This window comes from Dermacentor variabilis, chromosome 3 (assembly GCF_050947875.1).
Source record: "Dermacentor variabilis isolate Ectoservices chromosome 3, ASM5094787v1, whole genome shotgun sequence".
In the NCBI taxonomy this organism is placed as follows: domain Eukaryota; kingdom Metazoa; phylum Arthropoda; class Arachnida; order Ixodida; family Ixodidae; genus Dermacentor; species Dermacentor variabilis.
The window spans coordinates 126,649,490-126,793,668 of NC_134570.1; the positions used below are offsets into that span (position 1 = coordinate 126,649,490).

Genomic DNA, 144,179 nt, shown 5'->3' on the forward strand with positions numbered 1-144,179 from the left:
TACTGGCGTCATCCGCATATAAAATATATTTTGATTTTGTACAGATATTTGTAAGGTCGTTGATGTAAATATTAAAGAGCAGTGGACCCAGAATGCTCCCTTGGGGAACACCTCTAATAATAGATTTCAAGTCAGATTGATATGATTCAATTTTTACAAACTGTTGCCGGTGATTAAGGTATGACTGAATTAGTTGCAGGAAATGTCCACGGATTCCATATATTTCAAGTTTTTTAAGTAGTGTACAGTGATGAATACAGTCGAAGGCTTTAGAGAAGTCCACATAAATACCCAGTACTAACATTTGTTTTTCAAAATGTGATAAAATAAATTCTTTCTGTTCAAGTAACGCCATTTCCGTAGATTTGTTTTTGCTGAATCCAAACTGTGCAGGTGAGATTAAATTGTGTTTATCAAGGAAGCTGGACATTCGAATATGAATAACCTTCTCCAATCCCTTAGAGAATATGGGTAGTACTGAAATTGGTCGATAATTACCCATGTCATTCGCATCACCCTTTTTGAACAGTACAGTCACTTTTGCAATTTGCATTCTTTTGGAAATAACGCACTCGATAAGCAGATGTTAAAAATGTAAGTTATATAGGGACACAGAATGTCAAGAACATATTTAATTGGGCGAATTTGCATAAATTCTGCGTCGCAGCTTGGACTATTTTTAAGAGAGGAAAAAACTGACATCACCTCGGATCCGGTTACTGGACTGAGAAAAGCGCAACGTTGGTTGTGAGCAGGCATGAAATCGATGAACTCATTGAGTACTCCACAATCAGAATAATCAAGGAAGTGATCATTAAAAGAATTGGCAAGTGCATTGCCGCTTTCTTCTCTGCCATCCAATGACAATTTCCAGATACCTGGTGTCGATTTTCTAGGCCTTACAAAGGTATTAAGTTTTTTCCACAGTTGATCACTTTTGTATAGACAACTCTCGAATTCAGAGTAAAGGTAACGAGATCTGCTCGTTCTAATCTCCTTGTTTAGCTTATTTCGATATGTTTTATATTTCTTGAGAAGAGTCGGATCTTTTTTTTTAACGAAGCTATGGTAAAGCGAGTTTTTGTAGTTAATTTTGCTGCGCAGTGCGGGTGTAATCCAGGGCTTACGAATATTTCTACCCAGGGGAAACGTTTTTAGCGGGAAATGTTTGTTATAAATCTCCGTTATTTTATTAATAAACCTGTTGTATGCGTCATCAGCATTTTCTATTTCTAGAAGCCATTCAAAGTCAGACTGCAGTAATTCGTTTCTAAAACTGTCTAGACCAGCCTTCGTAATGGGTTGACAAACAAACGCGCTGTCGGATTTTACGGGCTTCCATATTGTGTTTCTGTACCATGAGAATTATCGGGAGGTGATCACTAAGATCGGATGATACAACTGCCGTCGTGATGTTCGTTTTGTCAATGTTTGTTATGAAAAGGTCAAGTAATGTTTCACAGTCTTTTGTTACTCTTGTGGGTAATGTAATTGTATTCTCACACCCATTTGAGATAATGAGCGTTTCCATTGCTTTTTGCAGATTAGTATTTGCCAGCATATCAATATTAAAATCTCCGCCAGAAATCACATAGTAACCATTGTTAGAAATGAAATCCAGGAATTGCTCATAAAAGTTAAAGAAATTCGGAGCATTTCCATCAGGAGGCCGATAGCAAACAGAAAATACGTGTTTGTTCACACGTGTTAGGGCGTCCTAACACGTGTGTTAGGGCGGATTATGATGGATTAGGGTTGAGGAAGGAGGATTAAAACCGTATAGTGTAGGCTAAGGTGCATTAGGGGCGATCTAGGTTGAGCAGGTTGTATTAAAGGGAAGCTGAAAGATTTTCCAGAAAAAATGAGTGAACATGTGTACATAATGGTTTTCAACCCTCCGAATTCGAATATCGTATCGAAATTGAGCTAAAGAAAGCGGAAATATATTTTATTTCAACGAAAAGTACAGCAGCGTACACGCCCAGCTCGCGCGTCTCGTTTCTGCCTGTGATTGGTCGGGTGCCTCGTGACGTCAACTCTAGTGACCGACCGCTGCCGCTACACATGAAGCGCGGTGCCAGGTAGGTTGGTGCTGTAATAGAAAATTAAGAGGTAATGGAAAATTTAGAGAGACTGCGTTTTTCTGAGGAGTTCAGCGTTACTCCCTACATGTACGAGCCGATTGCGAAGAGCCGGCCTCTCGAAGAAGCAAAGGATGCTGGTGCGAGCAGTGCTTTCGACGCGAATGAAAGCGAAGTCTTGGGATCTCCTCGTGTTGGAAATGCTCTTTGGTGAGTATGTTTTTTTTGCAAAGCGATCTAGTGATCTCGCCGATCTTTCGCAGGTCTAGTGAGCTCGTTTCCGGTCAAACAACTGTAGTGTTGTGTTCCTGCATGCATCCTCGTGGAACGTAAGCGAGGATGCGATCGTCGGCATTTGCGCGCTGTCCAAAGCTGTCGGCAATCTACAAAGACGGTTTAAACGCGTGAAAAGCTTCCCGGTTCATGCAGTACGTAAAGTGACCTTCATCTGTGCGCCATCCGCACACTACTCGTAACCGAAGTCGTAAAGGCGGCGAATTCCGTCGGCTACGTGAGACCACTCTACATACACGCAGACGCACAAACAAAGGAATGCAGGGTCAATCGAAGCAGATTACGATGGCACGCACGCAGAAACAAGCACGGTCAGGCACGGTCGCGCAGGCTGCGAAGGAACAAAACACTAGAGTTGACATCACAACACCGCAGTTTCCGGTCTCCGCTCGGATCGTCAGCGTCAGCAGCAGCGCGCGGCATTCGACGGGGGGCGGAGCTACAGCACAATTTTAACCGACGATTACGTCGCTCCTAATTGAAAAAAACCCCAAAATTTTACCTACATCGTTCATAAGGTTCCCGCATCCGTATATGAGCGTCTTATTGAATTCTACAGACTCTTCAGCTTCCCTTTAAGGTGGATTAAGGTGGATGAAGGAGCAATAAGGTGGATTAGGGTGGACTAAGGTGAATTATGGTTCATTGAGTATTAAGACCGATTAGTCTACCATAATCCTCCTAATGTACATTAATCCACCGAATCCACATTGATCGACCTTAATTCTCCTTCATTCACGTTAATCCACCGTAACCCAAGAAAGTTCTCTTTAATGCCCCTAATCCACCTTCATCGACCTTAATCTACTCTAACCCTCCTTAATGCACTTTAATCTTCCTTAATCAACCCCAATGCTTCCTCATTCACTTTAATCCCCCTAATCCACTATAATCGCCCTTAATTCACCTTAATCCATCCGAATTCACATTCATCAACCGTAGTCCGCCCTAATCTACCTTAATCCACCATAATCCTCCTTCATTCACTTTAATTCACCCTAGCCCACCATAATCCTCTTTAATACAACTTAATTCTTCTTAATCCACACATCCTTCATGCACTTTAATCCACCCTAATCCACTATAATCGTCCTTAATGCACCTCAACACACCTTCATCCACCTTCATTCACCCTAATGCACCTTCACCGACTTTAATCCACCTTAATCCTCCTTAATACACCCGAATTCATCTTAATCCAATCACTAATCAATCATTACTTTCCCAATCATTAATCATCTTATACGCGGCTGCACACGCTTTGGTTCGCTTCCCGCTTTCCTTCGGTCACGTGATATTTTCGGTAGCTCACAACGGGATCTCGAAACAGAGGTCTAAAGCTTTCGCTTAATGAGCCACACACAAAGGGATGCGTCACAAGCAATAGTAGATCAGACGCAGGAAGTAAAGCGTCTGATGATGTGGCAGAAAAATTGTCTGGAGTATGGAACTCGCGTCAAAGCTCCCTTTACATCGGTATACCCCGTTCATGCGGCTTTAAGAAAAAACCAACTTCATTATAAACGTTGCCTCCAGCATTATCAAGGCTGTTAGTAGCATTTATCAAAATTTTCAACACCACTGGCGTGCATAACTAGCTCAAAATAACAGGCCTCCATAGAATCCGCCGGCCCGTCCGCGGGAGCGCAGGAGGAAAAGCGGGCCGTGCGCATCCGGCGGGCGAGGAGAATCGAGGATGAAAGCGCCGTGAGGAGGAGAGTGTCACTACTTTCAAATTATCAAGGGGCTTTAAAATCCCCCGAACCCTTACCCCACTAACGAGCTTTGGGAGAGAGCCTTGGCCAGCTCCGACCTCGAGGATCAGCAACGGCTGATTGCGATGACCCAGTACGCGGTCAAGGCATTCTAGAATGAGGACGCTTCTCCAAAGCTGCATTCACCCAATAAAAATGTTTATTCTCTCTCTCTCTCTCCATAGCTCGTTGCGTCTTCCTCAATTTCAGCGGAACCCTTTTCGTAAGCCTCCAGGTTTCTGCCCCATACGTGAGTACTGGTAATACAAAGCTGTTATACGCTTTTCTCTTGAGGGTAGTTGCCACCTGCTGTTCATGATTTGAGAATGCCTGCCAAACGCACCCCCGCCCATTCTTATACTTCTGGTTATTTCAGTCTCATGATCCGTACCCGTGGTCACTACCTGCCCGAAGTAGTTGTATTCCCTTATCATTTCCAGTGCCTCGCTACCTATCGTAAACTGCTGTTCTCTTCCGAGACTGTTAAACATTAGTTTTCTGCAGAATAATTTTTAGACCCAACCTTCTGCTTTGCCTCTCCAGGTCAGTGAGCATGCATTGCAATTGGTCCCCTGAGTTACTAAACAAGGCAATATCATCAGCGAATCGCAAGTTACTAAGGTATTCTCCATTAACTTTTACCCCCAATTCTTCCCAATCCAGGTCTCTTAATACCTCCTCTAAACACGCTGTGAATAGCATTGGAGAGATCGTATCTCTGTGTCTGACGCCTTTCTTTATTGAGATATTGTTGATTTCTTTATGGAGGACTACGGTGGCTGAGGAGCCGCTTTAGATATCTTTCAGTATTTTTACATATGGCTCATCTACACCCTGATTCCATAATGCCTACATGACTGCTGAGGTTTCGACTGAATCAAACGCTTTTTCGTAATCAATGACAGCTGTATACAAGGGTTGGTTATATTCCGCACATTTCTCTATCACCTGATTGATATTGTGAATATGGTCTATTGTTAAGCAGCCTTTATGGAATCCTGCCTTGTCCTTTGGTTGACAAAAGTCCAAGGTGTTCCTGATTCTATTTGGAATTACTTTAGTAAATACTTTGTAGACAACGCACAGTAAGCTGATCGGTCTATAATTTTTCAAGTTCTTGGCGTCCGCTTTCTGATGGATCAGGATTAGTTAGCGTTCTTCCAAGATCCGGTATGGTCAAGGTCATGAGGCATTGTGTATATAGGGTGGCCAGTCTTTCTAGAACAATGTTCTCACCATCCTTCCACAAATCTGTTGTTACCTGATTCTCCCCAGCTGCCTTCCCCCTTTGCAGATCTCCCTAGGCATTCTTTACTTCTTCCGGCGTTACTTGTGGTATTTAAAATTCCTCTAGACTATTCTCTCTAACATTATCGTCGTGGGTGCTACTGGTACTGTATAAATCTCTGTAGAATTCCTCAGCCACTGGAACTATCTCATCCATATTAGAAACGATATTGCAGGCGTTATCTCTTAACGCATACATCTGATTCTTGCCTATTCCTAGTTTCTTCTGCACTGCTTTTAGGCTTCGTCCATTCCTGAGAGCATGTTCAATTCTATCCATATTATAGTTCCTTATGCCAGCTGTCTTACGCTTGCTGATTAACTTAGTCCTGCCAGTTCTATTGTAGCTGTGGGGTCGGAGGCTTTCATACGTTGGCGTTCCTAGATCAGATCTTTTGTCTCCTGCGATAGCTTACTGGTATCCTGTCTAACGGAGTTATAACCGACTTCTATTGCACACTCCTTAATGATGCGCACAAGATTGTCGTTCATTGCTTCAACACTAAGGTCCTCTTCTTGAGTTAAAGCCGAATACCTGTTCTGTAGCTTGATCTGGAATTCCTCTATTTTTCCTCTTACCGCTAACTCATTGATCAGCTTCCTATGTAGCAGTTTCTTCCGTTCCCTAGGCTAATACGAGTTCTAGGCTAATACGAGTTCTTACCATACTATGGTCACTGCAGCGCCCCTTGCCGGGCACGTCCGCCTCTAGTATGATGCCAGGCTTAGCGCCGAGTATGAAGTCTATTTCAATTCTAGTCTCGCCATTTGGGCTCCTCTAGGTCCAGTTTCGTCTAACCCGCTTGCGGAAGAAGGTATTCATTATCCGCATATTATTCTGGCCTGCAAATTCTACTAGTAACTCTCCCCTGCTATTCGTCGAGCATTTGCCATTTTCCCATACTGACTTGTCTCCAGCCTGCTTCTTGCCTACCTTGGCATTGAAGTCGCCCATCAGTATAGTGTATTTTGCTTTGACGTTACCCATCGCCGATTGCACTTCATAAAATCTTTCCACTTCCTAGTCATCATGACTGGATGTAGGAGCGTGGACCTGTACTACCTTCAATTTGTACCTCTTAATAAGTTAAACAACAAGACCTGCCACCCTCTCGTTAATGCTATAGAATTCTTGTATGTTATCAGCTATATCCTTATTAATCAGGAATCCGGCTCCTAGTTCTCGTCTCTCCGCTAAGCCCAGGTAGCGCAGTGCGGGCCCGCTTTTTAGCACTGTATATGCTTATTTTGTCCTCCTAAGCTCACTGAGCCCTATTACATCCCATTTACTACCCTCTAATTCCTCCAATAACACTGCTAGACTCGCCTTTCTAGATAACGTTCTAACGTTCAACGTTGCCAGGTTCAGATTCCAATGGCCGTCAGTCCGGAGCCAGGGATTCTTAGCACCCTCTGCTGCGTCACAGATCTGACCGCCGCCGTGGTCAGTTGCTTCGCGGCTGCTGGGGACTGAGGGCCGGGGTTTGAATGTTGTATTCATATAGGAGGTTGCGGCCAAGTACTGCACCAGGGTGGCCAATCCTGCTCTGATGAGAGAGTGCGTTACCGGTTGTGGTCACCGGGATCAGGCCGCACTTCAGGCCTGTTTATGCAATTTTCTCAACTCATGGTTCTTTTTCCGGTGGAAAATTAAGCAGCATCGATATTCGCACCATGGTCTTCTTGCACGCGAGGCGGATACGCTACCGCCACCACAGGATTTATACGCCTCATTTAACGTACAGTGGTGCCTTCTTTGATCAGTCAAGCTGGACCAATCTGCGCTCGGTTAAACCGCACAGATGGCACTTAACTACATACATAATAGAGGATATTTTCAAGAGGGTCCCCGTACAGTGATAAACTAAAAAAAAAAGAAGCATGAAAAAGGGGGGAAGAAAAAAAAGAAGAAAAAAAGGAAGAGAACAGCGGATTTGAACTCATGCCCTTGGATGTTTCCCGGAAAAATAGCTCAGTCGGTTGGTCCGTCAAGCCCCGGGTTACATTGAAGTGCCGTAACTCCTGTTGAGAGACTCGTACTTACGTGGAAAGAGGCTGATGTCCGCAGTGGTGCTTGGAAGGCATACGTTCTTGGAAAAAAATGGCCGCCCGTCGATGAACAGGAACTCGAAAGGTATTTGAGCGGTAATTGATTGGAACTGATAATTTTCTCATATATATATATATCTATATATATATATACATATATATATATATATATATATATATATATATATATATATATATATATATATATATATATATATATATATATATATATATATATATATATATATATATATATATATATATATATTATGTCATCTATGGGATCGAATGCGAGCGCTGCTGCTTTGTTTCGGCGTGTAGTAGTTAAGGGAACGAGTTTAAGGGAGGAGAAATAAAAAGAAGGAAAAGAAAATTACTGAAGCATATAACGTGCGTGGCCATGGTACGCACGCGAAAAACTGCCTTAATAAATTTAGAGACTTGAGAAAAAGTTTCGTTAACAACCGATAACATGGCAATAAGGACTCGAATACGACGAGAGAAATTCTTGAGACATGGAAAATTCCCTTGAACTAAGCATTGTCTGCGAGAGAAATGATTGTAAGTATTGAGCATTTTAAAATATCAGGGAATATAAGGTAGTCTCCGCGCTTACCGAGAGGATGGCGTCCGCACGAGTCTACACCAGGCACCTTACTGAGACATGGAGCTGTATGGCTGGAACAAAGCTCCCTTCTCTGCCGGCCAAGCGCAGATAACGTGCGTTCCGATCGCCCGAGGTTGCGCGGATATAGGTTAGTTTGAATCGAGCGAGCTCGAGCGGCTCTAGAGTCTAGGAAAAGGTTAAGCAGGTGCGAGCGCGGCTCACTTAGCGTGGGAAGCTAGCCCGAGTAACTATCTCAAGGACTGCTGCTGGCGAGAGCGATATACCTAGGTGTAATTATAATAACCCTAATAAGACTACTTTGGAAAAGTGAACGGCCCAGAGGGCTGTACTACGAGTGCCATGACTGATAATTTTCTTTATATATATATATATATCATCTATGGAATCGAATTCGTGAGCCGTTGCTTTCTTTCTGCGTGTAGTAGTGCTCTAGTGCAGGATAACTTTAAGGGCAAGCACCCATTATTTTTGAAAAACTGAAGGATATAGGAGCAAAAGAAAGAAAATAATAAACTAGAGAAACATGAGTTCCCCTCATAAGTTTGGTAATAATGTGACTTCCTTTCACTGGAAACATACCAGTGGTACTCACATACAAGGTTTGAGACATGAAAGCTATGTTGCCCTTGGCATTTCTCAGTGCTTATTTTCCACACTGACGAATGTCAAAGGCAGCGCAGGTTTCATGCATACATTGGTTGTTTTACACCTTTTGAGTACTGCATTTCTCAAACACACAGGCTTACAGCAGTGCTTTAAATAGCAGATGTATTTCCTAATGTTTAGAATTTGTTGGTGCAAGAGTAACGGTATAGATCATGTAAAAATAATTTTACAGACCATAATGTCCACGGATGCATGCTTCTTCTGATGACGTAGCAGCGCCATGTGGTCGGGGGATGAATGTCTTTATTTAAGATTTAAATATTGGCTTCCAGGCCCAGGTTAGTCTCCTACACTGAGTATTCTAGGTCAGAGCCCATTTACTAGAGGAAAGAGAATTAAACTAGGAATTATAAACATCAAAATATCTTGTTTGGGACACTAATGTGACAATCAGCAACGTTCTTTGTGCATTCATTTCCGAATTTGTGAGGATATATTTTGACTGATTTCATTAATGCAAGAACAAATATTTGTTTATTCTCGCACGACAGTTGTCTGTCCCCATTTGCATACAACGTCATTACAGGCTAAAAATTCAATGTGTTATTAGGCTGTTTTTGCTTTTGCACACTCAGTGTTAAGGATGCAAACAATGACATACAATAGAATGCAAAAAATGACTAAGGAATGCAAGCAGGGCGTGAGGTTATTTAGGCAGATGCGTGCGCGTGCTATTTGTAAAACTCCCTATGGTATGCCTCAAGGCATTTTCTAACCCTTTGGTAGAAACACTGACACCCACTTATTAAGGAAAAATGCTGCTCGAAACAACTTTTTTTAATTATTTGTTCTAGAGATATGATTATACCGCCATTCATAGGGAGTTTTATGAAGATTTAAATTGTCATTGGTTTTTGTGTAGCTGGTGTTTTTTAGTTATGTCCTTCATAGTGGCAAAATAATTTTATGGGCACCTTCTTGCGTATAAAATTTTCACAAATAGTTTGATGCTGTATTTTATTTAGGTAGTTGTATACACTAAGTGGCGATACCTATCCAAACAGCTTGCACAATTACTGGAACTATGCACAAAATATTAGGCCACTTTAAATATTTTTACAGATCGCAATTTCAATTAGATATCAGCTTTCTCATATCTTGAAGAGTATGTATGTGAAATTTCATTTGTATAAGACAATTATAAGTGCACAAGGTGATTCTCATGCTATTGTGAGAAAAAATTTAAGTATTCTCAATAATTTTTTTCACAATCCATGAGAAGTATGCAAGATTATTAGGCAGGCCGGCCTGCCTGGCCTACTAATCTTGCATACTTCTATTAACTTTACATGCCATTTCAATAGATGTTGGCACTTTGCAGTCTACAAAGAGTTGAGTTAGCTACAGCACGCTGCTTTTAGGAAAAATTTAATACATAAAAAAGTGCCTGCAAATATCACTATGTATTTTGCCGTTGCGTAGGACATAACTCAAGAAGCACCTAAACAAAAACTAATGGAATATATGAAATCTTCATGAAGAACTCTACAATTAGCTCTCTTTTGAAACCTATAATACAAGTAATAAATATATTTCGAGTAATATTAAATTAGCAAAACGTTCCCTTGCTACAGTGACCTACAACATAGAGATGCAAAGTTTAAGGCAAGTCCTCTTGTCGAAGAAACTCTGGGCTGTCTTCCCAAGGGCTATTATTAAACACTGTGAATTTTCCTACATTTGCCAGAAGTGCAATACTAAAATGTTTGTGAATGTGCAATTGGTATTGGCACACTATCAGAAAAAAAGACAGTTCTGTGAAATGTAGAATTGACTATAACTTTGTTCGACATTTACATCTTGAATCCATATATTTATTTTGTGTTTTGTACTGAGTGTTTCAGCGGTGACTGCCGCTAATAATTGAACATAACTGCTTCATGACAGTGCAACAATTTTCACTAACAGAAATTTATAGCAGTGGCAGGCAATTAGAATTACAGTACTCAGTAACATGTACTTTGTAAGAACTCAGACTAGCACCAGTTCTGAGATGCACATACAAAAAAGACAAGATCAAATAGATTTCTCTTCCATACAGAAATATCCCACAAGGCTCACAGAAGGTTTTTTGGCAAAGTAATATCTGAAGGAGCGAATCATGTTCCACCAACGTGAAACTGTCACGCGCACACTGGCAGTGCAAAGACGAATGGTTTTTCTATCTTTTGGAGATCAGGTACATATGTATCTTTCATTTACTTTACACCAAATTTACAGTTCCATGTTAGCGAGATTGTTCTCACATTAACAGAATCACTCATTAGTGTTTGATGGTTTCAGCTGCTTGCGATCACGCTGCATGACGAGATTGCGGAAGGGAGAGAAAGTTATTTATTTTTCTCTTCTCTGCGTGACATTGCATATGCGCTGCTGCATGCACTGCAATAATTAATAGCCGATATGTTCTAAGGTGCCCTTTGTACAGATAATCAGGCCTTCTTTTACGATGCAGTAAATGCATATTTGGACCCTTCAAGAAGTCATCAATTAGTCGCGCGTTTAGGTATTTAAATTGCAATGCTTGGGCTGGTCGTACATGACCCACCAATCACGAAAACCGAGAAATCGGAACCAGTGCTGTCGTTTCGGTGACCCCTCAAACGTAAGCATGGCGTCACTGGCGCTTTCATCAAGAGAGTTGTATATACGAAACCTGCGTAGTGGAGGAGTCATAGCAGAACAAAAGAACACTTTTGTTATGTTTTATGTTTATTAAGTAGCTGTCTGCGTAAACATTAGCTTGCTTCAAATTGAACTGCAGCTAGACCTAAGTTTCTGGGACCACCCAGTTCTGTTAGGGTGGACCTGAGGAAGTCATAGGCATACACATGTTCACATATGAAAGAGGACAAATATGGCTTCCAAGATACCATACAGGCGAAGCATGCATGAGAAATGTGCTACAAAAAAGGTACTACTTACCAGTTACCGTGCAATAACAGAATACACATATCCTTGAAAACTAATTCGGTAGTTTTGGTCAGAGTGGTGACGAGCGCAAATTCTTTGGCTCGAGCACGCTCTAAACAGCTATCGCCCACACTGAGATCTGAACTCGCCAACACTTTACCGCTTTCTGCCCGCACACATGTATGTGAGACTGGTATCAACACTTTGATTAGCACAGTGTTCATGTAAGCATCTTATGCTCTTGGTGAAGTCAACTCACTCACAGTGAGCCAGACGCAAGGCCATCAGAGCAACGAAAGAGCAAAGATGCACGCAACAATTAATTTACTCCTAGCGCAGACAATGGAGCCAAAACGATGCCTTATCAGAACGAGAACGCATACATGTAAATGACAGCCATGCGCATGCAATTTATAGGTGAACTTTTCAGGTGCGCCTCTGTTTCCTTAAGGAGCTGCATTGTATGGCGATTGATGGCGGCGTACGCGCCCCCTTTTATAGCCGGGACTGAATAAGAGGTATAGATTGGTAATGATACCACAAATGAGCGTTGTGTTTTTTCTTTCCTTGCCATGCGTATATAACATTGATTGAGAATTTTATGTATGCTGAACAAAGCCAAGCTGTGTCTCGTTCTAACTAAGAAGTGCTTTTTTTTTCTCTCTTCACAGTTGTTCCCTCCTCACATCGCCGTACTTCAGTCGCTGATCTAATAAAGCCCTTGCTAATGACGGTGAAAATTAGTTCTGTACCGTTTTTCGCCCAATTCCTCGCAATCCATTTGGATCGACCTTGGCAGAGTTCCCTTCACCAGTCACATAACGAAAGAGACGTGTCAGTGACATGCCTCTTTGCCATTTTCTTGATATGATACGCTTCCAGGGCCTTTCGTTCCGCTGCATCTTCACTTTTGCCGAGAATCCTAACATTCGTAAATCGTGTCTAGCGCCAACAATTATTTACATGAGTGTCCAAGTGCATACCATCCCCGCTTCTCACATTATGCGCATGGTCCCTCATGTGGTCATTGTAGCAGCGCGATCGATTTCACCGAAGCACACCTTGCTGCAAGACAGCGTCAGCTCGCACACTACTTCCGTGGAACGTTTTACAAAGAGTTCGTCGTGCTCGTTGCCACATTCTTTTTTGACTCTGCTTACGCTGCAGGTACAGCGAAACAAGTATGAAGGCTTCACTGGGGCACAAAATACAACAGGAACACCGTGCCCGCCCGTCCCCTACATTTAATTGTGGCTTTCCATGTGCAAATAGGGCACCACTTCAGGGCCGCTCTAATGTAAATCTATTTCCAACTTTTCGTTTTCGTTTCTGCAATGAGCCCAACACAATTGATCAACATTCTTTCGAACCGTCCCCAGTTTCTTTGTTTGTTCCGCGATGACAGGAAAACTGGAAAGCCCCCCGTAAGACGTGTATACACTAATTGTGGATTATTAGACCGAATAAAAAATAATAATCTCGGACTCTACGCATCTTCACCATCAGCCCTCCGTGACCGATCAAAAGCTTTCGGTCAGCGCCCACTTCGCCTGTCTCTCACGCAACGTCACAAAACTGCAAGAACTGCGTCAAAGTAACGAGTACGCGTTAATTATGCATTTATGCGCCGAACAAAACTGAACTTCTTTTGGAATTGCCGCGGACCACCCCGATCTAAAATGAATATAATATGGCTGCCCACCTATGACTCTGGCCATAGATACTCGTAGCTGCCGGGGAAAATGCATTGATTTGTGTCTATAAAAAATTCGCTTGCAAGTTTAACACTGTTGAGCCCTTTCAGCACGTACACGCCATCACTCTGCCAAATTTTCTTCGCTGACGATCTTTTATAGCTTCATCTTTACCTTTAGGTGGCAAGCCCCCGCTATTTGCTACCAGATACACAAAGCTAAGCAAGAAGAAGCGAGTCGGTCTAAGACACTGGCATCACCCTCCTTATCAGGTCATCTACTTTCAGCGCACTAGCCAGGTCCCACCGAAATACTCTCCACTTTTGTTTGCTCCTCGCCTCTGGTCCAATTAGATCAGAAAAACATGTCATGTAAGGCAGTGCTTTTTCTTTGAAAGTAAAGAAAAATGACCTATAAACAAGAAAAGCGTTTGATTGGTCTGTTAAAACAACGCTGTCAGTCACCGCCCGATGCATGCGTGGTGGCTGCGTAAACTTGACGTAAGAAGGTTGGATTAAAAACAGATTGGAATGGCTTTAAGTCATGGGGCCCCTGTTCTCAATTTCGTAGACTGAGGTTTGCTCTCCATCGCTACACGTTGACATTTGTAGGAGTGTTTCTCCAAGTGCGAAGAGGACCGCATTAGGGAAGCCAGCTGAAAAAAGCCTACTAAACTCAATGTTAAAAGAGGAAACCGCCTAATGCGGCTGCGGTTTGTAAAACGCAGACTCAAGGCAATGTGAAGCTGTCCCATTCTTACAGTTGTTGAATGCGCTAAATTTTAAAGCAGCAGATCTTTTTTTTTCTTGCGCACGCGCTATACCTACAACGCACATGTCGCTTCAAGAACTCGAAGTTTACAACTAAAAACTGAATGCGCCTCTCGGTCGGAAGTTCATGTCTGAAGAGTAGTCACTTGATGTGGTCACGAAGAGCAGCTAAAACTACGTCAGCCGTAGCCTTTTTCTTCAAATTGCACACTTTAAATAACATCTAAAAATCGTCCATATGTCTAAAAGCCATTAAAATACAGTCGTGGGTTAATTTCGTTTCAATAACTTGATTAAGTTAAGCCCGAGAAATATTGTTTAAAATGGGCACCGCCTAGAACCCAGCCTTCGTGCTGCAGGTGAAAGTTCTGCCCACTGCAAGGAGGAAAGAAAAGGGACTGCATAGTTACTAATAAGCGATTCACGCTTACTACAGACTGGCACTTATCCTTGCCCACGGAGACTGAACATGTTTAATCCAGAGGCGTATACAGAGTCTTACTGCCAAGATTGTGGTGCTTGAGCCACGCTCGAACACATGCTCTGGTCTTGCGAAAGACTTGAAGACTCGGTGATCAAGGATGCGTCCAAGTGGGAGGCTGCACTTCGCAGCCCGGACCTGGATGAACAATTCTGGGCTGTCCAGCAGGCTCACGACGTGGCCGTGAGGCTTGGCCTTCCGGTCTCGACGTGGTAGCGGCCCGCTTAGTGATTAATTATCACTACTTGCGGGACCAAATAAAGTTTTCCTTCCTTCCTTCCTTCGTCAGTCATCAGCAATATCATCATCATCATCATCATTTTTATTTTCACCCCTGTATACAAGGTGAAAAATGGAGAGCCGGAAAAAAAAACTGAAATTTCTTCGGCTTGACAAAGCTCCGGTCTCGCTGTTGTAGCAATACAATCACGCATAAAGTGTGGATATAACAGTATTTTAAACACAAGTACATGTAGATGCTTTCATGTTATACAAACTAGTTAAGCACAGTTGTGTAAAATAACTCCCAGTATAAAATTCTAATCAGTTATCTTCCATATTATTAACACAGACTCAATCTCATATATCACAAGAATGCAAAAGCAATATATATACATACATACATACATACATACATACATCCGGACAGGCCGCCATTGGAATCTGAACCTGGCAACGTTTAACGTTAGAACGCTATCTAGTGAGGCGAGTCTAGCAGTGTTAATGGAGGAATTAGAGGGTAGTAAATGGGATATAATAGGGCTCAGTGAGGTTAGGAGGACAAAAGAAGCATATACAGTGCTAAAAAGCGGGCATGTACTGTGTTACCGGGGCTTAGCGGAGAGACGAGAACTAGGAGTCTGATTCCTGATTAATAAGGAAATAGCTGGTAACATACAGGAATTCTATAGCATTAACGAGAGGGTGGCAGGTCTTGTTGTGAAACTTAATAAGAGGTACAAATTGAAGGTGGTACAAGTCTATGCCCCTACATGCAGTCATGATGACCAGGAAGTCGAAAGCTTTTATGAAGACGTGGAATCTGCGATGGGTAAAGTCAAAACAAAATACACTATACTGATGGGCGACTTCAATGCCAGGGTAGGCAAGAAGCAGGCTGGAGACAAGTCAGTGGGGGAATATGATATAGTTTCTAGGAATAGCAGAGGAGAATTATTAGTAGAGTTTGCAGAACAGAATAATATGCGGATAATGAACACCCTTTTCCGCAAGCGGGTTAGTCGAAAGTGGACGTGGAGGAGCCCGAATGGTAAGACTAGAAATGAAATCGACTTCATACTCTGCGCGAACCCTGGCATCATACAAGATGTAGACGTGCTCGGCAAGGTACGCTGCAGTGACCATAGAATGGTAAGAACTCGAATTAGCCTAGACTTGAGGAGGGAACGGAAGAAACTGGTACACAAGAAGCCAATCAATGAGTTAGCGGTAAGAGGGAAACTAGAGGAATTCCGGATCAAGCTACAGAACAGGTATTCGGCTTTAACTCAGGAAGAGGACCTTAGTGTTGAAGCAATGAACGACTATCTCATGGGAACCATTAAGGAGTGCGCAATAGAAGTCGGTGGTAACTCCGTTAGACAGGAAACCAGTAAGCTATCGCAGGAGACGAAAGATCTGATCAAGAAACGCCAATGTATGAAAGCCTCTAACCCTACAGCTAGAATAGAACTAGCAGAACTTTCTAAGTTAATCAACAAGCGTAAGACAGCGGACATCAGGAACTATAATATGGATAGAATTGAACAGGCTCTCAGGAACGGAGGAAGCCTAAAAACAGTGAAGAAGAAACTAGGAATAGGCAAGAATCAGATGTGTGCGTTAAGAGACAAAGCCGGCAATATCGTTACTAATATGGATGAGATAGTTCAAGTGGCTGAGGAGTTCTATAGAGATTTATACAGTACCAGTGGCACCCACGACGATAGTGGAAGAGAGAATAGCCTAGAGGAATTCGAAATCCCACAGGTAACGCCAGAAGAAGTAAAGAAAGCCTTAGGAGCTATGCAAAGGGGGAAGGCAGCCGGGGAGGATCAGGTAACAGCAGATTTGTTGAAGGATGGTGGTCATATTGTTCTAGAGAAACTGGCCACCCTGTATACGCAATGCCTCATAACCTCGAGCGTACCGGAATCTTGGAAGAACGCTAACATAATCCTAATCCATAAGAAAGGGGACGCCAAAGACTTGAAAAATTATAGACCGATCAGCTTACTGTCCGTTGCCTACAAAGTATTTACTAAGGTAATCGCAAATAGAATCAGGAACACCTTAGACTTCTGTCAACCAAAGGACCAGGCAGGAATCCGTAAAGGCTACTCAACAATAGACCATATTCACACTATCAATCAAGTGATAGAGAAATGTGCAGAATATAACCAACCGTTATATATAGCTTTCATTGATTACGAGAAAGCGTTTGATTCAGTCGAAACCTCAGCAGTCATGGAGGCATTACGGAATCAGGGTATAGTTGAGCCATATGTAAAGATACTGGAAGATATCTATAGCGGCTCCACAGCCACCGTAGTCCTCCACAAAGAAAGCAACAAAATGCCTATAAAGAAAGGCGTCAGACAGGGAGATACGATATCTCCAATGCTATTCACAGCATGTTTACAGGAGGTATTCAGAGGCCTGGAGTGGGAAGAATTGGGGATAAAAGTTGATGGAGAATACCTTAGCAACTTGCGATTCGCTGATGATATTGCCTTGCTTAGTAACTCAGGAGACCAATTGCAATGCATGCTCACTGACCTGGAGAGGCAAAGCAGAAGGGTGGGTCTGAAAATTAATCTGCAGAAAACTAAAGTCATGCTTAACAGGCTCGGAAGAGAACAGCAGTTTACGATAGGTAGCGAAGCACTGGAAGGGGTAAGGGACTACATCTACTTAGGGCAGGTAGTGACCACGGATCCGGATCATGAGACTGAAATAACCAGAAGAATAAGAATGGGCTGGGGTGCGTTTGGCAGGCATTCTCAAATCATGAACAGCAGGTTGCCACTATCCCTCAAAAGGAAAGTGTATAACAGCTGTGTGTTACCAGTACTCACATATGGGGAAGAAACCTGGAGACTTACGAAAAGGGTTCTGCTGAAATTGAGGACGACGCAACGAGCTATGGAAAGAAGAATGATGGGTGTGACGTTAAGGGATAAGAAAAGAGCAGATTGGGTGAGGCAACAAACGCGGGTAAACGACATCTTAGTTGAACTCAAGAAAAAGAAATGGGCATGGGCCGGACATGTAATGAGGAGGGAAGATAACCGATGGTCACTAAGGGTTACGGACTGGATTCCAAGGGAAGGAATGCGTAGCAGGGGGCGGCAGAAAGTTAGGTGGGCGGATGACATTAAGACGTTTGCAGGGACAACATGGCCGCAATTAGTACATGACCGGGGTAGTTGGAGAAGTATGGGAGAGGCCTTTGCCCTGCAGTGGGCGTAACTAGGCTGATGATGATGATGATGATACATACATACATACATAGACATGCATATGCATACACACATGCGCGCACGCACGCACGCACACACACACACACACACACACACACACACACACACATATATATATATATATATATATATATATATATATATATATATATATATATATAAATGTACAGGTAAATATAAGAAATTTTATAGAAGTGTACAAGAAACACAAGTTATCACCAGGAAACGTTTTCTTTAGAAATCATTTTACATACTTGCAAATACATATGTGCATCTATGTTAAAAAAAGAGAAAAACAAAATCTCCATATAGGCCGCTGCTTTCGCGACAGACACGCCGGCAACGTAGCCCAGGGCGTCATCAGATCCTCGAATTTTAAAAACGCGAAGACGCCCTTTGCAATATTCAGGTTACAACGCAAGCACTGTCACGTGGTCCAGGCACAATCACTGCAGCGGAAACCTGGATTCTAGGAATAATTGTTACAAGTGTGAACGTATAGACAAAACGAGAGTATATGATAAGTTCTGCAGAACTGTTAGAGCAGTTAACAATACACGTCTGTAAGATAAATCCAATATTTTAGTCTTGTTTAGAGATAACACATCAACATTCTGTTGGTTGAAAGAGTTAAGTAGGTAAGGTAGTGTATGTTTAAGGGGTTGAGAGCCATAATTAGTACGTGAGAATTCCGTACTTGAAGAAAAAAGAACTTTTTTATGTTTTGTGATAAATACTCCATGTTTTCTTTTATTTTATTAGCATGTGGCCAGAACTGCAAACATAGTTAACACAAGAAAATCGTAAGAAATTTTGAACCGTCACTACGAAACCACGACACGCATACAGCACTACGTGGTTTACTGTTAAATGGAGAGGTACGCTCTGTGAAGAGCAAAAACGATGGTGCAATAAAGTAAATAATCTAGGTAAGGTAAACACAGGCAGGATATTTTTTTTTTCACTGAATTATGCGGTCACGAAGGCAGTGCTCTCAAAAGATGGAATCTCCGCAATAAACTGAAGTAAATATGTTGCAAGTTTCTTTAGCTATAGAGCCTGCCATATGCCAAAGTTTCGCAAACGCCCAGCTCGACGATGTCTCTGTTCTTTAATCTCCAGAGAAGTGGTCTACCGTCTTTGCTACGTACACGGACAACATCTACTGGGGCAACGATACTGTTGTCTACCAGGAATACGTCTTGCCCGTTTTCGTCAAGCTCATCAAGTTGAAAGCTGTGGGGTTACAGGGCTTCGCCACCTGATCGCCTGGAGCGTGTTCCGGCAGATGTTGCAATACACGGAACCGAGGTACTTCGAGCGCACAAAGGACATGACCGCCACCTGCTACGATCACGTCCCCAAGGTCATGAAGCTGGCGGCCGTGAACACTTACCTCAGGGCAAGTGCGCCTGCCTACTTGCGTTCTACGCCAACACATTCATTTCGCGGTGAATTTTAACTGAGCTATTTACAGGGGAAATTCTCCAGAAATTTACAAACCTACCTTGACCTGACATTGTTAAAACAAAATGTGACGTGACGAGGTTTACGCGTGTGCGAGTAATACGTGGAGCCAAGCGAGGGAAAGAAAAAAAAACAAATGGGTTAAATATCAAGCACCTCGACAGAATGGCCTTGCGTGAGACAGGCGTCGTGTATGACATTTCATTTTCATGTGGGGGATGCTGCGTTGGACGGATTGCTTATTTGGATGCCGCATAATATTCTAGATAAAGTTATTTTGTTCATTTGATCTTATTTTATTTAGCCATTCGGAATGTGCAACTTTCCGGTCAATCCTTCAAAATGGGTATATGCCACTGTGACGCAAATATTGAAGTATTACATTTATTTGTACGTCTGTAGTGCTGCCGTGTACATATTTCTGTCATCCCCAATCTACCCTTACCAAGCGACAAACATTTCTTACCTACTCACGCCCTTGCTCTCTAGACATGTCGCACTGTGCATCAGCATGATTTTTTTCCTTGAATTTAGGCGCGCCTCCTACGTGGCCTAGGGCGTAAATATAACAGGGGTGCGACTCCTGCGCCAATTGCGTCATTTTAATACAAACACCAATTCTTGCGCGAAATTGCGCCGAACACAGACAATTGACGGAAATTGTGTCACATTGCACTACAAAGGCTTCGACATGTGTCCTCCGGTAGTGGCCGTGAACAGCGAGCCCATTCGTTTTCTGAAAAAGAGAGCAGCCGTTCGCAATCCACACATTGCGCAACGGCGCCTCCGGCATACCTTGTCGTTATTTTCGCGCTTATAACGAAGGACTTTTCGGCGTTTCCAGCAAGTGGCTGGCGTGGCGCGGTAACTCCCAGCTGTCGTCGCTGCGGTCGGAACAGCCAGGGCAGCTGTGATTAGACAATTTAGAGTGCACGAAAATGCAGCTTAGAGGGTAGAGCGGCGCTGTGCTTCCCAGCTGAAGCGCGAAATAACGAAAAATAGACTGAGGGCGCTGCAAGCTAACTAGATATAGGGACGCGCGCACTGCAGCTGGTTCAGCGGAAGGGCGCCTCTGTCCCTAGTCCGGTATAGCGTAAAGCTATTCCAATCTGTTGGTATGTCAATATGGGCAAGGCCTGTGCCATTTTGACCCATCACGAAGGGTAACGGCGGATTTGGAATAAAACAGATTGGAATAGTTTTACGTGATACCAGGAAGTTAAGACACTTTGGCATCGCCCTGGTCTATTAGGCAAAAAGGGCTTTAAAAAAAAGTCGCACTTTCGAGTGAAACACAAAGCATCGATTGCGACAGCAGACTAGTAGACAGCTATACGAAGTAAGGATAGTAGGTTTACCGGCCTTATAAACTTGTAAACATTTCCTTACAAAATTAACGAACATGGTGACACACGCACACAAACACATGTGAACGCATCTCACTCGATCACAGGGCGCACTCACTCTCAAAACGCTGGAGGGAGGAAGTGCGGCAGCAGCGACGAGCGAAATGACCTACGTGCTGCCTCACGTTTGAACGCGAACTGAGCGACGAAAACACAGCGCCCACGAAGCTATCATCATCATCGCAGATCGCTTTCCAAAAGAAAGGTCTGCGCGGTCGTGCCAGACGAAGCAGCCGCCGGAGTAGGACGCACAATCCCCCCCCCCCATTCGCCTCCCCCTTGGTGCTTTGCACGCGACGGAACATAGCGCGCATTCTCCCCGCGTTTATTTCTCTCGCGCGCGAGATTGGGTCGCCATCTTCGACTCACCCTCGCACGACACAGCACACGGAGCGGGGCAATGATGTTATCATCCTGGGCTATACAGAGAACACCACGGCGATGTCGACGACCATGACATACCTGGGCCTGGTGTGCCCATATAATTGATGAAACACAGTAGTTGATCATTCTCGCTTCCCCGTACAGTCTCCTGGTGAAGCGCATTTCCAGGCAATTCACCTACACTGCCGAGACATAAAACAAAACGGTATTTATAAAAAAAACGTCTTGGGCTACTTTTCGAAATTTCGGACACACTAAGGCTGAATTCTTGTTTTTGTGATCGCTACTACAAATTAAAAATCTGCAGGCACTACTGCCATAATTTGCATGCACTAGACGGTCGAAGTATCGGCGTAATCTGCTTCAAAAATTAAGAAGTTGCATAATGCGGCTGTAGAAAAGTGCTTATGCTGGTTTATTCTGTGTCGTTGTAGCGCTGCCACATTGCCGATTCGAATATTTTACCGAACTTCAGATTGACCTGTTACAAATTACTCAAAACTGCAATGTTTACTATTCCAAGCTGCTCCCAATATGCTATTTTGTCCGCTCCAAACTGCTGCTGAACGCAATTTTACTTGCTCCAAAATTGCTCTAAAATGGCTTTGGGCAGTCCCACCCCTGTAATGTAGAAGTTAACGTGAGAGCAACACAACTGAAAAAGAGGCCGCAAGCTGTATAGCACATGAATAACCGCTTCTCTAGAGATTTGTTGCAAATATAAATCAACATATGAGTTAACATCTGCAGTTATTTTTTTGCAAAATATCTCGCACGATACGCAGCCGCAAGTGTCCTTTGATAAACACTGCTGTTTGCATTAAAAACTTACTTATCGCAGATTGCACTACCTCATTTCCCTGTGACATTGACTGTAGAATTTACGGCCTCCAAATTGGATAATATCCTGCCGGGGCTTTTAAAACAGCTCATCTGGACTGAAAACTAGATGATAGCGTTCAAAATGCCATAAAATGCAATATAGTATCATATTTAGCAGTGTATTGTTACGTGATGTATCATACAGAATAAAAGAATTTATTGCGGCACAATATTTCTTTAGAAATGCATTTTGCGGCTCACAAGGAATTGACGGAGTGATCTCCCTAACAAGGTTTCTTTTTTTTTCTTTTATTATCGAGAAAATTTGAATTGGTTTTTGAAGCAATATTTCAGGTATGTAATTCGTAGAGCACCTAATTTAATTTTCTTTAATATTGTGCAAGAAACCTCTTCCCCACACCCGCCCCAAGCCGCACATAGTTAAGAATGAGGAGACCCTAAGTGCTTGATTTATTTTTAGTTTCCAAGAGGCAACAAGAACCAAAGAAAGTACGAAAGAATATGGCTGGCCAGCGCTGAGTCACAGTGTACACGCATTTACTCCTCACGACCAGCGGTGACAGGTGACGTAGCGTAAGCGATCACCGCCCTTTACTGCCGTCAGTGAGTGAAACATGGCCCATCAGACGGCGGCACCAAGCCAAGACAGAACGGCAGATTCCCCGCTGCAAATGCCTTTTGATCAAGTGGCGTAGACCGTTCGGGCAACCCGCGACGTCACATGAACGTTGACTTCTCTGCTACTTGCAGTTTGTGCGAGTTTCGCGAGCCAGGAAAACCAGAGCAGCAGTGCGCTATCGGGAAAGTACTGTAACGCGAAAGCGTGGGTGGCGCACAGTCGAGCGAAAACGAAACGTTTCGACCGCCCACGTCGTTGTCAACGGTAATTTCAATGAGTTGTTTCTAAACATGAAATGGAACTGGGCAATCGCATTTTATTTTATCTTACAACACAATACGAGGATGTTCTTTTTTGCAACGAGTGGTTTAGTACTAGTATGGTATGAATAACTTTATTTAGATAGTGACATAATTTACCTGAGGAGTTCTTTCGTTATCGAGCTTGAATATCCCGGGAGAGTATGTAATCATTTACCTCGATTTCTCAATTATTTAGACTCTGTTCGCGATAATATTGACGCCTTGGAGATTCTCGAGGACTAATCTATCACTTTAGCGTAATTTCATATTTCCCATTAGTGTCCCTTAATCTTGAAAGTTATTTTAAACATTTATAGTCGAGTTTCAATGGTCAGTCCAAACAATGCTGAAACCGAGCGCCGCAGGAGCGCATAGAATCCGACACCGCTATTATATCAGACCGAAACGTTGCAAAAGTAGCAAACCGAACGTATTACCCTGTCGCGGCAGCTACTGTTGCGGCATGCTTCGCTTCACAAGCGTGTACGGCTGCGTGTCGGGTCACGATTTGGTGTGGCATCTTCTCTTTGAAAGTTCGCCTCGGATTTCCTTATGCGGTGTTGCCGTCTGACGCACAGAGGGATGCGCCAAGTCTCGATATTTATGCAATTGCTGGCGATCACGTCCTAACACGGCTGTTATTCATGTGATGCATCTCATTGGATGGAAACAACTTTATTCTGAATCCGGCAAATTTGATGACCCGGGCTCAGGTCTCCCATGAGGGGACTTCGAGGCCTTGCCTCGTCGCCGCCTCTCGGGCTTGCTGGACAGCCCACTCTTGTGTCTTGAGGTTGGAGCTGCGCAGAGCGGCGGCCCACTTCGACGCAAGAGCCTCCGGAGCTACTGCCATTGTAGCTGATGTAACCCGACACTCCCACAACATGTGTGACAGCGTCGCTCTAGTGTCCTGACATAATTTGCAAAGAGCATTCGGGTATTGCGCGGGGAAAATGTGCTGCAATCGCACTGGACTGGGGAATGTTTGTGTTTGCAATTGTCGCCAGATGACTGCCTGGCGACGTTTCAGCATGGGGTGAGGTGGGGGCAGCAACCGCCTGCCTAGCTGGTAGTGCTTGGTGATGTCATTATACCTGACCAGGCGTTCTCGCGTGCTTTGAGCCAGCAGTTCCGAACTCGAAGAGGCGGTCCCCGATTCTGCGCGGCGGGTCAGTTCTCGCGCAGAGCGGCGTGCTACCTCGTTCAAGTTAATGAGGCCCTCATCGGTGGGGGTGGCGACGTGCGCTGGAAACCATATGATGGCGGTGTTATCGAAGTGCTGTCGACCAGCTTTCCTTAGAATCTGGAGAGCTTCGGAGGAAATGCGCCCCCGCGCGTAGTTGCGAACTGCGGATTGTGAGTCGCTAAACACTACCTCGCAGAGGGGGTCGGTAAGCGCAAGCGCAATCGCTACCTCTTCTGCTGTTTCGGGGTATTCCGTTGCGACACTACACGCGTGCGTAAGCCTGGAGCTAACGTCTACGACTACCGCCGTGAACCGGCGTTCTCGCGTGTATTCTGCGGCGTCTACAAAGCGCGTAGTCCTCTTTCCACCCAAGGAGCGCAGCAGTGCCTTGGCACGGGCCTGGCGTCGGCCCCGATTAAATTCGGGGTGCATATTTCGAGGTATAGGGGCGACAATCAGTGTGTCGCTGAGGTCAGGTGGAATGACCTGTTTCTGACCGTGTTGGACGTGGTAGTTGAAGCCGAGTTTCCGCAGGATGTACCGGCCCGTGGCTGTCAGAGACATGCGTTCGAGGTGAGAGGTTCTTTGCGCATCCACGATTTCCTCAAGCGTGTTGTATACCCCCAGCTGTAGCAGACGAGCAGTGCTTGTGGACTCCGGTAGGCCAAGGGCGATCTTGTAAGACTTGCGTATAAGGGTGTTGATTTTCTCCCTTTCAGTGACATTCCAGTTGTGGAAGGCAGCCACATAAGTGATGTGACTGATTGCGAAAGAGTGTATGAGGCGCATGACACTGTCCTCCTTCATGCCCGTGTGCTTGTTTGTAATGCGTTTGATCAGGCGGGTAGCCGCTGTAACCTTGCCTTCGATTTTGCGAATAGCTTCTATGTTTGACCCGTTGGCTGTTATATGCATGCCTAGGATGCGTATCTTCGGGACTCGGGGAATGCAGGAGCCGTCTTTCGTATAGAGGATTATGTCGTCACATTGGCGCCATTCGGCTGTAGGCTTGGGCCGGCGGCGCGAGCGGTAGACGAGCAGCTCCGATTTCAGTGGAGATAGTCGGAGACCTGTGTCTTGTAGGTAGGTTTCGACTGCAGAGACCGCTGCTTGTAAGGTGCATTCTATCTGACCGTCACTGCCCTTGTTGACCCACAGGGTGATGTCATCTGCGTACAAGGCGTGATGGAGGCCATCGATCTCGTCGAGGTAGGACTGTTGCAGCAGTGGTTGCTTCTTAGTGAAGCCCCGACAGTTCCACTGCCACACCACGAGCTCGTTAGTGGGGCTGGCCATCGTGGTGCTGTACTTGTGCGTTACCTGAAATAGGACTAGGGTGAATGACTGTAGGGCCCATGGTGGGCATCATTTCCATGCCTGGGCGAAGGCCTATGTGAGTCTCGATTTTGTCTATATGGATTTCAACCCTGTCTGTTCGAGCAGTGAGGTTATCTCATATTATTCATGTCATGGATATCCTTACATATATATTTTTTAGAAATTGAAACTGACATGACATGAATGACATGCGACCAAATTAGATGACTAAATAGATTGGGTGACGTGGCGTGCATTTCATTAACTTGATGCGTTTAAGGTATGCCTGTCATGGCGAATGTGTGAAAATGACATGTCACGCCATGTATGCAACAAAATTATTTTAATAAATGCCATAATCTATATATGTGTCAAGCCATGACATGATTCTCCCGAAAGTCGCGTCACGCATGAAAAGAATGCGTGTGGGCACGGCATGACTTTATCATGGCATGAGCTTATGCCACCCCAGTCTGTAGTAACTTAGACCATTGGCCATATGCTCGCAATTGTGATGCCCTGATGGTCGTTGGAACGCCATTCCAGCTTTGTAATCCGACACTGGACTCGTATAATTGGCGGCATGTGTGATTCGAGTCAGGTCGCACGCGTAAGAAGATCCCAGCATCTCGGCAGCAGAGCGTCGATTGGTGGTTGCATCCCTTCAAACAGCGGTTGAAGAGCAATGTTCGCGCGGGCGTTGATTTCCAAACGCCGGACAGAAACGTGCCACCCCCTGGCCCCTCTCAAAGCTTGTACCGGACTATCAAGGGCGTTCGTGTCGTTAGCAGGCTCCTTAATTGAACATCGGGGCACGCTATTTCCTGATGCACAGTGTCCGAGTACAAAAACACTGCATCGAATTCCACTATGACAGCGCGACCACGGCTCGTCAAAGGCGAGAAGCTTCACCACGTCATTTGTCCGGATGGCTGTAAAAGGACTCGGGCTTCTCCTGGTGCTGCAGTATCACCGTCAAGACACGAGTTCGTGTCTTCTGATACCGCGTGCGGCCGTCAGTGAGAATTTAGTTTCTACGTTTCTTACCCGTCACGCACCTGCATACCGTACGTTGGAGTCAATTCGATAGCTCGTAGAAATTGTGTAGTCGTCGTCGTCGTCGTCTTGCTACTGCAGTCAGGCCCATGCGCTCGCATTCAATATAGTTCAGCGCACCCGCATCACACACACAAATACTATGCTTACGCAAACATATTCGTCAACCTGGTAACGCTTTGCGGAACCCCAAACAATGCCGCATAGCCGGCTGCCTACAAAATGCATTGCATTTGCAGATATCGTTTAGCAGTGGCAAATAGAAATGAACGTGAAAGTTTCGCCACCCCACTTTACACATAACATTTCCAAATTTTAACGAAATTTGAATTTGGTATCTTTTATAGCTGTTTTAGGACGGTGCGAATCATGGAGGGCAAATACAGTATGACTGTCTGGAACGCTTGCAAATGGAATTTTTTACTGATGGTGGAGCTATATATAAGCAATCAGCATATATCACTTGTCACTCACGATTTGCTACCTGTTTCAACGGAATCTAAACAACGAGCAAGCATAGTTCTCCCCAGCGACCATAAAAACCAGCTACGTGACTCGTGCAACGATTCAATATTGGGAGAAGAGTATTCCGTAAATATTTTGAAAGCGCGCATTTACCCTACATAGCTCACGCTTTCCGTACACGTGACCCATGGATTGGCTTTTTTTGCTCTAAACAGTAACTTTTTTGTGTTTCTTGTACCTCTCACAGAAGCGTTTAATTAGGTGAGCGTTTCACATAGCGCATATAAACGTGAGAAAAAAACAATGTTTACGCAAGTTTTCTTTGGCTGTTATTTAACGCGTGCACTTGAAAATTTATCTGCATACTACCCCTAGCCTTCCCATAATGCATCAAGATCTAAACTTTGAGTTTTTCTTGTTAGAAAACCTCGCAAATAAGGGTCTTTCGACGCTTGTGTGGAAGAATGATACATTTTTGTGGACTAATTGGTTCGCACTTGAATTATTAACCTGCTGCCCAAGATGCTCCTTTCGTGTGCATATTGCCCAGCTCGGAAACAATTCTGTGTGGAGGGTCTGGGTTAGGCTCCCAACAAGGCTAAGTTATTTTATCATGCTATTTTCCTCCCGCTTACCTTAAATATTGTTCACTTTACATGAACAATACAACTTTACTTCCACGATGCTTTTTTCCTGGTGGATAACTGTTGACTTTGATATGGCCATAACTAAAAAAAATTGGGCACTAACTTGGTGTCCCTTCTCGAAATTGTGCCCTGATAGTAGCATTACCAGCATCATCATAAACCATACAATGCTATGCACTGTATGATTAGTACCACACCTGGTATGCACCGCACTGAGACGAATCATGCGACTTGGATATCATTACCAGATATCTCCTAAGTAAACGTTAATTAAATTTAGTAATTGTTTTACACAGTATGTGGCCAATATAAATGTTTCATTTATGCTGAGAATAATTTTTTGTGAGCAATCACACAAGCGTAAGCACAACGAAATGTTCTGCATGAATATATAAATAAAAAACCTACAAAATCCTTCGGCCATATATCCCGCGAAAAAGAGGAGGATCACTAGAACGTGCCTTTGATGGATTGGCAGGTCTATCCGCAATGACAACATGCTCTGCAGCTTGCTTAGAACTTTCATTGTAAGTGATGCGCATAAGATGCCCCTAGCTTTTTACGAAAGTCACATAAGTAACACCAGGCCGTCACAGGCATTGACTTGCTGTATTATATATCAATATTAGAAATATTTTTTTACGAAAACAATATATTTGCTTGCGCTTGCAATAACCACACGTTCCAGCGGCGCTTGCTGTTCGTTTGAATTAACAGCTTGGTGCCCACCATCTTCGAGAAAAGCTAGATATGCCATAAGCTGCGAGATAAGCCAGATACCTAAACGACAAAGCTAATTATGTTTAAATACATTTTTTTCACCTCTACAACAAATGCACGAAACGAAGCTTTCTTTCTTGCATGCCAAAGCACATGATAGTCGTCTAAATGCTTCACAAGTTAAGCAACTATTATTAGCTGAAATGCTTCTTTTCATGATGCATGAAATAAATTTCAGTTCACATTGACTTCTGCCCTTCGTTAGCTTCGGACTGTGGTGTGCAGAAAATAGAAGTAAAATATTACTGAAGATTATAACTTCAAAACGCTATATAGTCGTACGAAAGCACTCGTAGGTAAATAATAATAATAATGAAATCATGGCTTCATTCTCACCCAAAAATTTTTTTTTAGTTTCTTTTATGAAAAATCGCAGGTTCATTTATCTCGAAACCGTAGTGGAAGACTATTAGTCAAATCAATCCCCCAAATGATGTGAACTTACAGATCTCTTATTTGGTAACCTGAGGGATTTTTAGGTCTTTCCCTGTTCTTTTCCTTCACTGCCCACTTCATGTTCTTTTTTTTTTCTGGCACAAGTATGCATAGTGCCTATAACGAAGGCAGTTTCTGGGCAGCGTCTCCTTAGTCTTTGTTGATTTGTTTATCTTTATCTTAAATAGGACTAGCAGTAGGAAGTGGCAACACTGACAAGAAGCATACTGTCACGCTGAAGTGACCCTGACGAGCCAGACAGTGAAGCACTAATTTAACATTGGGACACTACTTAAGCGCTTTATTTGGAGAACTGGCACTCAGGAAAATAAGTGGCACTTAAAGCGCAGCGATAGCGGCCGGAGAAAGAAAGTCACTGCAAAAATATAAAAACTGTATTGTGTCATTATGAGAGTGGCGTTTATTTGAATTAACGCTATGAACATGATTCTCGCGGCCGTTTGTAGTAGGATGGCGCTGGTTTGCCTATAAAATTAAACGACGACGAATGATGGCACAAGTAGTTTTTCAGAAATGTTGTTTACATTTGTTTCCTATTCCTTTCTTCTAATTTTTTATACTGAACAATCACGTTATTGGCCGAATACCCAAGAATTAATTGGTGTGTACCTCAAAATCAATGCGTTCCGTTTTAACGATAGTGAAAATTTTACCTCAGGAACTGTGCAGTTTTTTTGCACATGTTCAAAATACAGTTCTATAAATAAACAATCGTTTATTATTTACTGATTCGCTGGAAGGGCGAAGTAATGACTACTTCCATCATACAATTATAGATTTCGAAGTTCTCTCTAGCAGGAATGTATAACCATTGAGCAACCCAATTCATGAGTACCCGACGTCACGCAATCCACGTGAACTAACCCAGCGCTGAAGACAACAGACTTATCCGACTTCTGCTCAGCTTCACGTAACCGCCTACACTAGTTGACACCAGAGCTACGTGGCATAATGGAGGTCTTAAAAAAAAGATCCTTCCATGGAAGACGCGCACTTTTCTCTCTCTCCTCTGTTTCGGCAAACGACAGTTCAGCAGCTCTGAAAATGCTTAGCCACGAGTAGTCAAAGCGCGACAAAATTTGTCTGTCAACAACGGCATTTTTATAATGGCTACGGCCACTAGTCTGGAAACGGGAGCAACCTATCATTTCAAGACATTAGAAAATAAATAAAATAACTTTTAGCCGTCGTCTGTTAATCATAATTCGTGAAAGCGTTCCGCCTTAGCATAAAAAAATTATTCATAGACAACTTAGTCTCAAATTTTGCCCTGTACGCTCCTTGAACTTATCATACAACAAGGGTCTCGCAGTCTAATCGTCCTATTGCGCTGGTTTTTCACTTGTAGAGCGATCGCCGTGCTCAAAGGCGGTGGGCGCGAATGTGCATCTCTCGGTGGTGCTGCTTGAGTATCTTCAGGTGATCCCTGTACCCTGTGCTATCAATGCTCCTTTTTTGCCCACAAGACGACGACAGAGAAGACCCTGAGACTTACAACAATGTTTTATTTCGAACTGACCACATATATGGCTATTCTGTGTCAGCTCACGTGCGTGGCGCCCACAGAAAATTTCGATCTCTAGGCAAGAAGGATAGCTCTTAGCTGGAAAGGGCGATAGATGGTTTAGACACACAGGTGTCGCCACACCTGTCAATCAATTCCGCTTCGATGATAGCGTGGTTTAGTTCATTACGATTTTTACTGATATTTGAGCAAGCAGTATATACCGGTTTACACGTGAGCGCTTTTGTGGTCCTTTGCCTGATTATACATTCGATTCCTACAGTGTGCAACCAAAAACCGACCTCTCATCTCTATCACTTCGTAACCATGTTCCCGAAGCCCATTATTAAAACATCGTCCGCTCTGACAAACTTAGACCCACAGTTCACAGGCAGATTGTAAACTATTCCTTGATTGTAAACAGGCAACGAAATTTGACTGATGTCTCATTCTGCATGAAGACTATTTGAGGGCACACGAACAGGTCAATCGCCACAACGACTGCAGTTTCTCCGGAGAGGAAAGAAACACTTTTACATTGGCCCGCTGGCCAATTCTTTTCAGCCGATGCGATATGCCGTTGATACACGGAATAACCGCAACTTCTTTGTAAAGTGTGGAAGACTGAGTGGCATCATTTATTTGTGGTGGCATGCGCTTCAAGAGACTTTCAGCAACGCTTACGAAAACATCCGTGAGGCTATGGGCCATGAGCTCTGGGCAAGTCTTGCATAAAAATTTAAACGAGCGTAACTTCGCGATGCTCCTTTTTACTAGCTTTGAGTGAGCTGGCGCATATGGAAGCCACGGCTTATTGGCCGTATTTCCAGTATATCTGGGAATAATAATATAATATCCAAAAAGCATAAGCTTCCACTAGACGACAACTCTTGAGTAAAAACGTTTGATGATATGCCCTTACGTACGAAGGATAGTTAGTGCGCTTGATGTGCCACAGATGTTGCCATATATATGCTCACTTCTGAACAAAACAACCTTGTAAGCCTGCACTCGTGTGTCTTAGCCTCTTCTCTGTCCTCGTCTTGTGCGCACAAAGCTGCATTCATGTCCTACCAATATGATCAAACCGTTACCGCAGTGACCTAGATTATCGAACGCGGGAGCGTCTTATCCGAAAAGCCGTTAATTTAGAGCAAGTATTCGCACACTTGTAAGCTTTATAACTCTATATGAGCGCTGCAGGCTTGAGTTTGATATATACGTATTATGGCCGGAGTGCGCAATCTCAAACGCAATCACTGCCGGTCGGATGGAAAAACGTACCGTCGAGCTATGTATGCTATTCTGAACGCGCAGCAAAAGGCTGCATTTAGCGCTTATTGCGTTGTATGTAGCACAACAATGGCGCCCAACTGCGCACGCGACACATGCACAATCGAGTAGTGGCTTCTTTTATTTAGACAAAAATAACCAAGGCGCAGATGTAGTATGGTTGCAATCATATAAGCGATAATGTTATAAGACGTTTTCGTTATATGTGGTTTTGTCGACCGATTACCTACGCTGAACGAACTGAAAGACGTTTCACGTCAAAACTGTGAGCTCAGCCCCTTTGTAAACATACAATCCTGTATTATATAAATTTTCTAAAGAAAACCTGTGAGTGTTTTGAACGTGCGGTTCATGCAAAAGCATTCCTAGGGAGGGGGGGGGGAGCGGACATACTTTACCACGTACAGAAAGTTACAAATGACAAAGAAAAAGGCAGTCGCTAATCAAACTATTGTGTGTTCTTTGTGTTGTTGCGTGGCAGAAGCTCAGTATGAAATTAAATATAAGCATCCAAGCATGTTTCATGGGCATGGTGCTATAACGAAATACTCTTTTGATTGGAATCTCTAAAATCGCCCGTGACTGAATATTCCTCAACAAATTTCAACGCTCAATCCAGGCTACATTAATACCGAGCGCACCGGAAGTGCAGAGCACACCGGCTCAACCATGTAGCGAGCTTAGAAAGTTCGTCAAATAAACTGGGTGCTTTCTTATCATAAACGTTGTTCGTGCACTCGCCCGTGTGGACACTGTCTCAAACAAAGCAAGGTGTACGCAATCTGCTCGACCTTCAATAATCAGCGACTTGAAATTAGTGATGATCTTAAAAGTCAGTGAATAGGTTTATTCCTAGTGCGCAATTCAAGGTTCCTCTTCCCAGTGTCTTTTTATCTCTGTGGGATCACCAGAACAGCGCCGCGGCTACCTGGAATAGAGTGGTCACCCACTTTCAGGCATCAGCAGCTTGGTCTCTCTAAACAAGGTTTATTCACCCAATCTGTGCGATGGATTCAAAGTACTTCACCCACACAAATGACTGGTTCTAGGCTTCGTATCAATCTAGTTGAAGCCACACGTGGTTTTCGTTGAACCACAAGAGAAAGCGCGAAAACATCACGCTCCGCATCAGAAGAGCATCACCACCGCAATATACTAGCCTAATGAACACGGCCAAAAATAATTTAAGCGAGACGATGGTAAGTGTTGCCGTTCCCGCAATAAAAGTTGCAGTTTCGGCGAATCATACGTAGCCTGCATTTCTCCGTTATACTAAGTGTCAGGACGAATCACGCATAATTGCAAAGGGAAAGTGCAAATCAGCACTCGTAGAACATTGGCTCGGAATCGGCTTGAAATAGCCGTTGACAAAGACAGTGCGCCCAGTCGTAATGTCCAACACGCTATGCAAGTGGTGAACCAGGAAAACTTGAAATATCATGAGGCTGCATAAGGCATGTGCCCATAATGATCTTTTGCAAGCCCCAATATGCGAAAGTGGGACTGCTGAATTGCTCGTGCCGTAGTATTCCGCTCCCTCCCACAGTAATATGTTATTTCATTCTTTCCATGCTTTTCAATACGTCAAAAGCCGAGTTTGTAAGCAAAAAAAAAACCACAAGAACTGTTACGTTTGCACTTTCTTACAGAATTAACTAAGTCTGTTTGCATAGCTTGCTGGTTGGAAACTTTAACGTGAACAGGACAGATCAATCACATTATTTATATAACGCATTTCACTCAAGCCAACCGAGCACTGCACAGATGGCTGCACAATTCCTGGAGGCACGGCGCATTGTAAACAAAGACGAAGTAACATGAAGCTGCAGCACTGGTAATGTCAGCGCTATTAAATTAGGTCATGTTCTATAAACTTTACTTAAACAGTGGCTATTTGCCTACCTATTTCCTAACTGCAGAATACGCGCTGAGGATGGCGTAACAAGACCGCTCCTAATGAAACTTGTATTGAGTTCGTTAGTACACACACGTAGAATTAAAGTTCATACGAAAATTGTGCCTTCATAATACTTGAGCAACTATTATTGTGAATAACTCTAAATGTAACTATACGTAGTAAAGTGGAACAATCCAGTCAAAATACAGCTATGCGGCAACTTGTCAGGCGGCTACTTCCAAAAGTCGCACTTGTTGGGCGGGTTCATAGGTGTTCCACGCGCGCAGGCGAACGCGTCCGAGAACTCCACCATGTTCATCAAGGGTACTATGCAGCGGGAGCGGCCTGGAGCATAACGGAGAGATTGGGGGTGCTTGTATTCGCACCACTTGATGCAGTTACTTATGAAGAACAAGCGCTCGGCCGTCACGTTGAGGCCTGGGAGCGTGATGTGGCGCTGGAGACCCGACAGTGAAGTGTAAGCAGTGTACCCAATCCTTGTGCCGACCAAGTCGCATATATTCTCCGAGTCCAAAGTGTCGTTCACCGTCGCTTGTCGGGCAGTAATTCTTTTCTGCGAAAGGCCATGAAAGGAGATGTCACAAAATTTGAGCCTAATTTTGATGCTTTGTTGTATAATGCGCAAACTGACACGTAATCTTCATTTGATTCGTGTAGGCAACAAGGGCGTTTTTATGATGAGCCACAAATTTCGGATGCTCCTGCCAAGAGTGGATGCGAGATAAATTGAGGATTGTCTGAAGAATTATACGATAAGGAAAACCGATTTCATACATGGTAAAAGCAAGGCTGAGTCCACTGAAAAGCCTATGTCACGCTCAAAGCAAATTCCAGGAGTGATGCTTGGGTCGACATATGCAGATATATGCATCAAAAAGCATTTCCTGTAGTAATTTTTTGGAGCCATTAGAGCCCTTTGAAGGCAAATAGTGTTTGTATCACAGTTGCAAGTACATTTGTGCAAAATAAGTTTTGGTATAGACAAAACTGCTATATCTGCCTAATAAGTATTTCAGGAAAATGCCACACCATGGGTCACTATGAAATCACGTTTTGCCACGCTGGTGCAGCTAAGTGTAACGTTGAAATATGTTTTCATACGTCAAATATGTCGTCTTTGGCGGAAACTTGGAGTCACAGTGCACTATGTTCTACATATAGTTGGCTTCTCACAGAGAAGTTCTCTACTTACATATTTTTGTGAAGCCGTACAATCTTCTTGAGGTGACCTACGCAATATTGTTAGGGTCTAAGAGCCTATGGGAGCTGGATGAATGCCCTCCACGTAACCCACTTAAAGGCCGGTAGTGTATGATACTACGGTATAATATGTTGGACCACAACTAGGCAAATCTTTGTTACTTGTCATTACAAAAGGAAATCTCGAACTTGTCAGTAAATATGGCAAGGAAGAACCTTTTTGAGCCGTACTTCCCAAAATTTAAACAAAACAGAAGCTAAACAAAATACCTAAATTTCAGTTTAGGGCAGAACGAATTATTGTTCCTATTTCCCAGTATTCAGATTTATGTGAAGTGTATAACAGCTGTGTCTTGCCAGTACTCACGTACGGGGCAGAAACCTGGAGGCTTACGAAAAGGGTTCTACTTAAGTTGAGGACGAGGCAACGAGCTAGGGAAAGAAGAATGATAGGTGTAACGTAAAAGGATAACAAAAGAGCAGATTGGGTGAGGAAACCAACTCGAATTAGATATCTTAGTTGAAATTAAGAAAAATAAATGGGCATGGGCAGGACATTTATTGAGGAGGGAAGATAACCGATGGTCATTAATTCTTACGGACTGGATTCCAAGGGACGGGAGGCGTAGCAGGGGGAGCCAGAAGGTTAGGTGGGCGGATGAGATGAAGTTTGCAGGGACGACATGGCCACAATTAGTAATAATATTTGGGGTTTTACGTGCCAAAACCACTTTCTGATTATGAGGCACGCCGTAGTGGAGGACTCCGGAAATTTTGACCACCTGGGGTTCTTTAACGTGCACCTAAATCTAAGCACACGGGTGTTTTCGCATTTCGCCCCCATCGAAATGCGGCCGCCGTGGCCGGGATTCGATCCCGCGACCTCGTGCTCAGCAGCCCAACACCATAGCCACTGAGCACACAATTAGTACATGAGCGGTGTTTGGGATCCGACCGCTGGTACGATCTGTTGGGAACTCGGCGCTGACGCCCGTGGTTGTACCTGGGTCGCAAGCCCCAAGGGTAGCGTTGGCCTGGCGGCCTGGGGTACAACTGGAAGCATCCGAAGGTCCCGGCAAAGCATGAGTCGACTGGTAACAACGAAACAACTTGTTTATTTTAACATCGCAAAGAGTTGGCGGTCAGGTTTGACCGTAGTAGAGAGACGGGAGAGCACTTCACTCAACAGAAGAAATCGGAGCCCCCCTCTTGGCGTCCGGGGGCAGCTGTTTTTATACTCTCGCAGTTGAGGGCAAGAAGGAACCCCTCAAAAGACGAGCACGTGTATGTACAATGGGCTAATGGTGACGCACACTGTCGTAGCGATGCCGTAGCACCATGTCGAGCACGATCTCGTAGCACCCTGTCGTGGCGCTGCCGGTCGGACACAATGACTGTAATGAGAGGATGGTCCCTGCTTTGGCATCGCCTGTTTCGGGCACAATGACTGGAACGAGATCCCTGCTTTGGCATCGCCTGTTTCGGGCACAATGACTGGAATGAGATCCCTGCTTTGGCATCGCCTGTTTCGGGCACAATGACTGGAATGCGAGGATGATCCCTAGGCGGTCGCATCGCCGCAGTCGCGCCTGGAAACACCTGGCGATGAGTGTTGCGGCGACGACGATCGGGCCAAAATGTCTGCCGCCCCGCCGCAGTCGCGCCGGCAAAACCACGTGTCGCAGGCGAAACGCAACAGACCGCCCCGCCGGGGGAAGGAGATCCCGATGGACAGGGGACTGCATCCGCTGTCCGGAGGGATGTCGCTCGATGATGCTCATAACCGAAGTCGGGCGTCCCTCGACGTTTCTTGAGCGCAGCGCACAGAGAAGGCCTCGTTCTCTTGTTCAGGTTCGCACGGGACACTGCAAAGTGACTTCGGGAGAGTTCACATTTTTGTTCTCGTTCCCGGCAAGCGTTAGAACTACGCTGAAACTCAACCGCTCAGTCAGCAAGCACGGCACAACCCTCACTAAGCCCTGCCAGGCTCTTTCCCCTTTTTATACCACTGCCTAGTTCCTTACAGTAGTCTAGCATCACTCAGAACGCGTCCACAAATTGAAAAATTGCACTAGAAAGCATATCATCACTTTGAAACACTAAACAAAAGCAATATGTTAAAAAAAAAATCCTGCCTCAGGAAGAAAAACATCAGTAACAAACAATTTTGAGGCTGATTCCTACGTTAGGGGCTTCGACTTAAGCCATCGGCGTTACCGTTGAGACTCCCCTTTTTGTAACGCACCTCAAAGGAATATTGTTGTAAAGCGAGGCTCCAGCGCAGGAGGCGGCCATTTTTGGGAGAGATGGTCTGCAGCCATTGGAGAGGGCAGTGATCCGTCTCAATGATAAACCTCGAGCCGGCTAGATAGCATGACAATTTCTGAACGGCCCACACGAGACATGCACACTCTTTCTCGGTGGCGCTATACGCCTGCTCACGACTGGTCAGCTTACGACTAGCATACAGGACGGGGTGTTCTACTTCTCCATTTTCCCGTTGGCACAGTACAACGCCCATGCCTCGCTCACTAGCATCGCACTGAACAACGAACCCTTTTGTATAGTCTGGCGATCGTAGCACAGGCTGGCTTGTTAGGGCACTCTTTAGGGCGCTAAAAGCTCTTTCCTTGGTCTCGTCCCAGACGACTGTTTGAGGCTCTGTTTTTCTTAGAGCATCCGTCAGGGGAGCCGCGATATCAGAGTACCTAGGGATGTACCTCTGATAGTAGCCGGCGACACCTAAGAACGACCGAATATCGGTCTTCGTGCGCGGTTGCGGAAAGTCTCGCACAGCGGCCACTTTTATTTCAGAGGGGCGGCGACGACCCTGACCAATCACGTGACCGAGGTAGACAACCTCGGCCTGTGCTAACTGGCACTTAGGAGCCTTGACTGTCAAGCCCGCTTCGCGCAGGCGGGTTAGCACTGCCCGCAAGTGTGTCATATGCTCAGACCAGGATGCGGAGAATATCGCTACGTCGTCTAGATACGGTAAAGCGAATTCTTGCTGTCCCCGCAACACTTTATCCATGAGGCTTGAAAAACAGTATGGCGCGTTCTTCAAACCAAAACTCAACACTTTAGGACGGAATGTTCCCATTGGTGAAATGAACGCCGCATACCTACTAGCCTCTTCTGTAAGTGGAACCTGCCAATAACCCCTGACAAGATCTAGGGTGGAAATAAACTGAGCGCTACTAACTTTCTCAAGGCGCTCCTCGATGTTAGGGATCGGATAAATTTGATCCTTAGTGATGGAATTAAGCCTGCGGTAGTCGACACAAGGACGAGGTTCCTTGCCCGGTACCTCAACTAAAATCAAAGGGGAGGTATAATCACTCTCACCTGCCTCAATAACACCGAGCTGTAGCATTTTCTTTACCTCAGCCTCCATAATATCGCTCTGGCGGGGTGACACCCGATACGCCTTGGATCGTACTGGCTCTGGGGAGGTAAGTTCAATATCATGAGTAAGTACAGAAGTCCTACCAGGCCTCTCAGAGAACAGACCTTGAAACTCTTGTAATAGCTGGTGTAGTTCGGTTTTCTGCTCGGGCGACAGCGGTGCTTTACTGATAAGGTCACTAATGACTTGACCGGTGTCTTCCCTGTTCGTCACTGAGCCTAGTCCCGGAAGCTCGACCGGAAGCTCTTCAGGAACGTTTACCATCATGCACACCACTGCTTCCCTTTGTCTATAAGGTTTGAGCAGATTACAGTGGTAAACTTGCTGTGCTTTCCGCTTTCCTGGCAGACTTACCACGTAGTTAACGTCCGACAGTTTCTGAACAATTCGTGCTGGGCCCTCCCACTGCACGTCTAGTTTGTTGTTTAGCGATGTGCGCAATATCATGACCTCATCGCCAACCTCAAAACGACGGGCCCTGGCTGTCCGATCATAATAAACCTTGGCCCTCTGCTGGGCCTTTGTCATTGCTTCACCTGACAACTCCTGTGCCCTTCTTAAGCGTTCGAGGAGCTTAAGTACGTACTCCACCACGACTGGGTCGTCGCCCCTACCTTCCCATGATTCTCGAAGCATGCGAAGCGGAGATCGAAGCGAGCGACCGTACACCAGTTCAGCTGGCGAAAACCCCGTAGCCGCATGCGGCGCGGTCCTTAAAGCAAACATCACCCCAGGCAGACACAGCTCCCAGTCAGTTCGATGTTCAAAACACAACGCTCTCAACACGCGCTTCATGACGGAGTGGAGCTTCTCAACGGAATTCGACTGTGGGTGGTACACTGAGCTGTGTAACAGCTTTACCCCACACCTTTCGAGAAAAGTTGTCGTCAAAGCGCTAGTAAACACTGTGCCCTGATCTGATTGAATTTCTGCAGGAAAACCAACTCGCGCAAATATGGACAGTAGTGCATTGACTATCTCAACTGAGCTGAGTTCTTTAAGCGGCACTGCTTCAGGGAACTTTGTCGCTGGGCAGATCACAGTCAAAATGTGTCTGTACCCCGTGGCTGTTACCGGCAGAGGTCCCGCAGTATCAATAACGAGCCGTCTAAAAGGCTCCGTAATGATAGGTACCAATTTCAACGGCGCCCTCGATTTGTCCCCTGGTTTGCCCACCCGCTGACAAGTGTCACATGTCCTCACGAAATGGTCTGCGTCCCGAAAACACCCTGGCCAATAGTACTCTTGCAAGAGACGGTCCTTAGTTTTCTTAACTCCTAGGTGTCCGGACCACGAACCCCCATGCGACAAGCGCAACAGATCCTGACGATAGCATTCAGGCACGATCAGCTGATCGAACTCCACTCCTCTTCGGTCTAGATACTTCCGGTACAGGACTCCACCTCTTTCCACAAAACGCGCAGTTTTCCTGGCGATACCTTCTTTGACATTGCAGCGCACGTTTTCCAGGCTGCCATCCTTTTTTTGCTCGGCTATCAAAGCCGACCGGCTGACTTTTAGCAACCTATCAAGTCCGTCTGACGTAGGCGCGATGAGCAAATCAGTAGATAGCTCTTCTAACTTTCCCGAATCGGGATTTTCCTCTCCAGTATCTGACGCCTTTAACGTTACAGACTCAAGTTTATTCAGTTCGGGCGTGCTCGGAATATCAGCTTGCTGCGCCTCTGACCCTTTTTCGTTGTTTGATAACGTCGGCCCCGCAACTACCGCCTTGGCAGCGAGCTCCCGAACCTTCGATCTGGTTAAGGCCTGAACACTAGCTTCACCAAACAAAAGCCCCTTCTCGCGCAGGAGGTGATCGGACCTGTTTGAAAATAGGTACGGGTACTGGGGTAGCAGCATAGATGACACTGCCGCCTCTGTCTCAAGCGCTCCGAAAGGTCCTTCAATAAGCACTTTTGCTACCGGCAGACACACGCTATGAGCTTCCACGGCTTGCTTGATCCACGCGCACTCGCCCGTGAACATATGGGGTTCTACGTAAGATGGGTGAACTACATCCATCGTAGCTGCGGAATCGCGAAGCACTCGGCACTCTTTCCCGTTCACGAAGAGGTCTCGCATGTAAGGCTCGAGAAGCTTCATGTTCTCGTCAGTGCTGCCTATTGAAAAAAACACAACTTTTGGTGTTGTTTCCGGACACTGCGCCGAAAAGTGACCCGGCTTCTGGCATGTATAACAAACGCCCGCTCGCCTCATCTCGAACCGCTTTCTGCGTTTGGCTGCCGCCGTCTCTTTACGTTTGGTCGGACTGCTTTCACTCGCATCCGCACTACGCGTGTCCCCCTTTAATCTCATGGGCGTGAACCTTGGCCTCTCAAACTTCGAGCCAAATTCACCCTTTTGACCGTCCTTAGCTCCGCGAGCTCGACGCGTCACAAACTCCTCGGCTAGCTCAGCGGCTTTAGCCACCGTACAAACGTCTGGCCTATCCAAGACCCAGTATCGCACGTTCTCCGGTAACCGACCATAAAACTGTTCTAGCCCGAAGCACTGCAGAACTTTATCGTGGTCACCAAACGCTTTCTCTTCTTTGAGCCACTCCTGCATGTTCGACATAAGCCTATACGCAAACTCTGTATATGACTCACTTCTGCCTTTCTCATTTTCCCGAAACTTCCGACGGAACGCCTCCGCAGACAGCCGGTACTTTTTTAGCAGACTCGATTTTACTTTGTCGAAATCCTCTGCCTCCTCTCTATCCAAGCGAGCGACTACGTCGGCCGCCTCGCCGGGTAACAAAGTGAGCAAGCGCTGTGGCCACGTTTCCCGAGAGAACCCCTGCTTCTCGCACGTTCGCTCAAAGTTAACCAGGAACAAACCAATGTCCTCTCCAAGCTTAAACGGCCGCATCAGGTCAGTCATTTTGAACAATACTCGTTCTCCTGCACCGTGTGCCTGACTTCCATTACGAGCGCGTTCCATCTCTACCTCAAGACGCTTCATTTCCAAAGCGTGTTGACGGTCACGCTCTTGTTGCTCTCGCTCTTTCTGTTCTTTACGTTCACGCTCTTCTTTTTCTTTCTGTTCTTTACGTTCACGCTCCTGTCTTTTTGCAGTCTCTCTCTCTTCAATGGTCTCAAGGCATTCCGACAGCTCGTCATCCTCAGCCTCTAACTCAAGAATAGCCTTTATCAGTTCCGGTTTTCTTAGTTTGTCTGAGACATCCAGACCCAACTCTCTTGCAAGCTCCAACAATTTCGGTTTGCGCAACGACTTCAAATCCATGGCTGCTCTGAATGCTGCTTTCTCTACTGCTTACTATTGTCTTGCCGCAAACTAACCCGGCAGCAACGACAACCACAATTACCAGCTCTGTTTCTGACACTAACAAAAAGCCTGGCAAAGCTCAGAAGAAGAAAGTCCCGCACTCACCAAACCTCGCAGGCAGGAATTCCGCGCAGTCGTTCCGCTGCAGGCAACCAGTCGTCACACAGGGCTCGTTGCACTGCTCCCGAATCGTCGTTGAGCTGCTCAGCATACCGTCAACTGCATCTCTTCGCTGCTGGCCTCCGTTGTCGCGATCTCACCGCTGGCAGACAGTTGTTTGAAGTCGGAGGCGATCCCACCGCTGCCACCAGATGTTTGGGATCCGACCGCTGGTACGATCTGTTGGGAACTCGGCGCTGACGCCCGTGGTTGTACCTGGGTCGCAAGCCCCAAGGGTAGCGTTGGCCTGGCGGCCTGGGGTACAACTGGAAGCATCCGAAGGTCCCGGCAAAGCATGAGTCGACTGGTAACAACGAAACAACTTGTTTATTTTAACATCGCAAAGAGTTGGCGGTCAGGTTTGACCGTAGTAGAGAGACGGGAGAGCACTTCACTCAACAGAAGAAATCGGAGCCCCCCTCTTGGCGTCCGGGGGCAGCTGTTTTTATACTCTCGCAGTTGAGGGCAAGAAGGAACCCCTCAAAAGACGAGCACGTGTATGTACAATGGGCTAATGGTGACGCACACTGTCGTAGCGATGCCGTAGCACCATGTCGAGCACGATCTCGTAGCACCCTGTCGTGGCGCTGCCGGTCGGACACAATGACTGTAATGAGAGGATGGTCCCTGCTTTGGCATCGCCTGTTTCGGGCACAATGACTGGAACGAGATCCCTGCTTTGGCATCGCCTGTTTCGGGCACAATGACTGGAATGAGATCCCTGCTTTGGCATCGCCTGTTTCGGGCACAATGACTGGAATGCGAGGATGATCCCTAGGCGGTCGCATCGCCGCAGTCGCGCCTGGAAACACCTGGCGATGAGTGTTGCGGCGACGACGATCGGGCCAAAATGTCTGCCGCCCCGCCGCAGTCGCGCCGGCAAAACCACGTGTCGCAGGCGAAACGCAACAGCGGGTTAGTTGGAGAAGTATGGGAGAGGCCTTTGCCCTGCAGTGGGCGTAACCAGGCTGATGATGATGATGAGATTTATGTGCCCCGTGGACAGACTGTCATTGGATGGGTAACTCTCATCAGATTGCTCAATGTGGCATTGTCTGTGGCGATACACAATATCTCACACTTGAATCTCAATTGCTTTCGACTTGCAGGCTTACCTTCCAAGTCTACCACCGAATTCACGTTGCCTTGAAAGACACTTGGTGTTACCACAAGGAACGATGTTGTCTTGAGCTCTCTTCAAAACAAAGTCCTCTATTTCATTTTCATGGCGTCGATTTTTCACATTGGAGTTGCAGATCAAGCCAAGCTGTTTACTGCATCACACAAGCCTAATGCACTTCAACAAACTGTGAGTAAAGATAAAAGCCACGGGACACGACACTCGCCGTGATGCACATCACCCTGAGAGGAACTTTTTAACCGTTTGTATTTCACCAGAGCCTTCGCTCAGGCCGCATCCTCGGCGACATGTACCTGTCTCCCTGCAGTGTTCGACTTCGATAACAATATTGCAATTGGAAGTGCAAGTGGAAAGGCATCTAGTAACTTTCAATCCGTAAGACGCGGGTAAGTATAACACGCTTGGAAACAGCTTGATTAGGAAAATCCAGCACACTCTCTGCGAATTTCTTTCTCTCTACACGCACTCACTAAGTCTTTCTATTATGAATGAAGGCGAGCAGCCAAGCCTCCATAAAAAAGACATCAATGACCTAAATTATTCCTAGGTATGCAGGGTTCCTAGAAATTTCCCTCCTGTTCTCTCCGTTCATAACAGTGGTCTGTGAATGTACCAACATGGTGCAACATACCGCTGTACTTAACAGACATCTACATAATACGGAGCTGTAATCCCAAAACTGCACCTATGCATGAAACCCGGCCATATGCACTGCGTTTCTTGCTCATCTAAACAACTATTACCATATACCGTATATGCAAATAGTTGTATACGGTAACAACAATAAGACAACAAGACAACAATAAATGTCCTTGCCACCATTCAAAACTCCTCAGCTCCCCGTAACAAGATTAGAACGAGGATAAAAACTTGCTTCACGTAGCGCCTGGAATAAAGTTTATGCAGCATGAAAACGTTTTAGAAAATATAGACAGCGCATGTTTGTAAGGACAAGAGATTCAAATAAAAAATGAATGAAAAAGTACAATTTTAATAAATATCAACCAGGAAGCAAGTCAAAACAATAAAGCATGCAGTTCCATTCGAGCGAATCCCGGGCTTCAGATATGAACCAAGAACAGCAAAGCACTGAATCAGACAATATCAAAATTGATTTTATTGGCCACCACTAAATTCGGACACGAGACAAATAAAAGGACGAATTACTAGTGTGAAACACTATATATCACGTTGAACTGGCTGATGTATCAGAATTCATTACAATAAAATAAATGAGAATCGATTGTTCATAACTAAAACTATTCTGGAAGTGACAAACATCGGAGGAAGGCTCAAATCAGCAAGAGGTTTGCTTGAGAAAGGAGACGTATCCCGTCAAAGGAAATGCAGAATGTCATTAGCCAATAATATTTTATTTTTAAGGACACCAAAAGAAATAATATACAGTTCTCTCAGCAATATTGTAGATGCGATAAGATATTCTTGCAAAGAATCCACTAAAGTTACAATTTTAACCACATATTCATCAGTTCACAAGGAATTTGCAAGAAGGGGTAACGTTTTTAACATACCTAGTAGTTGACACTAAGGTGAAGACGCGGAGTAGGCCTACGCATGTGCAACGCATATTGCTTTAAACTCAGAATAGGAGAACGCATAGTAAAGAAAAGCAGCAACGCAAACTTTGACGGCGAAGATAAGGTTGTTTTATCATAAAAGTACATTTGCAGGCTCTGCGTGGATTCGTAACGAGAACAGTTACTGAACATTTATGCAAGAATGCTTTTCGCTCGCATAGCATTTGAACAAGCTTATGATGATGGCTTTTTTTTAGCTGTTGAAGGTACACGAGGAATGTCGCTAATATATCAAACTATTCTGCAAACACCCAAACTTCTTTAATGCAGTGTCTGTCCGTCATAAGTATTGTGGTCGTACTCTCAATATCCCAACTTCACTTGAAAGGCGTGAATGTTGGTTACCAATTCTTTTTTTTTTACCACAGAAGCTGCTATATGGACTAGAAACAAAAGATTCCTAGCTCTCTCGCAATAGAGAGTAGATGTACGCATGCAACGGGAACCGGCAGCGCAGATTGGTTGGAAATTGTACTAGCCACGATCTTCAAACGGGTGCAGTGCGTGTTCGCAACGGCACAACCTATCACACGACACCGCAGCACACCACATCACGCCTTACTGTGCACTGGTACATGTGGATGCTCCGGAGGTATAACAAGAAAACCGATTGAAGGCGATGCGGCAGATAGCAAAAGAGGCCAGGGAAACAGAGCGCGCTGACCAACAAGAAGAAAATCGTCTGAAGGAGGCGCCACGCAGCGTGGCGCCATCTCTCGAGACAACGCAAAAAAAAAAAACATGTGCCGCGCAGCTCAGGGACCGCCGGGGTTCACAAGAGCACAGGCAACGCTGTATGAGCACTAAAGATCACAATGAAGTGTATGGTGGCCTGTATCTGTCGTTTGAATGCCGCTGTTCGAAATGACAGCTAAACCTTTAGCCTACTAGAAGTGACAGACAGCTTGCGTGATATTTTGAACAGACACTAAGAAGAACTCGCTAGCAATATTTTTTTTAACTTGTTTGGGAAGTCAATAGCGTATGGAATGGGGTCCTGTCCAAAAAGTCGATGGCCAGAGACGGTATTTTCTTACATTTTGACTGGTCGCTCCGATAATCTCGTTTTGTTCTCCCAACTTCCTGATGTTCCCGTTTGAGTGCAGGGTAAGGGAACTCGCTTATGAGACAAAGTCACTCGAAGGTCACTGATAGCGCGAGCTAAAAGCATTTCATGCTTAATATTGCACAGCGAACATTAAGTTGGTGTTCTTCGAAAGCAGAAGGAGCCTACGCATTTTGAAATACTCGCTTTCCAACAGAGTGGCTAATTGCTGTTTATTTTTCGCCACCCGGGGTAGCGGTTCTCGTATATTTTCATTGACTGAAACTGCGCTAAAGTGCGCGAAATAACTACATATTGCGCACTATTCCAGGTAACTTCGTAAATTCCAGGTGATAACTCGTGCGACGCTGCAAACTGTCATTCTGGAACGCAGTAAACTCGAGGACGCTCCAACTTCACGTCGCCTACACTGAGAGCGAAAACATTACAGCGCACACCGTCGTGTCATAAGAGCGGCATGTATTTCAAAAGAGTAAGGTGGGCTAATGTTCAGGCTATGTTGCCCTTGAGTGCTCGAACACATTTCCTGCAGCGTTATATGGCGAATCCGCGTTTTGTCTGCAGTAACCACCAAACAAATCTATGTTACAAGATAATAATTTAGGCGCCATCACTGTGGCGTAGCTACAGGTCCCAACATTGCGAATGCACTCTGCTGTCTTCAATTTAGAATGGCGACTAATTGCCGCTCCGTTAGTCGGTTATTTGGTTTTTCTTGCCTGCATTCACTATTCTTTACAAATGCCGTAATATAGCGCGCTAAGCCATGCCCTCGGGTAGCGAACTCCCGAGTGGACGAAGTCGGGAAGGAAGCAGTGGGGGCCACGGGCACCTGGCCACGTTTTTACAGGCAACAATTTTTACGTGCAACAAAGTTCAAAACTTTTGTCGCAACGTGTATCCATTTACAACACGACAAGTACAGTATAGTAGCCTAACTGACACGGCTCCCTAGGCGGATCTAAATACTGCGAACGGATTGGGCCTAAATAGCACCAGAACGACGACAAATACGAAACCGCCTTTTGGTTCCTGAGTATGCAGTAAAGACTTTGCAACAGAAGACAAAGAAAAGAATTTCGAAATGAACTTCCAGGCATTATATATAGCGAATTTGTTCACTTTATTGCTTTGCCGCAGAAAAAGAAAGTTGGGATATTCCATCATACCGGCTGGGTCAAGTGGGGACACGAGACATTTAGTATAAAATCCAGACTGTTCCAATAAATTCGGGACGGTTGGCAAGCTGAACATCATCAGGACGTAACTTACGTATCAGAGGAGCAGCGCGCATGCGTATCACGGTAAAAAGCCAGGGGCCAAAAGAATTCCAGTCGCGAAAGGTAGAATTCCAGTCGCGAATAGCGCCGAACGCGAGCTTTCCGTGCTCGCTAGTATGTACAAGGCCCGTTGTTCACAACGTTTGTGTGGGATTGCCCACTCGCCTGCTCACCCCAAGCTGGCACCATTTAACGAAGCACTATGCTCTTGAAAACGACTTCATGTCAAAACGTCGGAGGTTTCCTAGCAGCAGAGATCTAAAACAGGGGCTCTATAGGCGAACAAATGATAGCAGTACCCAAAGGGGAAAAAATGTGTGCAGTTCTGCTGCAGACATTTTGTGGCACCTGCTGCAGCAGCAGGTGCCGCAAAGTACACCGACCCCGCAAGGGGAGCAGTCGGTTCGCTCAGTCAAACGCAGGGCCCCTCCCCTGACGGAGGAGGGAAACCCGGTGGAACCCGAGTCCAGTAGCATCCTATTGGGAATTAAGCAGTCGATTAGCTCTTTGCAGCTAATGGTCCAGCAACTAGCAGAAAGCATGGTAGCGCTCGCGGCAAGAGTGACGCGTATCGAAGCACACGTGGCGCCTGGAGGTGCTAAACAAATCCAAGGCATCAATCATGGCGAACAACTCTACTAGAGAGCTGGTAGTGTGGCCGCAGAATTGCGCTAGCTTCAAAAAGCGCGAGGCTCCGCTGCTACAGTTCGTTGCCTCACAGGCGGAAAGATCGCACGTCATAATCTCACAAGCAACTTTGGGTAGCGAGGCGACCCTGCCCGGCTACCGGGTCGCCTCGTCGAAATACGATCAGGGTAAGTGCGGAGTGGCGACCCTCGTCGCGAATAAATGCTCTTTCCAGGAACGAGATTTGAAATTAGGCAACACGATAGCGGAGGTAACCGTGATCGAAATCATACCGAACAGTTGGCTTAAAAACAGCGTATTCGTAGTGAACGTGTACAGCCTGCCCTCTGACCTCAGACAGTCGTTCACATCGATAATAACGAAGGAGGCCTCAATGGCCAGGGGGGCCCCAACAATAGTGGCAGGAGATTTTAACGCGCCCTACGGAGCTTGGGGTTACGCAAGGCCAGTGCCTAAGGGAGAGCGGCTATTGGAGGCAGTCATTACGTGCTCGCTAGAGCTGGTGACGGACCCCCGCTATCCGACTCGACTAGGCACGTCGGTGGCGCGGGACACGACGCACGACCTGACCTTCGTCAAGAACGTGCGAGGGGCAGAGTGCCGCAACCTGCACGAGTACCTCGGCAGCGACCACTACATACTGGCGGTCACGATCCCCATCAGGGCGGCACCACCGAGAGAATTTAAGGTCACCGACTGGGACGCCTTCCGCAAGATAAGGAAGAAAGACACAAGCGAATACGCGGATCTAGACAGTCTTTTTAGAAGCCTCAAAGAGGACGTTAGCACCGCGACGAGGGTTGTCCAAACTGAACTGAACGTGGAAAGGATGGACGCGAGATTGGCACACCTATTAGAGGCAAAGAATTCCATCACAGTCAGGTGGAAAACGCAAAGACTGAATCGCAGAGTGCGAAAGAAAGTACGGCACTAAACCGCGAACTCGAAGCGCACTCGATCGAGCTTTCCAAGCAACAGTGGAACAAGGTGTGCGCGTCGGTAGACGGACAAATGAGAACCGGGCGCAAATGGAACCTCCTAAAGCAACTGCTAGACGACAGGCAATCCAAAGGCAATCAGAGATTGGCAATCGATAGGATTTTGCAAAAGCAAAAGGAGCAGGGCAAAACGGAAAGCGAGTTCCTAAAGCAGCTGGCGGAGGCGTATCTCCCACTGGGCCCGTCAGGCGACGGCGACTATCCACAATGCGCCGGGGCAGAGGCCGGAGAACTCGACGCGCCCTTCACGGAATCGGAAATTTGGATGCCTTACAAGGCCTCAACGAACGCTCCTCTACAGGCCCGGACGGGGTCTCGAACAAACTGTCGAGGAACCTAGACGGAAAGTTGGTCGAGAAGCTCACCGAAGAAATCAAGTGTGGGAAACGGGACAAGTACCAGAGGTCTGGAAAGAGGCCTCGGTCATACTAATACCGAAATCCGGTAAACTACTTGCGGCGGAGAACATGCGGCCAATATCGCTCACCTCGTGCGTAGGCACGACGGCCAAACATGCCATACATAACCGAGTATTGCGGTACATAGAGAGAGAGGGTCTCTTCCCACATAACATGATGGGCTTCAGACCGGGCCTCTCCACACAGGACGTAATGTTACTACTCAAGAAGCATATAATTGACGGCTTGACCGGAGACACCAGAGACAACAGCGGCATACTGCCCCTGGACCTAACGAAAGCGTTCGACACGGTCAAACACAGATTTCTAATGGAAACGATCTCGGTGATCGGGCTCGGCCGGAAATTCCCGTCTTACATAGGCTCCTTCCTCAGAGACAGGAAAGCCACCATCAAAATAGGACAGGCCACGTCCGATTGCTACACGCTGGGCGCGAGGGGCACCCCACAAGGGGCGGTTCTCTCCCTACTATTATTCAATCTGGCAATGAAAAGACTCTCGGACCGGCTGACGAGAGTGACCAACGTCAATCACACCCTGTACGCAGACGATATTACGGTGTGATGCCCGGGAGGGTCCGACTCAGAAGTCGAGCGGGCTCTTCAAGAGGCGCTGGACACAACGGAAGAGTACCTGAAGGAAACGGGACTCTGTCTGTCACCCAGCAAATCGGAACTGTAGCTGTACAGGCCCTCGAAACAAGGCATGAGGAATTTGACGCCGATCGATCAAATACCGATCAAATTACACGCGAGTGCCGGCCAGCCGATTCCCAGAGTGGACACTATAACAATCCTGGGGCTGCTAATTGAGGCTAAAGGCGGTAACACACAAACTGTCATGAAACTCACGTCCAAGACGGAGAACATGCTCCGGCTGATCCTCAGGGTGACGAACCGCAGGGGAGCACTCAGCGAGAGCAATCTCATCAGACTTTACCACGCCTTCCTCATGAGTCACGTAAATTACGTGACTCATGAGAGACGCAGCCAAGACAGAGACACTGATGCGCAAGAGCATCAAAAGGGTGCTAGGTCTTCCGATCACTACAAGCACGGAGCGGCTCGATCGGTTAGGGTCCACAATTCACTATCAGAAATCATCAAAGCGCAGACCAAGGCACAGGTCGTGCGGCTGTAGACCACCAGGGCCGGCAGGCACATCCTAGAAGAAGCAGGGATAAATGCCGAGGCAGAGTGCAACGCACGCCAATTGCGCTCAGCGCGGCGGTCAGGGGCACTTTCAAGGTAGAACCGCTTCCGAGAAACGTCCACCCGCAATTCAACGAGGGGCGCCGAAAGGCGAGGGCCCGAGCACTGCTGAAATCGACCGCCAACTGCCCGGGACTGGCGGCATTTGTAGACGCGGCCCAATACGGGCGCAGCGACTGGTACGCAGCCGTCTCGATACGCTGGGATGGCACGATAATTAACGCAGCATCGGTCAAGGGGGTAACGTCCGAAGTGGCCGAACAGGTGGCAATAGCCATGGCAATAAGAGACCCCGAACGTCCTTACGTCTACACAGATTCGCGATCGGCGGCAAGAGCATTCGCCTCGGGCTCGATATCCCGGGAAGCGGCGGCCGTCCTGGGCAGTGAGGGAGCCGCGGGTCAGCACATCGTCAAATGGTTTCCAGCCCACATGGGGGTCGACGAGCACCCCGAATTTCTCAACGTCAACAAGGTGGCGCACGGACGCGCGCGAGGACTCACTCACCTCGGCGATCGTGGCGAGCGAAGTGGCGGGGAGGGAGGGGAGCACCGAGACCCCCTGCTCACCTTCAACGAAATAACAACACACTATCAGTTGTCGAGGAGGACCTTCCCACTCCCCACGCTAAACTCACTAGACCACAGTTATCGATATTCAGAATGCTTCGGACAGGGTCGTTCCCATCGAGAGGCAGACTGAGCCGTTATTCAGCAGAAGTAGAGCCGCAATGTCCGGATAGTGGCGAATCGCACTACTCGCTAGCGCACATGCTCTGGCAATGCTCCGCGTTAAGCGGCACCGTGTTCACTAAAGAAGAACACTGGGTGGACGCCCTGCAAAGCGACGACCACCAGACCCAGCTCGGGGCCGTCCACAAGGCTCACGAAAGGGCGGAGGCTCACGGCCTTCCCGTCCCAACGGGGGTGCGGCCTGCGACGCCTGCCGGCCACTAAACCAAGAGTGGGTGGGGAGGGGTTCCTCAGGACGCAATAAAGTTAGTTCCTCCTCCTCTGCTGCAGAGTTTCAAATAACGTAAACTATCTGCCCAAAATATTTATCGTTCAGTTACTAATAGCTTCCGTAAAAATAGCTTGCACGTGATGTCACGTATGCATTTTTTTCACTGTGTTGGCACTCAAACGCGTCAGTTAGGATGACGTCATTCTAGACCATCTACAGCTAGACAATGATCGTGCGGCGCCATGAAATACTTGGAATATTCCCATGACACTTGCGAGTTGGTTCCTTTGCTTTCAGATGGCTGTTTCCCATTTGACCTCAACTACCGTCTAATGGGCTCGCAAAAGAATACTTATTTCATAATATATTCTTTCTGACCATGAGTCACGCCAGTGTATCTAATTACAATTGAGCAAAAAGAATGAAATGTAATATATTGCTCTGAACTGCAGTCTCTTTATGCCCGGAACAAATACGAATGTACTCACTGCAGCTGTGTGGGAGTTACGCAGGCAGTGCGCCTTTTCCGCGTACTTCGTCGTAAATTCCCGCGTCCCCCACTGTCGCTCCTGGTTGTTGTCGTCATACTGCCTGCCAGAGACGTCGTAGCCATGCATCATCTCGTGGCCAAGTAGCTGTGATATAAGTGCATTCGCAAATAAAAAGCACGTACAATTCTCATATGACAACGAAGGAGAAAACTCGAAAATGGTAAACAATATTGTGGCATATAGCTTGAAAATTCGGATTTTCTGCCCTACTCAGCTCAACGTATCCATTTTCGTTATTCTTCTCTGCTTAGATTTGTTTCTATGTTGCTTTCTTTTTTTTTTCGTGTCCTAAGTACCTGGTCTCGGACCTTTCATGTTATACGCGTGATGCATTACGTTTGTGCCAGTATAGGGCTGCAGTTCTCATAGAGGAGGGCTCAGCGTTGTGAACTTTGGAAATGCATGCAGAACATTTTGAAATGATTGCAACTGACGCGGAACCCATAATGCCACCATTTAACTCTTTCATTACCGGCCCCCCCAAAAAATGATCTATTTCTTTGAAAGCTTATCGACACGTCCTTAAACAATGCCTTCGGAAATCTTCCACGAGTAACACTGCACCGTATCAAATGACAACTGCACACATACTATTGGGCAGATTTTACAACGTTCGCCACAATGGAGAGTTTCTAAAAATAAAACTTTGGCAGGCAGTATAGAAATTAGCCTCCACTGCTCTAAACACTTCTCCAAACAAACCGCGCAAAGCTTCCGTTTTAGTCAAGTCGACATTATTTCCAAATGACAGCAACAGTAAAGACAAAGAACTTTCAGATTCTCTAGTTGTCTAATCCCACGTCTACGAAGTCCTAATCGTGCCTGAAATATAAACACATGCTCAGTAGTGCACGTTGGTTTCATCTTTTTGTCTGACTAATATCAAGCGCAACTTATTTTTTTTTCCCGTGGGCTACTTTTAACGATCAGCGTTTCGCCAACATATGTACAGTTCATTACGAACAATCCTTCACGTCATGTGGACTTTTCACTCACAGAAGTGCACGCAGTTTATTTCAGACCGACCTGCGGTAGAAGCTTTACTAGCAGTTTAATCTATTGCTTTGGTAACCTTGAATGTGAAATATTGTGCACTGTAAATATAATACGATACACTGCACAATATATGTACAATAACACAGCATTACTGTTCAGTATTGCGCAATTACTGTATATGGACATGTTGGCTCCAGCGCCATTTTCTGCACAAAAGGGCTGACTAAACCTAAATGTCAAGTACGAGGAAGCATCTGCATGCTACCTTACCTGACAATCATTGCCTCTATGCCTTAAAAATGCGGTGACAAGGATGGAGGTGTTTGGCTGCAATGAGTATAGGCAAATGCACGAGGCACAATGCGCGATTTTTCGTTTTCACATTTGCAAAGCCACCGCTTTCCCGCATAGCATATCATCGCTTTGACTAATATTCACACCACCAAATCTGCCAAATATATATTTTTTTAGTGGCCTAACTTACAGAAGTTGGAACCTGGAAATAAGGCTCACAATGAGTACACTACATATTTTTTATTGTTTGTACTTATACTAAAAATAGCAAATTATTGTTTTAATCGTGCCTCTTGACTTGTCTGGTAGGGTTTAACTTCAGAATTCTCAAAAATTCTCAAAGGAATTATTTCTGTTTAAGTTCCATTCGAAAGAAACTCGTCAGGATATAACTCGATGCATCACGGTATACGTTGCGATATGACTTAAATGTAGAAAAAGCTAAAAAAATGTCAACATTTCTAGCGCAACGGAAAAAGTTAAGCCTTTCAGTTAAGATTAATGATGGACTGTCAGTGAATGCGTCAGTTATATCAACTTAATTTTAAGAGGCTCTGGATCAATCGAAACGTTCTAAGCACGGTAGGATGGTAAATTGTTTACGGGTAGATCCTAGTATATAGGTACAGACTAATTACCTATCGATTTATTTTAGTATCAAATGGTTCCAGTAGTCCACTAATAGAATTCATTCACCAGACCAAAGCCCATTCAAAACTTTTCGTTCACAGCAGGCTATGTTAGACCGGGAAAAGAGAATATTTTGTCATTAATGAAGGAAGCAGGTGCGTCAAGCATGCAGTCAGCGATGTAGGGTGGTGTAACATTAAGCAAGTTTTGAAAATAAATGGAACCAAGTTGAGTACGTGGTGGGTTCAGTTTATCCGAAGCTTAATGTGCGTTTTCCTTTAGCTCGTCACTACAAGAAATAAATGGGAAAAGAGATTGCCGTACAAGAGCACGGTGTGCGCCGTGAATGTAGAGCTGGAAAGCCTGCACCAGATGGGTCTCACCCAGTGCCCCTGGCTAAGTGTGACGCGCCTGCGATGCGGTGGGCGTCTGTGCTACGCGTCTCGCGATGACAGATGCGGAGGCAGGGCGGATATATGACCATGTCGTACAAAAGCGTACGTTGCGGAAATTTTAAGCTCTGCGTCGACGTCACACGGTTGGCACATAACCTTCTGGCACGGACACTGAAAGAAGTTGATTTCGCTTTTAAGAATGTGCACATGCAAACACTGCGGAATTCTGAATTTGAAAACAGGGTTATACTTCCAATAATAATAAATGAAAAAAAAGTCGCTTATTCAAGCAAAAAATCAACTATGCTTAAAAACAAAGAGGAAGGACCCGCTAAGCGTGATCTAGCCGCATTGCGTTACGTACAACGAAGCCAGCATTTTCTGCAGCCCACGACACCCGGGTGGATCTCGAACTCCTAATGTAGTACTACCCACTATATTCTTGTCCCTGACAAGGTCACCTTGCTTCTCGCTCAACACAATGGCAACCAGCTTGCCTTGGACACTATCGGGGCACAGAACCGCTGCGACTACCAACTTAGTAAGGTGGTCGCTGCACGAATTATTGAATGAACCTAAGGCCCCAGCCACTGAGAGCAGCCTTCTTGGTCTCGGGCGTGCGATCGCACTCATCAACCCCCACGATGAAGATTGATAAATCACCCCCATCGCCACTGTCCCCCGTCCAATCTTAGCATCTTGCCAAACCAATTCACTGCAGCTCTTAAGGGCAGAAAATTTGAATACAGACGTGTAAACAACAACGCTTTGTGCGCGTATCGTGTGGCAGAGGCGTACTCAATTACAGACACGTAAGGTTATGCGCAAGAGTACAGAGACACGTACACCGTGCTCAGTTTGGACGGGCCTTAATCTAGATAAATAACGATCGACAATTCAGGTCACATGAAATAGTGACGCAACTCAGGCGGGACAAACCGTGCTGCTAGCACCTCGTCTGCGGTGTGCTTGTGTGCGGCATTATTATACGGAACGTAGTCATGTCACACCGCTAGTCCGCAGAATTCCTTCGTGTTGCGAATACATCTTTGAACAAGGCGTTGACTGGCAGCCGCATGGTCTGTGGTCTGATGCACGCCTGCCGACACTCCTGACCGCTATCACGCTCACCAAAACGTAGTTCACTTCACTAGGCACGCGTGCTTGCGAAAAACTGGGCCCTTGTTCACGAAAAGCTCTCTCTCTAGAATTCCTAATAGCAAATTGCACCAAATCCAAGGGTTAGAGATGTCATTAGAGAAGGCAGATTTCGCTAATAGGCAATTAGCACTTACGGGGAAAGCTTTGCAAATAAGGTCCCAGTCCTATCAGGCCCCAACTTCTTGTACCACGGCTACCTGATTGCAGCCGACAGCCCGTGCTAATGCGTAATGTAAGTTGTCCTCTCGGATATGCGAAAATGAAAAGCTACTAGAGAAATATCTTATAAATTGCAAAACAATTAGGCGGTCGAATTAACAAAGCTTTTCATTTGTAACTGTCTTTGCCAGTAGATGGTCGCTTCGCTAATTGTATGTCCAGCTTGATGATTGGCTCGAAATTGCTCTTACGAACAATCGAAGGACATGCTCATTTGTAAATGTACGCCAAGTTTTTTTTTTTTGTTGTAATAAAAAATACGAGTAAAAGCGACAGACGCAATACGCAGTAAGACATATCTTTACCATGCAGCTTTCATAAAAATCTGTGCAATTTGCACAAAATGAAGTGTTTATTACTAAAGGGCCAATCAATTTCGCACCATACTCAACGATATTCCTGTGTTTCTCGGTGGGTTCACTATCAAATTATTGAAAGAGAAATATTTACCGCTTTATTTATTCATTTATTTATTTATTTATTTGCGATGCATCATATGTTGCCCATTCTCAGGGTCTCAGTTTTTTTTTTTTTTTGTAGAGAGACGCGCAGCTGAATTAATTTGGTGAGATGCAAGGTTGCCCTGGTAAAGTTTATTTATGCTTTCTTAGTCGATGAAAGACAAGTGGTCGAGTTTTGAGAGTGGAAGAGCTTGTAAGCCTGCAACTCACTTTCGTAAGCGCCCCATCGCTAGCCTTCTCGGTAAATAACTTTATTTTCTGCTTGTTAATAGTTCGTAGGCTACCCGGTTGTTGTCTAATCAGTATCTAGATTATGCGCGCTTCGGCATGCTGCATCAATGTGAAAATCTTGCTTTCACCACCGATGTTTTTGCATTATTGCATTTTCTTCTGTACAGTGTAGCAGCGCCAGAATTTATCCCACAAATAGCCCACCAACTCGCGCTAAGGTTGCATCATGACGGTGGGATATACACTAAGCAGTGTTTGATGTGGCTTTCACGTAAATACCCGCGTAGTCAGAGAAATGAGCACTACGAGAACCGGTGATGTAGCTTGCCATCCCCTGCTGCCAGTGGTATCATTCATACGTAAGAGATCTCCCAATTTCCCCACCAGATGAGTGACAAAGAAATCCCTTTGCAACAAGAAAGACTCATTCAGCTAGCTGCTTTCAGTCTTTTGGGCTATTATTCATTATATTTGAAAGATGTTAGTCAACTTAATCTTTTTCGTAGTCGTGCTATCAGCCCAAAAATTGATAGGGTGCTAGTCTTCATCGCAAAAAAAAAACGAGACGTCGTTTTCAATGAACATGAAAATGTTAGTGTTAGTGCACATTTTTACTTATGCAAGATTGTGAATACGGCTAGACAATGTTCATCGCACCCATGGAATGAGATGATTGCCTGAACACCCCCTTATTATGCACATTCTTTGAATTCTCTTTCAGTAATTTACCGCCAGCGATACTTCTTTGAATTTGACTTCTGCCTACGATTTAGCTGCGGCAGAGACACCACGATTAGTTGGGTGTAGTGGGCTAGCGCGCTTAGAGAAAGCATAAAGTGTATCAGTCAGCTTCATGACGCTCTCTTATCTTTATATCTAGATAAGCGCTTACACCACTGTTCGTATTTGCTTATTTATAATCAAACGAAGGACTCCACCCTACTTGCTTACCGTCGCAAATGAACCGTAGTTGAACGCCGGCGGGCCTTCGGTGAAAAAGAAAGGGGGCTGAAGGAGACCTGTCGTGATGACTATTTTGTTATACTTGAATAGATAGTAGGCGGTCACGTCAGTCTCGTCGTAGAACCAGGTCATTTGATCGGCCCACATGTGATGACGTGAAACAGACAGTGCCTTCCTCCATGCGGTAAAAAATCCCCCATTGGACACATCCGGAACGCCCTCTGTAGCGCGAGATTTAAAAAAAATACATACAGTACTGGTAAAACAGCTGTTCACTTTATTCTAGGCTAGATGAAGATGGTGCAATCACAGTAAATAATATATGATATACTCTAGCATTATTTGTAGTGTAGGAACCGACGAAGCTACGATGACTCGTGGGAAACTTGTGTGAGCGTGCAGAGCGGAGACCAAAACTCTTGCAGAAGAGAAGTTTGCGCAATGCAGTGTCGGCAGTGTAGGGTGCACACAAAATATAGTATCGACACAGCATTCTCCTGAGCCCTTGAAATAGTTGAGGGCGGTAGTCGCTTTTTGAGCCGGTTCTAATTACTGTCGGATATGATATGAACGTCAAAAATCTGTTCACACAACCGCCACCGTCACGTTCAAGCAACAGCAGCTGCACACACACGAACAAAGCTACCATTTCCGTATGCTTCATGGGGTAGCAACTGCTTTTCTTTGCATAGAGATGAAAATGCAGCAACATGCGGAGCGCTGCCTAGCTTACCCTGCACCCTAAGTTTGATGTCATTCCAGGGTATTTGAAACACCATAGCAGCACTTTTCATCATCTCTGGCCGCGCGGCGGCCTATATAAAACTAGTGCCACTTTGTCCGAAAGATGGCGGTAAGAATGTGACTAAAGCTTTTTTATTTTACTTCGGCATGGATTTGGCATCATTTCTGTGGGTAAATATGTAATGCAATTTCTTGATAAGTAATTTTGAAAAGCATTGAAGGCAATGTCTCATGTTCTGCACAAACATTCTCGCGACCATAATTTCACTCCAAGAACAACTTTTCCAGTTCCAACGGAAGTTTTCTGCAACCCTCATGGACGCTTCACTGCACTTTCTAACAGTGCACCATGGCACAGCTGTTGCGTCGAGGCCGTCGGCCAGTTGAAGGCACCACTGCAAGCAGACACCCATCAAGAATGAAGGTTTCCGAGCTACACAAACATGTTGGGCAGTATAGATTTTTTTTTGTGCGGTAATGTCGCCTAATGTGTAGTCACATATTCAACGATACATGATTACTCATTTGCTTGCAGCCAATAACAAGAACTTTAAGTCAATTGCTTTAAGCGTCGTAAAACCTTCAAAAGCAATTAAAGAGCATTTCTACTTCGCTCCGAATAAAGCCACAGTCTTGAACTACCTCCAGTGTAATATTCCTAACGTACATTATCATGCTACAGATTTCGATAACAACTTTCAGGCTGCAAGCGTGTTTCTCTCCAGAAAAACATCAAGAACCCCAAAGACAGCAGAAATTTGTCAATATCAAATGACGTCCGCGAAGAAACTACAAGTTTGCAATTTCCTAATTGCCTTTCGCCGCACCACTTTATTTATGCTTTCCAAGAACGATCTCCATAGGCCTGATAGATCTGAAGCAGCACAGTGTTGGGAATCTCACACAGTTTAAAAGAGAAAAAAGAAGCCACGTAATTTCCCACAACATTTTAATTACCACAGAACACTTCCGACTTAGCCAGCAGATCGCGGTTCATATGCAAAATATTTCTTCGAAATTTTGTAGCACTCTATATAACCGCACGCTCAGTGACACCTGTCAATATTTCGCTAGAATGGCTTTAAAAGCAAGTTTTCAACGAACGTGGACCAGCGCAGGTAGTCGCAGTACCAGGGCGAATTCGCGCCGCCAATTAACACAACTTGCCTTACCGACCATGACTGGCGATCTGCGAGTGACTCATGGTGACCGAGCTCCTCACCCGCCCTTGAGCACACCCAAATGTCTAGCGATTGATGTCGTTTTTACTTACTAGCACCACCATCCGCACGCAAAAGAGGCGTCAGTGAGAACAGACATCCTGCTCCTGTATCACCAATTGATTCAGCAGCTTTGCGACTCGAATGTCTCAACTGCAAAATTGAATAGGGGGTTACTGATATAAAAGAGCCAATCTCTGATCAAAGCAACCCCCATGACCGGGCACACAAATTCTCCCAGTCGCTGATGTGAATGAGCACGAAGAGCTTCACTTTGAAATTTCATGCGCAACACGAGACTACGCAGGTCGCCCAATGTCATAGTTGAAGCTATAGATTCTTATTCAAAATATGACGAGAAAAGAAAAAAACAGCTAATACGATAGAAAAAGTTGCGAAACGCGCTCACCGTAATATGTCTCTAAGAGGGCGGTATCCAACCGGCCGGCCGGACTTCCCACATGGACCTTCAGATTGTTTAGCTTCCGGATAGCGACTTCTCGCACTTGGCTTTTTACCCAGCTCGACGATTCCAGGGCCTTCCGGAAGGCTTTCCGAACGTCTTCGACCACAGCCGCAGCCCTGTCAACCGTCTTCTGGCTTACCACTGGTCCCCAGAAGAAAACGCGCGCGCATATATTAGAGCTTCATTATAGGCCGATACCTTACAGCATATACAGTATTGCGAAACAGTATTGGAAGAAAATAAATAGTGGTGGCCACGATTTAAAGTGCGCCTCAGACAGGATACTCCTTTTTCATAAGGTGCTCGCAGTGACCACTTAAATACAAGAGAACGAAATCAGAAAGAAATTAAATTATACGTTTTTACGTGCCAAAACCACTTTCTGATTATGATGCACGCCGGAATGGAGGTCTCCAGAAATCTAGACCAACTGAGGTTCTTTAACCTGGACCTAAATCTAACTACACGGGTGTTTTCGCATTCCGCCCCCATCGAAGTGCGGCCGCCATGGTCCGCATTCGATCCCGCGACCTCGTGCTATGCAGCCCAACACCATAACCACTGAGGAACCACGGTGGGTAGTACGAAACTTGAGTGACGTGAGTTAGTTCGGCATTCTACAAATTCAAGTGTCCTTACGGTAAGAGAAACCAGTGTTTTCTCAATAACCTTAGCAAACCTTGCTTGTATAGACAAAATGTATAGACACAATAAAATGAGCACACAATGAGTGCGACAATAACTTCTATGCCGTATGGCAAAACATTTCCTGACGAAAAGAAGTAGCACGCTGTCCCTTCAAGAAACTGGAGCATGCACAAAGGGCATTTGGGATGTGGGGTTGGGAGGAGGGGAAGAGGGGGAAGGGTCTGAGGAGGCGGTGGAGGAGCCCAGATGGCAAAACATCGCGCCCTTTTTTTCATATCTTTACACTTCTTCCAATTCTCCCCGTATTCTAGCTCATGAGATAATCTACAGAGGAAAAATGTGTCACATTAGCACTTATATGTTATTCCCGGCTATTTAACGCGCTACGCCAAATATGAAGTGTCATCCCTTCGGCAGTGGTATAACCGATAACTTTTGAAATTAAGACAGAAATGCGCTCCACTACAACTAAGATGCTACTGTAAATTTTCTCATAAATAGAGCGAATTTGAAAGTAGAGAAGAAGAGAAGGTGAGCCTACTTTAAATAAAAACTATAACAGGACTGTCATGAAGGTACTGTGGAAGCAGTGCGCATGTTCATTATGACCACCACAGGGTTTTCTGTTGCGAGGTTTTGCGAGGTTTTGATTATCTAGTAGCGCTTAAGGTAATGCGAACGAGGGAGAAAATGGACAAGTGAAGACTCGCACCTGAGCTTAAGTACCGGTTTAGGAGTGCCAGGTTCATGACCTGCTGGACGTGCTTGTAGCAGACGTCACTGGCGGTTTGGTTCCGCAGCAGAATCGTCGGCTCTGTGTAGTGCACCATCTGCCTGAAGACGCTCCATGCGATCAAATGACGCAGTCCTTGCTGGCCCATAGACTTGAACAGCTTGACGAGAACGTCGAGTACGTATGGCTTATAGGTGATCTTGTCAGTACCGCGGTAGATGTTGTTAGTGTATTTCGAAAAGATGGCAGCCCATTCATCTGGTGAACATAGAGAGACACATGTGTATAGTAAGCAGTGGTGCCCATCCCGGAGTCCATCGGATGTTTTACTTTCAGATGTGTGTATACAGGGAGTTTCAACAAATGATTTTAGTGCTATATCAAAAATAGGTGCGTTCAAATAAAAAGACACTTCGGAGACCTGCCATGAACTGTGGCGACCATGGGGTGGCGTTTGATAAAAGATATTTAGGGAAAATACAAAAATTTAGCCCATTCCATTTATGCAGTTTCATCGCTACAGGAAAATAGAAGCCAGACCTCTGTTAAAGCAATATGAAGTTTTGAATCTTAAAGAAAGCCATTACAAGCGAAACTGTGGCACGACAATACTCGGCCATCAGAGCGTGCGAAACGAGACCTTGTAGGCTGCAGGGCACGCTAGCTGCACCCCTCGATAATTCGCTGACCTAAATGAGCCGGCCGAAATTTTAAAAAAGTATTAGTAAATTAATAAAATTTGGGTAGTAAGCTAAAATTACCGCGTATAACTCGACACCTCAGGGACCACGCGGCTTAGGGCATTTCGCCGAAGGAATGATCCTTTTTTTTTCAAGAGGGCAATTTGTTATTATTACTAAAGGGCTTCGACAAACAGCCAGTGTAAATGAATATTTGCCCCAATTGAATAAATGAAAATTGGACGTGTGGGGAAACTTTCTTATTTCCTTGCTGTTGTGAACATTTTAGCCCCGGTATACAAATGACTTGTCGTGTACTTTCGTCCTTAATAATTTGGCGCGCTTGTCGTTGAACGTTTGACAAAACGTGGCAAACAGTTTGCCACAATAAATAGCTTCTTTAAAGTGCATCTTAGCCTCTTACACAGGCGCCCTCTGAACCTGAATATAGTGGGGCGGACTCGAGTGCCCGCGGTTATGATAAATACTTAACTGTTGTTGTGTCACACACCGGCTGTAGAAACAATTCTTGCAGTCATGAGTAACCACAAGAAAGGGCAAGTGAAGAAGCTTCTTCGTTTCTTATATATCGCAATTCGTATAGCTAGTGGCTTGATAGTGAAAACGTAACTTTGTTCTTGTTAGCAAACAAATGACGGTTCCACTGAGCCTCGTACCCATTAGAATACATTTTGTACAGTTGCCCGTACGTACAAACAGCCGCCAAATTTCACGGTTTATTTAGAGTTACAGCCAAGAAAACTGCCGTGGGATGCAGGCACGTACGCAGGATGTTTTTCGGGGGGGGGGGGGCAACCCAAGGTAACTCATCTATGCAAATGAGGTGGAGGGTACTTTTACTAGTACAAATGTGAATAATGCCCACCATTTGCAATAAAGATGCGTAAAACCGCACAATAAAATTGAAATAACCTGTACATCACAGGTACTCCTATGAGATACACCTCTTCTTTGCTTGGCAAACAGAGCACCCCATCAAATGGACTCGCACATGAAAGATGCGCAGGAAGAACCTTGCCAAGAACAAGTTAACAAGCGAAAGTGCAAAATAAAGATTTCTAGTAACCTGTTCTGAATTACATGTGCAAGAATATTAGAGAAATGTATATTTGCGACACGGTCACAGTTCTTTTGCATCCCTCGTTTACTGCTCTACCAAGTAGCAAAAGCGACTGGTGGTGTTATTTGTGAAGTTGCGTAACGATGCGTGGTCACCAGTCCCGTACAACAGCGTAGAGCGCAGAACGCTGCGGTTCTAGACGTACTGCGCACACCGCGGAAGGTTGGAACTCCCCCCTCCCCATTAGCACAGCAGGGTAGTGGCTACGTCAGGCTGCTCGATTGATAACTGTAGAAGTATCATTCAAAACACACGGAATTATTCTCCAGTTCCGGCGGCATTTTCTCTACTTCCTTTTTAAATAAAAAGATGTTGATCCATAAATACTTTCACAAAAATTTTCGCTTTTCCTTCCTCTTTGGCTGTGGCCTCGGCTTTCTCGCTTAGTAGCTCGCTTAATTTCTCATCTCCTTGCGACTCTTGTTTCCAGTTGCCAATTTTGCACGAAAAGTGTTGTACAATAAGGGAGAAACCAGACGAGGTAACGGTTGACAGTCATATTTCTTATGGGTTTAAGGTTTATTGCAGGGTGTGATGAGCGGCGCTGTTTCGCAATATTTTATTTTCCACCTTATCTAATCCATATCGCGGATATATGGTTCCGAGAATTTGCCAGCGTCGCGACGAGCTGTCACTCGAGGAAATAATGAAGCAAAAGGAAAAGTTAAACGCAACTGGCGTTTTCTGCGGCCACAACTCGTTCAACGAGCATACAGACCAGCCGACTATGAACCGAATCCCTTTACTAGCCCCTGGATAAGTCTAAACAAAGAAGGTTCAACTAACGAAGCAACAGGGATGCGCGTGATCGTTGAATAGATGGTGACATAAAAATTGTGTTGGGCATTATAAATAGAATAAAATATAATTAAAACAATAAACTACGCCCTGCCTGCTGCAATAGATGGTGACAACTGAATTCATCTTGAGTTAATCGTGCGGGCACCGAATTGATTACAACACTGGCCTCCACACCGTAGGAGATACCGATAACTACCGCCATCCAAAAGGAGGGAAAAAATGTACAACTATTCCACTCCGTGAAGATGGAATGGCAGAGAAAGCTGACGACAGTCAAAGCTCTCAAACGAAACGCAAAGTGTTTCACATCCTCTGCGGGTCGGCCTGAAGCTAGTGCAATATCGAGCCGACCCGCGGCGGACGTGTAGCAGGCGTTAAGCACCCCGCATACGTGGGCCAATCCCGAAAATAGCGCAATGCCGGGCCGACCCGCGGTGGAGGTGAAGCAGGCATTAACTCATCATACGTCGGCCGATCCCGAAGATATTGCCATACCGGGCCCACTCGCGGCGGGGGTTAAGCAGGCGTTAAGCGTTCCCCTCATGTGGGTCCATCCCGAAGGTAGTGCAATGCCGGGCCGACCCGCGGTGGAGGTGAAGCAGGTGTTAAGCACTTCCCATATGTGGGCCCATTCCGAAGATTCCGAAGGACGCGTTATAGGCTCCCGAGTCCACAGGGGTATGTGCCATTGATATTTGACCCTTTTTGCACTATCACCAGGATCGGCCCACATGATGGTTTTTTTCTGCTAACGGACGCCGAAAAAAAACTACGGAAGTTGGTCATACACTGCTTTCGCTGTAAAAGGCAGAAAAATGTTGACCGCCGAGTAGATTGATTTGCGGATGCTCTAGGAATGTGTGTAAGGAGTTGTGCCTGGGGCGGATAGGGGGGGGGGCGAGTATGCCCCTTAAATTCGGGGGGGGGGGGGCCGGGCCCCCCCGGGCCCCCCCTTGGGTACGTGGCTGGTGGGATGGTACTGTGCGCACAGGCATATGTTTGTCATTCCCATTCTAAATGGCCTATGGAGAACTAGGCGACGTTAGAGAATGAAATCAGACCGATTTGAGGCCGCGGAGATCGGCAACATGGCATTACCTCTGGAGCGCTCTGCTGCACGTTCGAGTAGATGTTCGTTCTAGTTACGCAGACAGGACTAGGCATACAACCACCGCACACGACGACGGAATCGCCACGTTGTGTAGTTTTGTGTGGCAAGGAAAATACGCAAAGCCAGGAGCACAGAAGCAATTGCTTTGCGAAAGCAACTGGGAATGCAGGCTTCGGACAATGTGACTACGACAGAACGTTATCTTTATGTTCCTTACCAAATTTTAGAATCCTAAACAAGCAAGCATGGGGCGTAGATCACGTGGTGATCATCGCGTCTGCAATGCATACACTGTTATAAGCTGCGAAAACAGGAACAAAAAACTTAAAAACAGTACGAGCGCTCTACATGCAACAAGCGGGTAGAGTGCTTTCTCAGAAAAAGCACAGGACTCGCCCATTGTATTATGTTCCACGCTAAGTTACACGAATAGCCAGCACCAGTCCAACCTCGGTGATACAAGTGATACTCACAGAAAGCTGAATATCCTAAATTTAAGATCCCAAAAAAGAAAATAATACAGGGAAAAGAAACGAGGATGTAACTGGGATGGGGGTCGTGAAAACTATAAGGATGAAAGTCCTGGCTAGTGTATTAAAAAAGGCAGGAAAGCAAAATCGCTTGCAGATATTCTGCTCCGGGCCCGCCCCTCCCATGTTGGCCTCTGATGTTAACGTGTTTTGATTTAGCCTACTGCAAAAGCCTTAACAGACATTCTTGCGGGGGCAGTCTCTGCATACGCTCTCTTAATTCTCTAAGCGTATAACCAAACTTTCCATTCTGGTATATCAGGCGCCCCTTAGGAATACCTGACTGAAGAATGACAGCATTTCACTCCACAGGCAACACCAAGCTTGCTTCCCCCTTTTTCTTTGCACAGACAGGGAAGTTTTGACATTGTGCTAACCATTCCTATACTTCAGAAACATTTCTCATTGAACCACGGCACACATATTCATGGTGAAAAGCACAGAGACGGCTGCCAGAAAGGTTGGATGAGGTGACACATTAATTTTTTTGATAGCTGCCAATATTTCTGTACTACTAATTCAGGAAATTCTAATCTTACTATATCGCAACGTTTCACAGATGAGCTGCAGCGCACTAAGGGTTGAATATGTTCTGTAACAGCAGAATTCTCAAGGAATCACTCCAGAATAAACATAAGTGATAACATCAAGGGCGCTATAACGTAAAACTATTCCACACTTTTCTATTCCAATTCTGCAAACAGCCCTCCGCGATTGGCCAAAAACTTTTTTGAGCCACCCCCACTTCGCCTATCATTCACGCGACGTCACGAAAACCACAAATGCTCCATATCTGATATGCCGTTTACATCCTAATTATGCATGATTTGACCGAACAAAACAAAAATAGTTGGTTCTGATTTGGCGCCTTTTTGCCATTAGCCCTCGGCTATTGGTCAAAAGTTCTCAGGCTGCACCCACTTAAGCTTCCTGTCACGCGACCTCATAAGACCTTTCAAAAACTCACCGCGTCACAGGTAGGTCTAGGCGTTAAGGGTGCATTAATATGTCGAACAAAAATGAATTTTCTTCTGAATAGCCACAGGCTGCCTCGTCGTTCTTAAAGAAATAAAAAATGGCTGACGCCGATCGCTCGGGCCCTGGCTACTTGCACTTGCCGGAGAGCATGGGTTTATTTGCGTATACTAATACTTTTGCGTGGCCGTGCAACGCTTTCGAGCACTTTCGGCACATTTACCACCTCGTTCTGCCAACTCTTCTTTGCTGAGGATCCGTCTTGGTGCCATTCTGAAGCTTCCTTTGCATGCCGCCGCGATTTTCGACCAGACACCACAAGCTAAGTAAGGTACAGCGGACCAATCGCATACGCCGGCACCACCCTCTTTATCTGGTTATCGATTTTCGGCACGGTGGCTCGGCCCCATCGAAACCTCTCCAGTTGAGCGTGCTCCTCGCTCCTTGTCAGCCAATTACATAAGACAGGACGCTTAGTGCAGGCACTGTTATTCGTTTTTCAAGCAAAAGAAAGCGTCCTCCTGTGAACGGGGAGAGCGTTTCATTGGCCTGTTCAGACAACCCTGCGGGAGACTACCCGATGCTTGTGTGAGCGGTTAGGCAAATTTGACGTCAGTATATTGCAACAAAAACATATTGGAATAGTTTTACGTTATAGGGCCCCAAATGTGCATTGATTGCATGTATTGAAACATACTCCCCACATATTGCTAACTAAACAGATATCGCAATATCAGAATTAAGAAATCGACAGAACAGGCTAAAGATATAGTTTGTAAGTACGAAATAACGCAGTCCTGTAAGAACATGTTTTTCGTATTATAAAGTGTAGTATGTTATGTTTGTGCTGGTGAACATCGCCAATAGCTAGCTGAAATCAGCGACCACATTCTTGGATAAATAGACGCATACATTTCAATAGGCACTCTTTGATGTGTCGTCTTCTTTGCGTACAGAGCGAACATTCGTACAGAAGAATGTGCCTCGTCCTTCACTCTAACACAGCTTATCGTATCCTCGATAATCAGTGATGACCAAGCGAAAACAAACATGAAACTCTTGGTGAATGCAAAAAGTACACTCGCTTCACTCCATAAAGAAGCTGAAAAACTATGAAACCTACATGTAACTGCATGTGCCGTTATGGAGCATTATGAATAAATGTGCACGGTAGTATAGAGAAGTACACACCTCCGGTGACATAGGGTGTTGTCTTTTTACCCATGTCACTGATCAACACAACAGGGCTAGAAGCTCGTAGTGACATTGTATCGAAGACAATATCGACAACTGAAATAGAAAACAGAACACAGAAAGCAGGAGTTATGAAATAGTAAGCTTGCTATACAAACTTACTCTGATTTTCAGCGCAAGCGGATCAATAGAACGCTGCAGAAGTACTTTATCTTCGGCACACACGAAAGACTGACGGTTTTCGAAGCCCGATTGCTTGGAAAGACAGGACTTGCCTCCAGCTTTGATTCTTAGCCCTGCTTTGCTAATCACGCAGGAAGACGCGGTACTTTCGATATCATTACAAAGCACCCGCCAAAGCCATCCGCATGCCTAGCTTGCAAAAACAATAACATTTGTGACATCGGCGTTCTTTATTGGTTAGCTGAACTTATCTCGAAAAAATTTATCACAGTACATATCGCAATCATCACCCAGCATCTGGAGTAGCCTGGCTGGCCAGTAAGCAAGCAAGCCCCTCGAGCACAATATTAAAGCTTGTATGTGTCGCTCTCGAGAGGCGAAGTGTTCTTGTGTAATTGAAGCGATTCGCAGTAAGACATCTGTTTGAACAAGGCTCGGTGCCCTAACTACGTTTTCCTTAGTATTTTGGCAACAGTTATTGCAGTTTTAAATTACAATCTTAAGAAAATATTGAACATAGACTGCGTTGACTATGCGTTGCCGCAGCCTTGTGTTTCCTCAGCGACCTTAATTGTAAAATTCTGGAGAATTAGGAAGGAACAGCGCCAACTAAGACGACCACGAGAGGGAGAGCAACACAGAACACGCACCAACTTCCTCTATCTTTATTCACCGAAAAATCAGCAAATATTAATTCTAATTCTAATTCTAATTCTAATTTAGAATTCAAGTATGCACTATCTAGTCCAAACGAATGTTGTTGTGAACTACGCTCGAGAACGCCGGCATGTATAATGGAACTGCACATTAACTCATCTACGTTTATTCGTGTCATGCCCGTTGCCTGAATCGCCTTCCACGTTAGTTCTTATTGTCAGCTCATAGGCGCATTTACACAAAACAGACGTCTCGAATGTGTACGAGAGGTTCGCCTGTACGTACCCTGATATATATGTCGCATTATCTCCATTGCAGATAGATGCCGTTCTTGGTCTGAGCCATGCGTTTACGATTTCTAGCTAATCACTTTTTTTAAATACCATTCGTCTGCCTAACATTTGCTAATCGGCCAGTGAACTAATTGTTTAAGATGTAGAGATAGAGCCTTCGACATGTCCATGGACGTGTTTGTTTCTGCAGCAGCTGGGACATGTACAAGCTAATGCGCTATACACCTAGATGACTGTTATTTAATATTCCGTCATCTTCATTCTAGTGCAATACTCTGCACTTAATTGAGAGAGTAGCCTGTCCAGCATTGGAATTGTAGACCTTGGACAACACTGAGTAAATCGGTGAAAACAACTGAATCTTATATTCCTTTTTGATGATGTGCTGCGGTGACATACTGATGGCGAAAGCCTCAGCTGTAAAAAAGCTTGAGTGGTTGTTTAGCATATCCGACAAAGAAATATTTCGTTCTTAAACAGGTGCAGCTAGATATTTACAGCTAATATATAACGCGACTTCTAGCACACCAAAACGTTATATGTCAGTCTTCACAATTTCTATCAATAAGCTTCAGTATTCCCTAAAGTTGTAGCTTGATCAAATGTGTCAAATCGTAAGGTCAATATGCAGGCAATAATAGAAGCTTGTGTGTTGTCAAGAGTTGAATGATAAGTGCTAAATCCTCATTTCCGGCCAGTTTAGTGGCGCTATTTAACGCACTTAAAGGCTTTTCTCACTATGTTGGGAGTGCCAAATATTGGCAGAAATTTGTCTTTTGCAGGGAATTGCAGCCATATTATGTGCGACGTTTGCCAAAAGTAGAAGTGTGCAGCTTAATTGCGTGCATTCAACATAACGGTTCAATGCTCTTCTTGAAATTTTTATTCGTTATTTGAGGGAAGCAATTGCATGTCCCAGCTCTCCGTAGTGCACTACGCGAGGTGCGGTGTTTATATATAGAGAAATTAGTAAGCATGTTGTCACTGACAAAAGATGAATGTTTAATCTGAGTGCGTTAACTACAGCCCTTTTTAGAAAGTTAGCTACTAAAGCGTCCCGAAGTGTGATACGGCCATTCTCTAGTACGTTTCCAAGAGTACAATAACAACTATACAACACACTGTCGCGGTCTCCGTGCGGGGACAATGTCTTCACCCAAAATCAGAGAGGTGGGCGTTTCGTCCTTGGCAAAGCTGAATCAAGCACACTTAGTGAATGTTATGGCGTGACGTGAATCAAGATCGTGACAAAAGAACTGGCGACCGCGACAGGATCTATGATGGAAAAGGGAGCTTGGAGAATGGAAAACCAGTCTTGGTCAGCACTGCACAAGCATGCGATAGTACACTCAGCTGTCTTGTGCTAGAGCAGCGAGTTCGTGTAATGAGCGGTTGTGTGTGGCTGTCGATAGTTCACTTTGAAAGCCCAGTGTGGGCATTTAGAAAATCTTGTGCCGTTGGGAAGTCAACTCAGGTTATCGGGCACTGAATTGAAGAAAGCGATAAAGGAACAGCAGGCGAGGCAGCGCGAGCCGGTAGTGTTAGCTGTAGTAGTAGCGGAGAAGGAGCATGAGGACGCGTTGGAAGCAGGAAAACGTAGGGTTCATCTAATGCATTTCTATCTAGGGCTCGACTCACTTGAGAACGAAGTACGGGTCTGAGGGGAGTGCAGAAGCAGAGCCGAAGAGCATAGTTTCTGGTTAAACACAAGAAAACTATTCATTTACAAGATAGGAAATGATAACTTAGGTTGCTTGTATTGCGAGGTTTCAGAGCATGGCGAAAGTTCAAAAGTGGCTGGAGAGCCAAGGTTCAATATAGATTTCTACGTGCTTAAATTGGGCAGCACTAATTGTTTACGGCAGATTGCCTCTGGGTGATGCTGCCGATTACAGGAACGTGAAGACAGAACAATTGAAGAATTTAGGTTTTACGGCAGAGGGGCTTCCGAGACAAACTTACTGCAGGAAAACCAGTGGATTGAGAGACGGTGCCACAGTTTCCGTGCTGTCTTACAGATTATTTCGGTGGTGCGATTGAACTTTCGAAAATGGTAACACAGTTAACTTACCTTTGACGGCTGCGTGTACCAACCAGTCGCTGATGTTGAAAGCGAGAGAAGTGAAATATCTCGAGGACATAATCTATAAATGGTGTTACCGCACCACTTGAAACGAGGACAAAGAAACAGCACACAGAAACGCGATTGTGTCTGTGGTTTCCTAGCCCTTGTTTCAAGTGGTAGGCAAATAACCTGTGTCATGCTTTGTTACCAACCAGCCCAAACCGTTTCCCTTCTCAGACATTTTGGAGTTGCCTGACCCATTTTTCGATGCTAAGGGGGCCACCAACCTGTCAAAAGCAAAGTGAGAAAGCCCTTAAGACACCGAGAGCACCGAGAGGCCTGTGCACGAGAAAAACACAACAGGTCGTATCCACTGCCTCGGTGTTAATTGTATAACCGACTCGGGCCTGGCAGTGCAAAAGAAAAAGCTTCTGTGGCCAACGTAGTCCCTCCACCTTCGTTTTTCGATTGGAATTACCGCAAGGCAGATGTGTGTACGTAAGAGGGCAAAGAGGTAAGCTGCAAGCCTCATTTGCTTACCCTGTTGCGACGAGAGTGAATCGGGAAAGCATACGGGAATACTGCCTGACGCTGTAGTCACTCTCAGAAGTTACTGCCAGCACATCTACAAGCCCACTGGTCCGCTGCAGAATTCGCTCCTCGTACATTCGCTTTCCTGGATGCACCTAAAAGTAGATTTGTGGTGTACGCCTACGCACGCTCCCTAGACAAGCAGGAGCTTGCGTACCGATGACTAGGTATGAAATCTTAAAACCAATATGAGCTACCTATAAGCTCTGTTTTTGCTGAATTCACGGTCCATTGAAAACGTCATGCAGTTGTCGAGAGGAAGGCCCATGTCCCTGACACGTTAAGACGAAGACGAACTGGGCCCTCCTCGGCAATTAAGGAGATCTGAAACGCGTACTAAGCCCGTTATTTCACAAATATGTTTACAGCCTGATAGCACAGGTGTGCCGCCAGCCTCGGACGCAGTGAATTCGTAATATTTAACCCGGCTAGGCTATCCACAGTAGACTCGCATGTATTCCACAAGCCAGCTTCCCAGGTGACTCCCAGTGCGACTTCCTCCCCTTAAAGATGCCGCTTTGTACAGGACCACATTCTGCAGTATAGCGGGTAACATCCAAGGTGTGCTAACCTTCGTTGTGAATGTGGTTTTGCGGAGGGTCAAGGAGCAGAAGCCGCACTCATGCTGTCATATATGTTTTACGAGAGGACCTGAATGAACTAGTGAGGCATATTTGCCCGCTTTATTTGGCTTCCAGCAGCTTGTCCAGATGCTGTGGCTTTGCCCTGCTTTAAACAGGCCCGTTGCCGAAATGTGCGAGTCTTCTACCTTCATCCCACTAGGCCACCAGACTATACCACAGGGCTTCATACCATTCAGCCCTATTGATCTATCTGATTAAAAGCGGCCTGCGTGGTATATAAAATTGGTTATGTCAACCTTTCCAAATCAGAGGAAGAAAATAGCCTGCTACATTTGACATTCCAAACACCAATAGGCTTCTTCGTTCCGACGCATCAGCGTCCAGTATTTCGCACATCATGAAACCGCATCTAGCGCCTTGCTCTCTTCAACTCCATCGTGCAACACTACTATTACACTCTGCCATATATAGACTATAAAGAAATCGAAACAGTCTCTCACGTTGCTTCTCGTATTTGATGATTTCAGAAGCAAGCGAAAGTGCCCGAGAGATTTCGATACCATAAAAGCCGAGCAGGTAAGCATGATCCGCCAAATTAGCCTTAGTAGAAATCCTCCGGCGACTTCGCTGCCATAGAGCCTCTTCCCTGCTGTAATCTAGCTGCAGAAAAATCAGGGAGCGAGAAAGACATTTGTACTTCAATGCCGCGGTTACACAGGAAAGTATAATCTTGTTGCACATCATGCAGCACTGTACCAATGAGCGTCCCACAGACTGGAGGGCAAGCATACGGCAGATACAAATGTTAGGTCTAACACTATTACCACTTGCTGATAAATATTTCTTTTTATTTATTTTATTTATTTATACATACTGCAGCCCGTTAGGGCTATGGCAGGAGTGGGTTTACATGCGAAGAAAACTGATTATGATATGGAGAAACAAGAACATAGAAATATAAAGATCTGAAGGAACTATACATCAGCAATAGCATTTTAAAAATTGAGAAATGGGTAACAAACGAAATATAAAAATCTGAAGGAACTATACATCAGCAATAGCATTTAAAAATTGAGAAATCGGTAACAAACGAACTTCGGCAGGTAACAAATTCCACTGTTCAATCATGCGGGGAAAAAAACTGTATTTGAAAGTGTTAGTGCGTGGATGGAGTGGTCTGATATTAGAGGCGTGATAAGCTCTAGTTGAAGTCGGGCAAGCAGGCATTAAAAGGGAGGGATCTGATAGGTGAGAAAGAGAGTTCTTATAAGAATAGAAAATCTTCAGAGATTCTATGTGCCGCCGCCTAGAAAGAAACTGGAGGCTTAATTCCGTAAGAGCAGCTGACGGTGAAAAGTCTCGGTCGAAGCGACGGTAAACAAAACGAATAGCCTTCCTCTGAACAGACTCAATACAATTAATTTCACATTGTTTATATAGGCTCCATACGGAGGAAGCATATTCTAAAATTGGACGAATCAGTGTTTTGTATGCTACTAATTTAGTGTCCCTCGGAGCAGGAGACAACGTCCGGCGGATGTAACCAAGTTTTTTTAACGCTTTACTACAAATGTAATCTATAAGTTTAGACCAAGACAAGGTGGGTGTAAAAATGACGCCTAAATATTTATATTGAAAAACTCGTGTTAGTGGCACACCGTTGCATATATAATCATAACATACGGGCATGTGTCTGTGAGTAAAAGACATTAGAACAGTTTTATCAAAATTTATGCTCATTTTCCAAGTCGCACACCAGTCACAAAATGAAACAAAGGAATCTTTAAGGCGCTGATGATCAGCGAGTGAGTCAGCTGGGCTGTACATAACACAATCATCTGCATAGAGGCGTATTTTAGAAGTAACATGGTCTGGAAGGTCGTTAATGAACAATAAGAATAGTAGAGGGCCAAGTACGGATCCCTGTGGGACTCCTGAGGTGACATCGACTACCGACGAATCCGCAGAATCATAGCACACGAATTCGGAACGCAAAGAAAGGAAACTGGAAATCCAAGACACTAACTGAGGGTTATTTAGAATATTATGGAGTTTCAAAAGCAATTTAGAATGTAGTACAGTGTCAAAAGCTTTGCTAAAGTCAATGAAAATGGTGTCAATCTGATTACCTAAGTCGATGTAATGGGAAAGGTCATGAGTGAACTCCGTAAGTTGTGTTACAGTACTAAAACCGCGCCTGAAGCCGTGCTGAAAGCTGTTCAATAGGTTATTATTTTCAAGGAACAGTATTATATGCTTATAGATTATGTGTTCTAGTATTTTACATGAGGTTGCAGTTAAAGAAATGGGCCTATAGTTAGATAAAAGCTGCCTGTCACCAGATTTATATAAAGGTAGTACTTTAGCTCTTTTCCAGGAAGAAGGCACAACGCCACTATTATGGGACTAAACCACGTGGGTGACGCCTAAGAACTGACAGTCGGCTGAGTTGGTATAATAGTCAATTTGAAAATGGCGCCATGAATAAAAAACAGACACGCGATGGCGCATTACCAGAAGTACCGACCCCCCTCTCGAGGTCGCCCATTTGCTACAAACAAAGGATGCTTTAATAGAAGCCACAAAGAAAAGTTACCCGTTCAAGTATTGCGCAACAGGATTGAAGGAGAACCGATGCATCTATCTTTTATACGGCGCATGTGCCCCGCCTCAGTAATATCCCATATTGTCTGGTTGCGATACCCTGCGACCTATCGGCTTCGTGCGTAGCTAGTATTGCAGAATTTGTAAATATTTTCAGCACCATGGCTGAAATTTTTTATTACCATTATTTTGTGCGATTTTGTTCAATGACAAGAATTGGTGGGGCACAAGTAGAGCGAACAACTTCGTAAAACTTGCACGAAGAGCCCTTATGTTAAGCAAGAACTTTATGTTTTTACTCACAAGAAGCTGCCATTATTGGTAACCAGGGCAGCCCTGCGAGAAACACAAACTGATCTAATCGTCTCTTCAAACAACCGCATCTGAGCAATCGGCGATCTCTACACTTTAAGGTGACTCAGCTTACTAGGATTACGTAGTAAGCATATTCTATTCATTGCGCCGCACTTCCGATCACTGTAGTGAAGGCTATCTATGATAGGAGCGACAAAATTGTTCATGGTGGTGAGGCACCTAGCCGTACAAGACGGCGCTTGACCTATTCGAATCCACGAGCACGACCCGCTCCTTACAACTCTGGATACAAAACACGCTCGAAGAAATAGCCGAAACGCAACGGACCTCTCAACTGGAGCGGTTGCCCACGACCAAAGCCGAGAGGAAGATACTGGACGACCTGGGAATAGGACGCTCGAACGAGGCAGAGATGGCGCTCCCCGTGCCCGAGGAGGTCCGACGCCAGTCCAGAATCAACCCCATACCCAAGAACATGAATTCTGAGTTTAACAAGGGAAGAAGAGCGGCAAGGGCCAAGGCTCTCATCGACCTGCACGCCAAAGACGAACACGCGCGGTACGTGGATACGGCCGAATACCAACAAAACACCTTCGCAGTGGTCGTCATAGAGGCGTTAACCGGCGCCACGAGGACGACAGCGAGCGTGAGAAGCGCCGGAGCGGACAAGCGGAGGAGGTGACCATCACCCTGGCCATCGCCGACGCAGATTGCCACAAGGTGCTGAGTGACTGGAGACAGGCGGTGGGAAACTTCGCGAAAGACCAAATCTGCAGGGACAACGAGTGCACCCTGCGAGCGGCCAAACTGCAAGACAGAAAAGCAAGAATCAAGTGGTTCCCGGTGCACGCGGGCGACGTGTCGGAATGCACTAAGTAACACAATGAGTCGCCACATGCAACGGCACGAGCGCTAACCGACCGCGCCCCAGCGACAGACCGTCCAACGTGGTTAGGAGCCAAGGACCACATGACGGACTGCAGCGACATCACGAAGGCCTACCGCCTGGCGCGCAGAACTCTCCCACCCCCGCACCCGAGGCTGAGTCGAGCGGAGCCGATACAACTGAGACAGCTCCAGACCGGGCCACTACTGAGCCCGGGGCTGATGCATCGCGTGTACCTCGAGACAAATCCGACCGATAAATGCAGGGTCTGCCGGAGGGCGACGGCAGATTACACGCACACCTTGTGGGACTGCATCAAAAATCCAGAGGAAGGAAGATCAAGAACAATCCCGTCGCGGCTCGAGGCAGCCGCGAAGAGCTACGACCTAGACCAACAGCTCTGGACCATCCAGCAGGTCCTCCGGGCACACGAAAGGCAGGGACCCAGCGAGCCGGCAACGGCGAGCGGAGACCCGCGCCGAGTAACGGCAGCCCCGTAGATAACATAGGCCCTCGTCGGAGCGCGCGAATGCCAAATTGCAGGCACAAATAGTTTATTGCAATCCTACCCAATAGGCAAATGCTAACTACAGAGGTAGAGGTAACGTGTCAAACGGATAAGCGGGAAGAAGGGAATTGAGTGTAAACAATAGTCGCTGCCTTATACACACAACACAATAGCAGTAATATTGCACGTTAATGTCAAACGGGGGCAGTGACATCAGCGTCGCTTCCCTGATTACCCACCCATTGTTACAGGCATATAGCTAAGACTTTCGCTTGGTATTATATTCTACCTAATAAATTCCGCACTCCGTTGCCCTTTCTGCTATACGTCGCCGTCCTACAGAGTGCCGGGGTAACATGGCATGGCATAGAATGGCAAGAACGTTATTTCGGTCCAGCTAAACTAGGGCCCGAGGGCAAAAGCCCCCAGGCTAAGTCGGAACCTCCGACTACGTAGGCACCGGCAGGCCAAAGGCTTTCTCGATATCGTGAGCTCTCCGGATGGCCAGGAGTTGATCTTGGAGGCCTTCGCTGCATATGCGCCGACTCCACTTGTCCTCAATGTTGAGATCCGAAGCCCTTTGGTTGGGGCACAGCCAGAACATATGATCAAATAGACACGGAGTGTCTACAACCTTTAATTCCGCGGGAAAAGCCTGGTCAATTTTGTTAACTACGAAAGGTGTAGGATAATATTTAGTTTCAATCATTCTTAATTTGACTGCCTGAGCTCGGTTGAGCTTCTGATGGAGAGGAGAAAAAACCTCCTGCCGAACCTATAGTGTCAGGTGCTCTCGTGAAAAGTACTAAGTGGGTTTTTGTAGGAGCCGCAGTCATCCTGCAGCAGTTCCTGATCTGATGCGCGGCATGGGAGATCTCGCACAGCAGGTGAGCTTGCTCATCAGGATTGCAGCCATTGGGGCTGACCGAATGGCCCTCAATGAGCCGGAAACCAGACTAGGTGTGACCTACCCAGTTGCTCGTAATTATGAGTATTAAGACTGTGTATAGGTAACTTGTGTGCTTCCATTGAGACGAAGCCGGCTGAATAGTGCCTAATAGCTGTACGGGAATCGGAGAAAATCGTAGAGCTTCTCATTGTGATTGCAAGTGCTATGTTTCCTTCATCGGCGGCATGAATTGAGCTCGTTCTTAGTGACGCCGGGCTCAATAATTTACCGTTCTCACCGACCAAGGCAATAGCGCAGCGGTTGCCCGTTCCCTAACTAGTTGCATCGACAAAAAGAGGCGAGCATTGTTGTTGGTGCAGTTTACCCAGAATGCATTTGGCCCTGGTGTCCGTTCTGCCGTTGTTGTGGACAGGATGAATATTTCTAGGTATGGGGTCCACAAGCAATTGTCTCAACCTCCTTGGGTATTTTTAACTTAGAGACGTCTCTTCCTCGAGGCGGTATTCCGACTTCACCTAGAATTTTGCACCGTGGCTTAGTGTTGGACAGTCTTGCAATTTGTGACATCGACCACGCCTTAAGGAGCTCATCTATAGTGTTATGAAGTTCTAATTGTTGAGGAGGTCGGTGCTCGTCCATTTTCAGTCCTGAGCGTATAAGTGCATTTAGCTTAGCCTTCTCTCCTGTCCCCCAGTTCAGGTATGATGCAATGTACGTGACACGACTGATGAAGAATGCCTGATACGCTTTGATGAGATTGTCCTCCTTGAGGCCTGCATTTCATTTGAGACCCTGCCCAGGAGCCTTCAAGTTCTGTTGGCCTGCCCAGTGAGACGGTTTAGGGCCGTAACATTACAGCTCCTTGCGTCTAAGAGAAGACCTAGAATTTTGTGTTTACTGCGGGTATGAGTCGTCCTGTGTTGTCTGGGATAATAATTGGCAGAGTTTCTAAAGGCGCAAGGTTCCTAACACCCTGTCTCCTCTGTCTAAAAAGCCGCAGCTCAGATTTACTAGGTAATACCCTGAGTCTGGTGCCCTTAAGGAAGGATAATGTGGTGTCTACAGCTGCCTGTAGTGTCAGTAGTGTCTGCTCTAGTGCTGCGAGTGACCCCCAGGGGACCCATACTGTCATATCGTCAGCGTATATGACGTGCCCCAAGCTCGAGATCTTGGACAATTCATCTGACAGCCTCTGCATGGCAATGTTAAAGAGGAGTGGGGGGGAATACCGAACCTTGCGGTGTGTCGCGGTTGCCTAAATTGTGTGGACCGCATGTGACTATACTGAGTTCGACCAGAGCTGTCCGATTCGCTAGAAAGGACCTCGCATAATTGTAAAAATTGCTTCCCAAGTTCAAGGTTGAGATTTCATGTAGGATATGTTTATGTGCCACCTTATCAAATGGTTTGATAAGATCCAGACCCAGGAGGCCCTTTACGTCCCTGCTAGGGTCGTCAATAATAGCACGTTTGATCATGAGCATGGCGTCCTGTGCGGATAATGCCTTCCGAAAACATATAATATTGTGCCTGAAAAGCTCCTGGTTTTCTATGTGTTCTACTATCCTGTTATGAATAGCATGTTCGGCTACCTTGCCAATACAGGATGTAAGTGATATATAAACGTCACCTTGGCCTCCCTTCATTGCGGTGGGACCATGCCGGATCTCCAGTGACTGTTAATTTTGACTGTGATTATGTCTATAGCATTATCGTCCAGGTTTCGCAAACGCTTATCTGTCGTGCCATCCGGACTCGGGGCAGATCTACCATTTTAACTAAAGAGAACGTACCTTATCTCAGCTGCAGTGAAGTCACTGTCCAAGTCCGGTTGCGATATTCCGGAGCAAGGTTCGCTTATTTCTTCTTCGTTCTCATATTCATTTTAAGTGGCAGGTACATCTGCGCGAGGTCGTTTGCGATTTCTCTTGCTGTCCACCCTATAGTTACCTGCTTATTGACAAGTCGGTTTATGGCGAGGTTTTTAGTACCTCAGGAAAGCTTGTCATTAAGGAGGCTCTTCAATAAATTGAATTTGCCTCCTCTGCCCAATCTGTCGTCTGTTTCTGAGCAAGCTTCGTCCCATTGTTGACGTGAGAGTTGATCCGCGTAGGTTTAATATCACGATTAACTTGGGCGATCTTGGCTCTAAGTCTTCTATTAAGTCTGTGACTCTTCCATCTGGTTAGAAGGGAATCCTTCGCCTTAAGCATGTGAGCTAGCTTGGATTCCGTTTTTGGGACTTCAATTTCTGTTGAAACTGCTTTAGTATCTTTCTTATTCGTTACCTTTAGTTGATCTAAAAGCTGCTCATAAGATTTGCCGCCTAGGCTGGTTTCCTTCCGCAACTCACGAAAAAGATCCCAGTCTACGTACTCAAATTTCCTTAGTGGTGGTGGTTGTGTCTATAAGATGATCTTAATTATGTAATGATCACTTCCTAAATTTTCCTGCAGTTTGTCCCACGAGCCTTGAATTCCCCGAAGGGATATTAGATCTGCGGCTGAATCTCTCGTATTGGAAATGCCAGTTCTCGTGGGGAATTTGGCATCTGTAATAAGAGCAAATTTTAACTCACTGGCTGAGGTTGCTAAATTAGTATTCTTGACGCCCTGATGACCATAGCCCCATTCTTTATTGGGAGCGTTGCCCAGCCACTACGAGTGGGGCTGTATCTGCCATATGAGAAATGCGGCCCGAGAGGGTCTTAAAATCCCTTTTCCTATCTGCCCGAGAGCTATGAAGGTTAGCTATAAACACGTCAGCTGCTTTCTTTGTTCTTCAAGATTACTTCAATCATTTGTGCTTTCAGACCAACCTTGTACTTGGGAAGCTCGTGAGTTTCATAGCAAGTACGCTTTCTAACCAAAGACGCTATTGCCCGACCCCCTGGAATGTTCAAGGTTTCGGAGCTGTCACCCGGTAGAGAGATATCCTCCTTAGCTAGTGCTTCTTGTCAGAGAATAACGTGCGAGTTAACATTGGCCGATCTAATGAGCTGTTGCAGGGGAGCCTTGCGCCTTCGGAAACTCGCACAATTCTTTTGCCAGATTTTAATGTTATTATTGTCGTTTGCAGCCAATATGATACCATCGGTTGACTACCGGAACCTCTAGAGTCTGCGCTCGGGCTACCGTTTGTGCCTCCCTGGACTGCCGATGCAGCCGCTGCATTTGCCTTTGCCTTAACTTTCAGCCTTTCTAGTTGACCCACTCTAGCATCTAGATTAGTGATGAGCTCCATGATTTTCGCCAGAGTCCCGTCTAATGTTGCTAACCTTGCAGCTATTCTGACTTTTTTGGGTTTGTGGGTGCCTCACCCTCTCCAATCTCCTCTGCCTCAGTGGTTTCTAAATCTTTCTCCTCCGTTTTGATAATGGGAACATAGTGGGGAGCTTTACCTTTGTGTTTGCCGGCCAAGGGTTTTGGAGCCGTTGTCTGTAATTCTGTAATCAGCCCACCGCAATTGGTCACAAACTTTTTAGCACCACCCCCACTTCAGCTGTCTGTCATGCGACGTCACGAAAACCGTGGCAGCTCCCCATCTGATATGACGTGTACACACTGATTATGCATGATTTGACAGAACAAAAGAAAAATAGTTATTTCTGATTCGACCCCTTTTCGCCATTAGTACTCGGCTATTGGTTACAAGTTTTCGGGCTGCACTCAATTAACCTGCCTGTCACGCGACATCAGAAAACTTCAAAAACTCACCGCGTCAAAGTGACGTGTACGCATTAAAGATGCATTAATATGCCGAACAAAACCAAATTTTTTTTCTGAATAGCCACAGGCTGCCCCGTTCCGGAAGTAATAAAAGATGACTGCCGCCGATCGCTCAGGCACTGGCGACTCGCACATGCCGGAGGGCATGGGTTTATTTGCGTATAATAAAACTTTTTTGCGTGGCCGTGTTACGTTTTCGAGCACATTCGGCAGGTTTACGACCTCCTTCTGCCAACTCTTCTTTACTGAGGATCCATTTCAGCGTCCTTCTTAAGCTTCCGTTGCATGCCGCCGCGATTTTCGACCAGCCTCCACGAGCTAAGTAAAGAAAAGCGGACCAATCACAGTCGCCAGCACCACCCTCTTGATCCCGTTATCGACTTTGAGTGCAGTGGCTCGGCCCCATCGAATCCCTCTCCACTTGAGCGTGCTCCTCGCCTCTTGTCAGCCAACTAGATAAGAGAAGCCGCTCATTGTAGGCAATGTTATTCCTTTTTCAAACAAACAAAAGTGACCTCCTATGAACGAGGGGAGCGTTTCATTGGTCTGTTCAGACAACCCTGGGGGTGACCGCCCGATGCTTGCGTCGGCGGTTACGCGAATTTGACGTCAGGAGAATGTAATAATAACATATTCGAATAGTTTTACGTTATAGGGCCCCTGAAGTCCGAATTTTTATTTCCTGAAAACTTGGCCTTTAGAGGTAATATTGCACAAGCTTCAGGTGACACACACCGTAGGCCAAATGCAGTAACATACGCAAGAAATATGCACATAATTCTACCACCACAGAATGCGTGTGACGCCAGCACAATACAATACACGAAAGTCTACGAAGTGGTGTTACTAGCTCTACGAACCGCAACAACTGCGTTATTTAATGAAAGAATTTCCACGTTTATAGCCGTCGTTGCACACTGAAGATCATATAGGCACAATATGTGGAATAAATTGTTATATATAGAGCAGCATATATGAGACGTTTCAGTCCCGAATGTATCCAATTATTTGGGTTTTTGAATTACGAGTATTCGAATTACGAATGTTTTATTTCGAGATACTCTGGAGGTAGTTTCGCTTTTTTTACAGTTGCTTTGTGCATGCTGTCTACACAGATGTGTTTGTTGAGAAGGAAAAGCAAGAACGGGGCATTTGTCGTCTTTCTCGGTGTAAAAGCCTGTTGTTCGATCTATTAAATGTAGTCTCACGAACTAGTAGAGCGCGCGCTACGTTTCAGCCACACACGTCTACAAATTGCTTTGGGGTAGCGCATACAGCAGAGGAGATTCAACTCACCTCAAGTAATCGTTTTGCATTTGGGAAAATGCTACTGTGATCGCGATTGAAAACACTACTTGCACTCCAAAGTCCAGAGCACACCGCACAATCATATCAGTTGGGTCTACAGTCGCCAGCCTTGCCAAGTCGTTGAGATCCAGGCTCAAGGACCTCATCCAAGCAACAAGGTCCGGGGTCTGAAAATAAATACATATACATAATAAGGAAAACAACCTCACATAGTAATTACCCTGCCAATCTTATGTTCCGAATGCATCAAAGACCACCGAAAGTTCGTAAAATGGATGCGCTGTGTGCTGACCCGGATGCCAGTAAAGAAACTTCCCCAAAATGAAATAATCTGGGTACACGTTCGGCAGACACTTTTCAGTAGAGGACATCATACCAACTCCCATAACATTAGCTATTATAAGTATGTCGTACAATCTATAACAGATATAGAAAACCGCCCAATAAGCGATAGAACGGCAAATATTCCTGCCGTAGTGTGAGCGGGTAATGAGAGCCGGGAGTGAGCAGGATAGAGAATATATAGAGGCTGTTTTATGTTAGATTAAGATGAAAACGTGGATAGCGGTAAGTGGTGCAATGCTAGTAGAATGGGCCAGGGATCTTGTAAGCGAAAGCTTTTACTTGGGGCTACCTTGATTAAAACACGGAAATCTTCTCATTACCCTACCGATCAACGCAACTGAGTAAATCTGTTAAAGTTATGGAGTAGAACTTACTGAACGAAATGAGAAAAAAAATGTTTGTCTAACAAAGAGAAGCATTATAGTTCTGTAAACTCCGCTTGCTAGAATATTTGCAGCAGGCGAATGTTATAAATATTTCAGAAAGCGCAGCGCGATTAAGACGGAGAGAAAGAAACGCAAAACCACGTCACAAGCACTGACACGCGCTGCGCCTTTTGTATGGCCATGAACGAACTAGTCCAGATCGAAGTGTTACTGCGACATACAAGCTGAGGGTCGTAGTGCTTGTCACAAAGTAATGCTACAGTTCTCGGCGATGCTAACTGTAACATTTCTTGTCCGCTTTAGATGTCTTAATAGTTACAATTTACATATTTATGACAACCCGTTTAACCATTTTGCTATGTTACCGCAAGTTGGACTCGTTGGGTGCTTTTGTTTTAGAATTGCGTGACCTTAACCATGCAATTTTCAAAGGATCATATAGACCAGACCAATTTTGTTGTATGAAATGCTGGTTTACCTGCCGGAACGCAACGCAAGCCTCACAGTTCGATGTTTGACATACTGGGGTAAACTTTCAACTGTGAAAGTTCAAAACACACAAGTTACTAAGTAAATTATTTCTGTAATAATCAAATAATAATTAAAGCTCCATTATTTTTTATACACACGTGCTCTCCGTAGCCAGAAATGATGGTGTCCTATTTGTTCCAATTTTGCCTTATGTAAAACTGTTCTTGGGCAATGCGGGGTTTCAGCATCGTTCTAAAAAGTTTATGGTCTAAATCAAAAGCATGTTCGCCATGGTCGTTAGGTAAATAAAAAGAAGTGTGTCCCGAGGCTCTGACTACTACCAGCTAAACCTGCAATGGAGGCGCATGTTGACGCATAGGGTGCTGATTCATTATGTCCTTCTCAGAGTCCACCAAAGCGTGCAATAATTTAGGCGCCTATTCCTCGAAAATGACGAGCCCTCAATCAGCCTTAACAGATCGAAAGCCCGAAAGCCATTGCCACGGACTCATTGAAATCCGAATTGTCGCGGTTACATGGGAGTGTAAGACTGCGAGAGCAGCGAAACGCCTTAACATGCCCGTCAAAGTTGGAAGACTTTTTCGACCATACGTGGAAGCACCCCTTCCAATTATCGAATGTAGATTTTCTTCCCGCGTCATATGCATTCAAATAGCTACGATGCGAAGATGGCATCATTTAGCACATCTTAGGTTATGGCGATCGTGCTCGTTTAAGAAGGCGCAAATAGCGATGACGTGCGGTATGACCCGATACTGAGCTGACAGAAATACGGGCTATAGTGCACTAAAAGTGGAATTTAAAGTGCTATTTTGTTTTCATAAAAGGAGCCAAAATCAGCGTTAAAGGTTTTTCTCACACCACGAATTGTTTTACGTATTGAATCTTTGTAGACCGCTTTCGTGGCAAGAAAACTAACGTAGCCTTCACTTTTGAGGTCCCAAGAGCCAGCGCCTATGTTATTGTGAGAGCAGATATATGAATACTACAAGCCAATTTTCGTCATACGCGTCGGCGTTGCCGTGATGCTCCGCACAGATTTGGCTATGTGTAAGCGGCATGTTTATAGCGTGCGGTGTATGCAAAGTAGATTGCTATACTATTTAATTGTCAAAGTTGCGCAAGCCAGGTATTACATTCCTGACTAAAGTAATGATGAGAAATCTTATAATGACGACAAAGAAAAATATGTCATAGCAGATACCATTCCAGGCACCACGCCTTTATTTTAAATCTTCTGAGACTATTAAATATTAAAGTGCAAAAGAATATTCGTTCTCAAATACGAAAGTGATGTAGTGTTATGGCGCGGTTGTTCACGGGAATTCTAGTTGCGCCTGTGTGAGTTTATTACAGGCGTCACACGGTGTGTAAAAGCTCGTAAAGGTAGCAGAAACGTTCGCGCACCCAAGTATGTAGTATCCGCATTAGTAGCACCCTTGTATAGTTAAAACATCGTTCCAAGAGTTCAATCGGAAAGCTAAACCTTGTTATCGCAGTCGGTGCTTTGCTCCTTCGCATAACACTACCAAATCTTTTGCAAGCTATTACTCACAGGTCATTGCTGAGCCACTTTCTAAGAGGTCGCTTTCTGTCTGCTTCTAGCGACTGTCTGGAGATGTTAGAGACATAACGCGCTGCAAAATGTTTTTGTGCTCTGGACAAGACAACGCATTTTCAGAGACATTGCTTCACTTCCTGCTTGCTTGATGGAGTATTACAACCTTGTATTTTAGCTCACGATATTTCCACTACGCCGCCTACTCCCGCTATGCGGCAAATCCTACCGCAAAAGAAATTACTAGTGTTCGGGGTCCCACTGAGTTATCTCTACTTGCTTCATTGGGTCCAACTGGTCCCTTCTTACATCAGAAGAAGCCATCCTTTGGACCTTTCTCAACGGAATTCGATGAAGGCGTATACTTGACTTGCCCACTACCATCACTTTACGAAGCTAGATGCTGGCCTTCCGCCGAGAAGAAAAGTAGGTACGCAGGGAGGCGAGTACGAGGTTTAGAGACATCAACTTCTTATTGATTGAAATTGAGCCAACTAATAAACGAGTGCTGATTGGTTGTCACGACAGCGACAACCCGATATATGACTGCGATCTAAATAGGTCAGAAGTGGTCGGGCTCGCATTAATTTTGCCGAATTCCTTAAAAACGTATCAGATCAACAACCGCAGTTACAACCACCCGAAGAATTCAATCCCACATCGTCTTCAGGTCACTCTAATGCATTTATATATATGGCAGCATGCGACCTATCACAGGTCGGCGATCAAGCAGGACCCAACTTCCACACGTTGATTTTCCTACAAACAGCCTATAGCCTGTAATTTCCGCGCCACGTGCCGCTCTGGCTGTGACGAGAAAATAGAAAGGGTTGTACTAGGCTTATGGCATCATGACACATAGGAAAAGCTTTCTGCGGCTTTATTAGAGCAACGGCATCGACACCAACACCCTGTAAGACAACTTGTACGCACATGCGTATTGACAAATGACGTAAAAGCCACAGTAAAATTCGTTAACCATGGTGGCATACAGCAAACCGTTCTGAATTGACTTGTCACATTTTCATTCCTTTATGTACTTTATACCTATATTCGAGGAAAAATATTCGGAATTCTACAACAGGCGATGAAAATATGAGCTAACGCTGCATAATCAAGCCGGCCTGCAAATGCTTTGCCAGCTCTGCCTACGCATGCAAACCTACTACACGTTTGTGCGATTGGCATTCCAGTTAAATCCCTACCAGACACCGAAGCATCGTTGCCTCTACTATGCGCTGCCATCCGTCAAAGACTGAGAAGTTGCCCACACCTCACGCACCCTGCCCAGTTCGCAATGTTGAAGCTTTTGCGGATCCCGTCATCCACACGTGCACCGCGCGATCGCCCAAACCAGCCACGAAACCACCGTTTTGTTCTCAGCGCGCTAGTCTATTGCTACCACGCTAGTCTTGTCGCGCTATTGACAATATCAGCGCTGCCGACCTTACCCCTACACAAATTGATGGATTTCATCAACTACTCAATGAAAAACTCAATACTTTTTATTTCAATGAGCTTTTCTCTTGGCCCGACCACCACCGTTCACTCATTGCATGAACACTGCTGATCCCCTCCTCACCCATCGACGCCCGTACTGCGTGTCTGCTGAGGAGAGGAACCTTTCGCAGAACGAATTTACAAAGAAGATACCTTAGGCGAGTCCGATTATCTTATCCATCATCCTCGTAAAGAAGAAGAACAAACACATGTGGTATTGCGTCAACTACAGCCATCTAAAAAAGATTACCAGGAACGACCCATATCGCTTGGCTGCCATCGATGATGCGCTTGGCTGAATTGATGGTCCGGAGTGTTTTTCATCAACTCATAACCTTTTAGTGCGCTTGCAGTTCGCTGCAAACGAGGACCACAAGAAGGGGCCCTTTGTCAGGGTAGGGTAAGGTAAAAAATTTACCATCGGTCAAAACGCGGCATCTTGAGATATTGTTGCGATGCAACAGACGCTAAAGAGACATGGCGGAAATGAATACGAAGACGAGCACTTGGGCTTGGAACGAAATAGTTTCCATCTTTCTCTCTGGCAGGGCTGCTCTTGTAATTACATTGTAAATAGTCTCTCTTGTGTGCGTCTTTCCACAGGTAAAAATTTGGTAGAGGTTTGCGATCCCTGTCCTCACCACGGAGAACCGCAGTGGTCGCTATATCGAACTCGCTACCATGCCCCCTGGCGATGAGCCCCCACCAACGTCGGCTACGACTCAGCTTTTCCAGGCTCGCGACCCTGACCTCTTTTCCAGGTTGGATGGCACCGACGTCTAATAGCGGTCAACCTTTACGAACGCGTATGCAGCAATGACAGGTGGGATGCCACGATCATGCTCTATAACATCGCTTTTTACCTGATCGGCATCCCACGCGTCTGGTACCGAACACACAAAGACGAATTAAGAAGCTGGGACACTTTTAAAGAGAAATTCCGTGAACTGTTCGGGGACCCCTTCGGGCGCACGGTCGCAGCAAAAAAGGCCCTTGCTACCCGAGCTCAGAGCCCCCCGGAACCCTATGTAGCGTACATACAACATGTGCTGGCTCTTTGTCACAAATCTGGCGACAAAGTGCCCGAAACAAAGTGGTGCGTATATAGTTAAGGGTATCGCAGACGACGCTATCAACTTGCTCGTTTTTGGCAACGTCTGTACAATTGACATCTTCAAAGAATGCCACCGCTTCCAACAAGAGAAGAGCCGGTGTATCCCACCCCTCATCGAGCGCCTGCCGAATACCGCTGCTACGTCGACAAGTGAGGACTATCGCCACCAGCTAATCCCACGTGACACCGTAACTCGTTCGCTGAGGCAGCCGTCATTCGCCGAGGCAGCCTTTTCGCCATCCTACTGAGCGACGCCCACGGATCCGTCGCCACCCACTGTTGCTATGATGCAGGCAGTAGCCTGACAGGAATTTGAAATCAAGCTGCCTGTGACATGGCCAATGTGCTTCAGCGTTGGCCACATCACTTGTCACTGCGTGTGATATGGCCAACTTCGTCTCCAAAATACAACAGCGCAGGCTTCTGTAACTCTGCACTTACATCTCCCTATGCTTCTCGCCAGTATCGTACTGCCGCTGAAGCACTTCCTTCGAATCTTCGCTACGGCCAATCGCCTTCACCACGATGATGTCAGTCGCCATCGCTTCAGGCACGTCGCTTCTCGTCGCTGTCTTTTCCCCACCACACCAGACCGGAAAACTAGAAACTGCAGCTTCTGGACGTGAAGCCACGATATTGACCATGCCCTAAAATTCTCTGCTCACTTTGCCCACGAACCAAACTTTCTTGAAGTTGGCGTTAAAGACACTGCTGTCACTGCACTGAATGACATAGGCGCCCACCGCTCCATTATGAGCTCTGCCTTCCGAGGACAAATTAAAGAGCTTTTTACTCCTGCACCAACAAGCGTCGTCCGCGTTGCCGATGGCGGCGCCCTTCCTGTCGTGGGCATGTGTACAGCTCTCGTCAGCATCGCTGGTGCCACACTGAGGTTCTTTTTGCCGTGATTGCCCGTTGCCCGCAAGACCTAATTCTCGGCATTAATTTCCTCTCAGCGCATTTGGCCCTTATTGATTGCTCCGCCAGCATCGCCACCTAGAACAGCCTATTCTTTCGGATATTTATGATGAAAGCCCCAGCCGCTTCAGCCCCATCAAGTTCGTTCGACTGCTGCCCAAATCATAATCATACATCGAACTCTCATCTTCCCCGCCCGTTCCTGATCGAGTGTATCTCATCACTCCGCTGGCCGACATTCCGCTGCGGTATGATGTCATCGTACAGCACATATTTCTGACTATCACGGATAACCGCACTTGCGTCCCTGTCGTAAACTTCGATTTAAGCAAGCAGACAATGCTTCAATGGGTTAGCTTCGCCCAACTTAAGCCTTTAACTTAGATTCATGTGGCGACTTTCTCACCCGACGCTTCGTCCGAGCCTACTAGTTCTACAAAATCTGCATTTCGCGCTGATCCCAAGATTCTGAAATTCACTGCGACTGACCTTTTACCTGCACCAGCCGAATACCTCCACCATCTTTTCTTTTCCAAGAGGGATATTTTAGACTTTGACAATCGCGCCTTACGCCAGATGCTTGCTGTAAAGCATGGTATTAATACTGGCGATGGTGCTCCTATTCACCGCAGGCCATATCGATCATCTCTATCCAAACACCAGGTAATTCAAACTGAGGTTCACAAGATGCTTCATAAAACATCATTGAGCCTTCGTCGAGTCCGTGGGCGCCACCGGTAATGTTGGTTAAGAAGAAGGCGGGGACATGGTGCTTCTGTACGGATTACCGCCATCTGAACCAATTCATTAAAAAAGACGGCTTCTGCTGCCCCGAATCGACAACGCCCCTGACTGTTTCTACGGTGCCAGCTAATTCTCCTCTATTGACCTTCGATACTGGAAGGTTGCCATCGACGATATGAACAGAGGAAAGACCGCACTTCTAACACGCAAAGGTGTTATCCAGTTCGAAGTTATACCCTTTGGATTATGTAAAGTACGGGCCACTTTTAAGTACAAGATGAAGGAAGACAGACGGCCAAAGCTGCAATGTCCGGGCATGGTGGTACAGCCGAATGTCACTTTTCCACATAACTTGTCCACGTAATACCAATGGCTTCTCACTTTTTTGTGCTGTTTTCTCTGATTCTCACGGGCATAGATTTTTTACCTGGTTTCTACCTGCTCCTCTGGCCACCATCTCGACGTGCTGCTTTATCCGAAAAACTTTTGTTGCCTCATTTGGCAACGTAAAAGATCATGAGATAGCTTTCCGATGTAACCTATGAGATCGCTCCGACGACGCGGATGCCTCGTCGGTTGAAACAGAACTGTACGCTGGTAATTACGCTCGTTGAAAGCCCTCCGTGCCAGCCTCTTCTGCCCCATCATAGCCTCCTCCAACACCAACGGTGTAGTGTTGCGGTAAAGAAGACTAAAAAATTGACAAGAAGGCAGAGCTCGGTTCGTTTAATTTTTGGCGTCAAGTGCCACATTCTACAAACAGTTCTGCATTTCGTGGTTTTTGTTGTTTCCGCCTGTCAACAAGCTTCACGCTTTCGTCAGGTTCGAAAAATATCATTGAGATATAGGAAATTAGAGTGGCAAAAAACAAACAGATGTTTACGATACCGGGACTTGATTCTTTCTGGAAAATAACCAGATTGTTACGATGCCGGGACCTTATTCTTTCCAGAGGGCTACGCGCACAATAATATTCGCATGTCAAAAAACAGCTCAAGTTTCATAACTACAGTAACATATACCAAGAATACTTAAAAAAAAGGAAGCATGTTTTATTCGACGTTTAAACCTGTGTCCGGAGAAAAAAATTAAAACTTCTGTGGAGCTAATATTCTCTTTTTGCACGAAAAACGGAAACAACGTTGAAAGAAAATTACATGAAATGTGGTTATTCTCCCAAAAATATGAACTACGATCTAAGGTTTTCGGAGAAAATTAAGCTTCCGTAATATGGCTCAAACATGTTACTTTCTACTTAAGAATTCAAACATCACACTTACTTCAGACCGATTGGACTGACCTAAAGAAAGGCAGGCCTGGAACATGCCAGCTGCTTTCTGCCATGAAGACTGATCTCTGGCGGGGACTTTGGTGGCGTAGGCGGCTGATATTGTCATGTTTTCCATGATCATCTTGACCTGGAAGCAAATAGAGGCCCAACGCGGTAACCTAGTGACTGGCGCGTTACGCTGTGAAGGTACACGTCGCAGGTTCAATCCCGGTAGCCGCAACCATTTATATGGTAGCGAAATGCAAAAACACTAGTATACTTAGATTAAGACGAACGTTAAAAGAAACCCAGGTGCTCAAAATTATTTTGCAATCCCTCAAAACGACGTGCGTTGAAATCATGCAGAGGTCCTCGCACGTGAAACGCCAGAATGTATTTTGCATTGCCGGGAACAAAAAGGACGCGAAAAATTTGCTCTTTCAGGCACACTCCATTTTTTTAGGAATAACACGCCACTTAACTCATGACCTGTGTAACTGGTAAACATCCGTAAGGGCTGTTTTAGCTGATCAATAAAGAGTTATACGAAGTTAGAATAATATATTTATCCTGTGCATAAAATTATGCATATATTCGCTTACTAACTAAATCCCCGGCAAATCGGTAATCCGGAATCCCGCCTATCTACTTTCTACACCTTCGCTAACTAAATTAAGAAGCAGCTTGTAACGCGCACACAAGCAAACACGAACAGCTCACTCAGTCACCGCGAACACTTACTGTCAGAAGGCTGGCGCTATCAAGAGCGGCAGCCGGGCTGAGCAAATTACCCTTCGGGCCGCCTCATGCTTCAATGCGAACTTGGCGGGTGCTAGAACGCCGCGTGCACGAAGCCATCATTTATTTCGGATCCTCTAACCTGCGAACCCACTGCAAATTACTAAAAAAAAAGGCGCACAGCCGCGCTCCCCCGTCGCAGCCAATGAAGAGATGCGCATCGACTTGTACCCTTCGTCCTGGTCTTCTCACACGTGCATATCTCGGCGCCTCCCACCCCTCCCCCTCCTTTGTGCGTGTGAGAGGACGGCGAACACCTTCTCCTTCCTCGCCGCTGTAACAAGTCACCATTCTTGTCGGCTCACCCTCGCAAGCTACGGCGTACGGCCGCGATGGCATCGCACTTGGAATTTTTACGGAACGCCGCGGAAACGCCGACGGCAGCGGCATTTAGGGGGGAGTGTCCATATAATTGCTATCGCATTAGAAAAGTACCGGAAGCTACCTGATCGAACGGATTGCTTCCCGGTCCCTTGAATGTGCTGCACACAAAACGGCTGAAGTCTTGGCATGGGTCCACGCTGAAATCCAATTTCGTCTGCAGCCACTGTGCCACGAACTGACAGTCGGTTGTGCCGCAGACGGTACTCTTGGTGGCGCGGGACGGTGCAACTACCGTCACGGTAGGTCTAGTTTCCACTGTAGGCAAAGTCCGCTCGGCAACGATCACTGGCGTTGTAGGTGGCCCTTCGGTTGTGACTATTAGCGTTGTAGGTGGCCCTTCGGTTGTGACTACTGGCGTTGTAGGTGGTCCTTCGGTTGTGACTACTGGCGTTGTAGGTGGTCCTTCGGTTGGGGCTAATGGCGTTGTAGGTGGCCCTTCGGTTGGGACTAATTGCGTTGTAGGTGGCCCTTCGGTTGTGACTATTAGCGTTGTAGGTGGCCCTTCGGTTGTGACTACAGGCGTTGTAGGTGGTCCTTCGGTTGTGACTACTGGCGTTGTAGGTGGCCCTTCGGTTGGGGCTAATGGCGTTGTAGGTGGCCCTTCGGTTGGGACTAATGGCGTTGTAGGTGGCCCTTCGGTTGTGACTAATGGCGTTGTAGGATGCTGTTTGGTTGCGACAACGGGCGGGAAAGTTATTTGGACGGGTGCTTCCGGAGGAACGAGAGCGTTCTCTACGTTTTCTGAGTCCAGGTTTTCCATGCTCTGGTAAAAGCAGAAAAGAACATGACGATGTTATCAGTCGTCGCGCCAGGGTCAACTTGCTGTAATGTAAATCACTACGCAGCTACTGCGGTACACCTATAAACAGCAAACACATGCGATAAACAGCAAAAACACAAGAACGTGGATCCTGTTTTTGATTATGAATGAAAAGCGTGTGCTAAAATTTAAACGCCTAATAATTTAAAAGGAAACCTACGCTCCTTCTGAGGCTCTATACTCATAATTTCCCATCCCACGGAGCGTTTTAAAGGGGCCCTAAAACACTTTTGCCACATTTTCAGAAAACGTTACCGATCAGTCGCTTAGAGGTTGCTGTGACCATGTTAGCTAAGTTCTTACTGCGCTTGCAAGCATTAGAAAATTCAGAATCCTGTGAAAAAAAACACCATTAAATCGCTTGGTATGGCTTCCGGAATGCCTTCATGCTGCGTTATCGAAAGCAGCTGGACCCACCAACGCTGTTGATTGATTTAGTGATCGCGGCAGTGCCCTAAGCTGCATATAATCGATAATTTTGAGCTAAATAAATGAAATAAAATATATGTCTACTATTTCTTATAGTCAGAAGAATCATTTCACGTTTCACTGCGCGGAATTCACTGAATTCAATTTTCACTGAATTTTTTTCACTGCGCGTGGCTGCGTCAGATGTACGTTGCCTACGAAATGGAGGCGGTGCGCTGGGTAGCGTAGGCTGCCGAGGCCGCCACGCGGTGCCCCGACGAGCCTTTCCTCGCCGCGACATTCGACTTATGGCGTGCGCTCTGACCGTTTGGCATCTCCGCTGTGTAGCTTCCAGTCCGTTGGAGGAGGCAATCAAAAAACACGAGCACACCTAAGCACTGCTTATAAGCTGTGAATGCGAAAGCAATAATGTCCAATTGAACGCCGCTGAGTGGGCCTGCGAGTAATGAATTGCTCGCGGGCAAGCGAACGCGTTGAGACACTTGGCCAACGCCTCCTACATAGCACATGGCCGGTGCGCTTCCATCCGTGACGTCATGATACCTTGTCTTGCTGCCATAGAATTTATGGGGATGCTCCTAAGTAAGCTGCGGTGATTTTGACGTTACTGTTTTCGCCAAGCTAGGCTTGGCAATGGAAATTTCGGTCGCAGTACCATGACGTGATAAAGCAGAGTGCACAGGGCTGTTATCTATGATGCGCTGGTTTGGCCTAGTGGGTAAGGCATTCGGTTTGTGAGAGTGCGGTCGTAGGCTCGAAACTCACTACTACCAATGTTTTTCCTTGCCAATTGAGTCTCTTTTTACAGCGAAGCTGTATGCCTCTACCGTAGAAGGAAACTTTCGTGTCGTAAGCGTGGTAAGCCGAAAACTCCCCATACGTGGGCCGAACCCGAGCATATTGCAATGCCGGGTCTACCCGCGGCGGAGGTGGAGCAGACGTATAGCACTCCCCATACGTGGGCCGATCCCCAAGGTAGTGCAATGCCGGGCCGACCCCCAGCGCAGGTGAAGCATGCGTTAAGCACTCCACATTCGTGGGCCGATCCCGAAGATCTCGAAAGGCGTGTTACAGCTTACGACACTTTCTGCGCTATCAACAGGATCGACCCACATGATGATTTTTTCTGTTCACGGACGCCCAAAACACTACTGAGGGTTACTCAAATACAGATTTCGCTGTAAAAGGCAGCAAAATGTTGACCGCCGAATAGATTTATTTGTTAGCGCTTTAGGAATGCGTGTGAGGAGTGGTTGCGTGGGTGGGGAAGGGGCAGGTACGCAGCCTATGGTTACATTGGGGGGAGGGGGAGAGGGCCGGACCCCTCCCCTCCACCCTGGGTACGTGCCCGCAGCTGTGTGTTATAGCCTGTACGTAACAATGCTCAGTTTACTGCAAGAGAAGCAACAAAACAAAACGGCATTTTCATAGAACGGTGCATCGCACGCGCATAGCTTCCCATCAATACTACTGCTAAACAGCAAGCGTAACAACAGCGTCATCAATGTACATTAATGTACAACGCACAGAACCGTGGATTTAAGCACGGTTCTGCGATGCAACGAAGGCCGATATAGAGCAGTCTGCATTCATAGCCTTCAAATTTGTCCGGCTTGACGTTCATCGCTCAGAGACATCAACGAAATATCCGCACGTGTAAGAGACAAACTTGGTATTCAGAAATAATTTCCGAGGTCTTGTTTTGACTGCTTTTTGGAATTACAAACTCTTGTTTTGTAAATATGCACTGAGCAAATTAGGAACGTGCTTCCAATTCCTATACAATGTATAACCAGGTGTAACGAATTCCCGCTTTTGAGCAGCGGTCCTCATTTCCACTGACGATCCCTTCCAACCTGGAGCAATTCGGTCTCTTATATAACTTGTGACCCATATCATAAACAAAATTAGATAAAAGCCGTATCTGCAGCAATGTCATTTGGAGTCCGCCTGCCCTACTCCTTCATTAAAAGTAAATTTAACCCATTTGAACAAATATGCCAGTGGATTCTGAAAATCATTAGTTATTTCCTATGTTCGTGCAGAAAATGAATGCGGTCTTTCCGACTTAAGTCCAGTGATTTTGACATTGTCTAGAGTTTTGTATAAGCAACATTAGCGCAGGCTGCTCGCATTATGACGCGCCTGCTTCATTTTGGGTGCGTAAAGGTCATTCTGATTCTGATAACTTGGCGTGATTTAACTTGACTATGTCCTCATCCTGACACACCATAATTGCTTCGTTGGCTTCTGCATGCTAGAATCAAAACTAATTGAAGCGTTCACATCCATTGTAGTTACTTTTAATGATGTTTGAAAAAACAGTCGATAGGTTACGCTATTACGCCCCATCCTTACGCAAAATTACTTCGTCTTGACGATACCGCTAACGTGTCCCAATAGGAATCGGTGTTTCTTCTTGTGGGAGATGCTCAATGCATTCCATGCTCTCACCGTGGATTCTACCTCCCATTGTATCCAAGTACAGGCGAGAAGCATAGCCATGACCATGGTAGCGGCTATTACCGCGATCACGCCGACCACGCAGATCCACGTCAGTACGCTCCATTGTCGATAACTCAAGCCGTTCCACTCGTCGGTTCTGTTTTCCGAAAGTTGTACAGGTTTTTTTCTGTCGAAGCCAGGCTCCTCGATCACATAGGCCTGAAAAAAAAGACCCGTGAAAGAACAATTTCTTGCCAAAAGTGCAGCGCAAGGAAGATTCACAATGATGAATTAATGTAGCTATAATTTACAACTGAGCTGTTTCTTCGAATGCCTATCATGTAAACTAGGTGAGAAGAGTGAGCGCTGTCGGATGCAGTTTTTTGTCGTGATATTCGCAATGTCCGGAAATATGCCTGATAAATTGGGACGAAAATTACAGGGTCTCTTAAGATCTATTTCAAGAGGTGAACGTCGAAAGCCTACTGTTCCTCCTCTTATCTTCTCTTATCATTCGCCTCTCTCTCTCTTCTCTTTCTCTTCTTTCTTTTAGTTATAACTGCCCACTACTAAGCATTTTGAGTCATTTGTAATCAATTGTGGGCATTACAAGCTAGCGTTAGACATGTTGGTCATATCGTACTCATTACCAGTCATTACAAGTCATTTCGGTCATTATTACGACGAGCAAAACGAGAACAAGCTGAAAGGTGCTCATCGTCTTGAATTTCCAGCTCCCGCATTCACCGTGTTTTGCTTCGGTCATTATTAATCATTTCTGGTCATTACTAAACATGTTTCGTGGTTTTTAATGAATTGTTGCCGTTAGAAATAGTCCTTAGGCATATTGCTAATTTCCTAGTTATCACTAGTGATTACAAGCCATTTCAATCATTATTAGTAATTACTGGTCATTACGAAGCATTATTAGTCATTCCTAAAAATTGTAGTCGTTACAATTCGTCGTTAGGCATACTGGACTTTTCGTAGTCATTAGTAGTCGTTACAAGCCACTTCAGTCATTATTAGTCAATACTGCTCACTAGTAGCATTTTTAGTCATTTGTAATCAGTTGTGGTCATTACAAGCCATCGCTAGACATATTGGTCATTTCGTAGTCATTAGTAGTCATTACAAGTCATTAGCAGTCATTATTAGTCATTACTAGTCCTTATTAACCTCTACCATTTTCTATTATAACGTTATCATTCGCTAACTGTCACTATCAATCATTTTTCATCCTTTAATACGTCATTAATCTGTCTTCATATGGCGTGATGACGCTTCGGTGGACACGCTGGCGGTCCGGTCTGCTGACCCAAACTTCACCATGAGCCTAGAAAGGCTTTCGCCTTAATAAACCTGCGTTACCAATAGCATCTCAGAAGCTGTCAAACCAACGAAAAGCCACCTGCGCCCTAGGCCACTAAGATTTTTCGCGTGCCACTATGCAGGTGAGTCCACAATTCTGACAACAAGAGAAGAACAACTGAAAACAGAAAATTCACCCTCGATTACGATACTCCCTGAAGTGAAATGTGAGCGCAACGCTGTATGCGTTTTGTCATTTAGCGATATGTTGGCTGGCTGGCACAATCGGTCTCGAGCGGCGCAGTGCAAACGGAGCGCAATGTGGCATGACTGCCTCGCTAATCGGGAGATATCCAGAGGCAGCGCGTGGGTGACGCGTCCGCTCGATTCACAGCAGCCGCTGCACACGGACATCCGCTCATGCAGCGATTTCTTTTCTTATATGGTACAGGTGGACGCGCCCGCCGCATGCCTTATCGATGGCGTCATTGGTGAACAGACGACTGATAACTGTTCTTGCGTTATCTCGTAGCGGTCGCCGCCGCAAAGCCCGTCTTAAGTGGCCCTACGCTTTTATTCTCACGCGTTCGCCCTACCGTTCTGCTCCGCTTTCGTTCTCGCGCTCTCTTCCTTATCGCCGTCTTTCAAACGCGCTCCTGTCCGTGTTCGCTCTTTCATCCTTCGCTGTTCTCATTTGCTCGTTCACGCCGAGGACGCCAATGCTCCACGCAGCGACAGGCGCCTAAGAGCTGCGCTCTAAAATTATGCTGATCCCACGTACTGTGGGAATCGAAGTTCTGGAAAGCATTTGGCAGGCAGCTCGCTATGCCGTCGACCCCGTGGCAGCACGCCTCGACCGGCTCTTTGACTCTCTCGGTGACTTCGAGCAGACGCCCGTTGCGGAGTGTGTACATGCTGAGGGTGTGGAAGAACGTGGGCTTGCATACATGCTCAATCAGTACGAACACGTTGCCCTTCCTCAGCACCCAGTGGTAGCCCAGCAGTACGCCAGCCTTGAGCTGGTCAAGTAAACCTCCGAGGAACGCAATGTTCGAGTTGACGCGGAAAAGGAGAATTCGTTTTTCTCCACAACCACTGCAGAAAATATGACGAGATTTCTTGCATTTAAAAGAAAAACTTGAAGTCTAGTGACTGTTGGTTTCGAATTTTAGATTAAGGTCGTCAATGTTTTAGCAAGAATTGGCAAAATAGCAAATTTTCACAAAAAGCTATGAAGTTTACAACTGTGTAACTCCCCAAGGAGATATGATATCCCAATTTTGTGAATTTCATCTAATAGTACATAAAAAGCGGACAAAATTTATATGTTACGCAAGAATCTAAAAGAAAATAGTAATATGCAATACCGCTTTTGCAGAGCCCTTGCACACAACGCAAGGAATTCACGTAAAGTATATACTGAGATGTGGAATTTTCCGCTTTCAATGATGTAATGGATGCCGTGTACAGAACCGCGATGCCTATTCTGGATCCACAGCTATTACGTTGTTAACTTGTTGCTTTTATTTTTGCGAACTTTCACATTTTTGAAACCTTTTTCAACAAAATTCCGGCGCCAAATCGAAGTTCCGCTTGCCACATTCACTAGAATTTAGCTTTCTCTTTCAAATGCAACAATTGTCATTAAAATAGGTTCAGCGGCTATTTCACGAAAGCGCTTTTGTATTTTACATGTATCTGAATAGGCCGCGTCGGCGTCGGGCGCGAGCTAAAAGTTCCTCCTTACCCCTCCGTCGAATATTTCTACCATTTACTCATCCTTATAACACCATCAACACGATTCTACGGACACATTGAAAATATGCGAGAGACACACAGGCTAAGAAAGTTAAGGCTATCTAGCCAGCACTTCGGAATGCCTTCGTCGTCGACATTCGCTGCGCCACGCGGAACCGATACAGTACCTCTTCAGTAGCTGGTGAGCTCCATACGCTCGGCGTTTCCTCCGTGGCCATTGTTGTTTGCGAATACTCGAGTTATCCAACGCAGATAAAAATGTAGAGCCTATCCAACGCTTTGCGCTAGCCAAGGTTTCTTCTTCTTTCATTTTCTCGAACCCTTACCAACACGACGACTCTAACGCGAGTAGCACATCAAGAAGGCTTAAGCGAGTGAAACTATACCTGCCCACCCCCCGAAAAAAGAAAAAAAAAGACATTGCAGAAAGAGTGGACCCCAGGCATGTGCGAAAATCGAGCGAATGCGAGTCCGTCTTTCGTGTTTATTGAATTATCCACACTTCACTTCTTTTTCTTCCTATTCACATCATGAAGTTCAGTGCTCGTCGCTGAATGCACGCCCTCGTGTCATTTCTCACTTGGTTTTCCGAACGCGGCGACTCCTGTTGATGATATCTTCATTTCCCTGTAGCTAACCGCACCCCACGGCGTAGCGAGTGTTGACATAGATTTGTTATTATTTTTAGATGTAATTTATATTTTTTATTTGTGGATCGAGTCATTAACACAAAGGAAGAGGCAACACCGCCCGTGCGCGCTGTTGCCCGATACCTGTTTTTATTCGAGTCAGTTGCCACAATGAGCACGATTCTCGTCGGCGCTTCTATTATGATGGAACTACTTAGTCTATAGTGAAAAACAAGCGGAATTACGGCATGTACACCACGTGTACATAGTCACAATTAAAAATAAAACTAGTGTTTTAAGTGCTAAAACCAGAGTCACATGATGAGTGAGTGAGTGAGTGAGTGAGTGAGTGAGTGAGTGAGTGAGTGAGTGAGTGAGTGAGTGAGTGAGTGAATAAACTTTATTGTAGGTCCGGCGAGGACGCGAACTCGTCGCGCACCCGGCTAGTCCCACGTCGGGACCGGCATGTCTAGCCCACCGGCCCGGTCGCGGGCACGCTGGACGGCCAGGATTTGCTTTTCTAGAGCGGGGCTACGCAAAAGCGAGTCCCACTCCTCCTTGATGAACTTGGGGTATGTCGACCCACACTCCCACAGCATGTGCGCTAGAGTGGAGGTCTGGCCGCAGGAGGGGCAGGCGTCGTCGCGATACACGTCCGGGTAAGCCTCGTGGAGAACGGACAGACACGGATACGTACTGGTCTGCAGAAGCCTAAGCGAAACGGCTTGCGCCCTACTCAACTTGGGGTGAGGGGGTGGAAAGACCCTTCTAAACATGTAGAAGAATTTAATAAGCTCATTGTGAGTAGCGGGAGCGTCCCTGTGGCCGTAGGGAGGAGGGGAGTCGGTGCTTCTTGTAGAGGAAGCGTGGTCGGTGAGGTCACGCGCAGCCTCGTGAGCAGACTCATTGAGGTTCGGGGGAGCACCCTCGACCGACCCTACGTGAGCTGGAAACCAGTGGATTGAATGATGCGTGAGAGCATCTCGACTCGAGCTGCTAAGAAGACGAGCAGCTTGCTTGGCGATGCAACCCTTCTGAAAAGCCCTAACTGCTGTTTTGGAATCGCTATATATCTCGGATCCACGACCGTCTAGCAGGGCGAGGGCGATGGCGGCTTGCTCGGCGACACCGGGGTATGAAGTGCGAATGGAAGTGCAGTTGGAAATCTTGCCGCTGGAGTCGACCACAACGATGGCAAAGGTCTTCCCATCGCTGTACTCCGCGGCGTCGACGAAGCCTGCTCTAATGTCTCGTTGCTTAATCTGTTTGAGGATGGCTGCTGCTCTGGCCTTGCGTCTGCCCTCGTTATGGACGGGATGGACGTTTCGGGGCACAGGGGCCACTTCGAACTTGTCTCGAATGCACCTGGGGATCGGGGTACTGACCATCGGGAATCCCCTCTACGCGTGCCAACCTCTCGGAAAGACCAATCATACAGATGTTGAACAGGGTGGGTGAGATGACGGCGCCCTGAGGAGTGCCCCGCCCTCCGAGGGGCACATCGTTGGAGCGGGAGGCCGTAATCAGTGGCTTAGGATTACTTTGGTCCCCTCGGGATCATTAAAGCCGTTCCCAATTTAACCTGCTTCCAGGAACGTTCTTCGGCACCAACAACCTAAACGTGGAAGACTGTATCGCCACGTATGAGCCTGTAAGTGTCCGCAACAAGTGGGATCCGAATATTATGTTGGCTAACTTGGTCTTCAACCTACAAGGCACAGCGAAGGTGTGGTATGACAACCACGAGGAAGAGCTTAACCACTGGGACACGCGCAAACAGAAGCTCAGGGATTAATTCCGCCATCCCGCCGGCCGGAAGGGCACCGCTAAGAAAAAAACTTGCGGCTCGCGCCCAGACGTCCACGGGATCATACGTCTCTTACCTCCAGTACGTGCTGGCTCTGTGCCGTAAAGTCGACAGTGATATGACTGAGTCACACAAGGTTGGGCACGTACTGTGGGAATCGCTGGCGATGCTTTCAACCTGCTGACGTGCAAAAATTGTGAAACATCCATAGAGATATTTCAAAACGTGCTCAATTCAACCAATACTTCCATTGCGTGAATTGAGCGTCCACTAAAAAATTCCAAGTCATTTGTTTTTGAGACGTGCTCCCCGTATGGCGCCGCAGCAGTTCAATGTTGACAAAAATAGGGTCACACTATGCAAAGTTGGCTTCCCAGGAAAGAAATAAACTTTTTTTTATCAAAAACGACAGCATTGGGAAAGTTTTTGTGGCAAAGGTGAGCGCAAATAAAATTATCCAGAAGTTTATTTCTTCTATAATATAAGCTGCGAAGCATAAAAATGCTTTGCAGTGCGAAGTATGTAAATAAAATTTGCAAGCTTGAACAACTACTGCTCCTATACACTCCTGAGATCACCGCTATTCCTGAGACCTGGCAACGCTATGGTTTTCATGACCCAAAAATCATTCCACCACGTTACTCGATCTGACCATCTGATCGCGATAATCGCAGAGGCACTGGTGCAATGGCAGTGAAAGTTTGTCTCTTCGTGCACAGAAAGGGCAACCAAACTTCTGAAACGTTCGTGCACTATAACAGGGCAATACACATTAATATTGAATTGAATTCTGGGGTTATACGTGCGAGAACCTCGATTTGATTATGAGGCATGCCGTAGTGGATGACTCCAGATTAATGTTGACTACCATGGTATCTTTACCATGCCCCGAATGCACGAGATATGGGCGTTTTTGCATTTCGCCCCCACTTAAATGCGGCCGCCGCGTCCGGGCTTTGATCCCGCGACCTTGTGCTTAGCAGCGCAACACCGTAACCGCTTACCCACCATGGCGGGTGACACTTAAATACTCAAATGAAGCATCTACGGGAAACATGAATGCTCCGGAAGACTGCATAACATCAATTCCTGACTTCCTTTCAGCAGTGTGGTTCTAACTGGTGATTTTAACCTTCATTCAATCGACTGGAACGCGCTTGCAACCACTAACAAGGAAGTTTCAAGCTGCGAACTTCTTGTGAACATTGGCTTCACTTTTTCTTTAAACGAACGTGTTAAAGAACCTACACGCATTCAAGGACAAAGTGGTTCAATACTGAACTTTACGTTTGTCTCGCATAATTCACCATTGGAACTAGCGGTAGGATATGGCGTATCAGATCACAAACTGCTGACATAATGTTGAACGTCGAGATCATGAATAGTAGACCCTCTACGCACGGAACCCACGTGGCCGCTAAAAACTGCAGCAAACTTAATGACGTCAGTGTCAGATTACTTGAAAGCATTACTAGACTGCTTAAATTTTGATAGTATAGGAATTTAGATAACCTAAGGCAGACAATAAGGAAGGTGTTCTAATATGTGAAGAAAATTTTAGGCCAACCAAAATAAGATGTGCAAAAAGTAAATCACCTGGGTAACACGTAACAATATTCACATAAGCATAAAATACAACATATGTACAACATAAGTACAAGACTCGCATAAACCAAGGCAATATCGCCGGCATTCGTAGCGTTGCCAGCGAGCTAAACGCAACAATTGCGTTCGCAACTCTTAGTTTTTTACTTTTTTTTAGACTAAGCTAACAACTTTCTATGGGCCACATCCCCGAAAAAATTAGCACTTTCTCTACACAGCGGGAAGTTCTGTTGTTTAGTTAAAAAAGGGGCGCTATACCGTAAAGTTTTTCCAAATTTTTCTATTCTACTTGTACGATCAGCCATCCACGATTGGTGAAAACATTTTTGATCCACCCCCACTTCGCCTGCCACTGACGCGACGCCCTGAAAACCGCGTAACGCCCCATCTGATATATGTGCACATAAATTATGCATGATTACGCAGAAAGAAAGAAAAATAATTATTTCTGATTCGACGCCTTTTCGCCGTTAACCCTTTGCTCTTAAGCGTTTTTAGGCTGCATCTGTCTGTCACGCGACGTCACAAAACCACTAGAACTCAACGCGTGAAAATGACGTGTACGCGATAAAGACGCGTTATATACCAAAGCAAACTTAACTTTTTTCTGAATATCTGGTGACTGCCCCGAACCGAAAGGAACACGAGACGGCCGCCCGACGATCGTGCGGGAAACCTGGCGGGGAGCAGGAATTTATTTACGTGTAATAAATATTCTGGCGTGGCAGTATAACGTTATTGAGCCCTTTCGGCACGTAGACGAGATCGCTCCGCCAACTCTTCCTTGCAGAGGATCTGGGATGGAATCCACTAAAGGAAGTTACGAACATATTTTGGCGTATGAAATATCTTACGGAAAAAAAATGTATTCACATAGATAAAACTTTTTGTGAGATGAGCAAGGTTCCGACGTTAGCCGCTACGAAGAGGAAGGCTGTAGTGGAAAAAAATGCATGTGTCTAATGGTAGCGCAGGTGTCAACTTCAGTACTTGTATAAAAGTGGGAAGTTGGGCGAGTCGATATGCATTCATAATCGAACAGCGCAAAAAAAAAAACGCCGATAGAGTGAAAGGACACAGGACGAGAGCTGATAGTAAGGGTAAGTCAATTCACCAGACCTAAAAAATCGTCGCATCCGGCGACTTCCGAAGAAATTTATGCGACAGGCGCATAGCAGTCTTATGAACCTAATTATGCTTAACTGCGCCGCTCGAACTGATGCGGGTAAGTGCTGGAGCACGCTGTAGCAGCCGATTGGCCAGAGGCCACAACTGGTATCGCAGGATGGCGCGTGCTTCTAATTTTGTGGCTCACTATGTTTTGTCATCTCAAATGCATTCAGCACGCTTGGTGCATAACTTTATTGGGCGGACGGTACTGCGGAAGGCAGTAAGATTCTTCCTGTGCTCCCAGCTTCTGCTGAATGTCTGATAGGCTGTGTTGGTCTATGCGCGCATAAGCCGGATTTTTCGCATCTTCCTGACACTCTATTCGGTAGTAGCAAGTAGAAGTGTAGTGTCCCTGACAGCCATCATGTTTGTCATTCATAACTTTTGAGCACTTTTTTTTTTTGCTAGTTTGAGCTTTCGCTCACTCATAGGATTGCGGATGATGATATTTCCCGACGCTTTAGCGGCTATATATCGTCATCAGAGATGAAACAACGAAACAAACGCCTAAACATTTCTAATTATCAAAACGTTTTGTTGTATAATTCGCTGTTGTCTTCCGTGCTGTTAGCCATCTAGTATATTACTCATATATTCAATTAAGCACCAAGTCGAAGTGACGTAGTGCTTGTGATCAAGGTTTTGCTCACCCTGTGGCTTACGATTTAAGAGAACGCATGGGTACGACGGCCGGAAATCCTGTCTATGATATGAAGCTGGACATCAAATACACAGATGTATTTAATGAAAGAAATAGCGAAGAAAGTCACGTATCATCACTGATGCGTGGATCATGTGGACTGCTCAACAAGAGTGATGCTGTGAAACCAAATACACCTTACAAACGGATTGAATGATTGTCGCATGAGTCCCCACAGAAACGCACGCGCACGCCACACACATTTGAATATATATAACCTCCCTGACGCGTACCATTAACGAGACACTCATAAAGACGCCGCGACGTTTTTGTTTTGCATGTGCACAGACAGTGACGGACAACATACCATGGGAAGACTAGACGCCAAAGCAAAGCGACAATAGACGATAGTCATCGTAGTTGTATGATTGGGTGGGGATGCTTACTCTGAAACGCAGACTAACATCAGTCTTGGGTAAAATAACGCAAGCAACGTTTTCCAATCGCCTCGTGCGCTGTTTTTTCTGTCTTTTCCTTTTCTCGCCTAAGAATGCTTTCATGGGCATTTGTCAATTCAGCGCAAGAATGTTCGTTCATCCGGTGGTGGTCTTACGGTGCTCCGCGCCTCCTGCGCAGTAGTCAGCTCAAAATGACGCATAAAAGAGGCGGCCACAGAGGTCTGATATTGCGAAGTGAACAACGTAAAGCGTGCACCATGATAAGCGCGGTCCCTAAAGCGCTTCGTATCAGCAAGATCAGCGTTTGCGTCACCCGAATTATACTGCCTTGTCTGCTCTCCCGGTGGCGCAGTTTGAACTCTTTATTCAATGCTCTAGGACGAAGCTACGACAGTTGAGTGTAATTAGCGACGCAAGTGCATATCGCGTAGATTGTACTGATAGATCGAATGACATTCACATCACGGCCGAGGTAATCGCCTTGTAGTTGTAAAGGCCGTGTAAGTACGTAAAGCTACAGCGCATGTAACCGCTACTCCTCAGGCTTCAAACCTTCCTCACTGTGAATCTCCCTTACTGTGAAACATGTGAAGTTCCGGCTTCACATGTTTTAATTATCTGCCAGAAAAGTGGAAAAAATACTTCTCCAGGAAGTGGTCAGGCAAAAGGATACAATCTCTACAATGATATTCATTGCATACTTAGAAGAAACATTCAAGCTGTTACACTGGCAAGGAGTAGGAGCGACGATCAACAGCGAATGTCTCTACAACCTTTAGCTGCCCCATAGCATAGTCCTGTTCAACAACGCTGGAGATACATTGCAATAATTTATTGAGGGCCTTAACCGAGAAAGTGTAGGAGTAGGTTGAAGATTACTATGCAGGAGACAAAGGTAATATTCAATCATCTGCCCAGCGGAAAAGAATTACTAATCGGCAGTCAACCTTTAGAGTGTGTGCCAGCGGAAGTTCATCTAGGGTAATCACTCGCAGGGTGCCCTGATAATGAGAAGAAAACTTACAGACGAACAAAAATGGATGGGAGTGCATACGACCGGCATTATCCGCCCATTAAAGGAAGTCTGCAATTATTCCACTCTTCCAGAAATACATATGGAGCAGAAACTTGAAGGTTAACACTTCAACATGGAAACAAATAGAGGCTCGCTCAGAGAAGCAATGAAACCAAGACTCTTAGTCCTAACGTTGAGAGAAAGGAAGAGCGTGACGTGGATCAGAGAGCAAACTGGGGTATTGGCAGTTTAAATAAACAGGAAAACTTGGAGCTGGGCAGATCAGGTAATTCGTAGGGCGGATAATCGGTGGTCCATTAGAAATACAGAGTAGGTGCTAGGTGAGAAGAAGCGCTATGGAAGACGGCTGAAAATAAGCTGGGGCAGATGACACAAGGAAATGTGCAGGCACAACTTAGAATCAGCTAGCGCAGGTCAGGGGTAATTAGAGATCGGTGGTAGGCTTCGTGCCCTGCAGTGAACATAAACGCACGTTCACGACACTTTACAACATTGAAAACTCGCCCAGAATTTTAACGGACTGTTACTGGGGAGCCGCAGTTCACTGCGTACTGCGAGGTTATATTTGCAGGTTTACAGAACGGCGTTGGGCGCCGCTTGGATATCGCCACCCCTACCTTGCCACCGTATATATGTTCAGTGACTGCTATAAACAAAGTGCGTCAGTATCGAAAGATTGACGACTGGAACCAATTTGATCCGAAACCAGCTAGAATGTTGAACCACTATTTTAATCGTGTACTCCGCTGTGGGGTATTCTCGCGAGCACATGAGCATTGGTATGATGTTGAATAATTAGCCTTGACTTCTATTAGGTGCCACTTGAGCTATGACAGACAACGTAGTAAAGGGCTCCAGGCCCTGACGTCACCAGCCTATCATTTATTACCGGTTTTTAAAATTGATATGCGTGCACCTTTGTGCATTTCGCCTGTGTCGGAATGCGGCTGCCTGAACCTGAAAAAGAAACCCTTGACTTGGTGCGGGGCATCATCGTGTTTTATCAGCTGAAGAGAAGCCAAGAAGAAGCAATGAACGCTGACACGATATCAAAGTGTGATAGACAGCGACACGTGTAGGTGTGAAAATTACGTAGTGAATTTTTCTGTCATAATTAGTGGGTGTCGGTAGCCACGGCTTCTTTCTGGATTTCTTTTTTAGGGCTCCTTTAAGAGCTCTCCGTGCACTCCACAGTGATACTACGCGATGGGAGCGCGCGTTTCGTCGTCGGTTGGCGGTGAATGACATCGTCCACCAGCACCGTAGATGGTACCGCTTGCCAAGGAATCTGATATTAAGCCTATGTGCGACATTAGAATCGCACTTGCAACCGTGTGCAGCGCTATCAAATACTATCCTGATGAACGTACGGCTGATTTTCCCCTAGCCTTGAGGCCATAGAACTATGTATTCTGGAGTGTTTTTTTTTTCATTCCCGTTTTTGTACGGAAATATAGATATTTAGTCACTCTGTAATACAGTGGTGGTGGTGATGTAGGCAGGCGGCAGACTGTATACATCTGACGTATACTTGACTTCCAGGTAGGCCTGGCAGACTGGCAGTCAAGTGCTGGGACGTAGCGTCTCTTTCTACGCCAAATATTTCACCATGCCACCATATCAGTCCTGTCTCTAGCAGAAATGTGACCAGAATGCATAACACGTCCACTGCAATTCTTCTAATGGCAATGCGGTGAACCGCCGAGGGCGGTTCTACTTGTCGGAGCTGTAGCACACACCAGGAAAAAAAAGCAAGCTGTCGTATATGCGTGTGCAGTGATTTGTCCTAAGAATGTAGCGTCAACTACATATGCATGATGAGCGATCATCCTATCAGCCGACCGGACTTCTTTCATCTCTTGATTGTTAATCCGAGTTTTGCTTCCTCCTCCCTCTCATACGACGTGGTAAGTTAAAGGGGCTGCCATTTCGGCTGCACCCTGGTCTCAACTAAAAAAAAAATTGGCTAATTAATAGCCTACGAACAACGCAGCTTAGTGAATTCCGCCCCTGTTCTGACGGCATTTTTAAGCTTCCGTTGCACGCCGTGGCGATTTTCGACCAGTCATTGCAAGCTAAATAAGGGGAAGCGGACCAATCGCAGACGTCGGCACCGCCTTCCTTATCCGGTTACTTACTTTCGCTTTGTCAACTCGGTCCCATCGAGACCCTCCCCACAAGATCGGTCTCAATTTTTTTCTGCTAATTAGATAAGCAAAACTGCTGGTTGTAGGCAATGCTATTTCTCTTGAAAAATAAAAAGTAAATTCCTGTAAGCGAGGAGCTCTTTAACTTCAACTTTTCAAAGAACGCTGCGCGTTACCGCCAAGTGTTTTCGACGCACCGTGAGTAAATCGTAAATGGTGCGTCGTGAGTAAATCGGCATGACACCTTTTACTAAGAAATCCCGGCACGTAGGACAGACATGCACTACACGTCCCGCAGTGCAGTAATGCTTGCAAGGTCAATTGAAAATATGCAAGCGGTCACACACAACGCAGGCTACATAAACTCCCTCTGAAACCTGGCCGTTGCTCCGGCGAAATGTTCCATGTTAGCGGGATCGGGGCCACATGGAAGATTCTCATTTCTTTCCACCTCGCGGTCGTTGTGGGCAGCACGCTTACAGGTCAAACAAGGGCGAGTGGAAGGAAAGAAAAGGAGTACGCAAGGGCTTGGAACGCCGACAAAGAGAGGGCGGGGCGAACGTAGACTTGGCCGATGACGGCCAAAGTGTGGTATCTGTTCTTGTCAGCGTAATATCTGATACGGGTTGTATTCGGGCCTAAGATATTAAACTTATTTTGGAAAGTTTGCGGAGTGCTTAAAGTCCACTTCACCTCCGCCGCGGGTCGGCCCGGTATTGCACCATCTTTGGTATCGGCCGACGCATGGGGAGGAATTCTCTAGGTACACTGTTTGACAGACGCACGCAATTTGTTTTTCCAGAACCTAGTCCTATGCAGCTTGACTGTATAAAATTCAGTGTGATGCAAAAACTTTTCAATAGGAGGTCTTCGGAAGAAAATTTTGGTTTTACTTCACAGGAGATGAATTTGCTGTGACACCTTCACGCCGAAACTGGTAACGAGCTTTCACACTCGTTAACTAGTTCACTGTGCTGCTACCTGATGGCACATAGCCAGCGAAATACAGCAGTGTAATGGCCTCCGAGCCGCTGAAGCGAGCGGCTCAATTGATCAAAACATCGGTCCTTCTTTCACGTGACCACATTTTGTTTCATGGCATCGCGATTCACATGCCAGCTTGAAAACCAACCAGAAATGGTTCCTAGAGGGAACCTTAAAGCAGGCTATTTAAGGTACTGTGAATGTTGTGAGTATTATTTTTCTATGCTTTCTTGGTGTACGACCTGAATTTCACAAAACAATATGTCTCTTGCGTGCGGCACGTTTCAAACGGAGCGAAGCGTGGCGCCACTGCCTCGCTAATCGGGAGATCGCGAGAGTCCGCTCGTGCGAGTCGCACGGGAGTGATTCACAGCTGCCGCCGCAGTCAGACCTCCGCTCATTCAGCGCTTTGTTTCCATGCAGACGACGGGTGGTACTCTGGCGCCATATTGCAGCCATCGTCGCTGCACAAGCAGTCTTGCGCGCCACTGTGCTTTTCTTCTCACTATTTCAATCCACCAACGACAAGACGGCCCTTCGTCGCGAGGAATTCGTGACACCGGTGTCACCGGCGATGACACCCAATGGAGCGTCACATCGAGTCTTCCTCGCAGCCGCTTGCCATCGCTCCTTGCCGGAGCAGTGATACCCGTCACGTAAACTGGTTCCGCGGACTGACCTCAGCAGCTGACGCCGCGAACGAGCCTCGCACTCTCCACCTCGCGCCACACCGCCCCGGCCTCAAGCGCACACGAGATCGCCCACGCGGCTGCGCATGCCATGGTGGTCGACAACTGATTGCATGTACAAGCTGCCTCTCCTCCACTCTTCCGCTTTCCACCTCGTGCTTTCACTGTAGCCTCATGTAGCCTCCAGCGCAAACTGTCTCCGGAAGCCGGTATCTTGCGAATAGTATGCTAAATACTTTGGTGGCTGCTGCTAATGTCGATGGCCACTGAATTACTGTGGAACATATTCAGTAGGTGTCCATTAAAGCCGGTATGTTCTTCCGTGGGATGGTCGCTTCCACGTGGTGGCGCTGCCGTCTCTTTTTAGAATATTCCCACGAATGAATCAATCTGTATCTTAGAGCTTCGTTTCTCTTCGCTTGGAATGCGCAACAACTCTTAACTCAATCTTCCATGTCTATATCTAGTTTAGGGCAAGATATCTAATATCTGGCTAGCACTTTCATTTTGGCCATTCCAGAGGGTCCTTGATTGAACTCATTCAATGATATTTGTCTGTGCTTCTCACGAATGATAACTTTTGCTGCCCAGAATATTCAACCATGCTCAACTGCGGGCTGTTCTCTTCGTCAGAAGTATGGTTTCGGGACTTCTTAGTGAACATATTTTCGCAATCCTTCCATAGTCAACCGACGACGTCTTCGACAGGGTATTGTGCTTTAGCGTTTCCGCGCTAATTTGTTTGTGGGTCAGAGGTAGTATTGCAAACCTCAATATCCTGCATGTAATTTTATCAACACTTTTATCTTCTGCGTTCACTTCCTTCACCATGCGTAGTCTAGGCAGCGTGTCTGCTATGTTCTTGTCACTTAAGAGATACTTTGTCTCGAAGTGGCATCCTGACAATATGACAGCCCATCTTTACATTCGTGCAGCTACCGACGTTGGTATGCTCTTGGATGATATAAGTAGTGAAAGAAGAGCCTTGTGGTCCATAAATAAGGTAAATTTCCGTCCATATAAGAGCGGGTGAAATTACTTAATGCCCCCAACTAGCTCTTTAACATCTTGAGCATCTTTAACATCTTGAAAATGGTGTGACTCATATTTTTCAACGTCTTGTATGCAAACGCAATGGGCATTTGCGTTAATATGCCCTTAAGGAAGTATGGTAAGGTAAATAGTACATGTTAGTTTTAACGCAATATTTCAGAAACGGCTGCAGATATTCGCATAAAACTTCACGCGCTTACAACGGATGCTCTTGGGTAAAAGTCGTAACAGTTTTTTTGTGTGTCTAGATGGTTCGCCTTTCCTGTGGCCTTCTCCCAAAATTTCAGGCGTGTTTAATTAGTTGATGCACCTTTTCTCTGCAACCACAAAGAGGAATGTGATGATATTACAGAGTGTTATTCTAAATACCCGTAGGTTATATCTGACCTAAAGATATATCATATCCACTTTGCAATTCGCACCCCAAAAAATAATATCTCTGTTTGCACAAAGCCACAAGGGGGGTTTCTTGCAGTGTAAATTTTTCAAGTGTTATCATTCATATCACCAGAGATTCTTTTTAGTTCAGAATATTTGTCTGGTTGTAGTACATGTGCACAAAGTTTCACTGTAATGGGATGAATACCTCCTGAGAGAAGGTACATTGAGTTCGAAAAATTCATAAAAATTGCAATTTGAGAAAAATAATATTTTATGTTTGAATACTGCTTTTGGATGCTCAAAGTGGCCCAGGAGAATACATTTCACTGCTGGCTTTCTTGCAGGTTTCTCGAAAAGCCTTCCTAGTGTTCCTTTTTATCGGTCGTCCCTCCATGCTCTCGGCAGAGTCACAGAATTCTGCCCTGTCAACACGCTCTTCGTCCGTGCTCTCGAGGGCAATATTACAAAACAGACCTGGAACAATTACAAGGGCCCCCAGAACAGCTTTTCGTGCAGAATTACCGGCAGTATAGTAGGCTACACCATTGTTAGTTGCTGTCTTCAATGGGGCAGCGGCAGCAGATGAGTTGGTTAAGCGACTCATTGGTGTTTTTGTTCGTCCATGAAGACATTTGCTCAGGAGACCGATTACATTTGAAAGTTCTCTTTCTGCTCGATTTGCTGGATGATCGTGCCATCTTCTGGGCAAGTAATAGGCTTGAAACTCGAAAAAGAAGCGACCTGGACCACGTCAGCAAAAGCAAGGGTTTGACGTAATAGTTCTTTTCTACAAAGGACTATTGCGTCAAATTCTTGCTTCAAGTTGTTAACAAATTCGACTTCGCCCTGCCATCTGCTAGCCGTCTGCTTAGCTCAGATGGTAGAGCGGCTTCCCCGGAAAGGCGGTGGTCCCGTGCTTGAGCCCAGTACCAGGACGAATTTTTTATTAACTGCGATGCTTTTATTTCGAGGAACCCGTATGGGATTCCTTTGTGGCAATTTCTGCGATTGGGTGGATGTCTCGTTTTCTTTTAATTATTATATAATTTTTGTACAAATAATTTACTTACCACACGCACAAGCAAAAAAAACAGAAACCACGCCATAACGAAGAAAGCCGCGAACGACAACGATAAACAAACCGGCCTCCGCCCGCCATTTTTAAACGCCAGGTCGCGCTTCCGCAGGTTTGTTCCTCGAAGTGCAGTCGATTTTCCTGTGCAAAAATTGCAAATGCGATTACCCGCCGTGGTTGCTGAGTGGCTATGGTGTTAGACTGCTGAGCACGAGGTCGCGGGATCCAATCCCGGCCACGGCGGCCGCATTTCGATGGGGGCGAAATGCAAAAACACCTTTGTACTTAGATTTAGGTGCACGTTAAAGAACCCCAGGTGGTCGAAATTTCCGGAGTCCCCATCTACGGCGTGCCTCATAATCAGAAAGTGGTTTTGGCACGTAAAATCCCATAATTTCCATTTAAATTCGATTTTTGAGGGCATTTGCCCTACCACTTCAACATGACAGTACGTGCTCCTAGACCACTCCGATGCCTTTGCTAGATGCATCGCTGTGCAATCCGAATGAAGCAGCACAATCATAATATGCCAGCATTCTTTCACCACTAAGCCTCTTGTTGGTTTCCTTAAATGCTCGCCGACAAGGATCCGTCCATATGCAGTTTGTTTCTTTCTTCAGGTGATGATGCAGCTGGTAATGCATGTTGGAAATATTCTTCATAAATTTCCCGAAATATTTTGCAAGCCTGAGAAATGAGCGGCATTACTCCATGCTTCTAGTTGCCGTGGCATGCAGATTGCCTCCACGTTCTTTGGGTGAGGGCAAACGTCCTTGCCGTCTACCGCATGTACCATTTACTCAACAGTCTTCCAAGAACCGGCCTTTTTCCGTTCCAAGATCCAGGCCACTTTCTTTCAGCACTTTATTTGTCAGGTCGAGCTTTGACAAGTGTTCTTGTTACCCGCCGTGGTTGCTCAGTGGCTATGGTGTTGGGCTGCTGAGCACGAGGTCGCGCGATCGAATCCCGGCCACGGCGGCCGCATTTCGATGGGCGCGAAATGCGAAAACACCCGTGTGCTTAGAATTAGCTGCACGTTAAAGAACCCCAGGTGGTCAAAATTTCCGGAGTCCTCCACTACGGCGTGCCTCATAATCGGAAAGTGGTTTTGGCACGTAAAACCCCAAATATTATTATTAAGTGTTCTTGTTCATCTCTTCTCCTGACAACAATATCACCCTGATATGTTTCGGGTCCTGGTGTGATGGCTAGCATTTGATCAGTGGCTGATGAAAAGTTGCTGATGCCGATGCGAAGCTGAACGCAATCCTGCTCACCTATTATAGGCATTTATGCGCAGAAATAATTGTGAGAGGTCTCGATTATTCATCCAACGGTATACCAAAGCAGTCATGCTTGCAATCCAGTTTGACGATTTCGTACAATCAACAATCTTTACGGAAACGTTCCTGCCTTAGGTAATCGGTAGTTTTCTTCCTTCAATACAGATTGATTTTAACTTTATAATTACCGCGCAGAAGAACTTGTCCTTTTGCCTTCATCGCTGGCCTTGCAGGGGTTGCCAATCGGCCGGTTCTAACAGATGTAATTATTCCTTGCCGCTCTAATCGACTGTAGTCGTCTTCAATCGTCTCTCTCAAGACGCAAGAAACCAATCGTGCTATTACATACAATGGCGAAACAGAAAGTACTTGCCCGAATTTTTTACCCTAATTACATCTATAACAGCACAGCCAACATATCCATTCCCAGCGGTGGACTTTTCTTGGACCGGCCCAGCCTTATTTGCCAGTAGCTCCGCCGGACGGCGCTGCTGTCAGTTGTTGAAGATAGTGGTTATGCTCGACGTGGGGAGGGGGGGGGGGGGCACTGCGTAGGAGCAATGAAGTGTGAATAGTTTTGTATGGCAGAAGGGACGAACGCCCATCGATATCTACAGCAAAATGCAGCCCACGTATGGGAAAAGTCATCACGCTTAGAGAAGTGTAGAGTGGTGGTGTTGTGAGTTCACAAAAGGCCGGGAAGACGGCCATGGAAATGAGTGTTTGGGAACGCCGCGTGAATCGCTCACTGAGAAATTCTGCCACAGGGGCACCTCAAATTTAGTGCTGCGATGGGACAAATATCTGAACCGCCGTGTCACTATGTGCAAAAATAGTCTTATGTACGTAGAGTTGGACGTATATTTGTAATAACCTGTATGTGCCTTATTTGGGGTGATTAAACATAGGGGCAAAGTTTTTCTGATTTGCTCGCGCAGTTGGCCTGTGCATTGTGACTATTCCATAGGTTTACCCTAAACATCTTCAATTCTTCATTTCTATCTCCAGATACTGTCTTTGGCTTTTCTAACATCCCCATCAGGGTTATTCTGTGTGCCTTCATATGACGTGCCATATGCCTTTGTACCAATGGGACGCTAAAGAGAAAAATTTGTTTCTTCTCTATTAGTGAAGCACGTGCAGCCTTCTACAATACCAAATGCACGACTCGTACCACGATAAGACGCTTGATAAGCCATGAAAAGCACACGAACACAAGACGGGTGGAGACACCTCCAGGTAGTTCAGCTCGCAGTAATGTTATAGATTCTGGCAGCGTCTTCTAGGGCCTACTCATTTCTTTAGAAGTAAAGATCGCCTGCATTGTGTTTTAAAGGTGCCAAAGATTGAATTTGGCGAGCTTTGAGCCAAATTCAATCTTTCGCTCAAAGATTGGTCGATTAGAGCGGCAAGGAATAATTACATCTGTTAGAACCGCCAGATTGGCAACACCTACAAGGCCAGCGATGAAGGCAAAAGGACAAGTTCTTCTGTGCGGTAATTATAAAGTCCAAGGCGGCTAAATAGAAAAAAATATGTAGAAATCCGTGACGTCACCATGACATACTGGCGCTGGGATTCTGCGCAAAATCAAAAATTACAACTTTGACTTTTATTTCCTCTTCTGACAATCAACCTATTATTTCGAAATTAACGACAATAGAGTTTGCAAAGAATCCTTTATCTGTGTCATCTGTTTTGGTATTTTCCTTTAGTGACCCTTTAAAATTGTCAACCCATACTCTTCCAAGTATTAAAATTTCACCATCTTTTCCCATCTAAAGATCATTACTCTTAGTATGTCATTGTAGGAAATTTGCACTCACCTTTTCCTTCTGGTATTATCAAGTTGCGCTTGTATGGCTTGACTGTTATTCCAGCTAGCTGAAGTTGTGCGTCATGAAGTTAGTCTTCATATATCTTCTCGTTCATTGCACTTACAAAAGAGAGAAGGTGCCAATTTCCATTTCAATTATTTTTCTCTTACCTGAACGCTTATGGTTATTGGTTTGCGAAACTTATTTGCTTGCTTTTAAAGCCTAGAACGGTTCGGCATCACTATCTTCGTGCCCGGTTACATGGTTCGGGGATTCAAATTAACTGTCAATTTTCGACACAATTGAGCTAGCTTTTCCTTTTCTTTTGCAAACCGATTTAAAATGAACTTTTCTCGTTACTTATGACAGGTTTTGTTCGTGAAATAACAATCATTCGCCTCATGACTGCTTTTGCCACGTCAATTACGAGAGTATTGCGCTTTGCGATAGACTATTCTCTCTCGGTGCTTTTCCTGGACTTCCCTTTTGTTGCTTTTTCTCAGGTGATTTATGTCCTGAGCATTCCATCACCGCATCTCCTTGACGTATTTCATGTTCAGTTCTAGTGCTCTCGCGAAGTCTACTGCCAGCCTGAAGGATGGCCGACATTTTGCCAGAAACTGTTCTAGAGTACTGAAATCACTTTTCCCGTCGAGAGATTTCTCTCAAAGCCTGCATTCCAGAGAGGCCCCAGAGTTCCATTTCAATGACACTCATTTCAGATCGGTCACATAATGTGTTTCAGTTTCCTTTTTGAGCTGCTTCCTCTTGTGAAATTATCATCTCTCCTTGGTGTAGTTGAAGTGTAGAAAATTAAATATGCAAGTTCCTCTTCAGTCTTAAGCCTCTTTCACATGCTGCGACTGAAGCGAAAAAATTGGTGGAGTCGCACGCGTCGCAATGCGGTTTTCAGAGAGCTCATTTCACACGATTGCAACTTGAACAATGCGGCTGGTGCGACTCCGAGGGTCGCTTGCTGCCAAATTTTATGGCATACACCACATAATCTTTGAAATTTAATTAAAAAACGTGTGCGTTCCATTACTATTGATCTGTACTGAAGAGCAGCAAAATAATATGCGGGTTTTGTAATTGAAGAAAGCTACACAGTTTAAATTTGTTTTGGAGTATGCAACAGCGGTTACTGAAGTTCAATGCGAGGAGACATGGAGAACATAAGCCGCTGTTCGCAGCTGGTCGTTAAGCGCTGTGTGTTGTCTCGGATGCCTTCAATGTCAGTGTCGTTCCGGCTACGCTGTAACAAATTAGTGTTTCATTCACTATAGAATGACAACTTCGCTGGGCAGTGTCTTTCTAACATCAGATAACATGCTGACGCCAGTTACCAATATTTTTCTTCCATGTAAAATGCAATGTCTCTCATAGCTAAATACTAAGGGAATGCTAAACGTTTAGCGAGACACCATACACAACTTCGCGTGTTGAATTTGCAGACACTGTTTATAAGCAAAATTTACGGATAGACACGGCGCACACTTGCATTGCAACACCGCTAGACCCTTTAACGCTACATAGCTTGCGATATCCAAGCCGCAAAGTTTCTCGACTCACGCGCTTTTGAAGAAGACACTGTAGTTAAGGCATGGCAGCTGAAAGAAGCCGACGCATCCTTCAATACGTACGGCTCGGGCCATCCATACCCCAAGCATACACGCAGGGAGCGAGCGCGCGCGGCAGCCGAGCGAGCCGGAGGAAGCGGCGTCCTGGCCGTGACGTCACTCGCGAGAGGGCGCCGCTCCCAATTCTCGCCGCGAATAGCAAAGCCAGGCTGTCAATATTTTTTTAGTACACATGGCTATGAGAAGCCCACAAAGGTTTCTAATATGCTAAAGGGCGTCTCGCAAGTATAACCGGATAGGGAATAAAAGCGCAGGCAACCCCAGCCGAAATTGTTTGCATACGGGACCTTCTACTGCGGTAATGCTGGTGAAAAAGATAATTCACCCAACGGAAGAAGCTGTTTTGCTAGCTGTAATGCCTGTGCCACGGGCACAAATTCTTTAAAAAATTACATTAGTACTGCTAACTCTTACGACTTTCTGTGTCCCCTACATATCTCCAGATAATCTAGGGCGTCGCACACCTTTACGTGGGTCGCTGGTAAAGGTTATTTTAGGCCATTTGTAATTTGTGAGCTTCATTTGGAAAAGAAATTCATACACTAAATGCATATGCAATATTTATTAGTTATCAAAGAAGTCGCACGGGGAAGGCTGTAAAAATGTTTGTTTGAATGAATGCAGCTTTGCAAGAATTGAGATATCGTGCGATTTCTGTGCAACTTCAAGCACGCTAGTTGAATTTTATAATTGAGCGCCTCTCGAAATACGGAAAATATGTCAATAAGAATTACAGGAAACAGGCTCTTTAATAGAGGCGTTTTAATACTTGGAAAAAATACATAGCAGACGTATAATCTGGGTTCGCCAGTGCTTTGAAGGTATCGTTAGCCAACTCGTGGGGGGTTACATAGTTGGCAGGTTAATAGCTGCTTGGTGCGTGTACTGACACCTCACAAGCGGGCTAAGAACATCTTTACTGCATTTTCACGCTTCAGTTTTACCTACACGTCACTGCTCAACCAGTTTTGAGCGATCACGCATATATGCGGCTATATATGCATGCTCTTTGTTATCGGAATTCCCGAAAATAAAACTATGCTTGTTGAAAGGTTGCTTAGAGATAAGGAAGCAATCACCGTGTAGCCCACAATATTACTAGGGCTTGTATCGGCGCAATTGAAAAATTTAAGATAACCAAATATATTTACAATAAACATCAACACCGCTTCCACTACCAAAAACTGCACTTCTCTTGCGGGTTCATGGCCGTCCCTGGAGCGCAGGCGAACGCGGCCGAGAATTGGGGCATGTTCACCAGGGGTACGAGGCAGCGGGAACGACTCGGCGAATACCGCCCTCCGGTTAAGGACTCGTCATCGCACCACTTGACGCAGGTATTGATGAAGAAGAGGCGCTCGGCCGTCATGTTGAGACCGGGAAGCACCGTGTTGCGCTCCTGACGGGGCAACGAAGCGTAGGCCGCGTGCGTGCTCACGGTGCCCACGAAGTCGGCCAAGTTCTCCGAGTCCAGCGTGTCGTCAACCATCTCCAGACGAGGCAACCTCCTCAACTGCGAGTGACGTAGCGGGAAGCGTCAATGTTTCAGTTCACGAGCGCAACTTCCTTTGTGATTGAGGCACAAATGAAATTGTGAGGTTTAGCACCTCGAGCTAACTCCTAGGCTATGGGAGGCTCTGGATTCAATTTTCCCCTCTAGGGCTTTTTAAATACGACAGAGAGATGGCAAAGGAAGCAAAAAGAGAAGCAAGAAAGTGCGCGTGCAGATATGAATGTACATAGTGAGCGTGTAACTTTTGAAGTCCGTAACCAAACTCACCTGCAGGCACTCCCGAACTGTGTCATCACTGCAGTAAACAAGAACAGGCAGGTGGGCTAGTTGGTACGCCATAACTTGAGGCATAGGGCAAAATAGCGCTTCCTTCTGTTGTCCCACGTGCTATTTTGCGCTTTGGCCCAAGTTCTGCAGAGCACGCAAGCAGCGCCGGCTATTTTTTCTGGTGCGCCTATGCACTACAGCTGTTCGTCAAGCGAACGTGTGCCGTCTCCCTTGACATCCATATAAGTACTTCATAAGCGGCGTATGTTTGACAGCTCACAACTTCTTCTTTGGGGGGCTCAGGCCAGTCAGGTAGGCTAACAAGGCATATGTGGGGTCTATATGCAATGACAGATAGCAGCAAACTTAGGCTCGTTCTGTCTTACGCAGAAACAGAGTACTTAAAAGGTGATTTCTTCGGCGCTGCTTGGTACCAGAACGATAATTACGCTTGATCTGTCGCGTGGACACCTACAGCCGACTATAGCTTGCAAACGGGAAATTTCTTATCATTTGTTTCCTATAAAACCGTTGGCGCAGGGTGTTGATGGCTCAGGTTTTTGCATAACTCATTGTCTGCTCCGGTGTAGCATTTTCAAAACAGTGAATTGGCGTCATGCGCAATATCTCGTGCCAGATAACCATCCGGTCCTGACACGAACCTCGAAGCAGTCATGCTTTACTTTCACCACACAACTGTATCATCGTAAAACATCGTTTATGGGGCCATCAACATTCAAACGGTCGAGACGCGTACTTCCATTTACTGCGCATAAAAAAGCATGCGTCATTATTTTAAGCCTAAGAAGTTCATAAGCACTACAAAGATGCTACTGTCGTGCGCAACTGTCTTGCAGTGAAGGCACAGTTGCGGAACGCTTGCCGGAGAGATTGGGTGTGGACCGCAACATTTCTTATAGCGAAGCTTCATATGGCTAGGCGAAAAGAAAACGCGTCTGTCCGCAACTGTGTGCAGGAAATTCTCGTCGTCAGCAAGGGCTCGAGCGTCGGCGTCTTCTTCCACAGCTAGATCGTTGGCTATACTTTCGGTGCAACCTCGCGAGCGCGCTTGTGCCCCTGCTCCCGCATCCGTCGTCGTCTTTCACAGCTGGCAGCAATGCCGGTTATCATTCCAACTCACAATTTCACTTGTGTCATCGCCTTCAGGAGGCCGCCTTTACGGTGTTATGAGCCATTGCTTAAGGGAGTACGAGCCATTCATTGTCTTACGGCCGCATTTAATTTTGAAGCAAATTAATTTTGAAGAGTCGCAAGCGTCATGGCGGGTGGATGCTGCTAATCAGGCCGCCAAACAAACTGGAGACATCGAACGCAAGTGACAACGGTGGACTGTGTGCGTAGCATCAGAGACGTCGTTCTCTCCGTCGCAGCTGAACGTGTGTGCTATCTCATTAAGCAACCTATTAAATTATGACGTGACAATAGTTGCGAAAGACTTCAATGAACTGTCTGGATTAACCCAGTGACAAACACCTGGGCCGCACGTCTCAGCTTCGCTGGTCAACCATCTGTACGGACTGCTTTGGCAGTGTTTCATTTTTCTCCCCTCAAATAAAATGTACTTACATACAGTGTTATATATCACATGAAAGGTTGGTGAAACATACTTCTGTTGTATCTCATTAATAATCGTCAACCAGGCCCAGTATTTTCAAGATAATCGAGGTTGATCATTTTTTGGGGTCTGGGGCTTTTCGCGTGCAGTGACCCAAGGACGTAACATATTCAATTATAAGGGGTGTTTATTTTCAAATGCAGATTTTCTATAAAATACTTATTACCATAAAGAATATGGCGTTTAGGCGGATGGAGTACCTGGAGAGGTGGGCATGCTTTTATTCACACAGATTACTTCCAAAAGACTAATGAAGGAAAATTTGTTAATGAACATTTTTATCAGAATCTTGAGAGCGCTTCTTTGAAAGACGAACTTGGCGGCAATCATATTTTACTGCACCCTTACTTTTGAAAATCGCACCGGATTCGAAAAAAAAAATGGAGGAAGCTTAAGCATCGCTTTCAAGAGTGGAACGCGACAAACTTCAAATATGCCTGACTGCATGTCACGCTTCCCGGCAACAGCAGCTTTCTTGCGGATGCGCGGCGCCGGGCGCGATGGTGTTGTTCCAAGGAACCGAGCGGGCCGCGAAGCTCAGAAACGGGATTTGTGTTTGAGTTCCCCCGTAACCGAATTATGTTTCCTGGTATTTTCAAATTAAACTGCGACGCTATCATGTCTGTAGGTTGTGTTTGAATCCTGCATTACAATTTTTCTGCGTACTTTGAGGAACCCAATTTGTTGAGCTACGCATCCGCGCCACGCAGAGGGCTTGCGTGGTTGTGGTTCGGAATGATTTTACGCCAAGCAACACCCGACACGGACATCGGGTTCTTTTCGACATGGGACCCTTAACGTTATAGGGTCAGTATTGGCGTTCCGCTTCCCACGCTCAATACAGACAATTGTGGAACCAACTGTCGGGACGTGCTTCATTATTATTTGTGGTGACCATGCCATCCTTCAGATTTCGTCACAGACTTCGTCACCGACAGAAGGGGTGCTTCCTTCTGACGTAGCAGCAGGACGCACTCGGTTTCAATATTGCCCGGAAGGAGTGTAGAGATTTGATTATGAATATTTCCGATTAAGTGCAATTTTCAAAATAAAAAAGATTGAGGCGCACTAAAATTTGACGGCCTCCAAATTGTCCTTTAAGTAAGTGCCACGAAGGTTCTCATCAAAAATTTATTTCGAAGAATTTTTCGCAATTAGTCTTCAGAAACTCTGGCCGCTTCGCTTGGGAACTCCTATGCGAAAGCGTCAGTTCCGCTACGCTCACAGCCTTTTTATAAACATCTCTAACTTTTAACGTGCAATTCCCAAGTTATAATACATGTTGCGCTGAGTTTCATGCCTCGAATTACCTATTCAGACGGGGAATACTTATTGCAAAGCCCTTAGTTGCGTTATTGATAGGCTGGGGCATTGTTTCGGCATTGGATAGTTTAGCAAGCCAATCAGTAATCATTTCATTATTGCATTAATATAATAAGAAAAAAAGTTATTTGCTTTGTTTCCGCCAGTGTACTCCCCACGGAGGGAAATAAACATCGACACTTTGTTGCAATTTTCGTTGATGAGAAAATATGTTTGGGCATTACGGGGCTCAAAAAAGAAAGCAAATTAAAGAACACGCTGCATACATACGCGCATATAGTTATGTACCGAGGATGACAAGCAAGTATTTTACGATTGCGTAAGCATGGTGTTAGGCGCGCACCGGCAATCACGAAGAGTTCTCAATCGACGATAGCGATCGCTCGCTTTCACAACGCTGGCGTAAAGAGTGCTGGCAGCCGCGATCACGCGTGCTTGTCTCAAGGCTGGAGGTTCGGGATACAGCTGCTCGATTCACTTTATCCAGTGTGTCCGTTTTCAAAACTGAGATTGCGGAGACTGACAAATAGGTAGAACACCGCGCAGCACCATGCTTAAGCTGTGTATTCTGCTGTCACCGGCTCCAAGTTGTCGTTTCTTCCAAGGTAATTTAACTTTTCATTATTACTCTTAAATTTCGATGAACGAAGAAAATCAATTTTACAACCGTTTTACTTGGCTTTGTATTCAGTTGGCTTGTGTGGTCGTTCCTTTTAAAGCGTAATGGAACAAGGATGAGAAATTCAGCACTAGGCATGACGTGCAATGCAATGGGCTTTTGTTATAGTCGATCGCATGCTGCGTCCTTTGCGCAGATTTCTTCGAAACTTTAGTAAGCGCGGTAGTTCAACGTAATATGTCGCTCGTCACCGCAGAACTCCCCATTGGAAGCTTAAGGCCGCTTGCGGATAAGAGAAGCGGCTCTCACGTGAGCGTGAATTCGTTCAGAACACTTTTTGATCTGACTTCAGGAAAAGTCTTCCTATTTCAAAACGTGAAGACGCATCTACTCACGACATTCTTGTGTGATTTTCGTAGGCATAGGGTTCGCTTCGCGTACTCCTCTCCAAACTTCTTCGTTCTCCAGGGCTCAAAATGGCTTCTGTCGTCGTAATTCGAACCCACTATGTCATAACCGTGCATTATTTCGTGGCCCATTATCTGCGAGGAGCAAAAAAAAAAAAGGAGACAGAGGCCGTCGTGAACTATAGAGAGAGGAAAAGGGAATGCGATGCATCCCAGAAAAAAGTAAGTAAGCGCCGTCATTGCAAATGACTTCACCACTTTCGGTTTCACTGGCTGAGCCGTGTGAATTTGCTATGAATGAATTAAATATACATTTTTACAGGAAAAATTATGGCGAGAGGGCTACCGAAGTGCTAATTTTTGTTCTTCGCAATCGTATGACGCCAAAAGAAGCAAAAGGTAGCTCCGATGCCTTGAGATTTTTTGGCCTGTGCGCTTCTCCCATGTTCACATGTTACGGACGGCATTGACCGTGACTGTGCAACACCACCTAGATAGCAGAAGGCCTGCTCACTCCGATCTGTGACGTCACGCTATCTGGCCCGACTGTCATAGAATCTAATGGAGATGCTCCCGAGAAAGCCGCGGTGAATTTGACGTCAGCGATTTCGTCACGCCTGCCTTGGCAATGGAAATTTCGGGCCAGGTAGCAGGACGGCATGGACTGGAGTGGACACGCCTTGTGCTATCTAGGTGGTGTTGGACTGTGGCGGGTACTAACACTTCAAGGACCAGACATAGTACACTGGCACCAGTGCCCAAGAAAGTGGATGGGAAATCGGCACCGCCGTAGCAGTATTATAAGAACATTAGTAAGAATTAGTAAATGTATCGCGCGCGTAATGCGAACACGTGGGCTCGAATCCCGCCTGCGGCAAGTAGTTTCTCGCACTCTTTCGTTAACCATTAGCCATCATTTGTACCTTTCAGTTAAAGACAAGCAACTGATTTGCCCAATGTTTTCCATTTTTCCTTGTTTTCGTATGATTGGGGAAGCACGGCAAACATGCGCGAGTTGCAAATTCAAGAGGACGAGCAACACGAGTACAAGGTGAAAACAAAAACAGGAGTCATCGTTTCAGCAAGCGGTCTTGTCTTCAGACAAGTGGATACGTCGCCTTGCAAATGACAAGTCCACTTGTCGAAACGTTGGCTCCTGCTTCCACCTTGTACTCATTTCGCGTAACACTGGTATTGAATTACGGACGCAAACGGGTTCCCAGTATTTCCGACTGTCTCGAGAAATCGTTGTACAAGCATGTGGTTCATGTATGTGCTGTCCAGCGCTTACCGTGCCAATGCCACCGTAGTTGAGGGCGGCCGGAAAACCGTAGTAAAAGAAGGGTCGCTGCAATATCGCTGTCGGGACAACAATGGCGTTGAAATGCACTGTGTAGTGCGCGTTCACGTCTGCCTCGTCGTACAGCCAGGTCGATTGGTCGGCCCACATTTGGCGACGTGAAAACGACAGCGCCGTCCTCCACGAGGTGAAGAATCGATCCAAGAGCACGTCTGGGATGGAAGCTGTACCACGTAATACAAATTTAAAAAAGAAATACGCCACTTAAATCAAGTTACCCCGCAATCTTACATCGGAAGCTGGCATACGCAGTCTACGACGGATTGTATACAGGTCAGTAGCATAGGCTTGTAAGATACACTGGGTGGGGGGAGGAGGAAGAAAACATCATCCAGTGACACAGATGCATAACGGAAACAGGAAGTACACAAATTTAGAAAAAAAACTAGTAAACATTCCATAAGTGTGTGCTTAGGTACGAACGAACGTTTCAGGAACGAAACGTGAGTAAAAATTGCAGTCATGAAAATTAAGAACGAGGAACACAGAGAGGATAGCTTGGGATGCGAAATCACGCCATCTACAGCAAAGGAAATGGTGAGCCGTTGAGAATTTTTACGGATAGTTTCTTTTTACGTGCAATCGCTCTTAGTTGTTTGGCACTGCTCTGCCTGTTCGTAATAAGTTCTTAATATTAAGTTTCCCCTTTGAAGCTCTTCTGCAAAGTCCGCACCTATTATTGTTTAATTCACAGCTCATTGAAAGACTAGTGTAGTGCTTGTGGAGTGTGATTAGGGTTATATCAAGGTGTTGGCTCATATTTTGTTGCGTGTTGCGGTTGTGAACGAGTTGGTCAGCCATTAGGCTGATGGGTGTGGAGGAAATACATCAAAAATGAGGGTGGATAAAGGTAAGGGTTGCTACGGTTAACTTAGTTAGTGCGTATTCTGGTTTTTGTTGTAGCACATGGAAAAGAGTAATTCGATCTTTTTTTTGTTTTGTACCCGATTTGTTTACGCTTTTTTTCCCCCTTTCTTTTAAGATAATTTCTGACTTCGGATATAATGTCTCTTTAAATATTTGTTTTTTTTTTCATTTACGTATCTCTGAATAGTCATTAAGTTAGATAATGGGTCCAGTTTTCATTGAACATTTTCCATATGCGCAATGAGATTATTTCTCCTAGATTACCATTGCTGCCTTCACGATGGCCGGTTATTGTCGGTTTGAATGGTAGGATGACGAAAAATATTTTAGAATACCTTTGGTGCTTCTTATCTATTGATATGTATTAAAACTTCTATTTTGCGTATAACGTGCGTGTCACGTACGTTGTTGTCTTATTTCAATGAATATCATTTGATGAAATTTGTTATCAGTAGTTTTATTTGTGGGCGGTGATTTGGTGCTTCTTCAGCTAAGGCATCGATTATTTCCTTTTACTTTATTCCACTGCACACTGTATCATAGTGGATGGCGAGTCTAGCCATTAATGATATATTATACGTTACATTTTTGATGCTTATGAGTAATAAAATAAAATTATTGCGATATCTTATCGTTTTTAATAAGCCTACCATATCGTTAGTATTGAAATGTCCGTTGCTTTAAGTTTTCATATGAATCAAATGCTGTTTTATTTGCCGCTATTTCTGATTCAATGTTGTCATCGCGTTTCCCTCGCGCGTAAATTTCCTGTTCTATGTTCTGATTAGCGCTGAAAGGTACCAATGCTGCTGCAACGGGTTCTTCCTAGTATGAGACAAACGTGTATATGTTTACTTTGGCTTTTTGTGAGCGTCTCATTTCAAACACTAAGACTAACACTGCTTTGATTTCTTATCAAAGTTTCTGAACATCAGGGTTTTTCATTCCTTTTAAAGGTCAACTGCAGAAAATTGTCGGACTGTGCAGAGAGCCTAAATGCACATGGTGTATATGCTGAACAGATTCGTTGCAAAAATATTGCGGTTGAAGCCGGAGTGTAGGCGTACCGAAAGACCCACCTTACTACATGTTTTTTTTTTCAAGGCTAGAAAGAAAGCACCGCCAATATTGCCGTTCGGAAATGACGCAAGACTAAGACAGCCTACATCTTTTCCATGACTTCCGAGATTGGGAGATGTCTTCTCGCGGCGCCCTGAAAATTCTCGAAGATAGCGCGCTAGTACTTCATTCCGTTGCCACCAACATGGTAGTGCACTCTTAGTCTGTTTGCGTGCCACTTGCAGGCTGCCAATTAGAAAAGTAGGCATCTACAAACCCTGCAGCGGCAGCGAAATTGCTTCACTAGCATTTACCGTGGCGAACACCTAGCTCAAATCAAGCTAAAAAAAAACTGGCTACGAGACACGATGATGGCAGCTACTGCGTTTTGTTAGTAGTCACATTAGACATTTGGCGAGTATGTATGTTATCACTCATTAGCTGATCATTAAATGTTAGTTCCGCAAATTTATAATCAGTTGCACAAATGCACAAGCGCGATTGGCAGAATGCATCGCATTTTAAAAAGTCGAATTGAACGCTTTCCTGCTAACTACATTTGCCGCAGGTAATTATTGCATGCTTCTAAATTGGGACACAAAACGCGTAAAGGACGCGGACTCAAGGCGGGCCGTTGCATTCGCATTGCTCCACAGCAGTGCTCGCAAAGTCGGTTTCGAATAATCAATACGGCTCAACACTACTCGAAGTTCTTCCTGCACTTCGTGTTGATGATGGTGATTTACAGGTATCCACTTTGCAACAAGGCTGTGAGAAATAGTCACCTAGCCTGCATGACCTAATGAGGTAGTGTACATGCTTCCCATTTTAGCACTTTTGTATATATATCCTTGGTCCTTGTTTCCGTCCAATTTAAATCCAACCGTTTCAGGAATGCGTACATTACCTATGGGTCTTACTGGGTGAAATATTTCCCATTCCATTAGTATGTGCTGAGTGATCTCCATATATTTTTGCTGCGGCACACACAGGCATAATCTTGTTGCGAAGATTTTCGCCATTGAATAGAGCATGGCGCCATCTGTCGACTGATGCTACGCTTTTCAAGGACTACCATGGCCGATTTTGAACCACGGTGATTACGTTTGTCTGGGAAGGGCGCAGTTATATACTTTCTCAAGGGGAGCGATGCTCTACAGTACGGGCATTAGTCCTTAAAAATGCAAAAAGCTCTCACCGTAAAGCTCCTCCACGAAGTCAGGCTCCAGCCGGCGACCCGGGCTCCCAACGTAGTGCTTCATGTTGTCCAGCTTCCTAATGGCAATGGCTCGCGCTTTGCCATCGAGCCAGGTAGATGACACCAAGGCCGCTCGAAAGGCTGCCATGATGTTCTTCATCATTCTCTCAGCCTCTCTCACCATTTCAGGTTTGATCCCTGTCCGTGGGAAGAAAATATCGTTGCACAATGCCATCCTACTCCAAAATCAATAATATATCCTCTGTTTTTCTTTGCATGCCTGTGAGCTTTACATGGTTGTTACTAACAAACATCGAGCCCTTCAGTTCCCAGGTACCACCCTGCTTACTGCAACCCATAAATGGTTCGTTCTAAGGATTTGATTCGCTTCTCTTCAAAATATAATCGTTGCATTATCGTGGCCTTAGAATCCGACCGCATCGTTGCGGGAACGGCATACATTAGTGATCAGGTGTCCTAACTTTGCGCCTGCTTTCTTCGGTTTGTCGATGACGAAACAGGAACACATTCCTTATTATTATGGCCCAATTTCGATAAGCGTCCCATCCGTGCACGATATTATCTCAAGTTGTAGAAGCATAAAAAAAGTCTGGTAAAATGCATGTGCTGTTATTCAGAGTTCTCGCATATAAAATGTGGCTCTAGGGGCTCCTTAAAAAATATCACTGAACTGAAATACCTAAAGCTCGACAGCTTGAATTTCATTCCATCTGCAAGCGCGACTAAAGGTTGCACAGTGTTCAAAGAAGCATAGACACGTATAGTCTCGCATACGGTCAGCAGAAAATTATTCAAGCACATATTAAAAATATCATCATGGCTCCATCATGGTGGGATTACTTATTAGGAGCGGAATTTTAGTGTCAAGCTGCTTTTGTTTACTGTCTGTCATAGCACTGATCATGTGCATGTTTTTTTAATGCCGGAGTAAGCACCACAACGTTTCGAACAACTTCTCACGCACAAGGAAGTAACTCTTCATAACAGAATAAACCTGGTTTTCTGGCTTTCTACAGACTTGACTCGCACAAAAAATTAAACACACTAAAAGAAAAATGAAGCCTAGAACCGGTGCTCACATATGCATCGCAAGAATGGGACGAGCAGCTCATGTAGCATAAGGACCTCACGTGACGTCAATTATTTGTTTGCATGACGTAACGCGTGCGAACAAAACTACAGCTAGAAAGCCTGGGTGGGAGCACGCTCTCAGTGGGGAGAGTTCATCATGATTCCTGGCTAATACATACTGACTTATACACTTCTCAAGCTACTTCCCCATATGGCCAGGCAGGGGGACATTAATTATCTTGGGACACGGTATCGCGTCGTAGATGAAACTTACTTTTGGCGATGTGTTAGTGAATTGCAATGCTACGTGTACCACCCACTCAGAGCTGAGCCGGAACTGCACATTAAAAGTGAGGCACATAGCCAAACACCTTCAGAACCCTAGGAGCCTATTGCAATATTCACATAACGGCACGACCAAGAGGAAACTATGACAGGAACTACGACGTTAGGATGATTATAACGATGGCGACGTAGCGACACTTTCTTGACTAACACCCTAGACAATGAATAAGGGGGTTTTCTTAGAATGGAGAGAAAGAGCGCTGCACTAAGAGCTGCGCTGTGAACCACGCTTTACTTGCGCGTGCAAGAGAATATATCAAAATCATGATGCATGAATGTGACAATCATTACACGAAATTGAAGTTTTAAATGCAAATAGTTTCTTGCCTCTTTGAGAGTATACATCTAGCCGCCAACATTTTGCTGCTGTCATGGTCGTTTTGTTAACTTATTATGTACTAAAATTGGCAGAGGATGACAAGAGTGTATGACAAATGCAAATGATTGGTCATGGCAAGAACTTTATGAAATGCGTGTCGTCTAGTTCATGAAACAGCTGCCTACGTCTTGGTATGTAACAAAGTTGTCAGAGTATAACAAGAGCGTATGACGAACTGAAATGATCAATCATGACACGAATATCATGACAGGTGCTAATATCTTAATAGGTCATGACATGAATTGCATGAAATGCGTGCCGTGTAGGTTATGAAACAGTTCCTACGTCTTGGTATGTAACAAAGTTGGCACAGTATAACAAGAGTGTATGACGAATTGAAATGATCGGTCATGACATGACTCTCGTGACAGGTGTGCCATGTGGATTATGAAACAGCTGCCCATGTCTTGGTGCTCTCATTATCCTTTCGTTAACTAGCTACGTCCCAAATTCGCATATTAGAGACGTCTATGACGAACATAAATGACATGTCATGAGATAAATGTCATGACACGAGTGTCATGTGAATCATGAAACAGCCGCCTACTTCTAGGTGTGTACCAAAATTGGCATAGTATGACAACAGTGTACGACGAACATAAAAGATAGGTCATGACATGCCTAAGATGGCATGTGTGTCATGTAGGTTATGAAATAACCGCCTACTTCTTGCGATGCACCAAAATTGGAATAGTATGACAAGGCTGTATGACGAACATAAATGCTCGGTCATGAGAGTAATGTCATGACATGCATGTCATGTACGTCGTGAAACAGCCACCTACGTTTGGTATGTACCGAAACTGGCATAATATGAGAAGTGTGTATGATGAACGTAACTGATAGGTCATGACATGAATGTGATGACGTACGTTTTATATACGTCATGAAACCGCCGCTTGCGGATTGGTACTGTCATGCCCGTTTCTTCAATTTGGTAAGCTCCCCGCTTACTGCTTCGCATAACATCGATTACTATAGGGCGTAGGATCTGGCGGCCTTTTTCTACTTTCATACTTAGCTCAATGCCTATCTCTAAGACCAGATCACGTCTCCGTATATCTCTTCGCGTGTTCACGAAAACGAATTATAGTACGAGCTTGCAGTTCTATCTTACAGGGGGACATCAAGGCTGCTCCAACTATTTCTCCTGGAAGAGTAAAATAAACCCAGCCTCTAGTGATTAGCTTTCCTTGCTCAACTAATTACTGCCGAAGCCAGAATGTAGTTATAGGCACAGTTAATCACGCTACATAGAGACTACTCATGCCTGTCTGCCTACAACGAATTTTCACAAATTCAGAAGATTAGAAAACTTGAGTGAATCTTGAAAGAAACAACTTTATCATTGCTTAAGATGAAGTTCTTCAATTTGACAGATTCGGCATAATTACATGTTCATAGCAAGCATAGCTTTTCGAGTTCGTTTTCCAGCAGCCCAACTTGTCGAGCACCCGCTACCATTGCTGTGTTACATGTCGCGGTTACTCGTCGTTTTTTACCCAACATGCCGGGGTCTTTCCCGGCTTGGACCAATTCTCGGTACTTCGCGCAGCGATAGAAGTTCGCCTAGATGAGAAAAACCCGCCTGCTACCTCGCGAACGACTGGGAGTCGGCGGGGGCGCAAATTGTTCTTCCGAATGGAAGAATGAAATCACACATTCACAACCTAACCCTTGTCCGGTTCCCGAAATGTAGCTATTTTAAACCGAGTGGTCGAAAACAGTTCGACAAAAATCTGCTATTTCTAGCTATTGCTGCCATTTGGCAGACTGATATATTCTCGGACGCGACAGAGCAGTTCCGAATTCGATTTAATGTTGCGTGAATCATTCGCATACATCATAAATCACAATTTGGAGTGGGAAGCTTGGAACGGCATTGCCTATACAAGGCGTTCTCCTACTTTTCTTTCTGAAAAGTGAAAATGAAGTTGTTTATCGCAGAAGTGTAATCATATAGACTTCTCCATTTTTAAAGAAAATACATTGAGGCAGTTTTCCGTTCTTTCAAGCACCTTATGTTCTAGTTGTATAAGTTCAATGTTACTCTAATGAGAATCGTGTAGTTATTAAGCAGGCACACAGACGCACTCGACTGTAGGAAAGGGCTCACGACCGCCAGCTTCATTGCCTGGAGGACGTTACTGTAGCAGGCTTCGCTCCCGCTCTTTTTGTCCAGCAAGAACTTTGGCTCCGTGTAGCGCACCAGCTGCCGGAACATACTCCAGGCGATCAGGTGCCGAAGTCCCTCGGTACCCACAGCACTAAGCTTGATGAGTTTTACGAGAACGTCCAGGATGTACTGCTGGTACACAATCGTGTTGTTGCCCTTGTAGGTGTTATTGGTGTACTTGGAAAACATGGTAGACCACATGCCTGGTAATTAAGGAAATACAGAGACGTTAACTATTTGGTGTGTGTGAAGGTTACACGTCTGGTGGACGATGTAAGTAACGAAAGCTACGAAAACATTTGCTTCAATCTAGTGCGCAGATAACGTTATTTGTGAACATCACTTTGCAACTCTTGCCGACAGTGCTGGAAGCCTGCCGTCTTGCAAAGCAGCAAATAAAAGACGTGAAAAGTGGAAAGAGGCGACAATTTCAGTTTCATTTTGCGAGTTCTGTTAGATGTGGAGGCTTCTTTGGGGATGCAACTATATGCCCAGAGTACGGTTCAGGGTCTCCTTCAATGAAGATACATGAAACGTACAGGAAGAAAAATGCTCAGCAAAACTAACCTCAAATTCGAGAACTACAGAAAAGTTTCGTAAGGACTCCCATGAAAGAGTTTGAGTCTTCAATGCTGGTGAAATCACTCGGAATAGTCGATGCGTGTACTGTTATCGCGTAGACATTTGGTCATATTGCACTCGAGTGCAACGTTTATCGGCCGCCATCGTTATCCCATGATACACCCAATGAACCAGTACTATAGAACCTTAAGACGACAGTCTACTACTATGGTTATTGCGGCGTTGCGAAATAAATTGTATTCAACCTACATTGCGCCATGCTTCCTTGCGGGTGTTTCTAAGGTATAAGTTTGTTCGCTTGGTAGTGCTATCTTCCAACTTAGGCGTAAAAGCATAAGCCACCTTTTATTTTCAAATGAATGTACTAGCATGCTCAGGTCCGTTTGAGGCATAGAACCAATTACGAGATATCACGGGCCTGTAAGTAGAGAACGGTGTGTACAGTGTACAGTGGATTGTAGAAAAGGTGCTTGTGTGCTCTTTGAGAAACGCAAGTGCACTGCTTGCAATTCGGAAGCAGCGTAGCCTTCGCTGGTTCAGAGATGAGGGGTTCCTAATCTTTCATCTCGCAAGATGGTAACAGGTACTCTAACAAGCACTTAAGTGTTTTATCCTAGGCTAACTGGGAGGGGTGTGGGAAATAAAAGAGAAATGTGCCACACAAAGCAAGCCTACATAGTGGGAAAAAGCAGTGCATCATTAGGAACGAGTTAACAATGTAAAAATAGAATACTATCTTCATCGGGATATGTACTGTTAAAAGTGACCATGGAGTGTCTGAAGATGAAATTATACTCGGCTTTATCGTGTCTACTTAAGACTGCATAACACTTATACAGTGAGGTAAAGAAATGAGTATTGGTTGTTGGTAGATGCTTACGTAAACCCTAGTTGCGAATCTACCGCTTACTAATGGCGCAAGCTAAACATCAACCGATTCCGCAATAGTTCACTTGTGAAACTCGCGAAAGGTTTTTTTGCAGGCCAGCTTTCTACCGATGATTAAGGCTTGGGAAAAACAAGACTTGCCCGCGGTATTGTTGGAAACACAAGGAGGCATCAAGACAGCTCACTTGTGAGGGCAATGTGGAGTGCTAAAAAGCTGCATTTGCATGAAGGCGTTCGTGGTAAATGCAGTGCGAATGAAGTTTTCAGCGCATGAAATTCACGAAAGCGCAAATATCGAGACAGTAGCTCCCTGTAGAGACCATGACTTTGTCATGTAGTCCTGTAATATATAGCACCAATTCAAACATGTATAGCTCTATTGCACTAATTAAATCGGAATCTGATGCCCTAGGAGCGCTGAACCTTATTTTGCTAGCCAAATGTGCGTGAAGCCGACAATGTCGCCATTAGCGAAATCGTGCGCGTGTGTTGTGAATACGTATTGGGGGATTCATCAAAGGCGTGACACTTGGTGTTAACATTCTACCTAGTTATGGGTGAAGCGGGCCCACTGTACGTAGAAGAAAGCATATCGCATTGCCAATATACGCAGGAGATACCCTGACCAAGGCTCAAAATCTTGCACAAACGGTTAAACGTTGGCCGACGATGCATGTTGTCCTAGACACTTGCGTTGTTCCATAGACCCAACTTTTTCGAACTAACTGTGCACATCATTTTGAATCGAGTGGTAGACAAAGGTTCAAGGACCACAATTAAGCGTGGTTAAGCGGCGGCAATCGACGTACAGGTGACACTGGGTGGGGGGCCCCATGTGACAACTCGCTTGGCACGAAATTTTTTTTCTCGCGTGGTAGGACTGCTCGGATGACTGACTGCTTGGCAAGAACCCTTTTCGCGTAAGTTGAGCGATCTATGAAATTCAAGTTTCACTGTGCCCTAAAAATGGCCATGTATGCTAGCTTTGGCGAACTCATTCGACGATGTTTCTCGGTCATGCTGCGTAACTCCGTGCATGCTTAAAAGAAAGCGGGGGAAACCAGTACGAATGGACTACGGACCTGGTGTCACGTATGGTTTCGTCGTCTGTCCCATGCCACGGATTGTTCCAGACAGGACGGGGGCTTCTGGCGGAGTTGTGTTTTTGATGATTCCATGCACTGCAGCAGCAAGGAAATAAGATGTTAATCAGCAGAAAGCCACGCTTAAATACATAGACCCCGCAGTGTCGCGTCATTTAGGCAGAATCAAAGCAAAATTCTGTGGTTTCTTTCGAAGCACTAAGGAAGCCCAACTTGCAACGAGTTTGCTATTCATATCCCAAGAAAAACGCATTCGCGAAAACACTCGCCAATGAAATTGCTATAATCAGAGTTGTTTCTTATTCGACGAGACTGGGAATAAAATATTACCTAAAGGATAGCGAAATTTTTCTTCACCATGGGAATTTGATTACACAGGTTGCTGCGAGAACAGAATAAGCTTTTGAAAAGAATTTTTAAAAAATGTGTTTTGTTTTCCAAATACTCAATTAGATGCATGGAACAGGACGCAGCTTTAGAACTCGTGCTGACACTTCATTTTAGTTCTTTAATTTCCTGCTTGACGGCATGAAGGGGATACAGAAAGTAGGAGGCTGCGCATATATTTTGCACACATAGAATCGACGCTGAGTTTCGGCACATTATGAGCGGAGAACCTTACAATGAAATTCAATGGGATCCCAATTCAATCAAATCCATTTCAGTGGCGCAAATAAATTATGTACACTGATGTTTGAGCAAATTTCGCAAATAATTTCCTATGCGCGCAATAAAAAGCCAAGCGCGAGCGAGCGGTCTATCTGTCGGTTTTGATACCTCTGTACCCCACAGACACTAACTCCTGCTCCTCACGTACGGCTCTAGAAGACGCATGTACGGAACTTCAGCGCCGGCAGCCACGTTGGTGCTCTGTTATGAGCACATCGCACCTTCCGGCTGCACGCTGTTGCCACCACACGTGCAGTGCGCAGCGCGCTGCACGAGTTGAAATAAGCAGAGTCTGCACGACAGCTAAGCGAGACGATAAGGAGGGGGTCGACGTGCTAGACGACGGATCGCAACTGAAGTTTCTTATATCTAGACCTATCGGCAGCTTTTACCCTCGTGGTGGCGTGTGAATGATACTAATTGCCATAGCCGCAATAAACGACCAGGAAAGGCAGCAGCGCTCAACTGCTTTTATGATGATAGCAATTTTCGCAGCGCTTCCCCTTAGCGAAGGAAGGAGCTCTGGCGTGCAGTATATCCATGTGGGAAGAATCGCCGCTCACGCAATGCTTTCAACGGCAATAATCATTCTTGCTCTTATTATGCAGTGAAAAGAATTAGGAAAATGAGTCGCTCACGTTCTTCCTCGTATTTCATAATCTTGGTAGCGAGTTGTTCGTCGCGGGGGCTGGTGATCCCGTATAAGCGGAGTAGCTTGACGTAGTCGCCAAATTTCTCTTCTCGTGCCTTATTGCGCTGCGACGCCTTCCACTGAGCTTCTTCGGGGCTACACTCTAGCTGCGTAGAAAGGAGTGAACGAGAAACTCTTCAAGGATTTCACACTGTGGTTACACATGGCTTTTTTTTTTCTTAGTGTTTTTGTATTCCAAATAACTATGGCAAAATTCCTGTTTTTGCTTTTTTGCCTTTCTAGTCTGTGGGCGTCATATGACGAACTAGCAAAATCAATCTTCTCGGTTCCCCTTATTCCTCTTTGTCATTTAAAAAAAGGTGACGTTGCACGTTTGCCGTATGAGTCAACAATGCATTGCTCTCTAGCCTAACAGTTGGTAGTATAAAGCATTAGTAATAGAAAAAAAAGACTTATATACTTCTTTCATATTTAAATAATCTATCTCACGAGCATCCAAACTTTGCTTGATGAGTAAAAGAAATGAAAACGAACAAGCAAAGCGCGCATGGCAAGCACTACCTACCAAGCGTTTCCAGGTTGTAACTTTAGACTAGTTGGCGGAAGTTATGCCGTGAAATTTTAAGGGTAAGTTCCACCAATGACCTGACCAATGATTTGTGTGTGCATGTGCAAAACGCGTTATCGTTAAACAGGTGGTAATCTATCACGCTTAATTACAGAGATGGTGGCTATAAGGAATGTGTGGACTCTAAGGTCATTTTACGTCGCGAGATAATTAAGGGTAGATATGTACAACGTGGTTCTGGTATTGAGGTTATAACTTTTATAATATGATTCGATTACTGTATATTTGCAAAAACGCTTGATCAAGGCGTACTGCAGCTGAAAACAAAAAATAAAGAAGACTAACAATTTCTCGGTAGCCCTTAAATGTATTTATTAAGAGGAAACGAAATGGTCCGCCCAAACGTAGCTAAGTAATACAAAGGAAACCCATATGGATCTCTCGAAAGAAAAGCCTCGCAGTTGAAGAAAAATTCGTCCTGTTCCGGGATTAGCGCCCGGGACCGCCGCCTTGCCGGGGCAGCCTCTCTCCCTGTAAGCTAACTAGGCGGCTAGCAGAGGGCAGGGTGAAGTCAAATTTGTCAATAACTCGAGGCAAAGGCAAGACTTTGAAGTAATAGTTGTGCGGAAACCCGCAAGGTGGATAGCAGTAATTAAGAGGAAATGAGGCGTCCACCCAAATGTAGCTAAGTGCAACAATGGAAACCTATACGGGTTCCTCGAAAGAAAAGCCTCGCAGTTGAAGAAAGAAACCTTTGTAGCTCTTAGCTACATTTGGGCAGACGTCTTATTTCCTATTATTAATGACGTCTCTCCACCTTGCGGGTTTCCGCAGAACTATTACGTCAAACTCTTGTTTTTGCCTCGCGTTGTTGACAAATTCGACTTCGCCCTACCATCTGCTAGCCGCCTGATTAGCTTAGATGGTAGAGCGGTTGCCCCGGAAAGGCGGTGGTCCTGGGTTCGAGTCCAGGACCAGAACGACTTTTTCATTAACTATAAAGCTTTTCTTTCGAGGAAGCTGTGTGGGTTTCCTTTGCAGCACTTAGCTACATTTAGGCGGACGTATCCACCTTGCGACTTCCCGCAGAACATTAACGCCCTAAATCTGTATTTGAACAGCGCAATGTGGTATATATGCAAATAGTCCTCGGTTCGTCAGGCAAACTTTATTGAAAGGCAACGTAGTTAAATATGCCGGAAACTTTTTCTACCTGATTCATTGAAAAAAAGAGAGCGACGGGCATATGTTAGGTAGTAAATTATCTCTTTTTTGATCTTCAAAGCATGCATTGTTTAATAAATTCGCAAATCATTTTGCTCGCAAGCACTCCTCCGCATTAAACGCCAATTTTTGTAACAGTTCTGTTGCTGCTACAAGCTATTATATACAGTTTTCTGTCTACAAAATTTTTGTGAATGCGCAACATGATTTGTGTGCACTAAGATTGTGGTTACACAAGAAAGCAGGGAACTAGAATGTGCTCCTTGACAGAACATTCAAAATTGACTGTTTCACCGGCACACAGCACTTGTGTCAGAAATAAATCTTCGCCTAAATGTAACCAAATCTTTAATGTAGTAAACCCTGTGCTCACGCAGAGACGGGAATATACGTGTTAGAAGTAGTTCTAAGCGTAACTGAGCATATTTATGCTGCAGATACACTTTTTTTGTTTATGTTCAATGCACTTGAATGTCAACATTACGAGGGCAAGCGGGCAAACCTGAAGAAGGGCTACAACAACCAATAACATGCAAAGTGGCATTAGGACAACATAAACACTCACATAATTAGAGGTTGTGAATGTTGCAGAAAAAAAAGACAAAACCGTTACGTTATTGTTCTTGTTTCCAAGCAACAGCTCATAAGCATTACGGGTGCTTGGACAAGAAGATTCAGGTCTTTCAAATGTTAAGACCCTTGCCAAAATAAAACTCAGGATCTTTGAGCAGGGGTGAGAGAAAGCTAAGTTTGTTACAAAAGAAAATGCGGACTTCTTTAAAGCCAGGGTGACTTTGCGTACTTTCCCGGCTATAAGCTTGGCTGACTAGTTAACGTGCCTTGCTGATTGCTTCTGCTTTTGGTGAATGGAAAATGCTCGTTTATCAAGTACCACAAATCACAGTAGGCGATGTGCACATTTAGACGGCAAAGCACGTATTTGGTGATTATGCGCTGTCGGAGATTTTAGCTTGGTGCACAGCTCGGTTGCTGTAATATAAATGTATTTTAATCGGGACCTATTCAATTTCTACCACCAGCCCACCACGACTTGTTTGAAATTTTGCGAGCCAGCTTCATTGCGCCTACCTGTAACGCGACGTCACTAAAACCGCAAGAACGGCTCCATTTGCTAGGAAATGCACACACGGCCTGTGCCATGATTAGGTCGAACAAAATAAGGTAAGTTTTTGTAATCATGAATCCATTTCACCATTAAACCTCCACTATTGGCAAAAGTATTTTGCGCCTGTGCCCATTCAGCCTGTCTGTGACAGGATGTAACAATAACCACGAAAACTCACCTGCAGTAAAGATGCAGTAAAGATGCAGTGAGCGTTCATTATTTAGGCCGAAGAAAACGTAATATTCTGTGGAAGGAGCGGGGATTGCCCAGCCCCGATTTGAATAAAAGATGGCTACCCGCCAACCGCTCTGGCACTGGCTACTCGGAGCTGCAAGGGAGAATGTGATTCTCCGCGTATAATAAGAGTTCAGGGGTGCTATGCAGGATGCGCCGAGTTTGGCGAAACTCGGGATCTTCACGAGCTCTGGCGACACCCCAAGATGAAAGCACGAATGGTACCGAGACAGTTTATCTTTCGACAAGCCTCCAGTTTCATTGGTTTATCTAGATTCACTCTGGCTGGCTATCATTCATTGGGCGTTGCCTTCTGGGCGGTCGACAAACTGGGGCTCACGTGATCATACCGTCGGTGCATGGTCGTGCCTTCTTTCACTTGTTTGTCGTTCCACTGAGTGCATTACATGCAGAAGCAAGTTGTAAAACAAATGCATTTAGTACAATATTATTAGTTACTTTAACGTAATTTAGAAGCATTTTGAAGCGTACAACATGTACGCTGAATATGCATTAGACTAATTTGTAATTTAGTACGCTTCGCATTATACCACGAGGGAACGCTGTGGTGGCGTCATCACATCCATTCACCGGGTAAGCATGGCGGCTAAGCATCAGAGAGGCCCAGTGTAAACAAACCCGTACAACGAGCTTGCAGTGCGCGACGTAGTGATCAGGCTCGACGATGGCCACTATTTCTTGGATAGTTCTGTTCCTCCGTGGGCAATCTTCCCGTGCACCTGGTAAGACTGCCAATAGCTTCGGCGATTTTACAGATCGCAACGCGCACCTACTGTTCACGGCGAAGTGCTGAAGAAACAACTTGTGCCGTGCTACTTCTGCGAGTGCGCCGAGTTCCTCCACTCTGCGTGACTGCGAGCGTCACGAACATTACATAGTGTGGGCAAAAGGCGGACATCCTATATAGCTACGATGCGACAAGGAGGTGGTACCGACGATGGATCTGGCTACCAACACAGTGAAGGAGACATCGACAAACTGCAGATAAGTATATTTCTACTGTTTCATATTTAACATAATAAGAGTGCACGGATTAAGTCACTTTCGTAGTAACGAACTGAATGCCCAGCAGTTTAAAGAAGGCAGTGAGAACCAATGAGTGTTTGTGCTTTTACATGCAAGTGGGCCCGCGAAAATATGGAAAAGATGAAGGTAACCTTCACTACCTTGGTGAGATAACAGAAATTCATGAGCGACATTAACCCAGCAAAATTTATGGAAGAGTACCTTTATCCAAGTGAAATATCAATAGCAAGTACTGATATAAAGCAGGAAATTTATACAAAAATTTCATGGGTTGAACAGCACATGGAAGGCATTACCGAATCGTGATCGCCACGTTACCGATATCCTTGAAAAAAAGTCTAGAATCATTGCATTCCACCGGTTATGCAATATGGGACATAAACCTGGCGGTGAACAAAGAAACTTGAGATATCAAGGACTGTGCAGAAAGCGAAGTAACAAAAATTGTTGGAGATAGCATTAAGGCAAGAAGACAGTGACGTAGTAAACCGTGGCAATTGATATGCTAGTTGAGATTAAGAAAAAAGAAAGGAATCGGCAGGCAGGTCATGCACGTATTCGATCACTTGTTGCTAATTCATATCAGGTGATTACATAAGCATGACAGAATGGATGTCAACGAGAGAGAACTACAGCCGAGGATGGTAGACAATTGCGTAATGGGACAAAATATGATGTTTGTAGGCATAGGATGCAATCAGCTCGTATAAGACGGGATTGTAGGGTGAGGAATTTGTTTTGCAGCGAACAAAAATGGGTTTGTGGTGCTGACAGTAGAGACTCGTGAAGGTGCGGGGCCACCTCAGCTGCTGGCACACTAATCAACATGACAATTGGCTCTGAAAAAGAAAACCCGTTATGAAAAATAAAGCAACGCTGTCCCAACGCATTCTTTTATTATGCATACTACACTAGAGGCTTCCATAGTTAAGGGCACTTAGTACTAATAGTGCAACGAGCATTTTTCTTTGTAAATAATGGTTTGTATGCGGCTGATTCATTCCAATACACTTTTTTGCAGCAAAACATTCTGCTGCTGGAGGCACTCAACTGCCTGGTGGCAGTAGGCGAGCGCCAGGCACGTGCTCTTGAGAGTGTGGCAGAGGTCCAGAGGGCTGCTCTGCAACAGTAGTATCGGTGTCCTCACTGCTCTCCTGTCGAGCCCACAGATAGCACCTTATAAAGGAGCTTTCAGTTTATTATTTTGTTTATTATTCAAGAACATGAATAAAATTATTGCAGTAAACATTGTGCTGCGCATATTAGGAGACTTGTAACATGCACTTGGTGTCCCTTCAAAATAGGCAAAAATGTAAGACAACCTGTGCCACTCTTGGACCATGTAAATAAAAAATACAGTAATGCAGCATACACGTCATCGTGCTGTTTGTTTTTTCTATGTGCGAGAATACAGTGCGTGTTGATTAGCCACAAGATGAACGGTGTGTGTAATTCACAATGAAGACAGGAAACAGCAGGAGCTTAATAATGCTATCACCTATAGACTGTGCATATGACTGCAACACTCCCCGATTCAAATGTGCCATTACATGCATGTTCGATACCACATATTCTTTAACATTGTCTTATAATTGCATGTACCATATTTCACACATCTTAAGCCCTTGCATAGCACACTTCTGATGTATCCATTTCATAGGCCAAATAATTGTACACTTTGTCCTTTTGTGTTGTATGAAAAGCAGCATCCTTTACAGTCCGATAAACCTTCAGAAGACAGGAGAGGCCCCACCCAGATGACCAAAGTGCAGCAGCCGATTGCCTACACGTCTAAAGAAATAGTCCCTCTCCAACGAGCAGGTATTAGTCTGTCCGGCGGCACGATGTCAGTCTAGAGTGCATGCCCATTGGTGCAGGCTTGTGTTCACCTGCCTTAAAGTGCAGATTCCGCAGCCTCCTAAAGTTGTATCCGACAATAGAAACACGTAATGCCTTGCACCAGTTGCATAGACTTCTGCAACTTGATAGCACACAATGATCAGGAGCAGAAATCTATAAAGGCATCCAAGCAAAGCTGGCTGGCCACACTTCCATTATGAGGGGCTGAAAAAGGTCTCGCCAAATATTCCCATGACGTCCTTGAAAAAGAGGTGGTGTTTGGCACTTCTTTAGAATCAAAAACAGATTACACTGAATGCTGTGTAGCACGTCAAAACCAACTGAGCTTGGTTATTTGCACAGCATGTAATGGGAAGTTGTGCTTCACATAGGAAACAAACTGCTCTGTCCAGTACAATTTTGAGGCCGGTATGGCATGTCAACAGTGTCTATATACAAATTACACTTTTCACAGGCCATTGATTTCACCATTATTTTTGTGTGATGGTTCTTTCAATCAGCGCTTGTATTTCATGAGCAGGTCGATTTGAAAGGAAAGCTTTGTTTGCAAACCTTCCGACTTCCATAATTGTGTGGCAAGGCACTGGCATGTTGTCGAATAGCTCACACTTCCCCGATCCTGCACCAAAGAAGCCCAATGCTCTATTTGAAGTTGGATCGCACAACAATTCAATGGCACACGAAGAAGTGTAACAAACACAGCAAAGCATTCTGCTGTGTGTATTTCTCTTTGTGTCCCGTCGAATTGTTGAGCAATTAAACTTCAAGCTTCTATACCAATACACCGTCTTCAACCTCACCAATGCTCTAGTTACTAGGCCACAATGGTGCACATCTTTGAAATTTCCCAACACAAATTAGCTCTCCAAAAAATCACAAATGTTAAATTTTGCAACACAGCTGTATGTATGCACGTGCCATATTCTTTACCACTAAACTCACAGGAATCAAGGAGGCAAGCATTAACCAGCCTTGCTGCTGCTGTTACCATCATCATCATGACACCAATGGAAAGACAGTGCCACGTTTCAGTAAAGGGTGTGCTGGAGGGAAAGGTGCGACAGCGAGGGCTTACAATAAAAATAACGGTTACGAGACACGTTCAATGCCAATATATGCTGCATGTCGCTCAGCCTACTTTGGCATTGCGGCAAGCGTTTACTCGTTTGGGCATATCACATTTTGTGTAATCATTGCTCTAAAGCTGTACAAATGGTCTATTTGCTCTGCAATTTTTATTTTTATCATGGTGGGTTAAAGACCCACTTTTCATTGGCATCTGCACCACATTTCTCCCAATATGTAATTTTGGCTTGGTGGTTCATGACATCTTCATGTACAGAGAGTTCTGCAGAGTATCGGATGTGCATTGTTCTACTGCTTAAGAATTAGAGTCCCATTATGAGACGAAAATATACAATTTATCCATCCAGAATAACGCCACCCCCCCAAAAAAAGAAGATGCACTGAACCTCTGGCACATGCATCGACAGTGAACAGAGCAAACAATCTCAAGTATTTTCTTCATGTAAGCCAACACACTGAGATTCTCAATGCATTTTCATTTCGCCACAAATGCATAGGCACAACCGGCTTGGCGCAACATCCACATCTCGCGCTGCAACAAATTGTGCAATGCCTCGCTGTTTCATAGTGCGGCCGATAGATTACGCATGACCAAAATTCAGCATTGTGCATACTTAGTAACTTCACCAATGAAGAACCCCAAGTTCTTTATGAGATTAGGAAATATAGGTTACTTCACACAATTTGTGATATCCATTTATCTATTTATACTTAATTAACCTCTTTCCCAAGAAAGTGAGCCATTTGGAAGGCACCCTGACAGACAAGTAGAACAATCGGCAAGAAGTGATCAACCAGCGAAAAAGTCTGTTCATCACAGTAACGCTGACATTGAAGGCGCCTTAATTCCTACGTACGTTCCGTCGACACACCCGACTACGTTCGTAATGTTCCCACGAAGTAGGAAGCATTCGTTTATATATGCCTGCTCCGCCGTAGTATTCTGGAAAGCTAGCCACCGCTTACGCACTGCCGCATCGATAAGCGCGTCAGACACATCTCTGACACAGTTGCTAACAGTAGTTTGATGGCGTCCAATTTAACGCTCGGCGCCGACGCTTCCCTGAAAACTCCCAGTCCCGTAGAAACGGAGGGCACAGATGACTTGCTCTACGACGGTGAGCGAATGAAGCCCGCCAAGCTGTCTCCGCAGACGAGAGTCTTCGCCTAGCTCGTCACACAGCCAGCACACTGATGTCTTCGACAGGCGAAAATGACGCTGAAACTCCCCGTCGGTCATGCAGGTGAACGGGTCCGGACTGACGCTTACTGACGCTTGCTGCCGCTGGATGCATTGACACAGGCTGCTGCTGCCGCCGCCATGTTCCCGAGTTGAACTCGGAGGGGGTTTCGCGATGTACGAGTTTAGCACGAGTTCGCCTGTCAATCAAAACCAGAGGTCACGCCCCGCGCGAGGCATGTAACTATTGCGCGCGCACCCACTACAGTTGGGCCACACCCAACTTATCTTCCGGCAACAGCGACGCGGTGTCGAGCTGAGAGGCATCAACAATCTTGACCGCCGACATAAAACACGCACAGCGCACTGTCATCGGTAATGTACTGAGCACTACTATCAAAAACAAAGCGTTGACTGTCGCTGGCTTATGCATACATCTTCTCGGGTTGAGATGGCCGCACAACACGGTTTCATTGCCTGCATTGTGTCGCGTAGCGCACAGTAAATAATTATCGACACGTCACTGTAGCTGCTTGCAAGGCGTCGATGCGTCGAGGGGGACGACGATGCTGAGGAGTGCGTATTGCAACAGTCGTTTGAGATGGCTGCTCTGTCATCGGTGATGAAACGGAGCCAGAGCGTCGTAAACACGATCAGCGTCCGAGAATCGCTCGCTCTTCTAGACCCAGTGCAATGGCATTTCTTCATCACAAGCACTGCGCACTCAACAGTTCCAACACCTCTCTCCGTTCGAAATCTGATTTCATAACTGCACACAAAAGCCCTCACCTGCCAAAATGCGAGTGCTGCGGTGTCGTTACGATATCCATCTGCGATCGCTGCTGGCTCCAGCAGAGGTAATCCGCAAGCACCTTCGACTGCACAACACACTCATATACTGCGTACATGCGCTCAGAGGCGCCTTCACTGGGCAAGCGATGACAAGTGATGAATTGTGTCGCTGGGGAAGCACGTACTTTTCGCAATGTATCGCAGAGGCTTCGCGCACAAAGATAAACTGGTACATTTTCACTGAACTGCGTCACTACGCACTCTAAAATAACATACCGCCATTTTGCAGCGACAGCTGTTGTGTCGTTTTTAGTTGGTAATGCGGGGGCCTTAATAGCCT

At 45.5% G+C, this 144,179-nt stretch overlaps 3 protein-coding genes and 1 non-coding gene across 4 annotated transcripts; 1 reads left to right on the forward strand and 3 right to left on the reverse strand.

Annotated features, from left to right (window-relative positions):
* Positions 1–33,761: 33,761 nt before the first annotated feature.
* Positions 33,762–57,224, reverse strand: LOC142574164 (membrane metallo-endopeptidase-like 1). The gene is made up of 3 exons (XM_075683317.1): positions 57,015–57,224; positions 51,614–51,760; positions 33,762–34,295 (listed from the first exon to the last, which is right to left on the reverse strand). Exons 1-3 carry the CDS (start codon positions 57,171–57,173, stop codon positions 33,954–33,956), a joined length of 648 nt encoding a protein of 215 aa, XP_075539432.1. The 5' UTR covers positions 57,174–57,224; the 3' UTR covers positions 33,762–33,953.
* A 1,890-nt stretch (positions 57,225–59,114) lies between these two features.
* LOC142574733 (uncharacterized) lies at positions 59,115–92,163 on the reverse strand. The gene is made up of 8 exons (XM_075683756.1): positions 91,472–92,163; positions 90,259–90,376; positions 81,890–82,068; positions 72,143–72,302; positions 67,267–67,365; positions 60,817–61,095; positions 59,400–59,597; positions 59,115–59,143 (listed from the first exon to the last, which is right to left on the reverse strand). The coding sequence occupies exons 5-8, from the start codon at positions 67,340–67,342 to the stop codon at positions 59,115–59,117; spliced, it is 582 nt and encodes a 193-aa protein (XP_075539871.1). The 5' UTR covers positions 67,343–67,365; positions 72,143–72,302; positions 81,890–82,068; positions 90,259–90,376; positions 91,472–92,163.
* A 16,065-nt stretch (positions 92,164–108,228) lies between these two features.
* Positions 108,229–108,412, forward strand: LOC142576947 (U2 spliceosomal RNA). Its single transcript, XR_012827033.1, has one exon. It is a non-coding gene; the product is annotated as a U2 spliceosomal RNA (small nuclear RNA).
* A 9,349-nt stretch (positions 108,413–117,761) lies between these two features.
* On the reverse strand, positions 117,762–118,439 carry LOC142574734 (neprilysin-1-like). The gene is made up of 2 exons (XM_075683757.1): positions 118,368–118,439; positions 117,762–118,100 (listed from the first exon to the last, which is right to left on the reverse strand). Exons 1-2 carry the CDS (start codon positions 118,437–118,439, stop codon positions 117,762–117,764), a joined length of 411 nt encoding a protein of 136 aa, XP_075539872.1.
* Positions 118,440–144,179: the final 25,740 nt, after the last annotated feature.

Coding starts and splice junctions, on each gene's coding strand:
- LOC142574733 (XM_075683756.1), bottom strand. CDS start 67,342: ATGTCACTACGAGCTTCTAGCCCTGTTGTGTTGATCAGTGACATGGGT. Junction 61,096..67,266: donor AACACCCTATGTCACCGGAG/GTGTGTACTTCT, acceptor TATGTTCACCAG/ATGAATGGGCTGCCATCTTT. Junction 59,598..60,816: donor AAACCGGTACTTAAGCTCAG/GTGCGAGTCTTC, acceptor TCTGGGGACCAG/TGGTAAGCCAGAAGACGGTT.
- LOC142574164 (XM_075683317.1), bottom strand. CDS start 57,173: ATGTGGGCCGATCAAATGACCTGGTTCTACGACGAGACTGACGTGACC. Junction 51,761..57,014: donor ACTACGGTTCATTTGCGACG/GTAAGCAAGTAG, acceptor CTTATATCACAG/CTACTTGGCCACGAGATGAT. Junction 34,296..51,613: donor GTAACTCCCACACAGCTGCA/GTGAGTACATTC, acceptor GGCCTTTCGCAG/AAAAGAATTACTGCCCGACA.
- LOC142574734 (XM_075683757.1), bottom strand. CDS start 118,439: ATGGCGTACCAACTAGCCCACCTGCCTGTTCTTGTTTACTGCAGTGAT. Junction 118,101..118,367: donor CAGTTCGGGAGTGCCTGCAG/GTGAGTTTGGTT, acceptor CGTCACTCGCAG/TTGAGGAGGTTGCCTCGTCT.